Source organism: Leptidea sinapis, chromosome 47 (genome assembly GCF_905404315.1).
Source record: "Leptidea sinapis chromosome 47, ilLepSina1.1, whole genome shotgun sequence".
NCBI lineage: Eukaryota > Metazoa > Arthropoda > Insecta > Lepidoptera > Pieridae > Leptidea > Leptidea sinapis.
In genome coordinates, this window is record NC_066311.1 from 5,127,109 (window position 1) to 5,271,287 (window position 144,179).

The 144,179-nt window shown below is 38.0% G+C and overlaps 5 protein-coding genes across 8 annotated transcripts in view; 2 read left to right on the top strand and 3 right to left on the bottom strand.

The window, feature by feature from the left end:
• The first annotated feature begins 5,909 nt into the window (after positions 1–5,909).
• LOC126978192 (putative Ras-related protein Rab-33) lies at positions 5,910–19,001 on the top strand. The gene is made up of 5 exons (XM_050826966.1): positions 5,910–6,376; positions 7,705–7,824; positions 9,750–9,899; positions 16,554–16,667; positions 17,234–19,001. The coding sequence occupies exons 1-5, from the start codon at positions 6,179–6,181 to the stop codon at positions 17,309–17,311; spliced, it is 660 nt and encodes a 219-aa protein (XP_050682923.1). The 5' UTR covers positions 5,910–6,178; the 3' UTR covers positions 17,312–19,001.
• Positions 19,002–19,992: 991 nt separating this feature from the next.
• Positions 19,993–91,037, bottom strand: LOC126978077 (E3 ubiquitin-protein ligase UBR1). Of its 3 annotated transcripts, none has more exons than XM_050826786.1 (30): positions 90,584–91,037; positions 84,457–84,575; positions 66,027–66,175; positions 62,320–62,484; positions 61,789–61,943; positions 60,194–60,336; positions 59,082–59,178; positions 57,135–57,277; positions 54,717–54,830; positions 52,930–53,180; positions 52,081–52,259; positions 51,355–51,552; positions 50,159–50,345; positions 47,777–47,962; positions 46,549–46,697; positions 45,888–46,053; positions 45,123–45,237; positions 44,439–44,650; positions 43,151–43,317; positions 42,186–42,361; positions 41,650–41,735; positions 40,850–40,977; positions 38,881–38,997; positions 37,776–38,011; positions 36,221–36,413; positions 33,328–33,462; positions 31,220–31,348; positions 29,419–30,417; positions 26,455–26,646; positions 19,993–21,225 (listed from the first exon to the last, which is right to left on the bottom strand). In XM_050826786.1, exons 2-30 carry the CDS (start codon positions 84,543–84,545, stop codon positions 21,079–21,081), a joined length of 5,403 nt encoding a protein of 1,800 aa, XP_050682743.1. In that variant the 5' UTR covers positions 84,546–84,575; positions 90,584–91,037; the 3' UTR covers positions 19,993–21,078. The 3 variants fall into 3 exon arrangements, with proteins under 3 accessions (XP_050682743.1, XP_050682744.1, XP_050682745.1); XM_050826787.1 differs by having other exon boundaries at positions 54,717–54,809; positions 90,584–91,036; XM_050826788.1 differs by lacking the exons at positions 84,457–84,575; positions 90,584–91,037 and adding an exon at positions 66,360–66,664.
• Positions 91,038–101,162: 10,125 nt separating this feature from the next.
• Positions 101,163–107,105, bottom strand: LOC126978138 (protein arginine methyltransferase NDUFAF7, mitochondrial). 2 transcript variants are annotated; one of them, XM_050826883.1, is made up of 6 exons: positions 106,342–106,897; positions 105,953–106,093; positions 105,212–105,331; positions 104,572–104,829; positions 103,257–103,448; positions 101,163–101,472 (listed from the first exon to the last, which is right to left on the bottom strand). In XM_050826883.1, the coding sequence occupies exons 1-6, from the start codon at positions 106,765–106,767 to the stop codon at positions 101,293–101,295; spliced, it is 1,317 nt and encodes a 438-aa protein (XP_050682840.1). In that variant the 5' UTR covers positions 106,768–106,897; the 3' UTR covers positions 101,163–101,292. The 2 variants fall into 2 exon arrangements, with proteins under 2 accessions (XP_050682840.1, XP_050682841.1); XM_050826884.1 differs by lacking the exon at positions 101,163–101,472 and having other exon boundaries at positions 103,305–103,448; positions 104,568–104,829; positions 106,342–107,105.
• Positions 107,106–107,423: 318 nt separating this feature from the next.
• LOC126978102 (RNA-binding protein 28) lies at positions 107,424–119,441 on the top strand. Its single transcript, XM_050826822.1, has 11 exons — positions 107,424–107,937; positions 108,459–108,581; positions 108,770–109,033; positions 109,576–109,746; positions 110,363–110,531; positions 111,058–111,235; positions 111,838–112,000; positions 114,095–114,200; positions 116,127–116,291; positions 117,222–117,321; positions 118,882–119,441. Exons 1-11 carry the CDS (start codon positions 107,676–107,678, stop codon positions 119,392–119,394), a joined length of 2,214 nt encoding a protein of 737 aa, XP_050682779.1. The 5' UTR covers positions 107,424–107,675; the 3' UTR covers positions 119,395–119,441.
• A 1,383-nt stretch (positions 119,442–120,824) lies between these two features.
• Positions 120,825–144,179, bottom strand: part of LOC126978178 (uncharacterized) — a 24,671-nt gene continuing 1,316 nt past the window's right edge. Inside the window, exons 2-8 of the mRNA XM_050826946.1 lie at positions 139,604–139,679; positions 131,499–131,620; positions 126,768–126,933; positions 125,649–125,773; positions 123,951–124,088; positions 122,809–122,986; positions 120,825–121,900 (exon numbers count right to left, since the gene is read on the bottom strand). Coding sequence (XP_050682903.1) covers positions 121,775–121,900; positions 122,809–122,986; positions 123,951–124,088; positions 125,649–125,773; positions 126,768–126,933; positions 131,499–131,620; positions 139,604–139,669 — 921 coding nt within the window. The 5' untranslated portion in view covers positions 139,670–139,679 and the 3' untranslated portion in view covers positions 120,825–121,774. The remainder of the gene's footprint in view (positions 121,901–122,808; positions 122,987–123,950; positions 124,089–125,648; positions 125,774–126,767; positions 126,934–131,498; positions 131,621–139,603; positions 139,680–144,179) is intronic.

Genomic DNA, 144,179 nt, shown 5'->3' on the forward strand with positions numbered 1-144,179 from the left:
TGTTTGTGTTATAAAGAAATGAATTACTATGAATAGTATTTGAACAAAAAATCAATATATTTTAAATGTTTTGATATTAAACTTAGTACCCCAACAAATTAATTATTATGTTATTTACTGGGCAAAATACTGCCAAAGAAATCACTAACATGATTTGAGAGCATTTTTCGGCGATAACAAAATAAAGATTAGCAGTTTTGCATTTCCCAGAGTGTCATTTGTTGTTGAACCAGTGGTAGTGTAAAATAGAGTATTACATGTTAGCCTTTAAATTATTTTCTGAAAATGATTCTACCTACAAACTATGAGGAAAATAATACCGTAAGCCAACAAGGCACACCTATAATAATATCCAGAGATTTTTCCAACATCAAAATTGTATTAATGGCAATATTTTTGAATGCTAACAAATACATTTTATTTAAAAATAAGTTAATATTATATTTTTCCCTAAACATTTTAAAGAAATATTGGATTAGATAAAAACTGTTATATTCAAGCATGTAATATACATATACACTAGCTGACCTGGCAAATGTCGTTTTGCCATATAAATTAATTTTAGGGTTAGACGGTTTCTTGGACATTCCAACATTACTTTTATTTTCTAAAATAAAATAATTTTCCTAAGATAAACATAGCCTAAGTTACTTCTTATTACATCAGCTACCTCCCAATAAAAGTCCCGTTAAAATCGGTCTAGCCATTTCAGAGATTAGCCGGAACAAACAGACTGACAGACAAAATTGTAAAAAATATTATTTTGGTGTATGTTCCTTATGAATATATATTCATATAAATGTAGTAAATAACAGTTATTTCAATATTACAAACAGACACTCCAATTTTATGTATATGTTTAGATATATAGGTAAAATATAGATATTATACAAAACTAAAGCATGATTGCTTACTTTCTTTTTCGTGGTCGAAGCCCACTATCACGAAGTAGTCCACTAGTCTGGACATGGCAATCCTACCGCATCATCCGAAAGAAACCACAATACACTGACAAATCAGTTTACAAACAATTAAACACATTTTAAACTTTATATCACATATCTTTCACTAGCGACTGTATTCTTGTTCACAACACGTCACAAATACATAACAATTCACAATATTTGAGGAATGAGGATCAACTCACACAAAACCCCAAAAATTAAACGTCTTATCGCTCCCGTAGTAGGTAACCGAAATCGAACACAAAGTGAGTCGTGAAGGTAACTTTTTATCTTGTAATAATACACTAGAGAAACAAAACTATGTTTTACAAGTAAAATCACGTAGTTAAGTATAAATTTTAAATGTTAACGCACACGAATAACTTCTAATTGGGTGATAAGAGGGTGTATATTTTGCGAAAAGTAAAAAAAAATATATCCTTACAACACAATATAACAATGAATACACAAATTCAAATCATTAGTTTTGTGCAGTTCTCAAGTTTTACTAATTGCTAAACTAAAACTCTACGCTCAATTTTTAAAAGGCTGGACTTTCTTTTTTGACTGCCGACTGCCTGCCTAATCCTATGCCATTTAGGAAATCGGAATTCGGATGGCACCTGACACTTTCGTAAAAAGAAGAGAAATGTCAAAATAGTTGTCAATTTAGCAAGTTTTTGCTTATAAGTTACAGCTTAGACTATTGCCGCAAGCTAAATTTTTTACCTAGTTGTCGACGGACTTCTATTCTAATAGTAATCTAGTAAAAATACGAGACTAACCATGTTTTTTACCTTTTCCAAGCAAACTGGCTTTAAAAATTGATCAAAGTACGCATTTTCATGCGGAAAACGTGATGACGTCTTGATCGACCTAACGAATAGTTAGCCGGATTATAAATGGAAATGATTTGAGCAAATATCACTCGACTTATTTGGTATTTTTACATTTTGGTAAATTATTTACATCTCTCTCTTGCATTACCAACTGGCGCGAATTCTCTTTCACTATCTCGTGTATCAAAAAGCTGAAAATGTTAGCTGAATAAGTATAAATTATCACTTTACGATAGGTCTGTGATACCGTGTAATTAATACTAGTTTGTAATTTTTCACGTACTTGTAAGTTCCATCCGTTCATATTCACTGGCAATGACTCTCTGTGCACAAAATACAAATGTGTTGGCAATGACTTTCTGTACACAAAATAATTGCTAATCAGTGTTCATTGGGCTTTTAAAAAAGAGCTACTCTATAGTTGTGCTTGGCGCGTCCTTTCATTTGTCTCATTCTGACAAGCCGGAGAGAAAAGGATGTGAATACTTGTCAATACTTGTAGCGTATTTAATTTAAAAATATTATTTTTACTAAATTATGCCGCTATCAGAGTGCGAATGATAGGTCCATATGTACAGAACGTCATTTTTATTTTAATAGGTTGCTAATTCTATGAATATACATTTTTCAACATTGAACTTAGTGCACTCTGGTGATGCATTTGAGAACTAATTTACGTTCCGTGTGGCACTGAGTCGCATTGTGCTCTATCACAGAACAGAAAAACCTAGTGCTCTGTAATCACTGACCTGTATAGGCTGTTCAGTTGTTCACTGGACAGGCTGTTCCTGCTCCATATGTTCGACAGCAAATTTTTTGTGCCTATTTAAACGCCACTATCGAGCGTAAAGAGAACAAATTTTGACGTATAATACAAATGGCTGCGAAGGAACGTACAATACTCTGAAGTTTTTTTGCATTTTGAATTAATTTTGTTCATTTTCTGTGATATATATAGTTTAAGAATCAACGTCATAAAGTACACATTTTTTTTGTATATAGTTTCCTACCATCTATCGATGTCTGCTGAGGTTGTCATCAATAGTTTTAGTACTGCAGAGTTTTGCTACATGGCCAACAGCGTCAAAATGGCGAATATCAAACAGGCTCAATAGCATGTGCAGTGGTATATAGTAGAGGTCAGTATCTGTAATGCATAATGCCAACTTAAAGAAAAAACACTAATTATTAATAATTTTCTGCCACTGAGTTGTTATCGATTGTACGCATCACACGGAAGCAGTACTTTTGAGAGTGCTCGATAGTGCGAAGCGTTGCTGTAGTTGGAACATTCAACGTTGAGCACTAATATAAATATATATAAATAAACCGCATAATGCGCTTTAGTGCTATAGATGGAAAACTACCATATAGTGCAACCATAAAATGAACACCCCACTAGACGATGAACAATCGTAATAAAAGTAGAAAATAAAAACACTCATTCACTTTTATGAGTGAGTAAGGTTTACTAAAAATAAAGGGTTTTGAGGCGAACGCTAGGAAGAAAAATGGATGGCATGATTTTTAAATTATTAAAGTAACCAAAATATAACCAAATACGTGGAAATAATTTCGGAACCAAATACGTGGAAATGTTACGGAAGGTAACTGTACCAGGCAACTATTCTGCTAGTGGTAGTATGTAGTACTAGGAAAAAGTTAAATTATGCTGCTAAGATCTTATGTTAGACGAAGGTAAGAAATAATTATTTTATTTTATTTATTTGGAAAACTAACAGCTTTAAAAATTTAAACGATACTTAAGATAATTACAGAGAGCCAATTATAGGTTTCCACAATTAGTGCTAGAGTAGAAAAATTGAACTAACGACGTGAGCATATACAATTCGAAAATTACAATTTACATTATCATTAAAGTTAATGTAAAAACTTAAGAAGATTTAGGGTTATTAGTAAAGAATTTGTTGCCTTAGCACGTCTTACAGAGTCTACGCTTGTACAGAAGAGATCTAGATTATTATCACTACTTGACAGATTGTTGAAGCTATTACTTGCTCGCCAAGTAAAAGTATTTCTTTTATAGTTTTGGTTAGTGTGATGAAGTCTTAGTAAATCATGCTGTCGCAGTAATCTAACAGGGGTATTGAACTGAAGCTTAGCAACAAGGTCTGGACAGTCAATTAGCCCTTGGGCTATTTTTAAAAGGAGAGTAATATCGGCTATTTCGCGACGATTCTTTAAAGGCAGAAGGTGATGTTTACTGCAAAGATTGAGGTAGTCATCAGAGCGGTATGTGACTTTCAGACGATAACAAATATGTTTGAGGAATTTCCTTTGAATATATTCGATGCGGTTAACATACTTTAAGTATGATGGGTTCCAGACCTGAGAGGCGTACTCTAGATTGCTCCTGACAAATGAACAGTACAGAATTTTTAAAGTTCTGATATTTTTAAAGTCTTTTGAGTTACGTATGATGAAACCAAGAGAAACTATTGTATCAATTTGAGTGTCAAAAAGTAACTTTGAATCATGGTGAACACCCAAATCTCGAATAACACAGCTACGTTGAAGTTTAGTACCTTTAAGCATATAATCAAACAATAGGACATTACGTTTACGAGTGAATGTCATAATAATTCATAAATACCTCCTTGAGCATATCCAAGAAGCCTTACTATGAGATATATGTTGATATATTCCTTAGTCCAGCGCTGGACTAAAATGTTGGACTGGAATAATGTGAACCTGCACTGGAATGTACCATTCCAGTGATTTATCGAGCCCAGTTGATTTGATTGACGGTCTGTTTTTCATCCTCGCACATTCCAGGCTACCGGATTAGTGTGAACGGCCAATCCAGTGCTTATATATATATACACGTACATAGATTATACGCGTTTAATTTAATGAACAGAGAACACGCATTTTGTTTTTTGTGGAATTTTATAGGCAATTCCTAACAATGAATTTAACTAAAAACTTTCATTATTTTATTTTAAATGTGAAATGTTATGCATGAGTTAATTATAATAAACAAAATTTGTTGCCTTGATGTGATTACTGGTGTCCTTTTTATTTCTTGACACACTTCGGATATAATTTGCGATATCGATGATTTTTGCTACCGAAATTGATAACTCGGGCTTCTGTAATTATTTTCAGTAGAGGAAAAGGCAGAAAGACTTCTTGTTTTATTTTTGCAGGTATGCTATCTCTTAATGATGTATAGCTACGTTGAAAATTGTTCAAAATAAATAATTACAACTCCACAAAATTTCCTTCTGTTATTCTCATTATCAATCTGCATTCAAAGGCATCTTCTGATTTCAGCTGTTGCAAACACTCCCTTAAGCCTCCTGTTTCTGTACTGGACTGGAATAACGTGTGTCTGATAAAACTTCATATTTTTAACGAATAAGGTACTGGACAATGACATCGTTCGTTCCAAGAAGGTGGGTAGGCTAAAGGCTTACTTTCTTCTTAACACATATGAACGTATTAATTCAGTTGACATTAACAATCTAATAGAGATTACGGTGGCTCCGGTTGTCTCCAATAATACGACTAAGAAATTCATAAGTTATGGTAAGAAATGTGGAAGAAATATTAAGATAATAAAGGAAATGGTACGCCTGTAAGACCTTGGTACAATCAATTGAATGATAACAATAAAGATGTTATTACCACGATAAATAAATTGCGTTTTGGCCTTTAATACTGTACCGGAATTAATTAATAATAATTAAGGAATTAACTGTAGAAATCCTTATTTCCGACTGCCAAACATTTCTGATTGACAGACTTGTGCTGGCTAGTAAAATCAGTGATACAAAAATATTATGTGATTCTCCATTCCACCTGCCTTCATCAATCAGTTATTAAAAAACAAAAAGTTGTAAACAAACTAGTTAGCCGACAGACGTTGTTCTATACATAATAAATAAAATACTGTTTTTTAATGAATTTGTCTATAATATTTCTTTCTCATAGAAAATATGTCCATACAAAAGAAATATTGGAAATAAAAATAATTCTGGTCCTAAATCCAAATATGAACTATTACAATGAGGTAGGCCTCATTGGACTAAACTGCACTAAAATTTTTTATAAATAATAGACTTGACTTAATATAGGTCTTAGATAAAAGTTACCAGGTCATAAAGTTTAAGAAAAATCCCGTTTTTAATTTTTATGTTGCGCGTTTTGTTATTTGTTTACAAATTACTTCTGTTTTCTTACTTTTTATATTTCATTGAGTTTTCTTATTATGTTTCTTCTTTTTACATAAGGAGAAGTGTAGAAATATTATTTAAATTTAAGTATCAAGATTCTAGACTACTACGTGCTGCTCTTACTCCTTTGGTAGACACTTTGCAAATCACTTCATGTTCTCATTAATTAATTGAATCCGATATATTTGCTATAAATATGTCTGATCGGGTTGAAGCAATATCGGGCTTACAACAGAGAAAGGTGTTTAAGATCATTGTATTAGGAGACTCTGGAGTTGGTAAAACGTGTCTCACTTATCGCTTTTGTGAGGGACAGTTTTTAGATAAATCGGAAGCTACTATTGGTGTGGATTTCAGAGAAAGGACGGTAAAAATAAAGAATGAAGAGATAAAGGTAAATGGTTTGTATACGGTCATATCTTTAATTATTATTAAAAATTTGTTAAGACTACACTCATACTCCTGGCTCGCTAAATGTTAGCTAGCGATGGGCGTTGAATGAACGGACCAGTTCAGTTTCAATGAACCACAACCAGCCGTCGATGCGTCGGTTCACACTTCACGTATTTCATAGACTATGAAAGATATAAGCAAGGAGTCCTTTTGTTATCCGATTTAAAAAAGAATGTAAATTATGAACTAATTTTCACCACTAGATACTAATCATGTACAAAAAATGAATTGATCTTTATTTAGTATAAATTAATGTCATTATTATGAATGAACACAGTCTGATCTAAACCACGGTTGTCGCTACAAGCCCATACAGTCAATCAATTGTTGTTCCATCTCGCAACATAAACTTGTAATATATTGTATTGTCTAGCATTTAGCAACACATACAGAGTTATTATGCAGCCAAAAAATACAAAATGTTTTCTTTTTTCTAAGAACAAACACTAAAATTTTTGAGTGCAATGCTGTTAAAAAAAACTGCCTGTGACTGCAATTAACATTATGATTTAAGTAGTTGTTTCCCGCAACTGCAACTTTTCATGTAATATTATGTCATTTGAAAAAAAGATATTGGTTTTCCAATATCTTTTTTTCAAATTGGAGGACAAATTATTGTAAGGGTCACCTGGTGTTAATAGATCACTGTTGCCCACATTCTCTTGCAACACCTGTGGAATAACAGTAGCGTTGCAGGCCTTTAAGGAAGGTGTATGCTCTTTTTTTGAACATTCAAACTTCATTCATGGGCACCTGCCCATGTCATACCGGAAAAACTGAAACAGCTCTTCGGAACACTCCCGGTGATAAATGCAAGTAGAAGTCACTATCTATTGTCTGAATGTGTTAAATTATGTCAAATCAATTATGTTCCTAAAATAATATTATACTGGGTGTAGTACCAACATTCATAAATGAAGTAGATAAAAAGATATTGCAGATGATCTATAATTCATACATTTTAATTGGCAAATGCCAATTTAGTGGATCTCAGATGAAAATTACTTGGTATGACTTAATATTGTCATAAGATTTTCTTGTATAACACATTCCTAAATTTTTAATTTCAATAATATTTTGTAAAAAGTTTTTGTTTTAATTTTTAAGTCTTGTTTTTGCCTATCAAAAATATCTATTAGGAAATGCTGTGAGTGCCTTTAATTAATAGATATACTAGACTATATGGAATCTTACTAATGTGTAACCAAATATTATGTGTATCTATGGTGGTGTTCCAATAAATAAGTGATCAAGATTTCACAATTACAGCTTCAGCTTTGGGACACTGCAGGTCAAGAAAGATTTAGAAAATCCATGGTACAACATTACTACCGAAATGTGCATGCTGTTGTTATAGTATATGATGTTACCAAGCCAGAAACATTCCATGTATGTATCCGTTTTTTATGTCAAAAAATGAACACAACATCTCAAAGTCCAAGTTAAGGTTCTGAATATATGGTACAAACTTTACAGCCTTTTTAACCACCTTTAGGGAATGGTGGTTTGTGACTCAATTGGAATAATATGAAGGTACTCTTACTTTGCCAAAAGACGTCATTTATATCTAGCAGGTGCTTGCAACTTTGCCTAGGTAGGTAATAATTTATTTCAAATTACTTAATTCTTTTTTGCTTTTGTATAGCATCTTGAGAAGATTTTTTTTTGCATGTAAACAATTGGCAAGTCTCTGAGAAATTGTCCTTGGTTAGGGCCAGATCGGGCGAAAGATAGTAGCAACTGAAGTTCTAAATCTGTTTCTAGAGCTGTGTAAAATCTTGCTTTTTGAATATTGGTGAAGATTGGTTGACAAATCAGGCTTGTCCCTTTGCCAGTTTTGCCATTATTGTTCCAAGTTCAGTAGGTATGATAACATCTGCTGTTATTGCTTTACGGGTTCTAAGGAATATGTGTGTGGATTACACTGTAGTGACCATCCAACTGCAGCTACAATCGCTTTTCTATGGAAAGCTTCGCTTTAGGGCTTTCTGGCGACGTCAGCTCAAGTCAGCCATTGTGATGTTCTAATTTAGAATTCATTTTTAATCACACATCACATGTCGCCCCAAAAACCCTTCATATGTGTGCCGGTTCAACATGGTAAGGCTAGCTTCATTTATGCTTCCCTCTGTAGGTCAGTAAATTCAAGGTGCATATTAGTATTCAATTTTTTTTTATTTTACCGATTAAATAAAAATGGGTCTAAAATAATATATTGTGGGTATGCTAACATGAAAATATGCTGCTAATTCCTTGATAGTTTCATTGGATTTACTTGAGTGGCTGGAATTTCTCGCGGTTCATTCTTCAAGTAGAAGACTCCTATACGGAGGCGACTCCTCTTCAAACACAGCATTGATATTGCAAGCCATTTCTACTGAGTTAGTTCTTCATTGGAATTCATACTCATGTCCTCAGATCTCAATAACATCTTTACATTGAAAGTTGAATGAAAAAACAATTAAAAGCAAACAATTAAGTTTTATTTGAATCCAAAGAAGTACGTCAAAAACGGTAATTTCAATATGACGCGTAATGTATATGTGAAATAGAAATGTATTTATTCTGTGAGGAAGTGGTAATAACATAACATATTGCAACAACACTTGGTAAACGTTATGAAATAGTTTGTAGTAGTAGTTATATATTGATACTAGCTGACCCAGCAAACGCTGTATTGCCGATATTAAAATCGCGATACAAAAGTAACTAATGATTTAAGTTTTCTTTAGTGTTAATTCGGCCAATATTTGTTTTTAAAATAAGTCGACACGTCTTTCGCCTCTACACGAGGCATCCTCAGGACGTGTTGTCTCGCCAAAATCTGGCATGAGACTGAGTCTGGACTGAGATTTGAGTTTTTTTTTTAATCAAACAAATTTAAAAAAAAAATGTCAATAAAATAAGTCTTGTGGACCACCCTTAACATTTAGGGGGTTAAAAATACATGTTGTCCGATTCTCAGACCTACCCAATGCACTCAAAATTTCATGAGAATCGTTCAAGCCGTCTCGGAGGAGTTCAATATTTAACACCATGACACGACAATTTTATATATTAGAAGTATGTAAAGGGGCTTTGATATGATGAGAAGATTCGATAAGAAACTCCCGTGACGTCATAATACCGTGAGCCACAACGGGTACCTAGCTAAACAACGAAATATTAAGGAATCTTTGTCATATAACATATTTTTTTTAACTTTTATTTCTTTTAAAAAAAAAATGCTATTATTATTCATTTATCTACCAATGTTAATATAAATGCATCAAAAGTCCCTCATAAGTTATGTATTTCTGTATTGATTATTTCAGTCAATATCAAACTGGATGCACGAGATTGAGTCTCACAGTCTAATGGGAGCCCCGAGAGTGCTGGTGGGGAACAAGTGTGACTGCGGGACACCAGAGTCCAGGCTGGCTACCACTTACGCTGTGAGGCTGGCCGATAAATATGGGATGCCTGTGAGTTTGTTATGTAATATTATAATTTGGAGGTGAGCTTAAATTATTACTATATGTACCCTCAGTTCTATTAAAATCTTATTTTCTTTCTAATTTGTCTGCTTGTATCTTACCACTGATTCTCAGATTGTCTCAAATCTTACAGATGGACATTTGCGTCGTTTTTTTATTTTTATTGGATGACCCACTTGCCCGTTTACAAAAATAAAGCCCGTTTAAAAAATAGACCAAAAAAAATCGGCCTCTAAGCTATTCCTTTAACAAAATGACGTTTTATGCGCGGTCAGTCGGCATTCAGACATAGAAGGTGCAATACAAGACTAAAAGCTACAAAAATGTATAGTTTTGTGGTGTAAAAATCGGACAGTAGTTCAAACCAATGTTCACTGTCACATTACCTGTCACTTGTGAATACAATTGACTTAGGTAACTTAATACTATAATACAATACATGAAATCATGAGAGCTGCTTCTGAGAATTTACAGAACACAATTATCATAGAACTTAGTGCAGGTCTGCAGGTACACATCACGTCATACCACTTTTGGCGGGAAGCGATGTGATTGGTTAATTATTTTAATCGCGTCATGAATGCCACGCCCATATACCCCGCAATATTGTTTGACGCTGACTTCATAGTAGTAGTTTGTATAGCTGATCTAATCTCTTTATATGTTCTTGGGTGTGTGCGTAATTCCACACATGAGAAGTGTATATTTCATTAAAACAAGATTAATAATATGAAATTCAACTATGCTCTATGATTGAGGCTCTCATAGTTGTCCCGACGGGCTCAGTCATATTCAATACTAACAAAATAATGTACTCAGAGTGAAAATATTGAGCCACAACAGCATTACTTTTTAGAGTAATGCAAGTTTCTAACATTATTATAATGAGTTAGGAAATAGGCTGCAGGAATTACTTTAAACCGTTCTTGGAACAAGCCCCGTACTAGATGCGGTTTTATAAATTAAATAACCACCTTTATTTATCGAACGTTATTTCCTTATAATTACGTTTTATCCCAAACGGGTCATTGCCATAAATCAATTAAAAAAAATTGGTAAAAGTGAAAGCTTAGAACAATATTCCCTCGATACGTCAACTCAATATTCCCTCGGTACGTCAACTCAATATTCCCTCGGTACGTCAACTCAATATTCCCTCGGTACGTCAACTTAAATAGTCGTGTTCAATTACGGTGAAACTAATTTAATTTATATATATTGCAACAAGTGTTTATATACATACTTATTTCAGTATTTTTTTCTGTGACCTTAAATAGATAGCATAATCAGTGAAAAGTGCATATTTGGTTATCAGGCAGTGAAATACAAAGCAGTAAATCAGAAAAATAGTGAGTGTATAATTTTTGTACAAATATTAATATCAATCTACCCTCAACACTTACATGTTCTAAATTGCCTTTTTTTTTTATGGAATAGGAGGACAAACGAGCGTACGGGTCACCTGGTGTTAAGTGATCACCGCCGCCCACACTCTCCTGCAACACCAGAGGAATCACAAGAGCGTTGCCGGCCTTTAAGGAAGGTGTACGCGCTTTTCTAGCTAGCTTAATAGCTAGAAAAATATCTAATTAGCTAATTTAAAATTTATAACGCCTGCTCAAATTGTCTTAGCAATAGCATCAATCTCATATACTGATCTAAATTTGTTGTTGTCTTCACTGTGGACACAAGTTAAGTTAAAAATACTATAAAATGTCTAAATCTTGCTCTGCATGTGAGAAGCCGCTTAAATCCAGCGAGCTTATATCTTGTACGGTGTGCGATAATCATTATCACTTCCAATGCTTAAGAATTACTCCAGAAAACTTTGCAAAGGAATTAAAGGCGCATAAAGCTTTGTGGTAATGTCCTCAATGCAGAGCGGGCGAAAGACGCACCGACAATAAAAACACCCCTGTGAGACAGCCAGCAGCGCCGGCACACGCATCCTCGCCACCAACTTCTTCGAGCGCTTCGGAATTAATGAAGCTACAAGATTATATAAAAAACAGTTTCGACCGCTTTAAGAAAGAAATTTTAAAAGAAGTCAGTAGTAAGTTAGAGGACCATTATAAAACTCTTACCGAGAAAACATCGAAAATTGAAGACTCCATCAACTACTTAAGTGGACAATATGATGCGATACTTGGCACGGTGACGGCGATGAGGAAAGATATTAAAGATTTGGAGCAGCACCGTGATCAACTTTTAGAGGAGAACAGAGCCATTAGGAATAAATTAACACACGTGGATGCCAAGTTGGAAGATCTCGAGATGAGAGGGAGATCCTGTAATATTGAAATAAGAGGAATTCCAGAGACGAAAAATGAGAATTTATCATCAATTATAAAAAAAAAAATTGTAATGTAATGGGAATGAACTTTGATCTTTCTGAATATCAAACCTTCTTCAGAACTGGGAAATCAATGCCTAGGAAAGTGCGCCCGATTGATGTTATCTTCAAAAATAATCTCAGAAGAAATGAATTGTTGCGCTTAACAAAGGAATTCAATAAAAAAAATGTAAGGATCAAAGCACTAGGCTAAAAACAGACTACTTAAATCTAAACTTAAATTCACAGGCCTTTTATATTTCTGAGCATTTAACTCCCTCGGCAAAGCGTCTCCTTGCATTGAGTAAACAAGCCGCCAAAAAATATAACTACAGGTATTGTTGGTTTTCGAACAATAAAATCTATGTAAAAAAACAGGAGAAATCACCATCTATCATAATTAAATCGGAAGATCAAATTAACCAAATCATATGACTAGTAATACGAGTGTTATTAATTAGTAATTTCTGCGTTTTGGAACTTTTCAAAATACCTATCATACTATATTTTATTAGTTTAAGTGCGTTCACACTGTATCACTCGTGCAACAGTGTTTTACTGATAATATTATTATAACATGGCATGTGCATCAATCAACCATCTTGTTACTTTTATCATACTAGGGTTGTCACACTTAAAATTATGGCATACTTTTAATTTTAAAATTCAATACGATCCAACAATTTTCTACTGAACTAATTAATTACCAGAATTCGGACCTTTGCATTAGTACAGATAACTTAACTATATGTAGTGAATATATTAATGTGAAAAATTCATTTAAAATAATTTCATTGAATATAAGAAGTATTCACAAAAATTTTAACCAACTCCTGGTTTCTCTGGAACTTCTTGGAATAAGTTTTGACATATTAATTCTCACTGAATGTAGGATCAAGCATCATAATTCCAATCACACTTTACCTGGTTATATCTCATTGCATACTAAGATAAATCCCGTTCAAAATGATGGGGTTGTTATTTTCATTAAGGATAGTATTGCTTTTAGCTGTGCAGAACTGGAGGTTTTTGGGGCTAACTGCTTACAGCTCGACTTAAGTAATGAGCTCACTTTAATTGCCATATACAGATCGCCTTCTTGCGCCAATATTGAAATCTTTCTAGACTCCCTGGATCATAAATTTAAGCAGGTAGGTCGTTCGAAAAACATCATTATTATGGGTGATACGTGTGAGTGTGTACGCAAAAGATAAATTCTCTTATATCGAAGAACGAAAACCTCCTTTTCAAAAACGATGTATTGACTATGAACAGCTCCTCAAAGATATAAGTAGTCAATCATGGGATGAAATCTGTAGTGAAACAGAGGTTGACAAAGCCTTTCAATTATTTCATGACATTATAGGTACACATATTAGAAATAATACTTCAGTTAAAAGCATTCCTCACTCTAGAGTTAAATTAAAACCTTGGATTACGGACGGGCTTCTCAAGTGTATACAAAAAAGAAACAAACTTTACAGATTATTTAAGAAATATTCTAATGATCCTATCACTAAATCTAATTACTTAAAATATAGAAATATATGTAACCGAATAATAAAAGATGCTAGAGAAAAATACTATAGGATAAAAATTTCTAAATATTCAGGGGATTCTAAAAAGATATGGATAATTTTGAATGAAGCTTCTAATCGAAAGAATAAACAAAAGTGTACTATAAAAGAAATGTTAATAAATACTAAAGTTGTAAATTTTTCTTCAGAGGCAAATAAAATAACAAACGCTCTTAACGGATTTTACTGCTCAATAGGACATGACCTTGCTCAAAAGCATCTAGATAAAGTAAGAGCTACAGAGAAAGCCCTATGTAGCAAAATTAGTCTCCCCCGTATAGACAAAACTTTTTATTTAAAACCTACAAACCCATCCGAGGTTAGCAAATGCATAAAAACACTTAAAAATACAGAATCTTGTGGGCACGACGGCATTACTTCTAAAATCTTAAAATTACTGTTTAATGAAATTGCTTTTCCCCTCTCAACCATGATTAATTTAAGCTTTAAATCAGGAATATTTCCACAGACATTAAAAACTGCCATAATTATGCCATTACATAAAAAAGGGCCAGTTAACGTTATGTCAAATTACCGTCCTATTTCACTTTTGCCTATTACTTCAAAAATAGTTGAAAAAATTATGAAAATTAGAATAAACGCGTACACCTCCGATGTCTTGCATAATAATCAATACGGATTTAGAGAGGGAATAGGAACCAGTGATGCTATTGCTGATTTAACAAAACAGATAGTCTTGAATCATGAAAGCAAAAACAAAACAGTTGCCGTATTCATTGATCTAGCTAAAGCTTTTGACACCATTTCACATCAGTTATTGTTAAAAAAATTGGAGTTATACGGATTCATGGGAAATGCATTAAAATGGTTTGCTAGTTATCTTAAAAATCGAAAACAATTTGCGGATCGGAAATCAAGTTAGCGGTGAAAATGGACCAGAAATTGTATTTGGTGTCCCTCAGGGAAGCGTGCTAGGCCCAATTTTGTTTAATATTTATCTTAACGACTTCTGTTCTTTACTGACGGACAGACAGACAGACTCTAAGTCATTATGTTTTGCCGATGACACTGTTTTGTTATTCACAGCCTCGACATGGGATAATGTCATCCAAAAAGCGGAATGTGGCCTTCGTCTGGCTAAGGACTGACATATAATAATAATTTGTTAACGCTAAACGAAGAAAAAACTGTATTTATGTGCTTCTCCCCTACTACAGCCGGTCTTCCAACTGAAACTCCAAAAATTCAAGTCTATTTCTGTCTCAACAAGTCTGTCTGTATAAACTGCAAAACATTATCATGCACCCAAAGCACCACTTATCTTGGTATTATAGTTGACCAACATCTTAGATGGGATATGCACGTAGAAAGCTGACAAAGAAAGTTAGAAACTTGAGCTATATATACAACAACTTAAGAAATATTTTGAGTACTGACCTATTATTAAGAGTGTACACTTCCTTAACTCAGTCGTTAATATTGTATGGCATTATAGCGTGGGGTTCATGTGGCTCATCTATATTAGACAAACTTAATAAGGTTCAAAAACTTAACCTCAAAATTATCTTAAAAAGAATCGCAGGTTTCCAACGGAAGAGTTATTTAAACTGAGTAAAGTACTAACTCCAAGAAAATTAAAAATTAACAATATATATGGCAAAATATATTGATGACTTTCCACTTGAGCAAGTTCAGAGTCACCTTAGGCGAAGAAAACAAAGATGTTTGGTTCCACTGCGAACGTCTGGATTCGCAAAAAGACATTTTTCAGCTGCGGCGCCAAAATTATTCAACAACCTCCCTCCGGAGGCAACTAATGTAATCCTATGTGCTCAAAACCCCTCTCGAAAAAAAAATTAAAGTTGGATATGAAGAAATATTTGCTAGTCTGCTCTTTTGAAAACTTTAAATGTCTTTATGACAAGATTTGTTGATGCTAATGCTATTTGTATTTATCACGGACACTTTATCATATCATATCATATACTTCAAACTTAATACAATAACACTGTTGCACTAATATTACTTATATTTTATATATATTATTCTTTTTTTATAACTTTTCTTATTGTTTCTTATATATGTATGATAATCCAAATAAAACTAATAACAATTAAGTTTAGTTAGGTAAATAATTCATAAGATTAAAATTTTAGATTAAATTAGAAAACTTTAATAGTTTATTTTTTAACAATTAGGCCGAGGACTTTTGGACTTTTGGACTAGCACAGGCTTAGGTCTAATTGGGCTGCCAGTTGCAATCACCAGCCTTAAGTTTTAGTCTAATGCTTTGGTCTATAAAGTATAGTGTAAATGGTTTTCACTTTTTTAAGTCTCTAAATAAATAAATAAATAAAAAAATAGCATTAAAATTTGAAATTTCATTATGTTTATAAAACAATAAAATTATTAATTTTAATTTATTTTTAAAACTTGTTTAAATAATATATTAATCAAACAAAAGCACTATTTCAACAATGCACAGTATATACACATTGAACTTTTCACTAAATCCATTCAATTTCACTTGTAAGATATACACAGCACTAATGTTGCACAATATGTCAGCTGTATAGCTACAGATATACTGCAGCATTTCGGTCTCGCAAACTCACGAGATTTCACCGATCCAAAATGTGTCTAACTATTTATATTTTAACTATTGGTTTATCGCTTGAGTCATTCATGAGCATGTCGGTGACACGAACCCATTTTTCCCCTACCAAAAAGTGCCCAATAAGCACTTCAATAAAAAATAATGTCATATTTCAGTTGTTCGAGACCTCGGCGCTGTTGGAATCCGAGTGTGATAATGTCGAGTCTATATTTCTGACGCTCGCTCATAAGTTGTATTCGAAACAACCACTGCGGGTAATGAGTGTTGAGGTAAGTCATGTTACCCTCTATATCTCTTACCATTAGTTCTGTCTACTTCACTTTTTTTTTATGGAAAAGAAGGACAAACGTGCGTAAGGGTCACGGTTAAGTGATCGCCACCCACATTCTCTTGCAACACCAGAGGAATCACAGGAGCGATGCTGGCCTTAAACCGTCCCGGAAACCTCGCACAAGAAAGCTCATTCCACAGCTCAGTTGTATTTGGAATGATAATATTCTAAATTGTGGCGTGTCGTGCGAAGATAGAATTTGGCGGCAGGAATCAGGTGACAACTGCTCGGAACACCCCGCGATATAAGTCACAATGAAGTGACATATGCTAAGTAAAGTACCAATTATGACTTGCAAATTTTATTTGAACCAAAATTTCTGCATCGATGTGGTGTTCAAGCATTCCGTTGTTTCGGTTTGTGCTAGTGAAATAACTCTGAACTTTGTGTTTTACAAGAATCTTGAGAGTAATTGGTAGGGCTTATAACTGACAGTTATTTTATCCAATCTTTTACCTTCAATTTGTACTTAAGACATAAAGTGTTAAAGTTTCCATTCTGCAGGGCGAGTTGGGACCGCGTGTGGTGACCCTCCCTCGACACAAGCGGGCTTCGAGATCAGACACCTGTCTGTGTAGCTAGGAAGTGAAGCTATGCCTACTGTGGGGGCCTTAACAAGATCTCAAGCATCTCTTCAACTGTCAAATGTCAACTTGGCTTGAGTTCACACTAATAGTGATAAGCTGAATCAGTTCAGTAGCTCCTTCATTGTATGAAAGAGCTTTTCACGCACATATAAAACTAAAATTATATAAAATTAAATTTTTGTGTTGTGTTTACAGTAATATCTAGTAGTCACATAAATCGTTTGGTCGCCAAATACGAATTGTGATTGGCGACATAGCATTAAACAAAATTGTAATTTTTATTATTATTTGGATTTAATGGCATTCGGAAATCGCGTAACTCGAGATATTACTGTACTTTTAATGTTATTAATTTAAATTATATTTTTTTAAATATACTTCTTACCTGTTTAAAATAGCACATTTCATCTCAATCTTAGGTAAGTTACTAATTCACAAGAACTTTAGACTGGTCTTTAATAACATAATATTAATTATACATCCATATGTCATATGCCTGTTAAATTAAGAAAAAAATTGATTATGTCTAGTTGATTTAAAAAACTTGGTTGGATAGCACTTGCCGTGGTCATTGTTTAACAGTTAGGTACATATTGGAGCAGTTAAAACATAACTTACTTATATTTAATGTGCTGTAATAATACCTTAATATTAATTGTTATTTATCTACACCCAGAATTGGAATCCTCTAAAAGATTCTGAATCAGTTAGCTTATTGCCAACATTAAAACAGCCAGTCCTAGTAGTAACCTAATATCATCCATTACTGATTATATACAAATAAACTAAGTATAAATGAAATAATTATTTATTTTAGTACTAAATTACATTTTGTATAGTGCAATTTATTAAAATTCACTTGAATATTATGCTCTTTTGCAGCGTTTGAAATATCTGGCGGTGTGCTGTCAAAACTTGAATCGCTCATTTTTTGTAAACAAAACAATAAAAATATCGAAGAAAAATGGCGGGGATTCGAATAACCTACTTTTTTTACGGCGCGAGACGTTCTGGTAGTGTGGAACGCGTGTAAACGAAAATATTCCTTTTTTGAAATTCATACAGATACCACGCATCGAGCAATAAGGATGTGTCTGTCTGTTGAAACTCTTTGCGCATGAATGGATCGAAAAAAAAACAAAGGAGTGTTGTTATAAAAATTCAGTACAACATTACACCACTCGTTTGGATGATGTAATGGTTATTAGAACATTGGGTGTTTTAATGTTGGCAATAAGCTAACTGTTTTAGAATCTTTAATAGAGGATTTAAAGCATGGGTGTAGATAAAACTATGAATGACTGCCATGAAAGTCAACTTACATTTATTAGCCACTAGAATCTATGAATTTAATATAACTGTCGAATTTTATACGTGCCAAAAAAATATGACAATTAGTGAGTAATTATATTACATTAATGAAGATATAAATAGTATTGTGCAGAATTAATTAATTAATGCATGTGTTTATTTTATAAGAAATATTTTATTATATTTTTAGTATTTGTTTTCTTTGTCATGATCTCTTATACAAGACTTAATATTTACTGTATTGTTGTAGTGAGAACAAGATTGTGAGATTGTACTTTGTTTTTATATAGATTACTTAACTTTTTGTGTTAAGATGTTATCTGTACAACTGGATGTAATCTAGAGTGGAAAGAATTAAATCAAATTTAAATTAACTTTTATTTTTTTCACTCGTAAACCTCGGTTTTTTAGTTACAGTAGTCTGACTATAATCTGTTTTTAATTTATTACAAACGAGACTCCCGTGCAAAAGGTCATATTGAATTTGGTTCAAGAGCGTTCATTCTATATAGGTACTCAGTCAACGCCTTCCTTAATAAGAACCTAAATGAATACTGGTACCATTCACCTGGTTTGTACAATATTGATTTTGTGATATTTTTTCTTCGGAAATCGAACGTGGTCGCTTACTATGGGCTTTATGAGGAAGCTCAGGGCTATGCTCGGAGTTTCCCTGCGAGATCGAATCAAAAATGAGGAGCCGTTGGGGCAGTAAAGTCCTCGAATGGCGACCACGGAAGAAATAGTGTTGGTAGGCTCCCCACTAACATGGGCCGACGATCTGGTCAATATCGCCGGAACACGTTGGATGAGGGCAGCGCAGGATCGATCGTCATGGCGATCTTTGGGGGAGGACCTTCAGTGGACGCTGAACTGATGATGAATATATTTTTTAATACTTTTGCTAAGTAGACTTTTCTATATTGTGTGTTCAGCGTGCGGAAAGTTATTCTTTTTCGCACTAGTGTTTTTTGTTTTCTTCCTGCAGGTTATAACCTCCAAATGCCTGATGGAACTGTACAAACAGTTGCTATTTTTTTTGCAAAAAATTTAAAACGTTGGGAATAGTAATGTACCACCATATTTCCTATTAAGGACTTTCCATACTCTTATCAAATTGTTAAGAAAATAAATAAATGTTTTAATTTTTTTTCTTAGATTATATTAATGATGAGAATCCAGAAACTTACAATATGACCTAAGTTGTCGACCGTATCGTTGTATTGACAGAATAACACGTAAATGTGTTATATTAAATACATTCGAAGTGAATCTTATCTGGTAGGAATGCTACTCCTGTGGAAACTTTTTCTCCTTCACTAATTAATAGAAACTTTTATTCTGAAGGTAAATTAAACACAGTAATTTTCTGATTAATCAATATTTATTTAAAGTACATCCTATAAATCATTTTACATAGCAATATCAGGTTCCGTAGTATTTTTTTTAAATTTACTAAATCATTTAAATTTTTATTTACCGTTTTGTAGTTTCTCAAACTCTCTATATGTTATGTATATTTCAAACTTAAAAGGCCATAAGCGGGATAATTGAATCAAACGTGTTGAAAATAAAAATTATACAAAACTGATCTAATCGAATTATTTGCCATTTAATGTGCGTTTTCGATTTTAAGAACAACACAATAATTAACAATATTAATAATAATAATTTGAAGATAAATATCATTTTAATATCACATTTAAATTTATTAAGTTTACTTGCTAAACCTAAACTAACAAATAAAATACAATGATTTGAATTAAGCAATTAATTATAAAAACTAATCTAGGTTTAGATCGGAAACTTCCCGTTGAAATCACACAGTACTTAAGGTGTTAGTAAATGTGAAAATAAATACTATCTGTGTTAAGTTGAAATTAATTTAAAAGGAAGAATAAAAAATGGACCTTGTTAAAAATCGATTCACCTAGAAATGGACAATAATCAACTAATATTCACTCATAAAACATAAAAATAACAATTGGTTAGTTAGTAGGACAGCTATACTAAATTTAATTAACTAATTTTTAAAATTGGACATTGCATAGGTGCTGAAGATGTCAAATTGACATATTGACACATGTCAATTCTATGTATCAAAATTCTAGTTTGACATAATGTCAATGTCACTTAGGGTTTTCGTCACCACACGAATATTGAAAAGATAAAAAAAGGCGGATAAAAGTTTGACATAGCGCCATTTTTATATAACATTATATAATCTTGAGGTTTTTTTTCTACGGAAATCAATATGTATTTTTAATTATATGTCATCTTCGTAGATCTTAAAATTTTAAATATTTTCATCAGTTTGTGTTATGTTTCGATCTGCATATTTTGTGGCCAAGCCGAATGACCTTGAGCGGGTCCAATTCTTGAGCAGACCTGCTAAAGAGGATCATAATGTCCATATAGGTCGCGTCTCCTTCGTCTGCTCCTAGTGCGGTCTCACATGTTCTGCCACGTGTTGTTGAGTATCATATTGGTGTCGAGGCTCCTCGCTATCCGCTCGTGGATGCCGTGGCTTAGCCACATCATGCGCAGCGCCTCGTATCGCTCCGGGCACAAGCGCAGCGGGTTGCCGCGTCGGAGACCCTACAAATATTATATAACTTAAGAATATATAAAGACTTGATATGTCATTTTTTATAATAGTATATGATCATACATATGAGCTAAGTTGCTCATTATACACGAGACTAATTCAAAGTTATAATATTAGTTATAATAATTCATGGTATATACCAGTAGGAGGCTCCTTTGCACCGGATGCCGGCTAGATTATGGGTACCAAAGGGTGAAGCAGTAATGTGTAAGCATTACGGCGTTTCGGTCTGAAGGAAGCCGTATCTAGTGAAATTACTAGGCAAATGAAACTTGACAACTTATGTGTCAAGGTGCGCAATTGTAGTGCCGCTTAGAATTTTTGGGTTTTTCAATAATCCTGAGCGGCACTGCATTGTAGTGGGCAGGACGTATCAATTACCATCAGCTGAATGAACGGCATACTCGTCTCGTCCTTTATTTTCATAAAAAAATATTTATAACAAATTATTGTGAATTATAAATAATTACATAAGAATCTTTATTCAGTGGCTTAAAAGCTCTTTGTTGTTACAATAAAAAACTGTATTACCCAGTGAAATTGATAACGCTCTGTTTACTCTCATATAATACGCAGATAACCTTAACTTTCTAGCGATGTAGTATATTTCATCACGAGTGCGGAAAGACTGTTATTGCAAAGAGTTCCGACAAATGTCTACCCGAGTCGAGGCGCAGCCGAAGGTGAGGGTTGACAGTCGGAACACGACGGTTCCGCACGTGTTAATAGAATAATAATAACACAATAAACTCAACAACTAAAATGGCGCCAACCGTAAAATAATACAAGCAGAGATTTTTTTTGATATCTTCACCCACTTTGGGTAGGCAAAGGGAACTATGCCTATACAGCCAAGTCTTCAGTAGATTTTTATTATTAATATGAAATGAAAATGATATTTAGTGAGATGAAATGAAATAAAACCTTACCTAACTCATTGAATCAAATTAGTAGGTTCTATTTAGAAATATTTGCATAAATCATAAAAATTTCGTGGTTGGTTTTTTCTTTTTAATAGACATTATTTTGACAGTTGTGAAAGAGAACTCACGAGTTCGGAAAAGGTAAAGAAAAAGCACGAGTATGTAATAAGCCCACATCCCACACGCTATACGTCCCTTCAATACGCCATTTTTTGAGCAACTGTATTAAAAAATCTATTATGCACTAGAGTACAGTATTATTATGCACGTGTGTATAATTCGGTTTATCGGTCCTAAGAACGGTGCCATTAGGCTCACTTTACGAGCAAGTGTATTGAAATTTATTTATAGTACAAGACCCGAAACATGATTGAAATATTCTTTTTTCTATGGAAATGAAAAGTAGTTCTTTTAGCGACGTTTTTTAACAGTACAAAGACTGTCGATGTTCTACATCACGGTCCCAAATTTTAATGAACCGTTACAATGTCCAAATTAGTGTCATTAGTAAGATTAGTTTTATTGACAGTTGCTTCATCAACAAAGGGGTACTAAACGAAAGTCAGGTTCTCCACAGTGCGGTTTTCAAGGGGGCTTTCTTCCACGTACTACAAAGCTGTGTAATGATCTTTCTTGTGCGGTGTTTACGGGAAGATACGCCATGGGTACCTTCAAAAAAAGCGCGTACATCCTTAAAGGCCGGCAACGCTAATGTGATGTCAATGGTGTTGCAAGAGAATATGGGCGGCGGTGATCATATAACACCAGGCGAACAAACGAGCGTACTGGTTTTACGCTCGTTTGTTCGCCTTTTCCATGAAAAAAAAAAACACACCAGCAGCTAAGACAGGATTGTGGGAAGCTGTTGATTCCACTCTTTCGCCCGCATCACTCAGTGTACAGGCCGCGCGGTGACTTCATGGTTGACCACGTGAGCACAGGCTGTCAGTACGGCCGGTACCGACCAGCCGGCGCACACATGGGCAGCAGCTCGCAGTCGCGCACGCGCAGGAACAGGCCGCGTTGAGTTGGGAGGAGGGTGGAGGCCGGTACCTGGTCGGTCTCGCCGTAGCAGTCGAGGTAGGGCGCGGGCAGCAGCGCGGCGCGCGCCGGCGCACACATGGGCAGCAGCTCGCAGTCGCGCACGCGCAGGAACAGGCCGCGTTGAGTTGGGAGGAGGGTGGAGGCCGGTACCTGGTCGGTCTCGCCGTAGCAGTCGAGGTAGGGCGCGGGCAGCAGCGCGGCGCGCGCCGGCGCACACATGGGCAGCAGCTCGCAGTCGCGCACGCGCAGGAACAGGCCGCGTTGAGTTGGGAGGAGGGTGGAGGCCGGTACCTGGTCGGTCTCGCCGTAGCAGTCGAGGTAGGGCGCGGGCAGCAGCGCGGCGCGCGCCGGCGCACACATGGGCAGCAGCTCGCAGTCGCGCACGCGCAGGAACAGGCCGCGTTGAGTTGGGAGGAGGGTGGAGGCCGGTACCTGGTCGGTCTCGCCGTAGCAGTCGAGGTAGGGCGCGGGCAGCAGCGCGGCGCGCGCCGGCGCACACATGGGCAGCAGCTCGCAGTCGCGCACGCGCAGGAACAGGCCGCGTTGAGTTGGGAGGAGGGTGGAGGCCGGTACCTGGTCGGTCTCGCCGTAGCAGTCGAGGTAGGGCGCGGGCAGCAGCGCGGCGCGCGCCGGCGCACACATGGGCAGCAGCTCGCAGTCGCGCACGCGCAGGAACAGGCCGCGTTGAGTTGGGAGGAGGGTGGAGGCCGGTACCTGGTCGGTCTCGCCGTAGCAGTCGAGGTAGGGCGCGGGCAGCAGCGCGGCGCGCGCCGGCGCACACATGGGCAGCAGCTCGCAGTCGCGCACGCGCAGGAACAGGCCGCGTTGAGTTGGGAGGAGGGTGGAGGCCGGTACCTGGTCGGTCTCGCCGTAGCAGTCGAGGTAGGGCGCGGGCAGCAGCGCGGCGCGCGCCGGCGCACACATGGGCAGCAGCTCGCAGTCGCGCACGCGCAGGAACAGGCCGCGTTGAGTTGGGAGGAGGGTGGAGGCCGGTACCTGGTCGGTCTCGCCGTAGCAGTCGAGGTAGGGCGCGGGCAGCAGCGCGGCGCGCGCCGGCGCACACATGGGCAGCAGCTCGCAGTCGCGCACGCGCAGGAACAGGCCGCGTTGAGTTGGGAGGAGGGTGGAGGCCGGTACCTGGTCGGTCTCGCCGTAGCAGTCGAGGTAGGGCGCGGGCAGCAGCGCGGCGCGCGCCGGCGCACACATGGGCAGCAGCTCGCAGTCGCGCACGCGCAGGAACAGGCCGCGTTGAGTTGGGAGGAGGGTGGAGGCCGGTACCTGGTCGGTCTCGCCGTAGCAGTCGAGGTAGGGCGCGGGCAGCAGCGCGGCGCGCGCCGGCGCACACATGGGCAGCAGCTCGCAGTCGCGCACGCGCAGGAACAGGCCGCGTTGAGTTGGGAGGAGGGTGGAGGCCGGTACCTGGTCGGTCTCGCCGTAGCAGTCGAGGTAGGGCGCGGGCAGCAGCGCGGCGCGCGCCGGCGCACACATGGGCAGCAGCTCGCAGTCGCGCACGCGCAGGAACAGGCCGCGTTGAGTTGGGAGGAGGGTGGAGGCCGGTACCTGGTCGGTCTCGCCGTAGCAGTCGAGGTAGGGCGCGGGCAGCAGCGCGGCGCGCGCCGGCGCACACATGGGCAGCAGCTGGCAGTCGCGCACGCGCAGGAACAGGCCGCGTTGAGTTGGGAGGAGGGTGGAGGCCGGTACCTGGTCGGTCTCGCCGTAGCAGTCGAGGTAGGGCGCGGGCAGCAGCGCGGCGCGCGCCGGCGCACACATGGGCAGCAGCTCGCAGTCGCGCACGCGCAGGAACAGGCCGCGTTGAGTTGGGAGGAGGGTGGAGGCCGGTACCTGGTCGGTCTCGCCGTAGCAGTCGAGGTAGGGCGCGGGCAGCAGCGCGGCGCGCGCCGGCGCACACATGGGCAGCAGCTCGCAGTCGCGCACGCGCAGGAACAGGCCGCGTTGAGTTGGGAGGAGGGTGGAGGCCGGTACCTGGTCGGTCTCGCCGTAGCAGTCGAGGTAGGGCGCGGGCAGCAGCGCGGCGCGCGCCGGCGCACACATGGGCAGCAGCTCGCAGTCGCGCACGCGCAGGAACAGGCCGCGTTGAGTTGGGAGGAGGGTGGAGGCCGGTACCTGGTCGGTCTCGCCGTAGCAGTCGAGGTAGGGCGCGGGCAGCAGCGCGGCGCGCGCCGGCGCACACATGGGCAGCAGCTCGCAGTCGCGCACGCGCAGGAACAGGCCGCGTTGAGTTGGGAGGAGGGTGGAGGCCGGTACCTGGTCGGTCTCGCCGTAGCAGTCGAGGTAGGGCGCGGGCAGCAGCGCGGCGCGCGCCGGCGCACACATGGGCAGCAGCTCGCAGTCGCGCACGCGCAGGAACAGGCCGCGTTGAGTTGGGAGGAGGGTGGAGGCCGGTACCTGGTCGGTCTCGCCGTAGCAGTCGAGGTAGGGCGCGGGCAGCAGCGCGGCGCGCGCCGGCGCACACATGGGCAGCAGCTCGCAGTCGCGCACGCGCAGGAACAGGCCGCGTTGAGTTGGGAGGAGGGTGGAGGCCGGTACCTGGTCGGTCTCGCCGTAGCAGTCGAGGTAGGGCGCGGGCAGCAGCGCGGCGCGCGCCGGCGCACACATGGGCAGCAGCTCGCAGTCGCGCACGCGCAGGAACAGGCCGCGTTGAGTTGGGAGGAGGGTGGAGGCCGGTACCTGGTCGGTCTCGCCGTAGCAGTCGAGGTAGGGCGCGGGCAGCAGCGCGGCGCGCGCCGGCGCACACATGGGCAGCAGCTCGCAGTCGCGCACGCGCAGGAACAGGCCGCGTTGAGTTGGGAGGAGGGTGGAGGCCGGTACCTGGTCGGTCTCGCCGTAGCAGTCGAGGTAGGGCGCGGGCAGCAGCGCGGCGCGCGCCGGCGCACACATGGGCAGCAGCTCGCAGTCGCGCACGCGCAGGAACAGGCCGCGTTGAGTTGGGAGGAGGGTGGAGGCCGGTACCTGGTCGGTCTCGCCGTAGCAGTCGAGGTAGGGCGCGGGCAGCAGCGCGGCGCGCGCCGGCGCACACATGGGCAGCAGCTCGCAGTCGCGCACGCGCAGGAACAGGCCGCGTTGAGTTGGGAGGAGGGTGGAGGCCGGTACCTGGTCGGTCTCGCCGTAGCAGTCGAGGTAGGGCGCGGGCAGCAGCGCGGCGCGCGCCGGCGCACACATGGGCAGCAGCTCGCAGTCGCGCACGCGCAGGAACAGGCCGCGTTGAGTTGGGAGGAGGGTGGAGGCCGGTACCTGGTCGGTCTCGCCGTAGCAGTCGAGGTAGGGCGCGGGCAGCAGCGCGGCGCGCGCCGGCGCACACATGGGCAGCAGCTCGCAGTCGCGCACGCGCAGGAACAGGCCCGCGCCCCCCCCGCAGCGTAGCGCGTGCCACGACACGGCGCCCACCAGCTCCGAGCTGCTCGCCGCGCCACCGCGCCCGCTCCACTGCGGGATATAGATACGTCTTGGATTAATACACAAATTAAATTTGAAAACAACATTTTATGAACGATGCGAGACTCTGGTGTTCCGTGCCAATGCTCTGCCAACTTTAAAAAAAATAACAAATTGTTTAGATTTACAAGAGCGACAGCTCAAGTCGATTTCCTAAAATACAAATATTGGGGTTGAGCAGGTTATACTAACTGTATTATATTAACTGTAAAGTAGATCCTGTAGATGAAGCCCCAACCTGAGAGTTGAACAAAGCATCCAAGATTTTATAACGATACGTCACTCGAACGGTTGAATCAATTGGAAAGAGCGCTCGCAGGGAACGCGAGAGGTCGCTAGTTCGAGTCCCATATCGATCATAAAATTTTGTTTGTGCTTTAATGCTAGAAGTGACGGTTATCACTTTAAATTCATAATAAATTGTTTAAATACGTCTTACTAAAGTCCGGGCGCTAAGCGAGAACACTTTCATACGTTACATACCAGTCCCTGCCACTCCCGCATAAATATATTGCGTCGCGCTCAAACAGATCGCAAACGATATTTACGCGGAAGTGACAGAGACAAGAAATAAAAGCTAACGTACGAAATTATTCCTCCGTGACGGCCGGACATTACAAATTAATATCATGACCGAAGAAGATAGATATATTATAGATGAAGAGGTACATTCTCAAAGGTTACAGTAAACATTGAACAAATAGCCACTATGAGATGAAATGATACTCACTAATGTAGATTGTTAGCTGATAATTTAATGAACAAGCTGTATTCTATTGTCTTATTTTATTACCATCAGTAAAATTTGAGTGAAATTATTAATAAAATAATAAAAAGAATAAATAAAAAGTAATTGAGTGAACGGCTAGAAAAAAGCTGGAGTGATGTTAATGAGGAAAGTGTGAATGATGTATGGTCGAATGTATAGAGGATAAAAGGAATGAGAAAATGGTGAAATATAAGGAACAATTCGGTGCAAGTTTCCGAGATAATATAAAACTGTTTTGGAAACTCGTGAAAGAAGCGCAGGGAAAAAATATAAATTCATCTATAAAACTGATTCGGAATGAACGAGGTGAGGTCATACATGAAGAAAGTATGATACTGGAGTGCTGGAAGAATTATTTTGAGAGCTTATTCGAGAAAGATGTAAGTGAAAAAGAGCAAGAAAAGATAATAGATATGTTTGTGGACCCGAGTGATGAAATTGGTTTGGATGAAATTATGCAAGCGTTAAGAGGTATGAGGTCAGGAAAGTCTGCTGGGTATGATCGAGTGACGACTGAAATGTTGAAGGCTGGCGATGGACTAATAATGAGCCTGCTGCATCGCCTATTTAATTTATGTTGGAAACAGGGCCAAGTTCCAGACGATTGGACGAAGGCAGTGCTTGTCCCAATTTATAAAGACAAAGGTTCGCAGCAGGAATGTCAAAATCATCGCGGGATCAGCCTTCTTAGTGTTGTTGGTAAAGTGTATGCCAGAATATTGATTGAAAGACAAAGGAAGATGACTAATAACACGGTATGGGATGTGCAAGTGGGATTTCGGAAGGGAATGGGATGTACGGATCAAGTCTTTTCCTTACGCTGCATCACAGAAAAATGTCTGGCAAAAAACCATAAAGTATATTGCGCGTTCATAGACTTGGAAAAGGCATATGAATAGAAAGGAATTATGGAATGTCTTATCTATGTATGGGGTGGACAATTTTCTGATAAGGGCTCTGAAATCTCTGTACAGGGATTTTCAAGCCTGTGTTCGTATTAATGGTGCCTATACAGGCTGGTTAGATATCTCCAAAGGTGTCAGACAAGGTTGTGTAGCGTCGCCTTGGTTGTTCAACCTATTAATGGATAGATGTATGAATGATGTGAGAGAAATGCAATGTGGAATCAATATGGAAGGGTTGTGTAAGTGACTCTTGTACGCCGATGATCAAGTAATTTTTTCATCATCGGTAAATGAGTTGCAACTAATGATGGACTGCTTGATCGGGAGCTTTAAAGAGAGAGGTTTGAAAGTAAATGCAAGAAAGACGAAAGTGATGGTATTTGAGAAGGATGAAAGGTTGACTGAGTGTAATATCACGATTGAAGATGAAAAGGTAGAACAAGTTACAGAATTCGTATATTTGGGTAGCATGTTTACAAGAGACGGAAGATATGAAGGTGATATTGAAAGGAGAGTGACTGCGGGAAATTGTGTGAATGGAGCGCTGCATGCCTTTACAAACGGCCAGACTGTGCCAATAGAAGCGCGAATGGCTGTACATAATGGAGTGCTTGTCGCCACGTTAATGAATGGAAGTGAGACTTGGGTATGGCAGAAGAAGCATAAAAGCAGAATTAACGCAGTTGAGATCGCATCTCAATCGACCAAATTGGGGACGTTTTGAGAAAAGAGGTCCGAAGCACCCGCACCCGGCGAACATGTATGAAAAGAGTAATGAATGTAGAGGAAGCGCGTTAGGTTTGTAAGGATAGAAGCAAATGGCATTCTATTGTCTCTGCCTACCCCGACGGGAACAAGGCGTGAGTGTGTCTGTGTGTGTGTGTATGTGTGTGTGTAAAATTTGATTTCGAACAATTTTCGTTTTCCAGATGTATTTCGTAATAAGTAGACTAAAACATCTACCATAATAATATTTGTGCACACAGGTAAGTTAGAACTTATATTTATCAGGAGGACTAATCAATTTCGGAGTTGGCCATCACACTATTGGCAAGTAGCCAAGTTCAACGCATGTCAACAAGAACTTACCTTATTGATCTCAATCTGGCAACAGTAGCTCTGTGAGCACAATATCTGGCCGCACACTAGGCACATGGTCGGGTTCTTGGTGTCATCTCGCTCTGAATTCGGACAGGAGAACTCGGAAACAATATTCATCAGCTCGGAGAAATCTTCAGGCAGGTCTATGAGACGCGGAGGTTCGCTCGGCTCGGTCACCACTCGTACGTCGATCTCGCCTTTAAACCAACTGTTCGAAAGACCAGACCACTCCTCGGCCTTCATCCTAGCGCCGGGCACATCAAGCAGGTCTCTGAACCTCGACGGGAGGTCTAGATAGCCGCACATCGTCTCCCACGTGTCGCCCCCGACTACAGTCAGTTCCGTGGGGGGATTAATATCGCTAAGGAAGTGGAAGAAAAGACAACTACATCTCAGGAAGGAGTGGCACTGCCTCTTGACGGCCTCCCATATTTCCGCGGCGTTCAACTTGTCTATATCTAGCTGATCTCGTCTTAGTATTTTCATGATGGGCAATAGATTTTTCAGATCGGGCCGTCTGACTCGTTCTGCGCCGTCCATTGGTTGGCTGGTCGACGTTACGTCTATGACCATGAAGGCCCTGGTGAGTTGTGCTCGGAAAGATTGTAAGGCAATTTGGCGGGCGAGATGCGTGGGTCGGGCCGGGCCAGCCTCTTTGCTGAATAGGGACGGAGAAGTCAGCACTAGAGCTACCATGGTACTGAACACGTGGTGAGTCAACGGAGAGGTGTTTTCTAGAATTGCTAATGTGCTGATGGCGTGGTGGGAGAGGTGTTTCGGAGCGGTCCAGACGGACGGCAGGACCGCTGCAAGTCTGATGACAGCCTGCAGGGCGTCCCGATGGCGCGACGGCAGATCGCCAAGCAGGGGTCGGTTCTCTGCCTGCAGTACGGCGTCCGTGCTCATTATTGTGTACGACGTGGTTCTGTAGAGCGCGGCCAGCAAGTGAAGCCGGGACTCATGCTGGGCGCAATTGGCCGGTAGGCGCTGTAATAAATATTTAACATTTCAGTTAAAAAATAAACAGTAGGGGAAACGATACTAATTTGCTGAAATTTCCATTATCTGACTAAGAGGTTCAGATTCACTGTGCAGATTCAAAAATTCAAAATTTCTTTTTCTTTATTTGTACACAGTCATTTACAATCACATATGAAACTCACCTGGTAGATTTAGATAATCTGTGTTAGGAGAGAATCGCTCATTGCAAGTTATACAAAACATTATTAGAAACTAAAAGTAAGGAAGTTGTTGACTCAAGTGAATTGGATTATAAACAAACAAAACCAGTTATCTAGTCGGCCCGGCGGCCCGGGCGATCGCACGCGAAATAAGTCATTAATTTCAATGTGGATCAGGTTATATTAGCATCATGCTAGCCGCAGGTACGCAGCCGGACGACTACATAAACATGGGAGTTAGGATCATGTACAAACATTTTTTTTTTGATATAAATAAAGATTATAGTAATAATGTACAATATATCAAACATTGTAGTTGCATTTTTATTGAATTATTACATGTACTTACCTGGCTAGAATGAAAGCTAAGTTCGTCGTTAAATGCGAGAAATAAAAGACGAAGAACCGAGTCCTCTATTAATAATTATGCCAATGAACTCTTTTTGTAATTCCTCTGTTGCGCAAGGGAATTTGTATTGCCCTTTAATAATACAATAAACCAGCAATTCAAAATAGATTATTTTTAATCAAAATCACTTATTGAATGTCAAAATGTACTGAATGGCTGATTTATTATTTATTTATTTAAAGCATATATGAATACTCACCACAACGAATTGCTCCACTAAATGCTTGGTGGTCGCGTTATACTCGGCAGGCTGTGGCTCCTGGGTGAACTGCTTCATGAAATGCGACGGCAGCAAGGTCTCCGCGTGGGTCGATACATACTCCTCCGTCTGAGGAACACCACAATATGTTACAGATTAACCGATACCGATATAACGTGCCCCAGAAATGCAGATGTAGGCATGAATATTTTATCAGTAGGAGGCTTATTTGCACAGGATGCCGGCTATATTATGGGTGTGGTACCCATACTATAGCCGGCGATTATTTCTGCCGTGAAGCAGTAATGTGTAAGCATTATTGCGTTTCAATCTGAAGGGCGCCGTAGCTAGTGAAATTACTAGGCAAATGAGATTTAACAACTAATGTCTCCAGGTGACGAGCGCAATTGTAGTGCCGCTCAGAATTTTTGGTTCTTTCAAGAATCCTGAGCGACACTGCATTGTAATGGGCAGGGCGTGTAAATTACCATAAGCTGAAAGTGCAGCTCGTCTCGTCCCTTTAAGTACATTAAATCAAAAAATTAAAAAAAAAAACACCAGCTATTCTTACAAAGAATCTGCTTCACTTTCAAGTAACATTTCGATATTCGATACTTGAATCGGAATCGTCCTGCAATGTAACAATTATAAGATTGATAATGTGGGTTGTATTCTCGCCTCGCACGTAAACGGCACATGATGTAAAGTTAATAATTGATTTCAAAATATATTTTTAATTTCTTTCCCCTTCAGTAATTATCTGTTCAAGTGCTAGATAATTCAGTACTACTGCAGTTCTTATAAATATCGTCAAATGTATTTATAGAAGATTTTCATTGTATCTTACTGTTTTACAGCCGTTTTCAATAACGTATCTTTCGTTACGAATACATTGCGATACCGTTTAATGACAAGATCTTATCTATCCATAGTTATATCCAAAATTGTTATATTATTAGTAATAGTCCAATAATGCTTATCTGTCTATAGATTATTAAAATGTAAGCGTATAAGGATAGATTTATCTATCTCTAGTAAGTTAAACGGCAGATAATCTCTATTAATAATTAACCATGGATGTGGTCTAACAAACACCTGTCTAGACTTGATCCTTATGATAAACCTATCGATTGATGCCAATAAAATGGTAAACATATTCACAACATTTGAATGCAGTTTTATTTCTTACAAATAAATGAATGTTTAATTAGAGTAAGTTTTCCTATGTTCGGTATTACATGTACTATCAATGAAACAGTGGATATTTATTCAGCACTTGGGTATCTAGATACACCTGTCAAAATTAAAAAAATTAAATTACTTATTGTGTTATTTTTTTTATGGAATAGGAGGACAAACGAACGTACGGGTCACCTGTTGTTAAGTGATCACCGCCGCCCACAATCTCTTGCAACACCAGAGGAATCACATGAGCGTTGCCGGCCTTTAAGGAAGGTGTATGCGCTTTTTTTGAAGGTACCCATGTCGTATCGTCTCGGAAAAACCGCACAAGGAAGCTCGTTCCACAGCTTTGTAGTACGTGGAAGAAAGCTCCTTCAAAACCGCACATATTGTCACAGTATGTATTTCTTTTTGTATTTCGCTAAGCAACCACGCGCTTTTGTCAATCAGGTAATCATTTACAGTGTTGTAAGTATTTTAATTAAAAACTTTTTGATTACCGACTCAAATATATTCGCGGACAACCATTCCCACAAAAGGAGAATGTACTTTTCGCAGACAATAATATCAGTACGCAATTTATGTTTGTGTCTTCTGTTGAAGGTGTGAATGTCAATTCTCTTTTAAATAAATAATTTTAAACAAATAATCTTGGATAATTTATACGTCTAGATAGAGTCTCCTGCTGTTAAATAACCGATAAAAAAAGGCCAGGTTTAATACTTTAGTTAGTAGTTACACTTGCGATTTGTATGACACTTTGTGTTAGTGTGCGTGCATTGCTCAAAATAGAGTTTAATTCTGACCTCAATTTTTTCCGACGTTTTCACATTCATAGTCTATCTAGTCGTATAAATGATCTACGCATATGGTGGTTTTAAAGAATTCCACCCCTGAATTTTTATAATTTAAATAATAGATGGTACCACGTCGTCGAAGAGTTCCAGGCGGTCGCTGCCGTCGTCAGGCTCTGAGGAGTGGGCTCCCACGCTACGCGCGCGCGCCTGGCAGTGCATCTCCTCGCAGAACTCCGTGCACTGGTGCACCGGCGCCGAGTAAACCTGTCCACCGAATACTTATTATAACTTTCTGTTTACTAATGATACCATTCTATTAAGGACTGTATTCACCGGCACACCACGGTTACGCCGTGTGACCAGTCACCGCACAAACAATACAACCCTGTTGTCCGTTTGGTTGCGCAACCCGTTCGGCGGCGCGACCAGCACAGACGCGTGCATGGAATGGTATATGGTGTCTCTCAAAAACTCATTGCCATTCTCTTAAATCAATATTGGCATCTTCATCGTGTTATAAATCATTTCGATTACAATGTATGTAGAGTAATGCAACAAAAATACTCAAGCGTCAAAAAGTCAATGCCTTTCACAAGTAATTCAAAAAAGTAAATGTAAATTAATACAAAATAAAAGTTATTGAGTACAGTAGTTGCATCATCCATACACACGACGCAAATAAAGGTATTTTGCGTGACGTTTTCAGAAGACTGTAGTGCCATCTGTTAGTTGGCTCGAAAATGAAAGCTTTGGCAGCTGTCACTCGCCTTGAAACCTTTCAACTTTTCTTTAATTGTGTTACTGCCCACTGGTCATAAAATGGCGGCTACGCCTAGCATTTGCGCATGTGTGTAGTTCTCGTGTTCCACTTTGCATATTTACACTACTAAATCTATCCTTTATGTTCTACGTTGTGACAAAATTAGATAACTAACTCTACGCGCAATTTCAACATGGTAAAAAATTGCAATACCTACATTAAAAAGTAGAGTTCGTTATTTAATTGCGTCAGAACATTAAAAAGAAATTTTATAATTTCGAGCTTATATAAAGTTATTTTCTGGGCCAATCTTCAGATGGCGCTAGCTTTCAAATAGACAGCTCATAATGCGTAGAGAGGACTCTCTTTTCCCTATATATTATTATACTCTTTGGACTGTATGGAACTGGCGCAGGGTCTTTTCACTTCTATACTTTGACGTTTTCTATAGAGGCCGATTAGCTCTCTTTGGTAGTTTCCTATATCGCTAGATGGCGTTAGCGGCAAAATTGCGATACATTTGATGTAATTCCTTATTTCAGTATTATTTTCAAAACTTAAACATAATAGATAAACTGAATTTACAGAAAACATTGGTATCGCATATTTAATTAATTTTTAATACTTTAAATTCTTATGTTTCCTTTAATACATAGTAAATCATTTACATTTGCAGAAACGATACTTTAAGACTCTATGGTAATTGTAATAGGCTTATCTTTAAATATCAGGTATCCGAGCAAAAATTTAGAGAAAAAAATTATTGAAAATTGCTTTGCGGGCGGAATTGTCAATTGCGTGTCAAGTGTTTTGTTATTATTTTATGCACAAAGTGTTCTGTGTTTGTCCATCAGAGTTTATTATGTAAGTGTAACATTTTAATTACTTACTATATTTGTTTTATATATGAAATTAATCCTCATGATATCTAGTTTCCAAATTTATCTACAAATTACATATGCAATTCCTCTTACGACATTAAATGGACAATTTATAAGAGTATGATCGATACAGTATGGTTTTAATATCAAAATTTTATTGTAATCCAATTAATTATCAATAAATTATTGCTTGGAATAGGGACAACATATCATAAATATAATGTTTATAATATTCAACAATCTAGATGTATTGAGACAACCATGTATTTCACGTTTTACTTGTGCATTCCGCAGATAAACGGCCATTTTATCGTTTGAACAAAGTTGAAGGGTTTGTTTGTTTCAAAAAGCCTGGTACCCACTCATAATTTCTTTCTTTTGCTTTCAGAAAACACCAAAAAACCAGTCACAAGCACAACTGACAAAACATTGATGCCGAATTTATGAAGTTAAAAAACTTGTAAAAATTCCCGTCTTTTTAAAAATGTACCAGTCTTATAATTTATATTAAATGTAAATAAATATTAAAGTATTTAGATGTGTTGTTTTATTATGCCTATTTTAGTTTAAAATATTACAATAATAAAATTTTGCATGCCAGAAATGGCCGATAACATTGATACATTAAAACTATTTACACCCATTGTTACATGTTTTCTAGCAAAATAAAGAATTTATTTATTTATTTATTATTTAAAAATTAAATTATAAAAGACGTGGGGGCAGGCATCATAATAATAACGTATATACAGGCACGTACTGGTAGTGTAGTTATAGATATAGAAAAATGTAATTTCTTCCGGTTTCACGAGATGGCGCCTGATCGGCGATAAAGCTGATGACTCTATTACCCCCATTATACGTTACTCTATGAACTAGCGTTCCCGCAGTACTGTGCATTCCTTATATAGCACTCAACGTCACACGGTTATGTCACTGTCACAATAAATTCAGACTAGATGTCAATACACTACATCTCTTCTTCTATATTATTTACTAGCTGACCTGGCAAACGTTGTTTTGCCATATAAAGTATAATTCACGCGATAGTTTTATAAGTAATAAAATATTGCCTATATTATAGCCTGTACATCATTTTGTTCTATTGTCAATAGTTTTTGCAGCGCACGCAAAAATAGGTTTTCGATTTTACACCTTGTGTTACAAAATAGCAATTTTATTACGGATCCCTAATTGAAAAAACATAGCCTATAGCCTTCCTCGATAAATGGACTACCCAACACTGAAAGAATCATTCAAATCGGACTAGTAGTACCAGAGATATACAAGAAAATAGGTACATGTATTCAGTGCAGCTTTACAATGGAAAATAAAGAATATAGTTTGGTATATACAGGACGTGCTCCATCACTCCACTCACCTTGTGTTTCAGCTTGAGAATGAGATGCGCGGCGGAGGCGAAGGAGTCTTCCGTGAGCGGCGGCGGCAGCGACGAGGGCATGGCGGGCGACGGCAGCAGCGGGAGGGCCGTGTTACAGAGCCGCTCGCACAGCGGGCACAGGTACTCCTTCTTCTCCACGTCGAACGCGGCCGCTTGCCGGATGCGGTACGGCCTGCGACATACATTGTTAGTACATTATTGGAAAGGCCGTTTATGTGCGTGTCTCGTATTAACTGAAGGCATATATAGTGCTTTTCTCAAAAGAATGCAGAGAAATAAAACACTTAACTTACTTTTTTATATTATACATTAAATTTAATTTACCTTTATCGCTAAATACATATCATCTGGAGCTTTAATAAAAATTGCTTTCAGCTTTGCCGCCAATTTTTTTTATCATCTGTGCCGACAAGCAAACGCAAAGAGACTATGGTATGCCAAGAATGACAAAAGAGATCCAATCAAAGAGTATTTAATAACCCCAGCACGCCGTTACATACAACATTGCAGGAGCGCTGTAATGGTCCAAATTCAAAAAACGCTCCTGCGTAGATACTTCGCGTGTCCATTTTTCGAAAATAATGACAATATTTCCATGCATGTTTAAGAAAAATATATTTAATACACTAGCGGACCCAACGGACGTTGTTCTGTATGTCTTAAATTTTAAAAATCGGTCAAGCCGTTATGTGGAGTTCACTACCACACAGTTCACACCATATGGACTGAATTGAGAATCTAAACCAATCTCAAGTTTTCTGGAACATAAAAAACAATCATCAAAATCGGTCTAGCTGTTTTGGAGGTAGTTCAATTGTGAATCCACGTGAACACACAAAAAAAAATTAATTTATATGGGTCCAGCCGCTTAGGAGGAGTTAACTGTCAACACGCGTACAGAAGAATTATATATATAAAGATATATAATTAAGAATACTCTAAGTAAATTTTTGCAGCATTTCGTTCAAATGATGGTAATTGACACGCCCTGCCCTGAAAACTTCTGAGGGGCACTACAATTGCGCTCATCACATTGACACATAAGTTATCAAGTCTCATTTGCCCAGTAATTTCACTAGCTACTGTGCCCTTCAGATTGAAAACACAGTAATGTTTACACATTAATGTTTCACGGCAGAAATCGGTGCCGTTGTGGTACTCATAATCAAGCTGGTGCAAAGGACTCGTAGTATAACAAAGTATTCACCACCACGTGATTAGCCCAAATTGATATTGTCCACTATAAGTAATAACTAATAGTTGACATCCGGCTCGAAGGACCATATGTTAAATGCCAAGCTCCAGTTATGATGCTGGGGGTCCCCAATAAACGAAATACACTTCAATATTGAATTAACTGTAATATCTGTATTATCGTTGATGAGACAACCGTATGTGTGCACACTACGATAGGCGGCAAGCGAGCCCCGGTGGTGGGGCACGTCGCTGCTGTGGCCGACGCGAAACCAGTCCGATCCTAGTGTTCGCGCCTGGCGTGCCTCGATGTGACGTAGGTACTGCACGCATACCATACCTGAGCTTCTCCTTGTCGAGCACGCCGGCCACGTACTTGCGCCAGCAGCGCGCGTGCAGGGCGTGTCCGCAGCACGACACGTGCGGCTGCGCGCCGATGTCGGCGGGCAGGTGTGCGCGCGCGCTGCACGTGGGCGGCGCCTGCGTGTCGGGCGCGGGCGGCGAGCGGGCCAGCACGCGCGACTGTTGGACGAACGCGACCACCACCATGGGCTCCGACACCGACTCCACGCGCCCCTGGACATGGTACCATCTATTATTACTTACATCATTTATACAGATATATTTATAGATAGTCTCATGCTGTTAGACAACCGATAAAAACATGCCAGGCATATTAGTTTGGTGTGTGTAGGACACTTTGTGTAATTGTGCGTGAATTGCTCAAAATAGACGTTAGTTCTGAACTCAATTTATTCGACGTTTTGAAAATGATCTCAGTATAATTATTGCAACAAGGAGATCTTATTCGCATATAAGAACTCATTGTTATACGGTTGTCCGCCAATGAGAAAACAATCGAGAGAGGAGATAGGTGAGGAAGTGAAGAAAGAACGGTCGGCTTTCGGAAATATTATATAAAGCATATGAATAAAATAATATAAATACAGAAGACTTAAAATTTTATTCTATACATATCCCACGTGTTAACGAAGGGCTCACACCTAACATAATATACTGAAAGCAGAACTAACTGTATGCGCAATGTTCATCCCAGGCAGTGATGCCACCACATCAATTTCATAAAAGTTGCGTTTCGGACTGAGAGGGTTTTTGGAGCAGTGTGGGTCATATATCATTTGACGTACTGACAATGTACCCTGTTGGTCGTTTTGTCATGGTGCGCATTCATAGTGTCATTGCAACACACATAATAATAAGCATTAAAGAATCCTAGATTTCTTTCATAATGCATTATTATTGATAATGTTAGGTTAGATTCAAAATCACAGCCACATTTGCTTTTAAAGCATATAGCTTCTGTTAACCTTATATAATGATTGAAAATACATTAACTAAGACAATTTGATTTTATTGCCACTTGCTAAGGTGTCAATTTATCTGTAGCACACACAATCGAAGCGACAGTTGAGACAAGGGTATACCTGCTCCTGACACATGATGCACACTCGGGGCGGGTCCGAGATGCCTCCGCCCCACACTCCGAGCGCCGCACCGCGGTACAAGCTCACCAGGTCTTGAGACTGCTCCTCTTCGGTCACCTAAACGATTCAATAATAAAAGTTTAAATAGATTTTAATGGAAGTGAAACTTCTTTAGAATCGTTGTGATTTTAAACTCAATGAAACGAAAAAGCGAGACGATAGAGACACAAACAAGTAAATGTATAAGATTCAGCCGGTATGTTATAATATATTTTATTTATATACCAGGCGATTATAGTTGAAGAAGAGATTACTACATATACACCAGGAGAACAGCCTCCCACTGGTATAGGTACTGGTAATGGTTGTTAACACAATAATGATATGTACTTGACACATAATACAATTCCGTATGTAGTGGCACCTACTTTTAGTGCCGATTTAAAGATTAATCGTGGGTTAGCAGTTCCTTCGTTGTTAAGTGTATTCGATATAATCATCTTGATGAAAGTTAAAGTATTTATCTGAGACAAACAATCTCAAGATGTAAGCTCTCATATCCCCGTTACCTGTCACAAGCCCTTGATGTCTAGTTGACGAAGTAAGCATTCTGATTCCATACCATTGGCTACTCAGTACATCTGTACTTTCATAGAGTAATAAATCCATATAGTATTAAATCGCACACATCTTAATTCCCAAACCTGAACAATATTATATGATTATCAAAACCTGCATATCCTTGGCAATATTAAATAAAATTGTTTCTCACACTTCTGTTGTAATGTAGTTGAGTCTGAGTTTGTTGCGCCTGTTTTTCTCAGGTATGAGGCACTCATTTTGGAATGGGTGATAGTTTTTGACTTTCAATAAGCGATGTGAAATATTTTGTTAAAGAAGAACGAGACTATAATGTCAATCTGGCATACATTTCATGATCACAAACAGAATGTACTGCTTTTCAATAAGTTAATCAATTCAAGAATACCAAAACTAGGATAGCTGGTATGTAAGACTTAATGCGAGTGGAAAAACCAGTGATACTTCACTGATCATGAAATGAAAGGCGAGAACTGTGGCAAATAATCTGTGCCTATTATATAAGGTAAGGTACTAGATATCGCGCGAGTTGAGTTTAGGAATGCAATAGTGCTGTGACCTCAATATAATTGAAGGCTATAATCATGAGTGTGTCGATAAATTTAAACAATGCTTTAAGTTTAACATTTTACACTAGGTTAAAATAATGAAAGAATTAATAAAATATTTTTTTCATCACTAATAATTAAATTTGAAATTTTTAGGCTGCCTTTGTTCAACACACATGTCTAAAACATATTTCGCCATTTCTCGTGCTTGGCATACTAAATCTACTACTCTAGTTAACTAACTAACTAGTTGCATTTTTTAGTTTTTTTTTTTTTTGATAAATTATAATTGATAGTTGACGTAACAAGCAACGAACAGAAATTATTTATTTATTTAAATGCGGCCACTGAGTATACAAGTAGAACGTTCTAACACATTCATTGCCCATCGTTAATTATAATCAGATCGAAACACTAAAGAAATTAATTTTAAATTAGGTAACGTTATGTAAGTTTATAAGATTTAGTTTTTATACCAGTAAAAAGTTTTGCTTTTATTTTATATCAAAATATTTTTGTGACGTCACAAAATGGCCCAACGGAAGACCAGCGTTGGTTTTCAAACCAGCAACATGCTGAGTTGGGACCATTTTTTTTAATCGTATATAATAGAAATGTTTCAGTCTTTTTGTTTTTTGCTTGTTTATCAATCTTAAGTTTATATTTATTTTTTATGTCATGTCTTTGTACAAAACTACTTACGGCGGATAGCGACGTTGCCGCTCTTTGCCAAAGGCCTCGACTGCATTCAACGCGCGCGATATCTGTACTAAAATTATACTTGAGTCATAGAGGTATTTGAACTTCCACTTGAATGTTACCTCGGTGGTGGTCTCCTCGAACAGTGTGGAGTTGTTTGATATAAAGTTGTTCATCTGCGCTTTCATCTGCGCCATCAGCTTCGCGCGCCGCTCCGCTGCCAGTTGAGCGCGTCTCGCCTTCTCTTTCTCTAACAATAAATAAGGAATAACACAGGGAACTAATTAACCAAAAAAAGAAATTCTGAATTGTCAAACTTCCAAATGAGATAGGCTTATAACTTTATCGTTAACTATTTTATCCGATTTTAAGAGTTAAAAGATTCTGTCACTGGATCAACAACGTACCTTTTTGTGCCTGTGTGTGTGTAAGGTCCATTATTATGTGTAAGCATTATACTGTTTCGGTCTGAAGGTCACCATAGCTAGTGAAATTACTGGGTAAATGAGACTTAACATCTTATGTTTCAAGGTGACGAGCGCAATTGTAGTGCCGCTCTGAATTTTAGGGTTTTTCAAGAATTCTGAGCGGCTGTGCATTGTAATGGGCAGGGCGTTTCAATTACCATCAGCTGAACGTCCTGCTCGTCTCATCCCTTATAGTGATTTTAAAAAATCATGATCATCAAAAATCTCTCTGTCGCCTGCGGCTTCAATATCAAAAGAAGCCGGTCTGCATAAAACGAGGCCCGTCAGATGTTTGACAAGTCATAATTATTTGAACAATAAAGAGATATCCCACCATCTCATTTCAACGTAACCTTAGAACATTCAATGTATGTTTTATATTTTTCCATTTTAATAGATAACTTTAATTTTAACCAAATAAAAATATTTTTTTCATTACAATTATTTTTAAGTACCTGCATTTTCGTCAGTTGGTTTCTCTTCGGACTCGACTTCCATTTTGTCACCGTCACCGATTTGGTCTTTGTTTCCCAATAATTGCCTGGAAATTATCATGTTTTTAAATCAATAAGCGTGAAAAATTTGGAATTCAAAATAAAATATTTTTTAAGTAGGATTTTAAATCGCTTATTGAATGTTAAATCGAGAATCGGTGGTAATTCGAAAATATATGAAAGAAGGAGCGCCACAAATTCAGCGAACTTTTTTTTTCAATAGAATTTTGTTACAATAATATTTATTACATAACAACCTGAGGGCGGTCGCTCCGTTGGTATCATTAAGAATGTCATTTATGTTATATCTTTACCACATAAAAGTTCTTTAACAATTCTTTTGAATTTCGCAACACGTTTGTTTTGTACATTTTCTGGGACCATGTTGTTGTCAACGGGATGTTGCCGATCGAAGTTAGCTAAAGACCTAGTCATTCGGTCATTATAATAATAATAATAACAATCCGTTCCACTAGAAACCCTCTCATAGTACCAACCTCATCTTAGCCAGCAGCCACTTAGCGAGGTCCCTGTGTGCGTCCACCCTGGGACTGGCCACCAGTCGATGCACCATGTCCAGTAGACCGCACCTCGCGGCTCGCTCTGCGAATGCCACGAACTCGTAGTGACCGCTCTCCTCGTCGCGCAGTCCATATCCGATCAGGTGTAGTGCCTTGATAATAATATAATGTAGTTAACTCTTTGAGTACCGAGTAAGACGATTGTCTTAATTTTTTAACACGCACAAAATGCCATGGTCGTGGCAAAGGAAATGTAGGTTGGAATGTGCTGTCATCGAGCTGTTTTCTGAATCTCTAGATCACATGTTGATAAAATGTTTGATGCATATTCTAGGCAAAGCAACCCTTTTAAAACTTTAGTGGTGCGATATATAGGGAGAGGCCCTCTACTTCCACAATGTATTATCGTATTATTTATTACATTACAATAATTACTTTGGTTGTGGACCAAAACAAAGAATCCCAATGTTGGATGTTATTAATATTTATTGTAATGCAGCCATGTAGATTCTTTATGAATAAAATCTCCTCCTTCTTGTGTCATTTGCCTCATTGCTGAGGGTCGTGACCTCAAATTATTTTCCGGATGATCGCTTTCCATTTGTTACGTTCTTCGGCAATGTGTTTAGCTTAATGAACGTTTTTATTGGTGGCGTCGTGGATCTGGTCGCTTCAACGCATCGGACTCGTGCCTCTCGCTTGCCATGTATTTTCCCTGTTACCAAAGGCTTTTCTTGATTTTCGCTTTTATTTCTGACGATGTGACGGAAAAAGTCAAAGATTCAAAACGGAGGCAATGTTCAAGAGTCTCGAGGTGACCCCCACTTCATGCAGGACATTTGTGTGGTGCGCAGTCCAGGGTTGCGGTGAATAAATAAAGGGGCCTCTAACCGGTACTTAAGGAGTAAGTGCACGAAAAAAGGGGAGGAGTTTAAGAGTACCTTGTGCACTTGCGGCTCGGAGAAGCAGCGCGCGCGCAGGTCGAGAGCACGCTCCAGGACACGGCGTAGTACGTGCAGCGCCGCGTCGCTCTGCAGCAGGCTGGCGAGCAGGCGGAACGGAGCGCACAGCTTGGGCAGCGGAGGAGGGGGGCAGCACTCAGCCAGACCTGCGTGTGTTGTGGCCATGTTTTATATACGAACGTTCATTATCATCACACCATTGTGTACATTCTTTGCCCCTCTGTTATCGAACCGACTCAATAGTCTTAGATTATTTTATATTAGATAGGAGAAACAGATTAGTGGCGCACTTGATGAGGTGAGAGGATCAGTGGGAGGCTCTGCCGTGAAGCACTAACGTGTAAGCATTACTGTGTTTCGGTATGAAGGTAGCTAGTGAAATAACTGGGAAAATGAGAAATAACGTGTGTGACGAGCGCAGTTGTTGCTCAGAATGTTAGTGTTTTCCAAGAATCGTGAGTGGCACTGTATTGGAATGAGCAGGGCGCATCAATTACCATCAGCTGAACGTCCTGCTCGTCTCGTCCCTATTTATCATAAAAGGTAAAATCTAGCTGGTAATGGACAACTGCAATAAAATATATCTAAGCGTTTGGACAGCGAAGAAACTAGATTATAAATATTTTATAGAAATATCAATGATATGGTACAATATAGTGCTTTAATTGACAAAAAGGAATCAATTTTACGAAAATTAACACATAACTTTTATGCCTATCAAGAGATGGTTTGCCGACCTTTAAGGAGAGAGCTTGTTCTTACCTTGAAAGGCGTATCGGTTCGGGTATACTACAACTGGCAGGTAATTTCACACAGTGGATGTGCAACTTCATAATTAAATTTTCGACGTAATCTTCGGTGGTAAATTTCAATGCGTATTAACTTTAATAACTTCTATGAATATTTTTCGTTATATATGCGATAGAAGATGCAGTGAAACATCACATCTCCATCAAAGAAACAAGCCTATGTATGCATCACATTAAGAAAATATTTGTATTTTTTTATAATTATATAAGAAACTTACGGCTGACTTACAATGATAACTTATAAAATAATTGAAAATTATTGATGGCTACTTAAAAGTTACCACATATAAAACTAATTTAACTACAATTATTTAATCTTGAAGAACTTACTTAGTTTGGTGGTGGATGTAGTAAATATATCTAGATCTACTTCATTTAACAAGTCGTTGTAACCTCTGCAAGATCTGGTAATGAAGCTAATGTAGTTATCATCAGGTCGAGGGTCATCTGTTACTCACCAGCCGCCTTCCTCCTGTTCCGCTGCTCCTCCTCGCTACGGGAGAGCTCCTCGCGCGTGTAGTGGTAGAAGAACGCGTCGTACTCGTCATAGAGGTGCGGCTTGAGGCGGTACACGCCGCGGTTGTTGCCGCCGCTGGGCTTGCTAAACTCCGCCACCTCGTGGATCACGGCCTCCAATCCGGTCTCGTGGAGCTCGTCTTCCGGGAGCGACCTGGAGGATACATCTCAAACTGAAATGCTGAAAACAGAATCTGATGCCTGAGAAAAACAGACGCAACATGCTCGGCGCGGCTGTATACAATACAGGTTAATCTTGAGACTAGTAGAATGTCTCATATGTCTATAAATACCCCAGCACTCGCACGCTTCAACCCCAACAGTACACATGTACGGTTATTTTGAACCGGTCGGCATAGGTCGCTGGTTCAAATCCGGCTCAAAGGACCATTTGTTCTCACTAATAAAAACTCACTAAAAACTAGTATGAAATACTAAGGTTTTTTACTTAAATAGAATAACATAGTGGTGTGGGTCAAGAGATGCATCGGAAAAATGCTAACAAATACCTACTTATAGAAATTTAGATCAAACAAGTAGAAATATCTAGCTTTACGACTACGTTTCGTTGCTCGTATTTACTGTACGAGCAGTATAAAATAAGAAGAAAATCTAGCTTTAATAACCTGTTGAGCTCCGAGTGCGGCATCGGCTTGACGCAGAGCATCTGAATGATCTCCTTCTTGGTCCGCTCCTCGTTGGTCACCTCGCCCACCCCGGGCACGTAGCGAGACCCCACGACTGTGGACAAATAATTTTCATCGTAACCTCATGGTGATAATGTAAAGATTGTATAGATTCACCCGTAGACCAGCCATCGCACTTATTTATTATAATTGGATAAGTACTTATCCAACCAACCGAACTGATATCAAACTTTCTCTCTCTAAAAATTTTGGGCAAAAATTATCGCTCATCATTTTGTGCAATGTTGCACGAGGATCTGTTTAGTAGTTAAGGCGAGAAGCGTAACAAACAATCAAACTCACATTCGTATGTATGATATGAATTCCATATTAAATGACCACCATAGCTCAATCACTCTAGCAATGCAATCACAGAAGCCTTTGTTCCCTTATGTTTTTTTAAGGAACCTTATAACGACATGGCAACACCGTGCAAAGAAGTTCATCAAGTATGGTGGTCCGAATCCTTCTCGAAATATGCACTATATGGGCAAGTCAAGGCAACATAATACATGTTGTTATTTTGCGCGATAGTCACATATAGTGGCGGTTAGGACGTCAAATAGCTCTTCGGACCACATCTCGTAATACATACGAATAAAAATATGCTAATACGAGTATGGTAAGATGCGCCCAAGAACAACACCACAAGCAATGATATCTTCATTAGAATGAAGAGTCTTGAAGCAAAAAGTGATCACTCACTGGTGATGAGCAGACCGAGGAACTCCTCGACCATGCTGATGGTGTGCCGTAGCGTATCATCCTCTATCTGCGTCTGCTCGAAGTCATCAGCGGCCCACTCCAGCAAGTTATACTTGTTCAGCACGTGGATTATGAACTCGTTGCTCTCAATCAGCGACGCGCCGATCTGTTTCCGAAATTATTATTTTTATGAACAGTGAACATTGGTGCATCTAGGTACTGTAAGAACTCTAAAACTCATCAGATTGTTTTTTATGAATTTCATATGGCAGATTGAGGTATAAGACACAAATTGGAACATGTTAGTTTTACCCTAAAACCTGAAGGCGAAACAAGTGTAGTTGTTGTACGTCGATGGAACATATGTTCAACTTAACCTAACCTCAAAAATGACATAACACTTGCGTCCAACGTAATAACTAAATTGGAACCAACTTAGATAGCCTAACTCTTTAAAAACAAGATGTCGCGTTGCTGTTGTGTCTCTGGTTTGCATAATAATGCCAACCATAGTTTCATAGTTAAAGATGGTTACATAATACTGTTAATCATTGTGATACGAACTATGTAAAAAAAAATGGTTTCAAATTGTATCAAAAATCCCTACTACAGAAGATTTTATTACACTCAGGCCGCACACTTAGATTGTTTTCTATCTAACCTGCATCATAACGACATCCCTGTCGTACATCTCGGTGCGACACTTGACATTGTGGTAGAAGTAGAGCTGGTTGAGCAGCGCGAACCCGTTGCGACGCCACATTCCCGCGTGCACCTGCGCGATCATGGCCGACGTGCGGAGAAGCGGCTCTGGAATATAGCCATGCTAATGATTAAAGGGACAGGCAAAAGAAAGCGACACCCACAAGCAAGAATTGAGAAGTCACAAAGGACGAATAAATAATAATATAAAATATTGTTACGTAGCAACCCTTCGAAGTATATGACGAGAGTTGTCAAACTTCAAGACATTGTTAATTTCAACAGCTCCGTCAGCATTACTCGTAGCTCAGCGGAAAAGTGTTTACTTTAGACGCTGTAGACCCGGGATTTTTTTGGGTTTTGTGAAGTTAAAGGAAATTTCTAGTTAGTTCAGGATCAAATCGAACAGAAAAAAAAGGGATGGAAAATGTGTAAGCAGGATAAAAATAGTTAAAAGAATTTTCTAGTACAATTTAAATTTAAAGATGGAATGGGAGAATCATTTTGAAAATAGAACGGATCCGGGGGTATATAAGCCGTACTTAGCGTGGCCTACGGCAGTTCTAGTTCTGACTCGAAAGTGTAAAGAAGAAGAAGAAGAAAAGAAGAAGTAGTGAAAAGTGGAAGTGTTCCAAGAGAAAGAAGATAGAAGAGACTTAGTGTTCGGTGCGGTGTGACGCGTTGAAGGTACCGCCGCCCACAAGAGGTGAGAGTGCAAGTTCAGAAAAAGTGAACGCAAATAAAGACTCGTTCCTATAAGCGGAGTATTATTTCCAATCCCTGACCCACTCCTGTGTCAATATTTACACACTGTTAAACACAAATTATCTTGCCCCTAACTAGGCATAGCCTGTATTACCTGTACTAGGCATTGCCTGGGTACGAGAGAACGATATATTTAATACAATATACTTACTTAAATAAACATAAATGCATTTTAACATCCATGACTCGGAAACAAACATCCATATTCATCATATTAATGATTGCCTTCACAAACTTAACTATATCGTAATATTATAAATCAATAATTACTGCACTAGTAGTGGTAAATTAAAAAGGTCATGCGTTTAATATAATAAATTCTATGAATGTAATCAACATCAATCAACGTGTACGTTATGAGCAAGCGGGATAAATGTGAAACTGAACTGTGAATTTTTTGAAAATTTTACAGAACATCTTACCAATAAGTTCCTCTGGAGAAGGTTTGGGCCTGTCTTGCCTGTCGAACTCCTTGCTGTGGAACGAGAGGCCGTGCTTGTGTAGATGTAAATGTAGGCCTGCTATAAACCGAGATAGCGGCCGGTGGACGGACACTGGTTCTTTGGACACGTCGTAGGGAATCACCGACGCGCTCTGATTGCCAAGCTCTGTGAACAACGTTGTAATTTGTACTACAAATGATATTTTTTTTATACTTCCATGGATTATAGTCCGGCTCGAAGGACCATATTTTAGTGATAAAAAGTAAACTTTTAACATCTTTCATAATTTGATGAAACATTTAATAACAATGATCACCGAAGGTCTTCGTAATTTGACCATAATACATAATAAGTTCTAGACAGAATTAACGCGATTGAGGTTTTAGACCAGAGATCTCAAAAATCGTTGCATATTGAATTATGTCATACAATATTTTTAAACTCTTTCCCAACATTCCGAACAACTTCTAGTCCGGATCTGAACAACTTGGGCTACAAATTATTGTCAGTTTTAGAAGACTTGGCCTGCTCTAAGCGGCACGCCGATATCTAGTAGTTTAAGAAGTCTCTAGAACAAACAGTAACTAAATATTCCATGGAAACAGTGCATAGATTACTAGCCAAATAGATTAAAGGCCTGCATCGAAGACAAAAGTAGCCATCTCGAATGGAATTCATTTTTATTTAATTTTACACGAGTGATACCCAAGCCTTATTATTATTTTAAAAAGCCTTTAAATTATTATATTATGCTTTTACTATAAGATTTTTTAAGGCTTTGAACTTGTTGAGATATTACTTAGATTTAGATTTACGACACAGATCTTAATCTTAACAATGATTTAAATAAAAAATAGTGAACATAGACATATTTTCCAATAGTCTACAGGAATTTAAACGTAATATTCGGAAACATTAAAATAAATAAAAACCACTCGGTATTTATAGAAATAAATAAATAAATATCTTTTATCCTTTTTACATCTAATAATTGAACTTATGTAACTTAAAGTGTATAATCAACTTTAAATTGTTATTAAATTTTATTTTATATTAGTAATTAGTTAATAGTTAGTAATAATAAGTAGGTAATAGTTAATAATCTTGTACAAAATAATTAACAACTTTGTTGACTCTCCACTCCTACTTAGTCGTATTTGCTTCAAATGTCCAATAATAGGTCATCACTCCACCAATCAAATATTTTTAGTGCCATTCTTTAGGACTAATTATTGTAAGAATAGATTTCTTATCAGACCTTGCAGAACACACAATGACTGTTATAACCACATAGACATATTTCGATGTAATAAGTACGATTTTGTATCTTTTGTTAACAAATTGGTAACTAAAAGTTATATTTGTATCAGTGAATTTATTGGCTCTTTAAACTTTTGTATTTTTTTGTAATTATTTTTAATAAGTCTTAAAACTTCATTATGTAAGAAGTATCGTTAAGAACTATTTTGGATAGTGTAATATTTATCGTTCATCATACCTTTATGTAATACTAGCTGACTCGGCAAACGTTGTTTTGCTATATAAAGTATAATTCACGCGATAGTTTTATAAGTAATAAAATATTGCCTATATTATAGCCTGTACATCATTTTGTTCTATTGTCAATAGTTTTTGCAGCGCACGCAAAAATAGGTTTTCGATTTTACACCTTGTGTTACAAAATAGCAATTTTATTATGGATCCCTAATTTTGAAAAAAAAAACATAAAGAAGCCTATAGCCTTCCTCGATAAATGGACTACCCAACACTGAAAGAATCATTCAAATCGGACCAGTAGTACCAGAGATTAGCGCGTTCAAACAAACAAACACTGCATCTTTATAATATTAGTATAGATAAACAGCTGTAAGTTTCTTTATACAAATAAATAAATAAATAATTGTCACAGCAGCAACTGTGAATGTTGTGTACATCCGTTATTGGTAATCGCATCAGTAATGTAATTTCCTAGATTAACATGTGTGTACTGTACTATTGATGTATCATCCTACTAATATTATAAATGTGAAAGTTTGTATGTCTGGATGTATGTTTGAACTTCTTTAAGGCAAAATCTACTGAATAGATTTTGATGAAACTTTACAATAATATAGCTTACACACCAGAATAACAAATAGGCTATAATTTATAAAACTATAGTGTGAATTATACAAAATATAAAAGAAGTGTGAGTGTTACTAATGAATACAACTAGCGCCATCTCTTATCAACTAGCAAGAAAAAGATCAATACAATTTATATGGCAAAACAACGTCAGCTAGTTAAGAATAAATGAAATAAAATAAATCTAAAAATATCTTAATGATGGTTCTGTATGCGTGGGTCAAGGTCATGGCTCACCTCGCAGCTGCGTGGGCTGATAGTGCGCGATGTCTGCGTGTCGCCGCAGCGCCATGCGGTAGGCCGACGCACACACGGCTCGCTCCACGCCGCACCACTCCAGTGTGAGAGTGATACTGTGCGCCAGCTTCACGTGCAGATTGAACGCCGTCTCCCACTCTGGTTCATACTCCATGTGCTGTCCCACCTGATAACAGAAAATTATTAATGGCCTGCAAGACCGGGACGGCACGCCAATTTATTTTTAAACGTATCGGTACAGAAATGCGACATAAATTGCTTTGCTTTAAAATGATGCTGTGGCATCGAAAGGGATTTTATTTCACGGCATTCAAAGATGCGCCACGGACTTCCGCGGCGGGATACCGTGGCGTATCGTCGCCGGGGCTCGCTGTGACATACCGCAGGGTGGCATATCAACAATCGATCAAATGCAACTGAAGACAGAATTTGTATTAGACAGAAGGAGTTGCCGAGGCATGTTTTGAAGTACCGCGGCACGCAGTGTCCTCTGACTAACGGCAAAATCCTTTGCCATCTCGTTCCGGTCTGCGTAAGACTTTACCTAACATTAACCACTAAATAACTCATTTAATATACCTTTTTATATGCCTCAACACGTTCGAACAGGGTGGAATATAACGCTCAAAGCAATATCACAAATCACACTACAGTTTCTAATTCATATGTTAACAGACTGTTGAATTATTATTTTTTTTTATATTAACTGGCTCCGTCGACTGAATATTATCGACGATTCGGCCAACGTCAAGGTGGAGAGATTTTTTTATTTTAATTTAGCTGATTGAAGTATATAAAGAGCTGATTTAAAGGAAAATGATCGGTTGAAATAGCTGTGGTTTTTTTTGTGAACTGAAGAATAGGCAACAAGAGTTAGTACGGTTAGAAATAAACACCCATAATATTAACTATATTACTATTGGCTCTCGAATGTATATACATAATAATGTCAACGCTTTTTATCAAGCCGTGTTAGACGCTATATGTTAAGTCGAAAACTTCCTATTTTATTTATTTCTAATTATTCTTATTTATTATTTCTATCTTACCTAAAGATAACAAATCTTGAGTAACATCCTGTAAGATAGGAATACTTAGGCCCAGCTTAAGGAGGCCTAGAGCATTCAGGTAGAAAAAGACTAAAAAAAAAGAAATAAGAGGAAATGAAAACAGACCTGCCTAACCACGGAGTCCATGTCCTGCATCATGACGAGCAGGTTCAGCATGAGCGACAAGCCGTGCAGGAATCCCTTGCGCAGGTCGTCGTCGAAGGCCGTCGGCACTGAACCCAGCAGATACTTCACATCGTACAAGATGAACTGCGCCCGTTTGAACGCCATCGATAAGTGATTCCGCTCGAACTCCAAACGACCCTGAATAAATAGAGAAATAGAACTATATTTATTTACCATAGGGAGTGACAATAACATATTGCAACAACACTTGGTTAACATCATAAAGCTACATCAGTTCGTAAAGGGGATTTTGACATGGGGAGAAAAACTGATAAGAAACTCCCAGCCCATCTTTCAAATCATATAACAACTTAGCCATATATAATATAATATTAAACAGGCTTTGCCTTGGCATGGATCGATATTCTTCCACTACGGCCCCCGCTCTCGCCTCGTCACCTCTCGCGTACGACACAAGCACATCTCACCTATAACTATGTATGTAGTTACGAACTTACATTGGCTGACACCGATGGGCAAATTTAAGACATATCCGGTTTTCTCGTGGATCCTATTGTAAAAATTGGACCAATCATTGAAATAGGACAAGGGAAGCACCAGGTTTCAAATAAAAAAAGTCGAAAGTTCTGTGGTAACAAACATAAAAAAAATATAGTCGAACTGAGAAGCACCTTCTTTTTTGAAGTCGGTTAAAAATTTGCTCACCTCAACGTTGCACCGCCTGTTACATTCGCTGACGAACGTGTTCATGACGACAAAGAGCGCGTCGTGTTTGGCTATCAGATGGTGCGCTATCGTGGGCGTTGTGTAGAGCTGCACGGACAGCGACGATATCGAGAACGAGTGGTCGTGGTCGTCGCGGATGAAGTCCTTTAGTATTGAACCTGGAATGTAACGGTGTATTTGTAATCGGTTTGATGGTTTTTATAGAAGAAAGTAATCGTTCAAATGGCTCACCAGATGGCGTACGAAAAACATCCGCCGATGGACTTTTATTCTTAGTATGAGGCAAACGGGCAAATCACAAGAGCAATGCCCATGGCTTCAGCAATACTAAGGCTCAAAACATGCGTTGCCAGACTTAAAGTTAGTAGTAGGAGTAAGTATGCTTTTAAAGTCTCAAGGAGACGGGTCCTAGGCGGAATCCTCTGTAAAGCAGCCTCTTATATTATAACTAATATACCAATAGCTAAATTTGTTAAACTCTTTACCATAACTATTGGTAAACAATAGAATTTGTGAAACTCTTTACCAGTGGGAGGCTCCTTAGCCGGCTAGTTTATGGGTACCACAACGGCGCCTATTTCTGCCGTGAAGAAGTTATGTGTAAGCGTTACTGTGTTGCAGTCTGAAGGGCGCCGTAGCTAGTGAAATAACTGGGCAAATGAGACTTATCATCTTATGTCTCAAGGTGACGAGCGCAATTATAGTGCCGCTCAGAATTTTTGGGCTTGTCCGGAGCGGCACTGCATTGTAACGGGCATCAATTATCATCAGCTGAACGTCCTGCTCGTGTCGTCCCGTATTTTCATAAATATAAAAAAGAAGACTTACCATAATTCTTGGTAAACAATATCGCCATCGCCTTCTTGGTCGAGTAATCCATCAACGTTGTGGTGATGAGCAGCCTGTGCCAGGCCGTCCTCGCCGCCTTCCACATCCGGCAGTCATTCTGCATGACGCCGGCGGCCACGCCCCCCGTGATCCCGGGCAGCGAGCCCCCGCCCAGCCCCGCCTCCTCGCCCAGGATCACCTGGCTCACGGCCAGGCGCAAGCTCTGCTCTTGGCTCACAAAGTTTTGCAGCCTGGACAATTTGTTTGTTGAGGATATTTAAATTTAAAATACTTTCGTTGGCATAACGATAAATTTACTACGATCAAAGAGAGAGTCATTATTATTAAAGTAAATTTTATCACTTTTGTAAAGCTCAACAAACAAAATCGACCAGGCGGATATAGCCTCAGATCTAAGAAGAACGGGCACACGAAACTCAGTGATTATGTCCATGATAACTTCTGTAATAAAGTCACTATTCATTGCATGAAATGAGTCATCATGCAATCATCATCACGCAATCGGCCATGAGAACCGAAACACCAATCAGTGTGAATGGTGTCGCTGTTACCAAAGTAACGTGTCGCTTAAAGTTTTGGCTGTTATATTACGTCATAAAAAGCCACCACGACGTTTGCGAGCGTCCTCGAGTATAAATCAATTTTAAATCACGGACGAGTAAAAAAAGAAGGCATCCGCGCCGTGATATTAGCAAGTGAAGCACCGTTATGCTAGTGTGTGTGCGGTTACGGGGGATACTAGTTACACATTTTTTTTGTCCCTTAAATAATCATATATGGCCACAAATACTTATATATATAGTATCGTTTTTACACTTTTTCACAACGCACGACGGCATTTTTAAAATAATTTATTGGGACAATTCTCATAATTGCACCCTATCGGCCTGTAGTAGTGTAAGTGTGTGCGTGGGGCTTATGTATTTACACGTTAATCGGCTTGTATTGGTGCTACACTGTTATGTAAGGTGACACGGAGTCCTTATTTTTTTACTAGTCGGCGTTTTAATTGAGAGAAATGCAAAGGATTTCGTTACAGCTTTTATCTACACCCATGCTTTAAATCCTCTATTAAAGATTCTGAAACAGTAAGCTTATTGCCAACATTAAAACACACAATGTTCTAATAACCATTACATCATCCAAACGAGTGTTGTAATGTTGTACTGAATTTCGTAACAACACTCCTATGTTTTTTTTTCGATCCATTCATGCGCAAAGAGTTTCAACAGACAGCCACATTCTTATTACTCGATGCGGGGTATCTGTATGAATTTCAAAAAAAGAATTCGTTTACGCACGTTTCACACTACCAGAATGTCGCGTGCCGTAAAAAAGAGTAGGTTATTCGAATCCCCGCCATTTTTCTTTAATATTTTTATTGTTTTGTTTACAAAAAATTAGCGATTCATTTTAAACGCTGAATATTCGAGTGAAATTCAATTATTGCAGTATACAAAATGTAAATTACTACTAAAATAAATAATTGTTTCATTAATACTTAGTTTATTTGTATATAATCAGTAATGAATGATATTAGTAAGTAACTGTCCCAGAATCATTTGGAGGATTCTTATTCTGGGTGAAGATAAAGTCTTGTATGCAACTCTTGATAATTAGGTATTAATACACTCATGTGATACTTTTATTCGTGTTTTAATACCCCTTATTAGACAACAGTTGCATAAATAACTATTATAATAGGCAGCAGGAATATAATAATCCGTCATTATGGCCATTGTGTGTGAGGAGTAAAGTATACTGACCAGTGCAGCAGCTTCATGGCGAAGGTCTGGTGCGCGATGACCTGCACGTGCATCACCAGCACCCGGAGCTCGGGGCCGTGCCGCGACGTGAACCTTTCGAACATGGCGCACCGGCTGACCGACATACTTCACATTTCACACTAACCGACAACCGCCGATTAGAGGGAGTTAGTGTGGACTGTACTAAGCTATTATAAACCTTCAACCCTAAATTAATTTCAAAAGACGCTTATATAAGTTATATAAGCCAAACTTTAATAAAAATGCATAAAAGGCATTTATTTTACCAAAATTGATTCCATTAGAAACTCTTTCCGGTATACATTTCTTTCGTTTCTGATATTATGCCAATTGCCAATAGATCAAAATATAACATATATACCTAGAAATATATGAGAATAATTAATTTTAATTTTTACATTCTACATTTTGTTAAATAGCATTATAATTCATTCATTCATATAAACCTGTATTGTAGCGTCCATATAATTCAATACCAAAGTTTTAAAGTAAACTGCAAATATCTCAATATAACGATAACTATCAATTCGTTATCTGATTTCAGTGAAAAAAAAAAGCCTATGTGTCGTCCTGTTAAAACAGTCAGTAGTTTCGCAGATGTGCTCTAGTATACAAAGGTTAATGTAAAGAACCCATTGTCCTTGATTTGAGGCTTAGATAATTTATACGTCTAGAAAAAGTCTCTTGCTGTTAAACAACCGATAAGAACAGGCCAGGAATGATACTTTAGTGTGCGTGACAAGCAACGTCTTACACTCGGGGTTTGTGAATTGCTATAAATAGAGGTTAGTTCTAAACGCAGTTTTATTCAATGTTTTCACACGTGTCATAGTCTATCTAAACATATAAGTGATCTAAGATTTTGGGGCTAGTTAGTTAATAGCTACCTATCCAGCATCCCCACAAAGGAATCAGTTGCGACAGTTCGGTTTGTGGTACAGTTCAAAACTCAAGAGTCACTCTGAACATAGGCGCATAACAAAACAATGACAGGAGCGAGCGGGTTGTTCGAATAATAGTATGTTTATACCCGATGACGTTCTATACATATAGACAATGCACCTCGTACAAAATCAAAGCCGGCAAAAAAAAATATGGCACATGCCACAAATGACACCATAATTAACCTACGACTGCTATTTCTATACATTTCTGATTGTGTCCTTTCATCTGTCCCATTCTGACAAGCGGGTCTTGTCTGGGGACTTGTCAATAATATTGTACCATATTTAATGGAAAAATATTCGTTTTATTTATTTTATTTTATTTATTTGACCAATAAAGCCCATATCCTTACAGAGTGACCTTTTGCGATTGAGGCTTTACTTAAATTTAAGTATTTAAATATAAACAGAAAATATCATAGAGCTACTACTAACAATCTATGCCTACTATACTAGATTATAACTATACTAATTACTATTATATCTAATAATAATATTTTATTAAATTACTTCCGCTTTTTGCATATTAATCTTATATGATAAAATAACTTAACCGATGATAAGTCACACAATCTTTTTTTGAGTCGTTAATGTATTATTTAAGCACTTATAAGGCACAGTCAGGCTTGTTGATTGACACACATGACTAAGGAGAAAAGTGTGCTTACATTGGCTTTAAGCACACTTTTGCCGTTTCTTTATCAGACTGCGAATGATATGTCCATATGTATAAACCGTCATTGTTTATACCGATTAATATTAAATTTTATTTTATTTAATTAACCCGAGTGTGTTACACATTTACATTAAACACTTTTTAAAGGATTAAAATGCGTGTAATCGTAACCGCGTTCTATATAAAATTTTCCGTAAGTTACATTTTTATTATAATTTTATTTAACCCAACGTTTTCAGAGCACGATTTCAGGGGGACTGACAGTCCCTTTAAAAACACAAAATCTAATGTTAAAAAAAACACAGTTACTATTACACGCTTTTTAACTCTTTAAAAAGTTTTTTATTTAAATTAATATTATTTTACATAAAATTACATACATGCATTGCATAAAGTTTTAAGTTAGTCAGTCACCGTTACCAGTGGGAAGCTCTTTTGTAAAAGATGCCGGCTAGATTATGGGTACAACAACGGCATGTATTTCTGCCGTGAAGCAGTAATTTGTAAACATTATTGTGTTTCGGTCTGAAGGTCTCCGTAGCTAGTGAAATTACTGGGCAAATGAGACTTAACATCTTATGTCTCAAGGTGACGAGCGCATTTGTAGTGCCGCTCAGAATTTTTGGGGTATTTCAAGAATCCTGAGCAGGGAGCATCAATTAGCATTAGCTGAACGTCCTGCTCGTCTCGTCCCTTATTTTCATTAAAAAGAAAGTCAGTTCAGCGGCTATGTTCGGCGAGAACTGTGTATGTGAAACAAGCCTTATGTGGACTCACGTCTCGATGTCCGTCTTGAGCTTGTCGCAGAGCTGGAACGAGTTGCACTTGACGATCGTGCGACCCTCGCGGTCGATGAGGCTCACCAGCTCCACAGAGTCGCGGTGGCTGTACTTCATCACGCGCATCAGCGCGGTGATCACCTGCGGAATCAAGTCCAAACCATTCTTAGAAGTTATACTTTTATTTTAATTTCACTTTTGTATTTAGACAGTATATTAATTTTGTTTAATCTAATTTTGATAATTTGATTTGACTTTGTAGGTTATGTCTGGTACCGAGAAGTCACTGACAGCTGAAACACAGTTCATACTAGTTTAGCTATCTTTAAATAGTTAATAATATAATTTAGAAAAAATATTTTAAACTTGTAATACTATTAGTATTAATATTATTTTTATGGAATAGGAGGACAAACGAGCGTACGGGTCACCTGTTGTTAAGTGTGTTAAGTGATCACCGCCGCTCACACTCTCTTGCAACACCAGAGGAATCACTGGAGCGTTGCCGGCCTTTACTGTGCCCTCCCCAGAATATTAATATTAATATTTACTATTTATTATTTTTAGTAATATTCGGGAAATAATGTTATTATTAATTAAATTTAGGCTATTTCTCTCCCTTGAATAGAATTACCAGGGAAATACAACAGTCATCACGATGAAGTCGACATATTTGATCATAACTTACATAAATTTAAAAAATATATTAAAACGGTTCCTTCAAGGGAGGGATGACCTAATAAGTTAACAATCGTTTTTTTTCTATAATATTTTGTGTAAATTTATATTAACATTGTATTCGTAGATATATAACATATTATAGTTCTTTTTTTATTTTGTGGCTTAATTTAATTGAATAGCATGTCATTTTCGCCTATAATTGAGGCATCACTTACCATGTGAATGTTATTATTTTTGTATTATACTGTGCTTATATTAGTGTATACCTTGTTGGCGGAATTAAATAAAAAAAAAACAATATGCATTCATTCTATAATCAAGTCGTTTTGTAGTATTTTCGAAAGAGAACTCGAAATATGATATTCCAGTAGTGGAAAAGAAGAGAAAGGCGTCATATAATGAGATGTGAGAGTTTTGACATTCTTCACAAATAGAAACATTAGGGCTGAGATCCTTAGAGCGTACTTAGACTTTGCTCAGACTTTACTCAGGTAAAACTTAGCTGAGTGTAATGATAATAATAATAAATTCTTATTTCGACCAACAAAGGATCATAATGTGTTAGTAACAAACTAAATTAAAACCTAGGACAGGACCAACTTGTCAGCACATGTATCAAACAGCAGTGGTTCAGGTACTGACAATCAAACCTGTGAGAAAATGCCCTCAGAATACCACTGGGGCTAAGCCCGCACCCTAAGCATCAAGGACGTAGACCGCTTACGTCCTCCTCCCTGCGTCGTAATCCTCAATACTGAGGGTCGTGACCACCCCTCTGTATCACTTTCTCACGTATGATCGCTCTCCATCTATTCCTGTCTCTGGCGGTGTGAAAGGCATTGTGAACCGTAGAGTCGAGGGCGGAGCGGATCTGATCGGACCATCGTGTTGGACTGCGTCCACGAGGCCTCTTCCCATCTATTTTGCCGACCACAATGAGCCTCTCAAGGTTTCCATCCTTGCGATGTGACCGAAGTATTCTAAAACTCTGCGCAGACATTCGGAAGACAATCGCGATGAGATCCTCAGTTCACGCAGTATGGAGAGATTAGATCAAAATGCTGTCCAGGGGATACGGAGCATCTTACGTGTATTTTTTTTTTTTGCTTTTACATGACTCTACCTACGTTACACCGCTTACGTAGAGTCGTGTAAAAGCAAAAAAAAGTACACGTAAGACGTTGGTATAAATCGAACGTATTAAATTAAATTTTGGTGTGGAGTAATCCAATGTTGTTCTGTGTGGTATGAAATTTTGGTGTACCTGTTCAAAGGTGTGCGTCTCGTCGTTATACAGGACGGTGCAGTAACAGTCTGGCTGGTCCAGTATCTGGAGCAGATCACACTCCGCGTCCTTCAACCTGCCGACGAAGTAAACTCTCTCAAAACATCAAACGCTACTGTATATATATATATAATATGTATTTATATCTATGCTACCCTTTAAACCAAAACTGCAGTTAGTAAATAAAAAAATACTAAGCACTGAATTAAAATATAACTTTTTTAAGGGTTGATAAAGGAGGAAGACAATACGAGATTAAGCACTTCCTTAGTCAGGGAGACTAAATAACTTGTATTGTAACTAGTAAATGACGTGTGTCCAATGTAGGTGACCCATACAATTAATTACATGCTAAAAATAACGCAAAATATAATGCAGTATATATCTATAATAGTATAAGATTTTGTTTCAATAAAATCACGGTAGTTGTGATAACTGTCGTTTCCGCATTATTTAAATAATTCATACGGCACGTGGCCGCCTGACGTCACAACACAACACCAACCAAAATGAATGAGTGGAGTAAACTTACATCGTTATTAAAAAACGCAAAGTAATAGTTATTTATGCAACTGTTGTGTAATAAGGGGTATTAAAACAGGAATGTGGGTTTATTACAAAGAGGCGAAGCCGAGTGTGATAATAGTATCACATGAGTCTTAATCTACACCCATAATATGAATCCTCTATAAAAGATTGTGAAAAACTTAGCTTACTGCTAACATTAAAAAAGCCAGCCATAGTAACCATTAATCCATCCAAACGAGTGTTGTAATGTTGTACTGAATTTCATTACAACACTTGTTTGGAAGATGTAATGGTTATTAGGACATTGGGCGTTTTAATGTTGGCAATAAGCTAACTGTTGTAGAATCTTTAATAGATGATATAAAGCATGGTAAAATTATTTTCTCTTCATGTTACCTTCGTCAATACAGAATTACATAACAGGGAGAAGTAATTTAAAACTTGGAGTAACTTTACACTGCGTTTAGTAAAAAGGCAGAATATTTCCGAAATCATTGTCACGTTTAAGGTATTATTAAGGTAAAAATTAAAATCTGAGGATATTATTGTTCAGTAGTGATAACCTGAGATCGTTGGGCAGGCCGGGTGCGTGGTCCAGCGTGAGCAGTCGGAAGCAGTAGGACAGACACACGGACGCAACGATCCTTAGCCGCTCCAGCACCTGCGGGCTGATGTGTGGATGTGCCTCCCCCTTCTCGTCCGGTGCCTGCAAAAAACATTGTTTATTTCTTCACTAAATCTCATTATACGGTCATATAATCTGCTGACAAGTTTAGTTTTGTCGACATTATTTAAAATATTAGAAGTCTCGATAGAAAAAAACCTTCAAAGTAGATATTTACTCTAAGAACCTCTAAACTACTAGCCCCCCCATGTACATCTGAGACTACCAGTGATCAATGAGCTCCATTGCAGGCCTTTGAAGTGAGAGATACCTTGAAGTCTTCTAAGTCTATCGACACGTGCCACGCTGGGCTTTTCAATTTAGTACGTGTAAAGGGATAAATAGATCTTTGCAGGGTTGGCAGAAAACTGAAAAAAGGTTGGAAGCTGTATTTTAAGCTATTGCATAGCTTCTATCGCGGGCCTTGAGCGTGGAGACCGAATCCAGAAATTCCGTAACGAAAATAACCTAACACTTACTTACTAAATGTATATAGATATTTCGCCACGGTCATTTCAGTTGATGTGGAACAGCGGTTATCACGTTTGCTTTTTGTGCAGAAGGTCCCAGGTTCGAGCCTGGGGTACGTCTTGATTTTTATTTAATTTCTTGATTTTTTTTATCATGTTTTTTTATTTTTTATTATTATGACAAGCATTTTTATTTAGTTTCAACTGTCTCGTTGTCTGTCTGTAATCAAATATTGCAAGTGAAATTTTACTCAATTCCCGTTTGCTTTTTTTTAAATTAATTTTATTAAAAAAAATTCTGCATAAATAACATAAATAATTATAATTGCATAAGTTTATCGCGGCAGTCCCCGAGTGCCACACGTCTTTTTTTTATGTAAGAGGAGGACAAACGAGCATACGAAATCAAAGGAGCGTTGCCTCTGGTAATGGAAGAGAATGTGGGTGGCGGTGATCATTTAACATCAGTTGACTCGTGCGCACGTTGGTCTTCCTATTCCATAAAAAAAACACCAGAAAACTTACAGGAGCGCTGCCGGCCTTTTAGGCAAGGCATTAAGGGAGTGTTTCCGAAGAGATGATATGACAAATGGGGTTGTAACCACCTATATCATCAGGTAGGACCTATTTATCTAATAGCACAAATAGCTTATGTATGTTTTCTTAATATATAATATAGTTATGGTATCTTATAAAGCATGCTGAACTCACTTTGAGTGAGTCACACTAATTATTATGAAAAGTCGCACTCTATGCAACTATAATAAGCAATTCAACAGTACTGAACTTTTCAATAACAGTAATGGCTGCTTTAAAAGGAGTGTTAGTAAAAATCTAAAGGAAGGTTAAATTTAGAGTAATTCACAAACACACACACGCACAAATATCATGTCTTATTATAAATATTGTAAATCCGTTATTAGATATAAGTCCCACAAAATAGTATTATTATAACCTAATTTAAGTTCTGTGGATTTTGTGATGTTTTAAATAAATAAAATAAATAAATAATAAGTTAACTCACAGAGTGCAGTTCACAGAAAGGATCCCTCTTCCATGCCTCCGTGTCCCCGCAGTCACAGCAGCCGCCGCCCCCGGACTGACCCATCTTGTACTTGTGGTGTCTGTGCGCTGATACCTTGAAGCATTCCACACACAGCACGCATGTGTTGTCCATACCTGCGGATAAACAAACACGGTAATAAGAGGCTGCAGAAGAGTGCTATTCGCGCTATTTATAACCGAGGTCCTAAAAAATCATTATTGTATGACCGCAAGAGTCCCTATTTCTTTAATTGATTTTTATGAAAAGCTCGCTTTTAGTCCCCGGTACTAGCGACAAAAGTGGCCGATTCTCTCCCGGCAATACGACTGTTGTCCCTCGTAAGTCCCTGGTACGCGACCTTTACATCCAGGTGGAAAAAGAAATGGTACACGCACCACGTGAGATAAGTAGGACATTTCCACGCGCGATTGTCAATATTCCGCGGGTGAGCATGACCTACTCTTCTTCCTAGGTGCGTAATACACAATAATGTTGTCGCAGCTGACTCACCGCACTCCCGGCAGCTGTAGGCCGGCTCGCCTTGCTTGAACACCTTCCCGCACAGAGTGGCGCGACGCGGTGGCGCCGGCGTGGACAAGTCTGTGTCGCCCCACACGAACCTCTCCAGCGGCTGGAACAGCAGCGTGTTGGCGCGCTCCTCGTCGTACGTCAGGTCTGGACCATCGGGAACATAAATAAATAAAATCAAATCAAAATTCGCTTTTATTGCTGTTATTTTTGACTTAATTAACAAAACATATTAAAGGTAACAAAATATCATTAATTTTTTTTATGAAAATAAGGGACGAGACGAGCAGGACGTTCAGCTGATGGTAATTAATACGCCCTACCCATTACAATGCAGTGCTGCTCAGGATTCTTGAAAATACCCAAAAAATATTCTGAGCTGCACTGAAATTGCGCTCGTCACCTTGAGACATAAGATGTTAAGTCTCATTTGCCGGGTAATTTCACTAGCTACGGCGCCCTTCAGACCGAAACACAGTAATGCTTACTTAAGGCGACACTAAATGCCAGCGACCTTGAGCGATATGAGTTCACGGCTGCCGGCCCGCCATCTATGTAACAAAGCCAATATTTTCAAAATTCTTAGGTGGAAAACAGTTTATTATTCCTTACAATCCTCGTTATTCACTACTAATCTGAATAAATTAACCTACACAAAAAAGTACAAGCTATAAGAATAACTTTTCTGAGAGAAGTACCAAAATAATGCGTCACGCCATGCCAAAAAACTTGTTAACTTTAAAGAAATGTGGTAGTTCAAAAAGGCTCGGCAGTGTTAACTATAACCAACAGCAAGCATTAGCAACCTACAAATAAGACTTAAGGATATGTGTAACAGGATAAAGTACTGTTTATAGCTCCAAATGCGATACTTTCACCACAAAACTTGTCTAAAAACACCATGTTTGCGTGTTTTGTGCTTACTCTTCGCCTTAAACTAACTAGGTGCTATCGTTGGCATTCGGTTGTTCTTTCTTGCAACAGCTTGTCTTTCGACAAAGGACTTTCCACTTCTCTCTCTTCTCTTTTGCTATACGTAACCATTCTGGGCCCGCTGCTTTCTTAAAATCGCTTTCCCACCTCGGGAACATAAATATATCAATACTCGGAAAAAGAGCCACCGGATTTATTCCTGCCAAAAGCTGAGTTAAGTCAAGTAAGAATTTAAAAAAAATCGACAAGGCGAGAAAATAAATCCCATCAAATAAGAGTACCTAAAACAAAACACCCTGTTATTTTGAAAATTTGTTATTTTTAAAGAGATACCACTAACTTGTGGGACAAATTATAAATTAAGAAAACCAAAATTTATAAACGATGCGGGTCTCGAAGCCACAACATGAGAGTTGAATAAGATATACCAAAATTTACGATCCATGCGTACCTCGAGCGGTTGCGGGTTAGAGTCCCGCAATGTTCATAAATATTGGTTACAAATTTAATTTGTAAAAATACTTATCCCTATGTTGGTATTAATAAGATATTTTTTACATGGCGGCCATTTTCTAATTCACAATACCGATATTTATTATTTGATATTACAGCGCCAACAACACACTTTCGAAATGTCAGCTAATGTGGTTTTTGACATAGTATGCCGCTCACGATCGGACGGACAACGGATCTAAGTATTCGGGGTTCCCGAAAGTTGCTCTGCGCGTACCGACCCCTAAAAATGGTGTAGTCTAGTAATTTCTGTGATTAACGCGAGTGTTACACATTTAAATAAACCTCTCCCTTGAAAACGAGATCTGGAAAGGTCTTGAAACGTCGTGTGAACTAAAATAAAAATAAACATGTAATTTTTACGCACAGTTACAATTACACGCGTTTTAATCATTTAAAAGTGTTTTATTTAAACTGTGTAGTCTAATGCCATTGTGTAGTCAATGAAGCCAAATATGATATCTCTAGAATTTCAGCAAAACTAATGCATTCAGCATAAAACTCTGATCTAGCACCATCAGATTTTATTTGAGTAACGTAAGGCTAGCATCCAAAGTAAAAGGCCAAAACTACGTGTCTTCTTTATAAGAAGTTCCAAAATTTATAAACCAACGGTATTATAACAGCTGGTTTATCAAGTATGCATATAAACCTAGTTTTAATTCTCCTAAACATTGATGTTAGAACAAAGGCTTTAACCATAATCTAATATATAAAATTCTCATGTGTTTGTAGTTAAACTCCTTCGAAACGGCTTGACCGATTCTCATGAAATTTTGAGTGCATATTGGGTAGGTCTGAGAATCAGACAACATCTATTTTTCATCCCAGTAAATGTTAAGGGTGATCCGCGCCAATTTCTTTTTTAAATTTGTTTGATTATGAGTCAGCATTAAAAAATACATACAACTTCAAATTTTCAACTATCTACGATCAACAGTTACTTTTGTATCGCAATTTTAATATCGGCAATACAACGTTTGCTGGGTCAGCAAGTATTATGTAAAAATTAATTACAAAAGGAAAAGATTAATTATCAAAGTTTTATTATTTCTCAACCTTCTAAACTTTGTAGGCTATATTTCCCTCCTGTTGCATGGATATATCTTAGAAAGCTTGTGAAACATGCAATTGCTTCTCGGAATTCCATTGCGTGCATGTCTCAAGTTAACGCGCACATATAATGTATTTTAATTATCAAAATACAATATATATATATAACACTAGCTGACCCAGCAAACGTTGTATTTCCGATATTAAAATCGCGATACAAAAGTAACTGTTGATCGTAGATGGGTGAAAATTTGAAGTTGTATGTTTATTTAATGCTGACTCATAATAAAACAAATTAAAAAAAAAAATTCAAAAAAATTATAAAAAAAAAACCTTAACATTTAGGGGGATGAAAAATAGATTTTGTCCGATTCTCAGACCTACCCAATATGCACTGAAAATTTCATGAGAATCGGTCAAGCCGTTTCTGAGGAGTTCAAAGTTTAACAATTTTGTTCTATTGTCAATAGTTTTTGCAGCGCACGCAAAATTAGGTTTTTGATTTTACACCTTGTGTTACAAAATAGCAATTTTATTACGGATCCCTAATTTTGAAAAAAAAAACATAGCCTTAACCATGAACCATAAAAAAAACATAGCCTTCCTCGATAAATGGACTACCCAACACTGAAAGAATCATTCAAATCGGACCAGTAGTACAAGAGATTAGCGCGTTCAAACAAACAAACAAACAAACAAACAAACAAACAAACAAACAAACACTGCAGCTTTATAATATTAGTATAGATATAATGATACCCCGACACTTAGTCCGCGTATACACACGACTCAGAACGTAGAAGCGATTCATTTCAATTAAATTTTTAAAACAAAAGAACACATATAACATATGCGATACTTATTGTAAATAATGATGTGTTCAACAAAGTCGTAGTACGTTATTTTAATCTATTATCAATACTTTTCGCAGCGTACGCGAAGTAAACAATATTTTAGGTAACTTTTTTTTACACCTTTGGTTACACTATTGGAGTTATAGAAAAGTTCCCTATTTTTTTGATAATATAATATAGCCTATGTTATCCGGGGATAGTGTTGCTTCCAAACAGTGAAAAAATTTTTCAAATCAGTTCAGTAGATTCGGAGTATATTCAATGCAAACAAACAATCAAATATTTAGATATATTATACTTCATCTTTATAATATTAGTATAGGTATGGCCACCTACCTAGACATGACCTGTTGGATTGCGGAGAGTATATCCTGGGCACCGTGACCCGCCAGTGATCCTGGAAGTGCGCCTGGGACAGAACACCCTCATCCATCTTTGTGCGCCACTGCTCCACCACAGCATCCGCACAGGCCGGCAACGTGAAACTGGAATCCATCGTGATTATCAACCTTTCGCTGTCTGCTGTCCGACATTTTCATCTAATTAATACATGTTGAGATGTCAATGTCAGAATCTGTTCGAAACTATTGTTCGGCAGAAAGTTGACTAGAGCTTTTGTATATTTAAATAAAACACTTTTATTTATTTTTTTAATTAACTGACACTAACACTGTCAGTAAATTTTTCCAAAAACCATCTGTCTGCAGCAAATACCACCTCCGAGGCAATAAATGGCGCCAAACTTCATAATGAAAGCTATGACCAATACTATCTTTGACTTATTTCATCTGCAGTCCCACTGAAAACTGGAGATCTGGAAAGGTCTTGAAACGTCGGCTTGAAAAATCGAATTTAAAAACACGCGTTTTAATCCTTTTAAAGTGTTTTATTTAAACGTGTAACACTCGCGTTAATAAAAGAAAATACTAGCTTTTGTATGCGTAAAATTGTTTATCGTCAAGAAACAACATGACGACTGCACGGAACTTGTGGCTGTGCCGAATTATTACAATAAAATGCTTTCCCCGTTTTTAAATGAGGCAATAATCTCCGAGCTGCGAACTATTTCAGTGCAAAATCGAGTCGCTCCGTTTCTACGTAAAATTAGGGCGAACAAACATACTTTTGCACACAAGAGATTTTGTAAAGCTTTTGACACGGCAAATGCATGAAAATATCAGGTATTGAAAGCGTAAATATTGTTGACATGTTGAGTTAAATTGCCATTGTATAGAATAGACTGCAATAGCAATGGCGTTCTCTGCGTCCTATATACATATAACGACATATCATTTACAGTCAAACAAACAGAAATATTTCGTAGGTAAATGTTTCATACAACTCCTTCGAAAGGCAGATTTCCTCAGAGAAGAACGAGCAAGAAACTCATTCAAAACAAAATGGTATTACAGGTTCTTATTTTCAAGTTAATTTTACAAATCATGCCAATTACAATATATGCAATATAGTCTGATAGCGGAATTGCAAAAGTGCGCTTAAAGACAATGTAAGCACACTTTTCTCCATAGTCGTGTGTCAACTGTCACTGTCTATCAAATTTCAACTGAATTAATATTATACATTGCTGCTTTATTTTTATATCACGGGAATTGTCTTTATGTTCGTATTGTTCAGTGGTAAAAAATATGTGAAAGTGACTCACACAACCCCTGATATTTCTACTACCTGCCTGGTAGTGGACATGCTTTAACTAAATAATTCTGACGAGGTAACGAACGAAATTTCAGTGCTAGTTCGGTCAGTACTTGAAATAAAAACTTGAAAAGTAAGAGTTTTTGATACCTGCATTCACCCCTTCCTTTTACACTCCTACCTTACTAACTATTGCAGGGACAGTCTAGCACTGCCAAAGAGTGGAGAGGAGCATTATTGGCGTTAAAAACAAGACAGAAAAAGAAGCATTTTACCAAGATCAAAAACTCGAGTAACAGATCGAGATCAACGGGTCATAAACTACCAAGAATCAAAGAAAAAGGTGGAGCAAGAGCAAATCCTAGAGACGGTAAAGAAGATAGAGGAATGGAAGGAGGGCGAAAGAGAAAAGATGAGAAGATAAGATAATTTAACAGCTAGTCCCAACTGGTATATGTAAACAAATACTATAATTAAGAAACACTCAGGATGAAAGGACCATTGATTGAATGAGTAGTCATGACCACGTATGAAAAGTGTGCTCCAATAACTACTGTCAACTTAAAACTAATCTCAACCTACCCAACTCATAACCGCTGTTATCTATTGATGAGTGAAATACCAGAGAAATACTACATAAGCCCAGGTTTTACGAGGTTTTTACCGCATTCAGTAAGAGCGGCTAGAATTTTCGACGATCAAGTCGTTGCCGATAAACTTGACTCTTTAGCGTTACGTAGAAATGCCCGATCTCATCACCGGATATCACGACAGAATGCAAAACTTGGCCCGCGCACGTTGACGTCTGGCACATACCACGTCCGTGCGTATCAATAGAAATCTTGCATCGCAAAGCCACTTAGTGGAATCATCTGCCGGTTCAAAAAGTTCAAAAGTCCGCAACGAATCTCTTGACCTCTGGTAGTGCTGATTATGTGCATATGGCCAATGGGTTTTTAGCCAACTTCAAAAAGGATGAGGTAATCAATTCCATCGGTATTTAGTTCGATGCAGAATAGGTGCTATTTGCTCCTATAGAAATTTTACATAGTTTGGCCCAGTAGTTTTCATTTTATGAAAATTTTTGTTTACCTCGACGATTTTTTTTTTGTGTACGGCTTTTTAGGAGTTTTCATTCAGGTTGGCACCGACTTAAAATTTATCAATAGGTAGCATATATAAATAATAGCATTTTATTAATATTAAATGTAAAGATGTATTAAATTAAATTTTTAGTTATCTGACACTCTTCAGTTTTTGAAGTGGGTTTTTTTAAACGTAGTTTTCTTTCTTTCCAACAGTTTATATGCTGATTGTTAATACATTTGCCCGTTTTCTCCATGCAATATACAAAAAAAGATAGATATATAACCGGTAAAAATGTACGTACCACGGTTTAGTTGTGGGCGAAGAGTTTTTTATGAACGTATTCAGATTGTTAATTTTTTTATTAGTATGTGACACCAGTTATATTAGGTCTGCGTCCCAGTTGAGGGGTTATAGGTACATTATTTAACAATTCTTATTGTTATTTACGTATTTGTCAAAATCAAGAGGATTTAAAAAAAAAATTTTAGGTCCCTGGATTTGTTTTGAATTACAATTTGATCCCGTCGGTGGCATTTTAGGATGAATGCAAGGAATGATTTTTATTATTTTATGGTGAAAATAATTTATACACCCAAAATTTCATCTCAAATTATGATCAGTTGTATCTTATTTGCTATTTATATTTAAGCAACATTTCCGAAAATCTGCTTAATTATCATTATCATTGTTTTTTCTCTGTTAACTGGTGCTTTTATAAAAGAATGCCAGACTAGCTTGCAAATACTTTTTTTTTATAAAATTTTTCCAATTCCACTCGCAATTCTACTATTTATCTGTATTTATATAAAACCTTGGTCATGTGAAACAATACTGGATGCTTCGCAATTTTTTTTTTTTTATGGAATAGGAGGACAAACGAGCGTACGGGTCACCTGGTGTTAAGTGATCACCGCCGCCCACACTCTCCTGCAACACCAGAGGAATCACAAGAGCGTTGCCGGCCTTTAAGGAAGGTGTACGCGCTTTTCTTGAAGGTACCCATGTCGTATCGTCCCGGAAACACCGCACAAGGAAGCTCATTCCACAGCTTCGTGGTACGAGGAAGAAAGCTCCTTGAAAACCGCACTGTGGAGGACCGCCACACATCCAGATGGTGAGGATGATATCGTAACTTGTGGCGTGTCGTGCGAAGGTGAAATTCGGCGGCAGGAATCAGGTTGAACAGCTCTTCGGAACACTCCCCATGATAAATGCGGTAGAAGACACACAATGAAGCGACGTCTCTACGCAACGCCAAATGATCCAGCCGTTCACAGAGTACTGGGTCTCCGACAATTCGAGCTGCTCTGCGTTGCACGCGGTCAAATGGATCGAGTTGATACTGGGGTGCGCCAGACCAGAGATGACAGCAATAATTCTTTTCTTGTTATATTGTTATTGGAAATTTATAGCGCCGACGGTTTTCTTGTAGACAGGGAAATAGCATAGACAACAGACGCATTGTCCATCTAACCTAAATCTAAGGTTAACATAATTACAGTTGTCTCTTGCGCCGCATAATAATATAACCAAATTGTCATCGACCAATATAGTTCTCACGCAGATCGTCGCATACGCATAAATATAAGCTTAAGGCGACACTATATGCCGGCGACCTTGAGCGAGTTCACGGCTTCTATGTAACAAAGCCAATATTTTAAAAATTCTTCGAAAATGTAACATTTTAACAGCAAACTGCTTAATTGCTTACAATCCTCATTATTGATTACTAATCTGAATTAATGTACCTACATAAAAAAGTAAAATCTATAAGAACAACTGTTATGATAGTAGTATACTAAACAAATGCATGATGCCGAGAAAAAAATTGTTTAACTGCAAAGAAAACTGATAGTACATAATAGCTCTGGAGTGTTAACTTTAACCAACAGCAAGCATTAGCAACCTACAAGTAAGACTTAAGGGTATGCGTAACAGGATAAAGTAGTGTTCATAGCTCCAAATGCTATATTTTCACCACAAAACTTGTCTAAAAACACCTTGTTTGCATGTTTTCTGTTTACCCTTCGCCTTAATATAATTGACAGTTCTTCAGAAGACTTCATCAGTGATCAACAACCTAACCGTTAAGTTCTCGGTGTAACGGAACGCAAAAACTCTTTTCACCAGCAGTACAGTGCAGTAGTTTCACGTAACACGCACCTTAGCACCAGGAGTTCCTAGAGGACTAGCGCGGAGCCCCCAGCTGCAGACTATCGCGCCTAGGAATCTCAGGTACGTCGTCCTATTACTTAACCATAACTGATTGCAATTTTAATAATGATATTATCAACTCTACGCACGCGACCATACAAATACTTTATAGTAGGGGTGACAGCAGTCGGCCATAGACACAGACACGATGCAAACATCCACCACGTGTAACTCGATGCGTGACCTTTACATCGAGACAGAGTTTCGGCTCACAAGTGTGTTTTATGCTAATCACACGTACAAAATTTAATTTTAGACTGGTCTACATCCGATATAGTATAGATAATAAATATAAACGGTCTTATTAATAAACGCAGTGTACAGTAATAATAATAGGAATAGAATATTATTTTAGTACATACATACTTATAATCACGCCTCTTTCCCGTAGGGGTAGGCAGAGACCACTTCTTTCCACTTGCTACGATCCTTACATACTTTCGCTTCGTCCACTTTCATTATTCCTTTCATACATGCTCTTCGGTTTAGGGCATAGTTTCTCAACCTTATTTTGCTCACCGCCCACTTTGAGAATATGTTTTTTTCTTTCTTCTTTTCGTGTATTATTTTGCCTTTTTAGACTATATTTTTTAATCTACCCACGCCCCATCCACGCCATCTCAATGCCCCCTAATTTTTTCTGGGTCTTCTACTGCCCTCCCGAAAGTCTCAAACGCCCACAAGGGGGCGTTATCGCCCACGTTGAGAACCTATGGTTAAGGGTATCTACTCTTGACCTGGTCTTTTTTCAAGACTGTTATAGCAATAGCAATGACAGTGCAATATTGTATATTTCATTAAAAAAGAGCGCAAACAAAATAATGCTGGGAGAGCTTCTTGCGCCGCTTTTTTCTCTCAGAGCGCCATTTGTTTCCGAAGCGGTAGCAGTAGGCATCTAGTATATTAGAAATGACATCAAAAATAATTCTAAAGGTATCAATTATGAGAAAATAAATTCCTTTTACGCCTTCTTTTGTATACTTCGGCCAATACGGTGTTTGTGTAAAGAAAGCTCCTAATAGTACATACAGATCCTTCGAACCGGTAAAGAACAGTACGTAAGACGTGTGCTTCTAATTCGCGATAGAAATAGATATTCGGTGACACCGCGTTTTAATAAGCCACGAGGTTTTTGTTGCTATTATAAGAATTCAGGCCATGGTCATGTAGAAATGACATTAGTTTTAGTGCCGAGGTAATCACCAAATAGCAGTGAAAAGCGGTAGTATGTAGTACCTGCAAAAAAAATCTTTTCTAATGATTACTTTGACTGCGGAGATACATTATAATATGCTACATTTTCTAGATGCTGACAATAAATCAGTATCAGACCGGGCTCCGTACCTTAAAAGGGGAAAAACGGAACCCTTATGGGCTCACTCTGTTGTCTGTCCATCCGTCCTTCTGTCTGTCAAGACCCTTTATCTCGGGAACGCGTTGAGGTATCGAGTAGAAATTAATTTTTAAGTGATGAAACTATTATGATATCGAATGCGTCATTTGTTGATATATATTTCATCGAGTGTTTAATTAAAATCTAATTATGGTACATATTTATTTCGAATAATAATTTATAAATACGTAAAATTCATTCAAATGGAGTATATATTTAAACAGCACAGCAGCCGATAGCACATCCATTTATTCGCACATCCTCATATTGGTTGTAACTGAGGAAAACTGAATGTCTTTCCAACATGTAACATACATTCGCCAACGTGTAGAACAGCCCTAAATCGACGTAAGTCACAGCAAATTTGACGTAAACGTACAACAACAAATGTCAATTGTCAACACTACCCCTCCACTTGTTTTTTGTTGTCATGGACTATGACGTCATCAAGGTATGCAAGCGCGCCAAAATGGCAGGCGTTTTAAGTGTAGACGTCGGCGTCGGTTGGCTATTTTTAGTTTATTTTTCGGTAAACTAAGATGCTGACTGTGTCTTTTATTTTTAGTATATAAACCATAACTCTCGGAAGGATTTCCAGCGGTTAACGGTTTTGATAGATATGAACGATAGATTGCTATCGCCGTTTAATCACAAGATCTTATCTATCCATGGTTATGTCCAATATAGTTTGTTATTAGTTATAGTCCAATGCTATCTGTCGATAGGCTATTGAAGACGGCCATAAATAATCATCGCGTTGGCCCAGTAGCTCCAGAGCGAAAACAACTATTTATTTTTATATCATTTTTATATGGTGCAGTTTAAAAACCTCATTAGACCATCCAAATATAATAAATAGGTCGTCGAAATCATGCCGCAGCCTCGCTTCGGGATAGAGCCTCGAGCACACGCAAATATAGCCTCTACGTATCTGGGAATAAGGCACACGAAACGCATGAGAGTTATTTTCGTTGGGTCAATGACATGATGGGACGCGGTGTACACTTGTTTTTGTTTTGTTTAAATGAAAAATGCTAAGCTACCTGTGGTCGATGTTAGCTCATATTAATAAGCTTGCGTTGAATGAAAGAATGGAGAACCCTCCGCGCAGTAATAATACTATCGATAATAGATATAATACCAGCGGGCGCCCGTGACTTTGCCCGCGAATATTCCGTTTACCGGGCAATCTGTCACTTGGCCATAAATACTGTTACAATAAAAAATAAACAAAATATTACATTTGAATTTGGAATCTGTCTTTTGTATAATATATGATTGTTCATTGATTTTCTCATTTTGGCGCCAATACATTGTACAATATTTAGCGATATTAAAATGGAGTGGGGTGATAAAGAGAACCGAATCGCTGTGATTGCATTATACAAAGTAGCTATGGATCCAAATGCAATTTTTAAGTCTCCATATGCTTGGTATTAGTAAAATGTTTGTGTACCGAGCTATTAATAGGTACAATGAGACCTCCTGTATTTGTGACAGGAAAAGATCCGGCCGTCTACGTGATCAAAAACCATTCAAGAGCACTATTTGTTGGTATAAGACCTACTTTACTTAAATCAATAGTATTTTCCTAGATTAACTTACAAATCTATATTGTTATTCTGCAACAGTTGCACTTTCGCGACGCCATATTTCTTGTATCAGATAATTCTGTCCATTACGAATGATCCGTCTACGACACATAAGGTAAGACAGGAAGTAGGCAAGGTAGTCTTGTCTTGTCTTCTTATCCACAAGAACATACACTCGTGCAACACTGAACTGGTGACATTGCATGAAGCGCGAACAATTCCAAGGCTCACGATTTTAAGGTTTTGCATTTACTAGCCTTATAGCACTAGAAATAATAAATCGATTGTTACTCGTCCTACGCTACATTAGATATCTTTAACAGTAAGTAATTGTATACACTTGTATAGTGAAGTCCCATCGGCTGTTCAGAAAATTTCATGTCACGGTGTTTGTCCGCGGTGAATTCCTAAGCTACTGAACCGACTTTAATCATATTTTGCACGCTGCATACATATTGATTCGTTTCAGGATAGTTTTATTTCGATTCGTGAATTACAAGAAGAGGGTTGAAAATTGGGGTTGCTGTAAATTTTACTTCTTTTCAATAGCACAATGTCGAAACGCCCATATCAGACTGCATGGGTCTACATTATAGATATTGTTAAACCTAAGTTTGTTCAAAACTAAGTTAGATTCAATTATGTTGTTCTTTCCACTACCGCTAGATGCCGCTAATCTACCGCTAGCAGGTGCTAACATTGTTTTGCGTGATTTTGTACAGGAAACTGTTTGAGCGTTGATTATATAGTGCAGTTTCTTTTCAAAGAGTGTGTGTGAGTGAATATACGGTTATCAAATAACAAACTCACCACAATATATAAGTTTTTACGAGCAGAAAGAAAACATGCAGTTTCTTGCACCGGTTTTTCCCCTTACGAATTCTAAGTAAGTCAGTTATGAGAATGAGAAATGATATGAGAATAACATATGCAATTTTAGGTCTATTTTAGGTGTTTATCACACCAATCACGCAGTTGTACAAATTGGATATAGCGATTTGTGTTGACTTTGGTATTATTGAAGAGATTCCAATGTTCTATTAAAACAATACACAGGTACCTCAAACAAAATTGAGATTCATATCTAGGTGCACCTAATAAGCTCATCTAATTTTGTCATTCAGCCGGTGAAAGGGATAGTAATAATTGTAAACACTCCTATAAATACATCTATTTCACGAAGTACGAACAATGCTTTGGACTTTCTTGAGGTAACGCCAAAAGCTTTCTCTCAAACGTGTTCCGAACGAGTTCAACGCCGAACTTCTGACATTGCACGAAATATGAACAATGCCAAGAGCACGTGCACACTTCATATAAACTGAATTCGATAACAACGAAGAACAATGAATGGTGATTGCTCTCTCATTGTCAGTCCTCATTTTTATTGTACTTACAAATAATTTTATCAAATAAAAATATTTGATTTTTATTCAGATTAGGATTTAAAATCACTTATGAACGTAAGGGACGAGACGAGCAGCACGTTCAGCTGGTGGTAATTGATACGCCCTACCCATAACAATGCAGTGCGTTAACCCCTAGCAAATTTATTTATTTAGATGGAAAACAAACAATAATATTTCTAGTTATATTATCAACTATCCGGTAGGTCAAAAACGACAGTATAAAAGGTTATATATACCCCCACCACTTCAGAAAATTCAATAATTAGACGAAGTGGTAAGAAATTCATTGTCACCCTTAAATCTACAGACATTAATACAATTAAAAAAATTATTGAAGTAGGCGTTACTTTGCGGAAATCCATAATTATGCAAATGATTAGTGTTTTCTTTAGTGTTAATTCCGCCAATATTTGTCTTTAAACAATTCGACAAGTCTTTTAAGTGTCGTGCCAGATTTTGGCGAGACAACACGTCCTGAGGATGCCTCGTGTAGAGGCGAAACACGTGTCAAATCGTTTAAAGACAAATATTGGCGGAATTAACACTAAAGAAAACTCAATCATTTGGATTAATTCAATTATTATATCCAAATGAATTTATCTTGAGTGTTAATTCCTCTAAGATTTATCGACCACTAATTCGACACTTGTTCGTCTCACGTGAGACATGTCTCAGTCTCGTTTCAGAGTTCGGCGAGACAACATCTCCTGAAGATGCCTCGTGTACAGACTCAATACGTGTCGAATTGTTGGTAGTCTTAGCGAAATTAACCCTCAAGAAAAACTCATAACATTTGGTTAATGTGTGTACCTATATATAATATTATTCTTCACTGATTCTCCTCATCTTATATCAAAACTAAACCTCGCTGTTGCAAAAACTCAACCGAGAGCGTGTAAGAAATATGATCCATTTCTCTGTAACTATGCAGGAATTAATGTAGGCTATTTCTCTCCCTTGAATAGAATTACCAGGGAATATAACAGACATAACGATGAAGTCGACGTATTTGATCACAATTTACACAATTTTAAACATTAATGGCGCCGTAGTTAAATGCAGACTGTATAGCAACAGCGAAATATCGGAATGTTAATCTCAGCAATAATTGTCATAATGAAACACGTTAAAAACGGTATTATATTCAATATATTCGCGTTATACAAACAAGATTGTGCGATGTTCAAGACGGACCAGTATATAAATGCAAATCGTATACGGAGTCGCGGCTGGCGGCACGTGTATGTAACATTATCTTTGGCCACGGTTAGCTGAGACCGCTGCCAATGTCGCGGCTTATCACGCGGCACGTCTACCGGCGATATACAATTACAACTAACGCCTTCTTTATGGAAAAGAGGAGAAAAAAATGGAGAACTAACTAGAGTAGGGTTACCTGATGGCAGGTGATCACGACTGTTCAAACTCTGTTGCCACATCAGAGGAAGCACAGGAGCGTAGGTTAGTTTTCCTGCCTACTATAAGCTAGAGGTGCCGGATTGGAATCCCGGTAGGTGCAATCATTTATATGATGAATATGAATGTTTTATTTCGAGTCATGGATGTTTATAAGTATATATGTATGTTTAAGTAAGTATATTGTATGAAATATATCGTATATATCTAGATAATTTGTGTAAGTGTGTCAATTTTATTATTACTATATTATTTCCGGCAGCTACCCATGTCGTATCGTCGTGGAAACACCACACAAGGAAGCCATAATGACGTAAAGGTTTCTTGAAAAAACGTGAAACTCACGGGCGAGAAAGTCAACTTTACCCTAGTCAGCCCTGTGATTTGAATCTGTATAATACAGTCGCGAGCAAAAGTTTGGAATCACTTACGTCGTTAGTCCTTCACTTAATCCGGTATAGCTTCTTAAATACTGGCTTGAGTTTAATGAATTCGGTATCACTTAAGGTTGAACCTTTAAAATGATGTTATTTTTTTTTTATGGAATAGGACGACAAACGAGCGTACGGGTCACCTGGTGTTAAGTGATCACCACCACAAGAGCGTTGCCGGCCTTTAAGGAAGGTGTACGCGCTTTTTTGAAGGTACCCATGTCGTATCGACCCGGAAACACCGCACAAGGAAGCTCATTCCACAGCTTTGTAGTACGTGTACAGTATTTTTATGATAATTAAAATTATTTAAGTAGTAGGTAAGCAAGATCGCGCGGAACCAATTTCAAGTAAGTGATTCCAAACTTTTGCTCGCGACTGTATATAGGAAGCAATAGCCGTTATAGGATTACTTTGATGTCTGTCTATAATGTTCTTATTCCTCAGAAACGTGCAGATGTATCACGTTTAAATTCAAATATCAAATATCAAGAAGTTAAATTAAAACCCGTAGGATATTTCCGATTGGGCGATGTTTTTGCTTTTACAATATGATCCCAGGAAATGTACAAAACAAATGTGTTACGAAATTTAGAAGAATTGTTAAGAAAAAGTTTGTGTGGGAAAGGTTATTATAGCATTTAAACGATTTTCTTAATGATACCACAGACTGGGAATGAAGCTGACACCCTCAGGCTCTTTAATTATTAATGTTTATTGAACGGTATTACATTGCAATCCATACTTTTATTAAAGAACCAAAAGCCCGCTTCTGTGGGGCGATGAATATGCTTTTACAACAAGATCCCAGAAAATTTTCAAAACAAATGTATTCCGAAATTCAAAAGAATTGTTAAAAAACGTTTGTGTACATAACTGTGTGTTACTATAACATAAATGACTTTCTTAATGATACCACAGATTGGGAATGGAGCGACCGCCTTCAGGCTATTAAATAATAAATTTAATTGTACCATTTTACATTGTAACCATATTTTTATTTTTAAAAAAACCCGCCGAGCTTGTCGCGCCCGTTCTTCTCAGGTCTGAGGCAGTCTATTTTGAATGGGTGTTAGTTTTTGACATTCAATAAGTGATTTTGAATCCTATTTTAAATAAAAAAAATATTTGAATTTCATTCGACCTTAAATCAAGAATCCAAATGATTTGAGTTTTCTTTAGTGTTAATTCCGCCAATATTTGTCTTTAAACAATTCGACGCGTGTTTCGCCTCTACACGAGGCAACCTCAGGACGTGTTGACTCGCCAAAATCTGGCACGAGACAATGTCTCGTCGAATGAAAAATGTCGAATTGTTTAAAGACAAATGATGGATTTCCGCAAAGTAACGCCTATTTCAATAAATTTTCTTAAATCAACAAGTTTGGCACTTGACAGTGTAGCATTGTCATATTATAAAAAAACATGTACTAGATTAACGGTAACGGCGTCACGGCAAAAGAAATATAGCCACAAATAAACATTTGACCGAATTAAAGCCAACGTGCGGACGTGCTAAAATTCATCAGTGTGCTTTTAATAAGAGAGTGTCTTTATTTCTATGACTGAATATCAGTTGCTACTTTATGGTACGTAAAAAATAATTATAAACAATTAAAAACAAATATTTCATCGTTTGGCTAATATTAAAAGAAAGAATAAGTGTGGCGAGACACGTTGTTGACCACACAGTGCCGTACGGTAATAAAATTTTACTACATCTCAGTCAATATTGCGAAGATAGATGTTATGTCATTACTTACCTATTCTAATCTAAATAATCAGTTTTTTTTTAAAGTGATAACCCTCACTTCTGAGATTAAATACACTAATTAAATTTGAAAACAAAAATAACATATTGTTTAGATTTGAAATAGCGACATCTAAGTCAATTTCTTCCTGTAGATGAAGCCACAACCTGAGAGATGAACAAGACATTCAATAATTATCAACGACTAGCTGACCCGGCAAACGTTGTTTTGCCATATAAAGTATAATTCACGCGATAGTTTTATAAGTAATAAAATATTGCCTATATTATAGCCTGTACATCATTTTGTTCTATTGTCAATAGTTTTTGCAGCGCACGCAAAAATATGTTTTCGATTTTACACCTTGTGTTACAAAATAGCAATTTTATTACGGATCCCTAATATTGAAAAAAAAAAACATAGCCTATAGCCTTCCTCGATAAATGGACTACCCAACACTGAAAGAATCATTCAAATCGGACCAGAGATTAGCGCGTTCAAACAAACAAACAAACAAACAAACACTGCAGCTTTATAATATTAGTATAGATTCGTCACTCGAATGGTTGGCTCAGTAGAAGAGCGCTCGCACGGAACGCGAGATATCGCGGGTTCGTTTGTTTTCAAATTTAATTTGTGCTGGGTACACATCCGGTACGGTTCCGGTAGAAATCTTACAGAATCAATAAAGTGAAAACACTTTTATGACATACCTAGTGATATTTTTGTAAAACCGAACAATGTAGAGGAAGATTTAGTACTTAAATTAACTTATGCCATATTGTTTCGCTCTTTTGATATGAAACTCTGAATGTAGTACATATTATTACCATTCCCGCGTCACAGTATGTCAGTGGTTGATTACTTTTTCTATAATATATCGCTTAATTTAATGTTTCTTCTCGTCATCATATCATTACCTACAATCACAATCACATCATATCACCTACTACGCTAATCATAATACAACTCGTCCGTTTCATAAGTTATATTTTCCTCGCAAGTTTATTTCTATACTAGTTAATGCCCGCGATATCGTCCGCGTAGCTAAGGGTTTTTAAAAATAATAAGCAAGTTTGGAATTGAACACATTATCTTATGGTCTATTTCAGTTACGGTTCCCGTTTTCGCTCCCGTTCCCAACATATTATATGAAACTTATTTCGACGAAGATTGCTGTGGCAAACAAGACCTACTTTTTGTATTTATTACAAATCCCGCGGGAACCATGCATTTTTTCGGGATAAAATGTCTAGCCTATTTCCTTTCCCATGCTCTAGCATAGGTTATCAACGTGGGCGATAACGCCCCCTTGTGGGCGTTTGAGACTTTTGGGGGGGCAGTAAAAGACCCAGAGAAAATTAGGGGGCATTGAGATGGCGCAAATGGGGCGTGGATAGATTAAAAAATATAGTCTAAAAAGGCAAATAAATACACGAAAATACTCTAGAAAAAAACATTCTCAAAGTGGGCGGTGAGCAAAATAAGGTTGAGAAACTATGCTCTAGCCTATCGCTGTACCAAATTTCATCAAAATCGGTTCAGTAGCTTCGGCGTAAAAGCGTAACAAACAACCTTACATTCACAATTATAATATTAGTAGGGATACGTGGTTCATCGAACAGATAACCATGCCAGATTATGCTGTTTGTTTAAAATCGAAAAAAAACTCACCTCTGACACAACGAATTGTTTATCGAAGCCGCTGGAAATTTTATTAACGTTGCAATGCTGTACATAAAAACTTATCAAACGTTCGTGTACTATAAAATAATGGGTAGCCATAAAAAACTAGCAAGTAAATATTTATGATTAAATTAATACACAAGGTCTTTGCCATATTTCTTTTCCAATAATTCAGAGCTCGATATATTCGGTAGTGGGCTAGTCAGGTTTAAAGAAAGCGTTGTTAAACACTTACCCCCTTATTCATAATGGTCCGCTAACTTTAAACAGCCGCTAAGGAGTGTTTTTTCTCATTCTGACTTAGGTCAATAGAAGAAGACAGAGTGCGAATTAGCAATGCTTTAAGTTAGCAGACTATTATGAATAAGGGGGTTAGCTGGTACTCAATCTGCATAGTCAAATAAGTCGGGCCATGGCAGAACAATATTTGGGAAATATACTCTTGTAGCCGGCAGCTGATTCTAATCAATTATGAGTGGCAAGAAGCCTCCAATTCACGCGGTTGTAGAACGCCAGAAATAATATAATGATAGTGAGAATATTAAGCCCCACAAGATGGACCAACGATCTGGTCAAGATCGCCGGAATACATTGGATGAGAGCAGCGCAGGACCGATCGTCGTGGAGATCTTTGGGGGAGGCCTTTGTCCAGCAGTGGACGTCTTCCGGCTGATGATGGTGATGATGAAAAATATTGACACACACAAATTATCTTGCCCCGAACTAAGCATAGCCTGTAACACCCTGTACTTTGGATGTAAGACAACGATATATTTAATTCAATTTACAATTAAGGAATTGTGTGAATAATTTAGTTTATAAAACAAAAGACAATTCTTAATTCAATTTCTCTAACGGCACTGAACATTTTTCATCGCACACGGAAAGTGTTCTCGGCACACACTCGTGAATAAATCGTGGGTTCGTTTTCGCTTTGCATTGCATTGGGAACTAAATCGGTTTCCAAATTTAAGCGATTTCTTTCCTGACTTTTAATTTGGGCCATTGATGAAGGTGGCAAATGGAATCAAGCACTTCAAAGCCTCTATTGTTAATTCTGGGTATTCATATTTCCCTTTTCACCAAAAGCTATCTAAATTGACAGACTTAAATTCCAATTGCAGCATCCTATCGGCAGGTAAATCCAGCAGATTTTCTTTGAGCTTCGCCAAATTTGTCTCAGTTATAGCTGTATTTAAAAACGGATTTAAGATTCACCATTCATCAAAGTGCAAGGGCACAAAAGTACTATCTTTTATTCTTTCTATGACTTGATCACAAACATCAGTCGCCACGTCGCTTATTTTGCGTTGAATGGTGTTGTCAGAGAAAGGTATACTTTTGAATTTTTCAACCTATTGTTTGCCAAACATAATCTTCGTCATATCTAAAGCCACTGGTAAAAAAGGCTTTGCACTTCCCGCGCAACATTCAAAACCTACTTAAACCTTAAACATACATAAATAGTTACAAACACCCATTACTCGGAAACAAACACGTATGACTCGGAAACGAACATCCACATTAATCATATAAATGTTTGCACTTACCGGGATTCGTACCCGGGACGTCTGACTCAGAAGGCAGGTGCATTACCAATGGGCTATATATGTCGTCTTTCGTTTTCTTAACATCAACGTGCGGGTGTAATTTTATATTTAAAAGAGAAATTTGTTGATGAAATACGACCCGATGATAACCTGAATCATAAATCCGAACTTCCCTCAATAAATTATGCCGTAAAAAAATTTAGAGACACTACAAATCTCTACGCAGTGCTACAGGGTCAAGTGGATCAGAAAAAAAATTGATGCTCCTCTTTAGAGAGGAGCTAGTATAAAAGTCTGACGCAGAGGTGAAAACAGTATAATAATAATAAATATATATTTATTTTCTCCTCGAAAAGATCTTAAAGCTAAAACAGTACAGTAGTGATAAATTTTTTAACAGCTAGAATCTTGTGAGTAGCTGGTGTCTGAAGTAGGTTGACCCTGTATTACAGATCACCAGGACCTCACCCCGAGATAGTATACATCTGTACTAGTAGCTAGAAGAGCATTAATAACAGTAGATGACTTTAAATTTGTAAATTACTAGTAATATAATGTGTGTGTACTCCATAGAGTTGCAGGCACTTCCTGGAGTAACTGCGCTTAGCCGTTTTTCTATGATTAGAAAACAATTGACGTATGTGCCGCGTATGTGACTCATAAATCATAAATTTTTGTCCTTAACAATTAAAATTATTATATTTTTGTAGAATATTGTATTCGGGAAGGCTTCTTCTTCCGACTTCTACTAGATAGAGCCTATATTACTCGCTTATCTATCATCTATACTAATAAATGGACAGCCGAGCCGTTTTTTCATTCGGTTATACTGCGAAAACAACTAAACCGATCGCAATTATACTTATACCAGTAGATGCAGCGTGTTTCGGAGAAGGTATGGTATGGTATAGGGGCTCCTGTTTCCGCAATTAAACCACTAGCATGGGTACATTTTGCGTGCAGTAATGGCCAGTAACTCCAACCAGCCCAGCTCCTTTCAGAAGTTCAGAACATTCCTGGGGTGTTCACAGACTTCTTGGAGCGACCTCGTATTGGTTAAGGTGTTTGCCCGTTGGTTGGCCACCCCCGCACATTACAGGATTACGTGAGCGACCGTTTCGTCCTCGGCCAGACAGCCTCTGCACTTAGGGCTGTCCGTTACGCCGATTGTGAAAAGGTGTTTGTTTAGTGATGTGTGACCCGTTAGGGTGCCCACCTTTATACGGATGTCATGTCTGTTGAGGCTGATAAGTCTACGTGTCAGTTTGGGCGATAGTGCAGGTATCGCCTACTTCGACTGTCTACAGCTTGAGACATCGGGTGTTATGTAGGTCGTTGGTGAGAGAGCGTATCCATGAGCGCAATTGGCTGAAGGGCAAGGGCAGAAGGGGCAATGGACCAGTCACTATATTTGCCGATGCCCGCCTTGCAACTTCATCCGCTGCATCATTTCCCAACGAACCGCTATGTCCCTTGATCCATTGTAGAGTTACCCGGTTATAAGACGCAACTTGCTCCAGGGTTTGGTGACATTCGTATTAGTGCTGAGTTGTATGTGGTACCCTTCAGCGCTGTTAGTACCGCCATACTGTCAGAAAGAAATCTGATGCTGTGGCCATGTACCTTCCTTTTTAATATAGCGCTGGCGGCTTCCTTGATGGATTCAGAGAAGGTATTAAGTATATGATATGTTAAAGGCATAAAAGGCATTTACTTTCTCAAAATGAATTCCTTTAGAATTCTTTTTGATGTCATTTCTAATAACTACTAGATACTACTACCGCTTCGGAAAGAAATGGCGCTCTGAGAGAGAAGAAGCGGCACAAGAAACTCTCCCAGCATTCTTTTTTTGCGCTCTTTTCAATAAAAATACACAATATTGTACAGTCATTTCTATCGCTATAAAATAATCACAATCTAGTCCCAGGCTGTCTGATCATTTAGATATTCAGCAGTGGAGTAATAGGATTTACGTTGGTGATTACTTGTCCAGAACCTACATTTTATTGACAGCAATACCTATACATATTCGCAATACAAATAATACATTTCATTACATAGACAATTCTGAATACAATAAGCACGCGCGGGGTACTTAATTTATATGGCAATACAATGTTTTTTTTAAATAAAAATAAGAGATGACGGCACGTTCAGCTGATTGTAATTGATATGCCATGCCCATTACAATGCAGTGCCGCTCAGGAATCTTGAAAAACCCTTAGAGCCAAAAAAATCTGAGCGGCACTACAACTGCGCTCGTCACCGTGAGACGTAAGATGTTAAGTCTGATTTGCCCAGTAATATCACTAGCTACGGCGCCCTTCAGACCGAAACACAGTAATGCTTAAACATTACTGCTTCATGGCTGAAACAGGCGCCGTTGTGGTACCCATAATCTAGCCGGCATCCGGTGCTAAGCCTCCCACTATTTAAAGTGGTTTGCCGGGTCAGTTGTGTACAATAACGATTATTGAATTCTGTACCCGACATCCATTTTTAAGATTAGTACCTATAGGCTTGCATATATCAAGCACTATATTCTCCTTCCAAGCCGGGGTGTATTGTTAGAGAGTACTCACCGATCAGCCGGTATCATCTCGGGTGAGTCCTCTTCCATAGACTCGTCACCCACCTCAACCTCCTCCTGCGCCGGAGGCGGGGAGCTCATTGCAAATCACCTCACACCCTTCTCCGAGTTCTATGACAATGAGATAAAAAACAATCTATAAATTAAACTGTTAATTAATTAATAATATTCACACACTTTTATACAAATTATCTTGCCCTGAACTAGGCAAAGCCCGCAAGACAACGATATATTTAATACAATATACATATTTAAACGTACATAAATACATTTAAACTCATATAAGTGACTCTGAAACAAAGATTTATAATATCATATAAATGTTTGCACCTACCGGGATTCAAAGCCGGGAACTCTAGCTCAGTACGCAGATAAAAGGCATTTATTTCCTCAAAATTTATTCTTTTAGAATCCTTTTTGATATCATTTCTAATATACTAGTAACTACTACCGCGTCGGAAACAAATGGCGCTCCGAGAGAGAAGAAGCGGCGCAAGAAAGGATAATAGTAATAATATAAGTCGACAAGTGGAATCTCAATTACGCGCGCGTTGATACTCAGTTCTGTATTGAACGACCTGCATTATTTGAACACGCACTACAAGATATTAAAAAAAAAACAGCAGACAGCCAGGGTTAAGCCGTGTTTACACCCACAGCCCATTCCCACGTCAATGTAATATAAAATCTATAAGTAGAACATCTTCGCAATAAATAGGCGACACAAGTGGGAGGATATGGTGAGGTGGGGGGAATTAGGACGCTTTAATCTATTGTGTACTTGTACAAAAAGTAGTGTGAGAAATTTTACGGTCAAAGTTTATATATGAAGATGAACACTAGAATTATAAAATGTATGCCCGTTAGACGGTGATAGGGTTTAATATATAATAATAATAATATTGACACACTTTTCACACAAATTATCTTGCCCCAAGTTAAGCATATATAGCCTGTGTTATGGGTTACAAGACAATGATATATTTAATACAATACACTTACTTAAACATACATAAATTCATATAAACATACATAAATACATTTAAAAATCCATGACTCGGAAACAAACATCCATATTTATCATATAAATGCTTGCACCTACCGGGATTCGAACCCGGGATCTCTAGCTAGTAGGTAGGATCGCTAACCACTCGGCTATACAGGTCGTCAATATATGATAATTAGTTACCACTGCTAGTTTTCCAATTACAGAGAATAATACGACACAGAGGCGCACAATGCCGAATTGTGCTGATTCTTACGGTACGTGAATTAGTTTTCAAATGCACCAACAGAGTGCGCTAAGACAGTGTTGAAAAATTCATAGAGTTAGCAACCTTTATGCTATGTTATTGTATTCTCATTTTAAATGTGGAATATAAAAAAATGGTAAATATTTGTACCTTCATCCATACTTATATTTATTTTTATATCTCCAAAAAAATTACGACGAAACGAAGGCTTTAAATACTTTTTCAACAATAAACAATATTACTAACGATGATATATAAATAAAATTTAGATCAATGCCAACTTAAAGAAAAACACTTGTTAATTTTCTGCCATTGAGATGGCAAAGTGTTGCAGTACTTGAAACATTCAACATTCATTCATTGTCTTGTACCCATAGAACAGGCTATGCCTAGTTTGGGGCAAGATAATTTGTGTAAGAGTGTGTCAATTTTATTATTATTCAACGTAGAGACTTAGGGCGGTTATCTTGGAGCAAAACTGGTCCGCATGCACGTTTACTCCGAACCCAGGAGCCACACGCAAGACAATGTCCCAGCTGCAACCAATCCGCATTCCGCGACCATGCAGCACGCGTGATAGCTCATTTATAAAAGAATAGAATATAAATACTTTATTATCTATAAAAAAACTCACACAAAAACACAACAATTTACAATATTAATTAAAATCTTAAAATACTAAATTAAATAACATAACAAATATTATAAAAAAATAATAATAAATAAATAAAAATAACAGTGTGAGCGTGATTCCCTGCTAAAAGGAGCTGACTCAGTATATTGTTGGTCAGTACAGAAGACACCAACACAACACTGGTTTTCAGCAGCCCCTCGTGACATTTGGAGTAGACGGTTGCATTAGTCTCCCCATTGTTATTAATTTGTGTAGGTAGGTATCAAAGGGAATGACTAAATATTATATTTTCTTTTTCGTTTTTCTTAATTTGTAGTGTAATCAAATAAAAATAAATAAATAATTGTTATATAAATAAATATTAAATAATAGTATAATCTGTACGTAACTGAATTTAATATAATAACGGTGGCATTAGGTACTATAAATGAGATATAAATATATTGGTGAACATTAAACATAGATAATAAAAATACAAGAATATGATTCTGATGGTCTGCACGCGGATGAAATTCTGCGTGACAGTAAAACCGCCCTTATATATAATGTGCTTTAGTGCTGTTATAGCAAAACCACCACTATCACCTACTAACGGCTATACGTCGAATAACCAATAACCCTGTATTAAATCCCTGTAACATGCTTCGGTGGCGCTACAGGTATAACCTTGCCACCCTGTAAGATCCTCTCCTCATCGCCGATAAGGTTGGCAACACTCTTGTGATTCCTCTCTTGTTACAAGTGAGTATCTGGCGATCACATACCATCAGGTAATATTGTATTAGAATTGATAAAGTATTGTAAGATACTAGGTCACACAGTCAATGACCCTCTTGTTATCATAAAAGTAAAATTTACCGATGTGATATGAAATGTATGTGGGACATGCTATTCATGTAGGTTAAAATTTATAAAAAAATTATGCCGAAGATTTTTATCTCTCTACAAAGTCTCATGCGTTTAAACCACGTTTTCGAAACACTTTTTCTAGTCTGCCGCAGAGACCTCTTCTACGGCCTTTTCGAGCGCAGCTTCCGGCGACGGAAACTGGATCCCTATCAGTTGATTTTTTATTTTAGGGAATAAAAAGAATAGATCAGGACTGTAAGGAGGGTGCCATAGTATTATATCCTATGGTATATTGCTATGGGGCAGCGCTGCCGATATTAATACAATATTTGTGCTGCAGAAGAGGGCTATTCGCGCTATTTATAACCAAGGCCCTAAGGAATCATTGAGAGCAAAATTCAAAGAAATTAACATCTTGACTGTTGCTTCTCAATATATTCTTGATAATGTTCATAGGTACATAAGTGAATTTGCCAAAAACTGTCATAACCATAATGTTAACACCAGGAACAGCTTATAATGCCTACTACTCGACTTAGTCGAGTTAGCAAATCTTTTGTGGGGCGATGTATATGCTTTTACAACAGGATCCCAGAAAATGTTCAAAGCAAAAGTATTACGCTATTCAAAAGAATTGTTAAAAAACGTTTGTGTGGTAAAGGTTACTATAACATAAATAATTTGAATTTGACACGTGACTTTGACCGATGTCGTGTCCAGGAAGTCCATTGTGTTGAACGCAGAGAGCGCGGGCGCGTTGTCGTGTCGCGGAGCCCGGTATTCAGTCGCCTGTCGCTCATCCATGTCAGTGATAACTTCTGGCAGACATTTTGTAGTATATATACCATTCGGCGTTAATACAGCGAAGCAACTCGCGACGAAAATTTTACCTACGCATCTCGATCGCTTCCCTTTGGTAATCGTTGGTTCGTTTCGCAACAGCCAAACTGTCGACTATCGCTTTGTTTCGGGGTCGTATTGACAAATCCAAGATTTGTCACCTGTCACTATGTCGTCAACGCCCCGAGACAAGCCTGCTTCAAATCTCTTCTGATCTACAATGAGATTGTTCGCCACTCAGCGCGCAATTATTCTTCTCACGCATAGGTGCTCGTGTAGAATCTTGCGAACTATCTAATTCGTTTGTTTTCTTGAATTCAATTTACCTTTTACTCTGTAACTACGGCAGTTACGGCAAAGGACGACCATTTATTTCTTCATCCCCCAACGACAATGGCGTTTAAATTCGTTAGAACGAATTTGTCATAAATGTTAACAGTAGATGGTTGTTTTAGAAGGGCCTTCATCCATAAGCACTATTTAAAGTCGATCAAATGTATGTTTAAACTCATCTGGTTTAAGGCCACATACAAAAATCATTGCACTAAAAAGTTCCCGATGCACATCCTTTTTACAATAACACACCCTTTAGCCCTCAAGATATATGGAGGGATAATTGAAATTCTTACTGTGGTATTTTTACTCGTAATTAATCACATATTTTTAATTAATTACAATTAGCCATGTCTGCATACATAAAAACTTTTTCTCATAAAACTTTCTGAGTGGCAAGTACAGTGAAACATCAACAACATAGAAAAATATCTAAAACATAGATTTATTATACTGAAGTAAAAGATTGACAATGCAAAAGAGTAACCCCCTTATTCATAATAGTCTGCTAACTTAAAGCATTGCTAATTCTCACTCTGTCCTCTTCTATTGACCTCAGTCAGAATGAGAAAAAACTCTCCTAAGCGGCTGTTTAAAGTTAGCGGACCATTATGAATAAGGGGGATGCTTGCTTCTGGAATGGAAGCACTCAAAAACACTGCACACAAGATCTATACCTAATAATTAAGAATATTGCCCGCGAATTAATACTGAATAAGTGCGCTGTAGATGCCGGTGCAGGTAGGCTACTAACAGAGATTTATCAACTGATAGATGGTGGCCATACAGTGAGGCACTCTATGGGAATAGTTATCAACAACACACAGAACATCCCTTGCTAATATATGGAAACAATCAACCAAAGATACTGGAAGCATAAGTACAATATGCCTTACGAAAACTGAAAACCTATAAATTGGATGGTAGAGACAATGTGTATGCCAAAACCAAAGCAAATTGAGGTTGGAGGTATTAATATACCTCTTGATATCTGCAACCAGGTATGGAGAACAGGTCAAAGGTGAAATGAATGTAAAGAATTAAACAAGAAGCTTATTGCTCTCCACACAAAAGGATCTACTTTTTGTGTGGACTACTACGGCAGGACACAGCAGGACACAGGAGCACAGAGACACATCTCATACTAACAAAATAAAGCTTTATGGGATAAAAGAGAAACTGATGTCATTCTTACAGTACCAAATACCTGAAGAACAGGCTGGTTTTGTAAGGGGTCATGGTAAAAGGGAGCAACTCGTCAAGGTAAGACAATTAGTAGAGAAAAACCAAGAATTTTGCAAGCCAACACTGATGTGCTTCCTAGACTATAAAGGTTTTGCGTGCTAATATGCTGGGACTGTGTCTGGAAAACCTTGGGGTGGTCGGACCAAGTTACCAATTTTACTATCATTATAATTAATTAAATGATAAAATTAATTAATATTACATTAGTAATTAAAACCATTAGCAAAAAGGTTTACTTCTACATTTAAAGCCTTGTTGATTTCCCACACTAACCTAATTGTATTAAGCCTGTTCTAAACATTGAAGATATCATTTTTAAAGCAATTATTCTTCATATTTTGCAGTGTTCAAGAGATTGTGACTAATAAAGCCTAACTTTCCATAAGACTTAGCAACATTACAAAAGATGATCAGGAGAGCATCGAGAGCACCAATCACTTCCTCTATCGCAATGAGTTTGACATAAGAAGTATGTGTACAGCCTTGTTAAGGCTGAAAACACATGATATGTATGTATAGCAAATATAGATACTTTAAATTTCATATTGGAAATACCATAGGGATATTGTTTTATGACAGTACTATGCAAGAAGTTAATGCACAAATTGTTGTAAACATACAAAGCCATACACTCACTACAAGCCTTGCCTCTATTTTAAGATAATGGTGTTTTAAAAATACATAAAAGTAAATTAATGGGGGTGGATTATAATAAGATACTTAAGTTTGCAATGGAAAATTAATTATGTGACTAAGGGCCACATAATTAAGGACCAGTGTTTTATTAACGTATTAAGTAAAGATTTTTGAACATTGAAAATATTACAATTAATATGATTCAGTAATGATTATTTTTAAAATACAATATATAATTTATTAATTAACCTACACATAAAATGTTACGTAAATTTATTTGAACGATTGTATAGAAATTGCGTCGAATATATTCACAAAAGAAAACTCACCTGAATTAGAAGTGTAAAATCATCCAAACGTTTTCTTTGTCCAACAGAGTTTTTTCAACATTTATCGTTTCGTAACACTGTGAGTTATAATAACACAATTTAGCTATGTTGTGAGTTTTGAACAAAATCACACGAGCCCAGCGCAATTACACGATTTCTATTTTAATTGGCAATTGGCAAAGTAACCATCTACTGAAAATTTTGACATTTCACGATCGAAGAATGCATCTACATCTACGACAATGTTTACGTCACTTTTGGTTTCATATAATACTAATTATACTATTAATATCGCTGTAAATTTTTACAATGACTGAACATTAAAATATATATAACTTCTCTCAATCCTCATTCAATATTCACTGTAACACAAAACAAAAAATATTTTATTAATTTATTAAAGTTTATTGCACTTTACTTTCAGACTTTTCACATTTCATGTCATTTATGCATGTCATTTATTTTTTTCACTGCACAGCAATGTGTCACCCAGAACCGTGGACTTATCCTACTAACGGGCTTGAGTGAGTTATGAATATTTTTAAAACTGTGTTTTTATAAAATATACACCAGACTTACAATATACTACAGCATGGGACAAAGCGTGCGAGAGAAATTAACATCTCTGAATGAAAATGTAAGCGAATCTATTGGTGCTGTAACCGATTTTGATCGACAAGTCGTAGACAGTGACTACTACCTTATCAAAGAAGATAATACGTACAGGACTATGAATTACTAGTGGCGGGAAAAGCATTCCATTTTGAGGTAGATATTTTCTCTGCATCACACATATTTCACTAAGCTTATCTTTTGACTTGAAGAACCAATGACACTCGTTTAAATTTCAATGAAGTATATTAACTCTTTTTTTTTATATTTAGCTTTTGGTATTGGCAATAGAAAATAAAAAAATCTGTGTAAAAATTATAGAGATATGGTATTCTTAGAAACACAAGAAAATTTACAAGACGTGGCGTCACCTCTCGCCACTTGCAGCCGACAGACCGCTATATAAGCGGTACCAGAACAGTTAGCGACAATTGGAGAGCTCGACTGCCTTCGTGTGCTGAGTCTGCTGACATTTACGCGACTCGCACCGGCGCTCGGGCCCTTTTTAGCGTTTCAGTGTACAGCGATACCGCCTACTGAAACCCTTTTTTTGACCACGGTTGGTGTTCTGGGTCAACACGACACCCCCTCCGGTCTGGGTCCGGTCTGCCACCAGTCGCAAGCCCCGGGAACCAGGCTGGTGGGGTGCTGGCCAGCACCTCCGCTTGGGCCGCGCCTAGAGGCAAGGTGAAAAATAAATAATTAAAAAAACAAAAATATATCACCAGAATTAGAATGCCACCGCCATTGTCGCAGTGACGCGCGACCTGACCGCGCCCGATCCGCCGGAAGGTTTTTGTGTCGGCGATCTCTGGCCTTCAAGCAGGGCTAGACGCGATGATAGCGTCCGGTGACCTTCGCCACGAGCCTGCTGACAAGGTCACCGGCCCCGTCCGTCGCCCGACCGGGTACGCCCAGGCGACGACCGATGGCCACAACAACCCCTGCTATACGCACGGCGACGCCTGCAACGGCGAAGCATACAGCGCAGGCGCCTCACCCACGCATGCCGCGTTATGCCACCACGCAACCGAGTATCCCAGTGGGGCGTTTTCCCTTACCTCCGCTCCGCACCAGCCCGACATACGCGACTACTGCCGCGATTAAGAAGAGCCCAACCCCCGCTGCTTCCACTACGACTACCACCGCCGCCGCCCCCACTCCGGCCACTCAGACCCACAATCCCCGCTCGCCCGGGCAGATCGGGATGCCTGATGTTCGCGCAACTCCAGCGAACCCCGGATCTCATCCCGGGTATATGAGGTGCGAGAGCTCCTCTGTATGCCCGGGATCACTATTGAGGCGTGGCGCGGCAGAAGGGGACCTGCGCAGTGCCACCGATGCCAGCAGTTTCGCCACTACTCCCACAACTGCCACTGGACCATTGCCTGTGTGCGGTGTGGGGACAATCGTCCTGCACGAGAGTGCCAGCGCCCCAGGCAGGATCCGCCGACGTGCGCCAATTGTGGAGGTGCGCACCCGGTGTTCCGCAAGGAGACGCGCAACCACCGGGCTGGCACCATCGCACGCACTGCCTCAGCTGCGCGCGCGCATCCTACCACTGCCCACAAATGTGTGGCCTCCAATGGGAGGCTGACGCACCCGGTTCGCTCATGGCTGCCGCCAACCAGCCACAGCGACCGGGTAAACGCCGACACAAGCGTGGTAAACGCGCACAAGCGCGCCAAGGCGCGCCATTTACCGTGCCACTTGCCGCACCTCGCACTGCGCTACCTACTGCGCCACGCGCCGCAACCTATCCAGCGCAGCAAAACGTCCCAGACAACCGTGGTCGCTGCCCCCCCAGAGGGGACGAAGGCGATGCGAGTGACGCCGCTGGACCCGCGACTTACCTAGGTTATCAGCACACTGAACCAGGTGCTGATAGCTAACAAGGAGCAGCGTGACCCTATTCCACTGATCCTGGGTTGCATCACGGAGCTCTGCACCTTTTATGGCTGAGCTCAGCATCGCGTTCTGGAACGCCGACGGGCTTTCATCACCAAAAGCCCGTCTCTTCAAGACTTTGCTCTCTCAGCGTCGATTGGACATCGCCCTGATCAGCGAGACTCACCTCAGACCAGTAGACAAGTTGAAGGTTTCCGGATACTACGTCTACCGGGAGGACCACACCTCGCCGATCACCTGCTTAAAGGGGATTAGCAGTCTTGGTCCGTCGGAACGTCATCCACGAACTGCTGCCAGTACCTCAACTGCAGACGTCGTACGCCCTAGGCGTGGAGATCTGCATCAAGCGTCAGCCCACCCACGTGTTCGCTTTCTACAAGCCGCCGCAGAATCGACTCGCAGTGGCTGATGTCCACACCTTGTTGGACTCGCCGCTGCCGACGATCGTCGCGGGCGACTTCAACGCGAACCACACGGCGTGGAACTCCACTATTGTGAGTCCAGATGGTAGACGCCTACTGGACGACGCAGATCGCTACGGCTACGAGGTGCTAGGACCAGAGGTCCCGACGCACTACCCGTACTGTGCAGCCCACATGCCAGACGTCCTCGACATAGCCGTAACGCGCGGCCTAGCTACCGCACCGTCATTAGACGTCCTGGATGACCACCTCATCTCCGATCTCCACATCACCAAGTAGTCCTCTTGACGCTGAAGATGACCCCGATGACGACATCGCTGCCTTCTCCGAAGCATCACCAGGACTAGCGAATCTTCGCCGAACACATGGCCGAACATTCGCCGTCCTTTAAAGTAGAGAGCCCTGCAGACATCGACCAACTCGCCACGGACCTCAGCGCAACAGTGTCCAATGCGCTTCGAGAGTCCAGACTCGACGCTGCATCTACTCATAGACAACCCCAGCTCCCTGCCTACATACAAGCGATGATCGAGGAGAAGAGGAAGCTGCGAAGGCAATGGCAAAACCTGCGGTGCCCGACCATGAAGACGCGGCTGAACGCTCTGGCTGCCAAGATCTCAGACGCACTGGAGACAGTCGCAGATGAATCCTGGCACTCCGCCATTGAGCGAGCCGGTGACGACTGGTCCGGCATGCACCGCCTCTGCCGCCAACTCTCCGGGAAGCCTTCCCCGATTAGACCCCTCATGGCCAGTGACGGAACCCCACGTTACCGAGCTGAGGATTGAGCGGAGATATTTGCGGACTACCTGGAGACGCAGTTTACACCCAACCCGTCCTCGGATGTGCAGCACGTAGAGACCATCGAGCGACATCTGAAGAACTACTTCGAGTCGCCGATAGTACCGACAGAAGACCCATTCGTGTTCTCCCTGATCGAGTCACCAACCAAGCCCTGCGTCACCTACCTCCACGAGCAATCGCGACGCTGACGCGGCTCTTCAACGGAATCCTCCGTACCGGGCACTTTCCATCATCGTGGAAGCTCGGCCGAGTCATCCTGATTCCCAAGCAAGGCAAAAACATCATGCTGCCTGGGAGTTACCGTCCCACCACTCTTCTGTCCACCACCTCGAAAGTCTTCGAGAAGCTACTGTTGCTGCACATCACGCCCCATCTTCAGCTACGCGACGAACAGTTCGGTTTCCGTGCCGAACACTACACTACTTTACAAGTGACGAGGATACTGCACCATGTTGCTACCGCCTACAACAAGCGAGAGCAGTCTGTTGCAGTATTCCTCGATATGGAGAAGGCGTTCGATCGCGTCTGGCACGGCCTCGTGTACAAGCTGTCCACGTCTACTACTCCTCGCCGAGTAGTTAAGACTGTGGCCATCTTTTTGGAAGACAGACGTTTTCAAGTGGCGGTTGAAGAAACTCTGTCCACGGAGCACCCCATCCGAGCTGGTGTGCCCCAGGGAAGCTGCCTGTCGCCCGTCTGCTACAACAGATACACGGACGACATTCCAGTCGCCAACGGCGCCATTTAAGCTCTGTATGCCGACGACGCGGCGTTCATTACCACCTCGCTGAATGCCCCGCATGCAGCGCTGAAGATGCAGCGAGCACTGGACGCGCTTCCCATCTGGCTGAAGGACTGGAGACTCAAGGTCAACGTGGCGAAGACTCAGGCGATTTCCATCGGGTGGGCGCGCCTATTGCCGCCCCCGGTGCCACTCATGGGCGAGATCGTCGAATGGTCCCCGATTTGATTGATTTGATTTGATTTATACAAGACGTACGTTCGCACGCGACTTACCTACGCGGCCCCCGCCTGGTTTGCGCTGACAAGCGAGACGGGTCGCAAGTCGCTGCGAGCGCAGCAGTCGCTGACGATCCGCACCATCTCCGGAGCACCACGCTTCGTACGGAATCAGGTTATCTCCAGAGACCTGCGCATGGAGAGCCTGGACGACTTCGTTCGTCGCCTGAGCACCTCTATGTTCGCGCGCGCCGATGGAGCGCGATCCCAGCATTTGCGTGACAAGACTGCTTCCTCGCCGCTGGCTCATGGGCGCTCACCGGTACACTACCGGTGGACTCGAACTTGCTGAGCGGCGGGCGCAAGCCAACCACGGATTTACCACCCTGCCGCAGTCCGCAGATCACTCGCGACACCACGCGGGCTCGATCACACTGCAGCAGGATACCACCGAAAATGACACCATGGACCAACCGGTCCCACCCAGAGCCCCACCTGTAGTTGCAGGCGGCGTTTATACCACTGAAAGGGGCCATCGCCCCGATCAGTTACCCTGAGGCCCGTGAGGGCCTACGCGGAAGACCCAGGTCGTAGCGACAATTACTTCGTTCGACGTCGGATACTGAACATCTCACCGAAACTCTGCCCGTTTTCGTATTGATTGTTTGTACTTTGTAGTGACTAATTATTTAAATTGTGTTGACAGTGACAGGTGGACAGGGTCAAGACGTCTATAAAAGGCGACGTCTCCCTAGCGGCGACACATTTTCGCTGCAACCGTTGACTAGTTAGGACGTTACTCTGCCCGATTTCTATTCGAATATTAGTCTTTGTGTTGTTTGAAATGTATTCTTAGAAGCTTAAAAACTCTTTTTGATCTTATTTCCTAATTTCAGAAGTGGGATACTTCTTTCGCCCACTTTTATTGTTTCAGTTTTGTGTGTTTTACAGTTGTTCGGAAGTTAACAATTGTGGTTCCTTCGTGGTTAAGTGGTGTTCTTTTTTTTTACGTAGGTAGACAAATTTTTGCTTAGTTTGCGTTTTGTTGGATCCTTGTTGCTTTTGTTATGCGTGTACTTAAATATTAGTAATATAATTACTGGTTTTTATGATTAAAAATATACCATCCTATCATGTAGGTAGGATTTTTGAATGAGATAAAATGAGAAGAATGAGAACCGGTCAGTGCTCGCATAAGGGACGTCATAAGTCGTAAATCGCGCAGTACTTTGCGCGCTCCGGTACGGTTCACTAGATGATCACGGAAAATATTGTTTGAAATATTTAATTTAAATAGAAAAAACCACTAAGTATGCCCCGGGTAAGTTATTTTTAATGGTTCCAATGGATGTTCAATTGAGAAAGAAATTGATAAAAAATATTATATTTATGTACGTCTTAATTTTTCGAAGTTTTAAAGTCCACAAGTGCAGTAAAAAATAAGCTCTTACTTTTTCCTGAGTACATTTGGATTTGAATCAGGGCAAAATATTTCTTGTCCAATTTTCCATTATTATAGTACTGAGTATTTTCTATAACAAAACGCAAACTTTATCTCACACACATTAACTCCAAGCAAAGGTCACTTATTGTTTTTAAGCAATGCCAGCTCCCTTTATTTTCAGATTTTTACCTTGTAAGACTTCAGTGTCAACATTTTTTTGTACTTATATCTTTTTCTCTTATAGCAGCAGTTTCTTAAAATGTTACCGCACATATTTCTTCAAATGGGGACCCATCCTATGCTTTGCCCTTAGCTACTTCGTGTTTTTTGGAGGCTGTTATTGGTCCGTAGCATATCTCAAACCACAAATTAGAATCTAACTGGGCCTTCGTAGCCCCTTTTACTTGAAGACATAATGATTCCGTCATTTCGATATAATAAATTGGTTATAAAAAATATTTCGATGTGAAAATCCACACAGGTTTTATTAAAATTATTTGTTAGGTAATGAAGAGACATCTTTTCCACGTCTTTTTTTCACAAGATATTGCGAGAGCAAGCACTATATTTGAAGCTCTCGAAGTTTTGGTACTAGTTTGTCAAAAAAATCAATTTTAGTCTGCTCTACTTTATGACATGTAGCATCAAAATCTTTAGCTTTAATCATATTCAATTCAAGTGCCGAAACCTGTTTTTTTTTCTAGTAACACTTTACAGAAGTTGTTGATGGCGTGATCTAACCACATCAAAAATGCTACGGCATGTTTTATTGCAAAACTGCTTTCTCATTTTATCTCATTCAAAAATCCATACCTACATGATAGGATGGTATAAGTAGAGGCGATTTTTAATCAAAAAAACAAGTTCCTAATTTAATTACTTTAAACTTTCTGAAGGAACGTGTACCGTGATTGCGGGGTGTGTTAAAAAGCACTTTAAAAGATGATTTAGGTATTAATACTTACCATACTTGAGAAACAATTTCAGAAAACTTATTGAAAAAAAAATTGAAGTACTAAAGTTGTTATAAGATATTTTTGGTTGTTAATAGTTACTATCCATCGTTGACATGAAATAGTACTCTTCAAATAATTCGAATAACAATGACGTTCATTCCAACCGTTCACGAGAATTTTCCATGGTTCCAAACTTAGTCGGTATGTCCGAAAACAAAATATAGAAGGATCAGTACCGGAACTTTGTTTAATTTCGTTAGTTTACATTGTTTCGTTTGGGAGAATGAGAGTAGATCTCCAGGAAACTTTGTGCTCAGCGGACACCTCTTAGTTAAACAGTCCCAAAAACTCCATCATGTTGAATAGTGCCGTCAAAATAGGGGAAAGATTTAACGGAGCTGACTCAAATGAAGTGTTCGACATACTTACGGCTGACGAAAGCTGGATTTACTGTTATGATCCCGAAACCAAAAGACAGTCTACTCAGTAGGTAGGTGTTTTCTTCCGCGAAGTTGCCAACTAAAGTGAAAAGGGAGGAAGAAGCATGTGCAAAAAGATGGTGGCCTCGTTTTTCGGAAAGACTTGTCATTATACGACAGTTGTGATTCCTGGTGTTGCAAGAGAATATGGGCAGCGTAGATCACTTAACATCAGATGACCCTAACGCTCATTTATCCTTCTATTTTATAAAAGAATTGATCACCCACCGAATAGCCCCGACCTCGCGATTTTCAATTATTCCCGAAAATAAAAAGTTAGAGGAAAACGTTTTAAGGACGCCGAGGCAGCTGTGGCGGCGTTTCAAAAAGCCTTTGATGAAGGAGGTCTCTTTTTTCTTTATTATGGACGAGTAGGCAAAGTACTTTTCTAAGTGGTTCCATCTGATGCATTGATATATTGACGTGAATGGACACTATTTTGGAAAGATATTATAAAACTTAATAATCTGCTAGTTTGATCAGTTTTGATTTTTTAAGAAATTTCAGTTTGACTCTCGTAAATAAGAAAAGTTCTTATTTCAGATATCTTCCGTTGTTGATGTACGACATAGTCCGCTTTGTTATATTAGTGAATAGACAGGAAGGATTTCGCCAGGCAAGCAAAAAGTTCCGCTACATAACATTTCTGCTGTTATAGACTTAATATCATCTTTAAAAACTGATCGGATTTGCAGAATGAGAGGTAGGATGCCAGTCCTCGTGGCACATGATAGGGCTTTAAATTATCGGTTGAACGTAGTGTTTAAATTCTCTTTGTTATCGGTGGACACGCTTGATCATGCTGTTGGTGTAACGAATCCTGCTACTGATTGATAGTCCTGGGCCTTGAATGCCACAATTGACAGGTTTTTACTAAGGAGCCACACATATGGTCGTGCGTAAGGCCCAAAGAGTATAATAATATATAGGGAAAAGAGAGCTTTCTCTACGAGCTCAAGAAAGTTAGCCCCCCAGATTGTTTATTTTTTTTTTTTAATTTTTATTATTACATCGATAGTTCGTCATTTGTTCTTGGTTGTTCTCTATAAAGATTTGTTTGTTCTCGATTTATTTATTTAAAAAAAATTGAACTTCTTTAAAATTGGTTAGGTTAGGTTATGTTAGAACAGTTAAAACAACGCCAGAACCAAATAGTAGGCGTTTCCCCCCATTAACAGGGGGCGGGGGCTAACTAAAGGGTATGTTTTTAATTAATTATTTTTAAATAAACAACAAAAGAACAAACAATTATTTATAGCGAACAATTAAGAACAAACTACGAACTAAGGATATGCGATATTGAAAATTCAAAAATAGAATAAATTTTTTTTTGGGGGGCTAAGTTTGATGAGCCCTCTCTACGCATTATGAGCTGTCTATTTGAAAACTAGCGCCATCTGAAGATTAGCCCCGAAAATAACTATATATTAGCTCGAAATTATGAAATTCCTTTTTAATGTTGTGACGCAATTAAATAACTAACTCCATATACTCCAATAACTAACTACTTTTTAATGTAGGTATTGCAATTTTTTACCATGTTGAAATTGCGCGTAGAGTTAGTTATTTAATTTTGCCACAACATAGAACAAGGCCTTGCGTTAAGGTTGACGTAAACTGTTGTGTAGTTCAAAATATGAAAAATTATTGGCGAGCTGTTTCGGGTATAAAAGTAAGAATCGTCCCAGGAAGCGGTTTTCTTCGCCGTTTATATACGCGATAGCTGGCGATTAGGCAGCTTTTTACTGAAAAACCCAAAGGTTGCCTTTACTCATCTTCAACGCGTTGTTGAAGACATAAACGTGACCATTACATCAGTAAAGAGAGACAGTGACTAGATATAAACTAAATGGGCCAATAGTCCACCCAACAGGAAAACCTAATACAATACCGTTGATCTTGACTGTTCCTTTGGTTAGTGGATTTTGTAATATACCTATTTCCTCTCTACTACCTATAACCTCTATGACGCCGTAAATGGATTTGGTCGCCTGGATTGTGGACGCATGTGGTCGCCATGTTGAGAAGCATTTTAATATTTTTTTTTTATTATTTCAATACATTTTGTATGAAGTATATTATATCTCTGCACTGAATTTATTGTAGAAGACTATGAGTGATCTATTTTGAGAGCTGTTTTGGTGTGTAGAGTAAGAACAATTATTCCCGATAGCTCAACTAGCAACGTAACCGCCGTGGTGGGATTGCTAATGCTTGTAATGTGACTATTCATGGTAATTTTAATCATTGGAAACATTTTTGTGGTATATGCTAACCGGAGGGGGTACCTATTCTTCGTTTTTTTTTTCGAAACTTGGACACTCACAGCGTACCTCGTACACTAAGTACCTCAATGAGAGCATTGCAAAGGCATGTTGTTTATTGGTACATGATCAAAATTCAAATTCAAATATTTTTATTCAAAATAGGATGTGACATCACTTATTGAAAGTCAAAAACTACCACCCATTCCAAAATGAATGCCTCAGACCTGAGAAGAATGGGCGCAAAAAACTCAGCGGGCTTTTTTTTTCATCGAATAAATATGTTTACAAAGTAATATTGTACAATTAAACTTATTATTTAATAGCCTGAGGGCGGTCATTCCATTCCCAATCTGTGGTATCATTAAGAAAGTCATTTATGTTATAGTAACCTTTACCACACAAACGTTTTTTAACAATTCTTTTGAATAACGTTATACTTTTGTTTTGAATATTTTCTGGGATCTTGTTGTAAAAGCATATACATCGCCCCACAAAAGACTTACTAACTCGACTTAGCCAAGTAGTAGGCATCATAAGTTTATGTCTGTTCCTGGTGTTAACATTATGGTTTTGACAATTTCTGGCAAATTCACTTATTCACTTAAGTTATGCTTATGAACTTTAAAATATTATGGTTAGGTCTTTTTGCATATTAGCCGCTTCAATGTATATACAACTCAAACTCATTATAAAACAAGAGTAAAATAAATTAGGTATTTAAGAAAAATTATGTCTCTGGTATGGCTTTAATAACGTAAGATAAATCTATTTACAAATAAGTATTAACATAAAATGTGCTGCTGAAAATTCTATACTGTATTTGGTACAAAATATGTTTCCTTATAAAATTAATCTGTTTATTTACTTAGATCTGCAAACCCAACCGGAGGATGTTTATCTAATATTTCTGTCATAGCTGATGGGTAGAACGCCATAAACTTGAACCTTTCTCCCATTTTCTGTGGATCAACCAACATACTGAATGCTGCTTTTAATTTTTCCTTTTGTTCGTCACTCTGCATATTTTTTAAAAGCATCTGCAAATTTTAATAAGTATGTAAATATATGACCAATGTGTGCGATTATTTAAAAGGTTTTTGGTTGTCTAATCAGGTATTTGACTATATCACATATGTGCTTATATAAGCATATCAAGCTGTTGATATCCCAAATGATTATATTATTATATTTTAAATATTATTTCCATGTATGATTTGATGACTGACAAACGGAAAACTTATAGTAACCCTCTTTTTCGTCAGGGTTTAAAAAATATCTAACTGCTTCTCCACTGATGTCACTGTCCAAATCTGGTTCTAAACATCAACATATGCAGCTAAAAATGTTTACATTGCTGTCTATTGACCAATGATATTTTTAACAACTGGAGTAGACGCAGAAATGTATAGATATGCCATATGAAGCTTATATGGTGTAATTTGTAGCCTGTGCCATATTTCGGCTTTGTTTTTGTATGACGTGAACTGTCTATAGAACTTCATTGCGTCTACAAGTTACATTATACCTAGTCTTGCCTTATATGCTGAAAAAAAGAAAAAAAAATACGTTGAGACCAGTTATCAATAGAAGCACACAATCTTTCCATGGGAAAATTTTGTCACTGTCAAACATACGGATTGTTTTAGGGACTCCAAATTATCATGCCGTATATGTATATGTTTTTATGGCCCGACTAAGAACTTAGTCCGGCCATAAATACTGTTACAATTATAAATAAACAAAATATTACATTTGAATTTGGAATCTGTCATTTTTATATGATTGTTCATTGTGTTTTTTTTTTTTAATTTTGGCGACAATACAATGCACAAAATTTTGAGATATTAGAATGGAGTCGGGTGATAAAGAGAATCGAATTGCTGTGATTGCATTACACAAAGTAGGTATGGAGCCAAGTGCAATTTTTAAAACTCTCCATACACTTGCTATTAGTAAAATGTTTGTGTACCGGGCTATTAATAGGTACAATGAGACATACTTTAATTGTGACAGAAAAAAATCTGGCCATCCACGTAGTGTTCGTAATAAAAAGCAGTAAGGGAAACAATTCGAAGAAATTCTGTCCGAAAGCAAAAGAGATCTCGGGAGATGAAGATAGAAAGTGTGTGCTTCTATTAATAACTGACCTCAAAGTTTAAAGGACTGTATTGCAGCCAATGGAGACCACTTCGAATAAGCCTTTTATATTTATGTATTAACCTAATATATTGTAAAAGTAATAAATGTTATTTGCATTACATTTTTTTTTCAGTATATGGCAAGACTCGGTATATTAGTACCTACATAGAGGACATATACAATTACCTACTACCATAAGGCAACATTGCATGCATATAGAATCCAGTGTATAATCTACATTCCTTGCTTGTTATCATACAGTACCACCTTCGCATGCCATAAGTTAGGATTTCATCCCCACCATCTGGATGTGTGGCGGTCCTCCACAGTGCGGTTTTCAAGCTTTCTCCCTCATACTACAAAGCTGTGGAATGAGCTTCCTTGTGCGGTGTTTCCGGGACGATACGACATTGGTACCTTCAAAAAAAGCGCGTACACCTTCCTTAAAGGCCGGCAACGCTCTTGTGATTCCTCTGGTGTTGCAAGAGAATGTGGGCGGCGGTGATCACTTAACACCAGGTGACCCGTACGCTCGTTTGTCCTCCTATTCCATAAAAAAAAAGTACAAACTCTCAAGATACGTTCTGGATCCTATTATCTGATCCTATGGTACAATGTTCCTAATCTAATTCATACTTCTGATCTTATTGGTTGCCTTCATTTAGGATGTTAGTTATTATACCTCTAATCTGACTTTAGCTTGCATTCGTTCTAGAAACTCCTTCTGCTTCACAGGCCCCATGACAATTGCGTAGTTATCTACTCCAGGAGTTTTAGATGCAGCAATTCGAAGCTGACTGAAGTCTACATCTGCTGTCAAATCTGACTGGCCTGGGTTCTCCAATGGATGTACCACTTTGTGTTTATGAAACGCCTGAAATCAATCAAGAAAAGGTGATGAGACAAGCAAGTGCTTCAGCTTAAGGCTATCCTAAGGCTGAAACACATAGTGCTAACATATACAAATCTAGCCAGCATCCTGTGCTTTCCACAGGTACAATGCTACAATCCCCAGTCGCTTGATTTCACATAATATTGTTAATTCAAAGTTATTGCCAAAAGCATGAAAAATTTACAATTATTGCAAGACAAACATGTTTTACCCACAAAATAAAATTAAATACTAAATATTTGTTCTTATATTTTGTGAAATGACTATAAATTCCACCTTCATGCCACAAATTAGGATATCAACATCTGGATGTGTGGTGGTCTTACAGAGTGCGGTTTTCAAAGAACATTCCTCCATTCCTGCACTCCAAAACTGTGAAATGAGCTTTCTTGTGTTTCCATGCGATACGACATGGGTACCTTTAAAAAAACTCGTACACCTTCCTTCCTCTGGTGTTGCGCGAGAGTGTTGGCGGCGGTGATCACTTAACACCAGGTGACCCCGTACTATCGTTTGTCCTCCATTTCCATAAAAAAAAAACTATTTTCTGCATAGTATATTGCACCTTCTAACGTCGCAACTTGTGTGAACTTAATTTAACAAACAAAGGAGTTTCTTGTGCTTATTTACATAATTACACAAATAAAATTTGAAAACAAAATTTATTAATGTTCTTCTCGTGTTCCCTGTGAGAACTCTTCCAACTGAGCCAACCGTTCAAGTGGCTTCATCTACAGGATCTACTTTACAGTTGATAACCTGCTCAACCCCAATATTTGCATATTAGTAAATTGACTTGAGATGTAGCTCTTTCAAATCTAAACAATTTGTATTTTTTTTTTTAAAGTTATAACCCTCACTTCTGGGATTCATTACTCTCAGGTAGTGGCTTCACTGGTCTTGTGAATAAGGCATACAAGATTTATCAACGATATATCACTCGAACGGTTGGCTCAGTTGGAGGAGCGCTCGCACAGAACTCAAGAGGTTGCGGGTTCATAAATTTTGTTTTTAAATTTTATATGTGTAATTAATCCCAGAAGTGAGGGTTACAACACTTTGTGAATACATCTAACATTATACAGACACTTATTTCCTTACCTACCCTAAAAGTGTCCCCCTTTTCACCTTCATGTCCATAATCTGCTATCAGAACTAAGCCCCCATGTACATCAACCCGCTCAGCCAATTGTCTGGCAATTCCCAGTGCTCTGGGACTGATTTCAAGCTCTGTCCTATCAGCTTGTAGAGGTGGTCGTATCAGTAACTTAGCACTGGGTGTCTCTTCACCTGATATTCTGTAGTATAATTTCTGATTCTCATCCATGTCTATCAATAATTCACGCCAACCATTTTCAGTGTGCTGAAAATTTGATATGTTTTTTATTTTACTAAACATTAATAGCTGATTGATGACTTTTGAGCATAAGGGACTTAAATTGCTACAATTTTAATTTTATGTTTTCTTCAGATTACAAAAGTGATATTTTCAATTTAAAAAAATACAGCCATTACATTTTTGAATATTGGGTTTCTATGGGAAGTATGTAAACAATGAGACGAAACTGGTGGTCGTCAATAGAGTGAGACAATACATGAAGTCAGACATCATTTTAAGATTCTATATATATATAACATATAATGGAGTAATTCAATAATTGTTTGTCAAAAAAAAACATGTGAGCAAATATTGCTTATTGTATCCAGAAAATATAATATAGATAAAATTTTATAAATCAACTTACTTCAAACTTGTGAATTGGCAGCACATCAAAGAACTCATGAGCTATATACCATGAAAAATTTAATGGTACCTTCTTCAAGTCATTATACCAATATATTTTTATTCCACTTACTGTTTGACCCTGTCGATAGATAATAATAAAATATAAAATGTATTAATATGACAAAAATATTTGAGTTTTATTGAATGTATGTAATTATACAAAAACTCATAGGAGGTTTATTTTCTAACAAACACTTTTAACACCCAGAGGACACAGTCCCACGAGATTGTCGGACCAAATATGATCTGCTCTAAACATCAACCTCCATGATGCCATTCATAAGGCTAAGGATCGCAGCAGATGGAGGGGAATCATACGGGAGAAACTGATGCAGCGGGGGAGTCACTATCCTCAGTAATGAGGAAAACAACCCGAGGAGGACGAAACACTTTTAAAGGTTTATATTATGGTGTTTGTAAGATGATGCAGTTATTGTACTTTACCTTTGAGGTTCTTAATGAGTAACTTTTTTTTTAACTTACTCAAGTCAAAATTGAACAGTAAAAAAAGTTTGTAAATATTTATTTGAAAGAGTGGCAATGACTATCCTGACACTTCTATTACTCAACTTTTAACAAAGTATAGTTAAATGGTAAAATGTATATCCTTGACGTTTAAAAGTTTTGATTTTATGACCAAAATAATTTTAAATAGTGGAAGGACAAAACCTTCATCCATTAAACAAACATAAAATCTTACCTCCCGATTATATGGCGATTCAATATCACATTCATTATGTTTAGCACACAATCTGTTTGCCTGAACTAACTGCATTGTTGATGAAATCTCCACAAGATGTAGTGATAAATCATTTGGCTTATAATTCAATCTATTGAGGACCTAAATAAATACTACACATTATATTTTACTTGAAGTTAAACGATATTATTATTTAAAAATTGAATTATTTTAACAGATAGATGTATTTATACATGATCAACATATAGTTTGTTAAGTGCTAGACTATTAAATGTATAAATACACAACTTTATATCCACTTAGTGTAACTAAATAAATTATAATACTATTATTTTACTAGTTGCATGAAAAGAGCTAATAATAGCCAGTTATTATAAAAAATATATTACCCTTAAAAAATCTATCATCAAAGTGCCATTTCCTGGGCCCAGTTCAACAATTTGAAGGGGTTTTCCAGTACCCATTTTACTGGTTTCAGAATAAAACCATAATGCTAATATTTCACCAAACATTTGGCTTATTTCTGGTGAGGTTATAAAGTCTCCGGCTTCACTGATTACGTCCTTTTTCATATAATAACCTTCTGTAGGATTAGTGATTACAATATGCATGTATTCAGCGACAGTAAGAGGCCCGTTTAGGCGAATTTTCTCTTTAATAATATCCATCAAACTCGGTGCGTCTGCTAATGAAGGCATTTTTAAGGTTTTAGGATCTGGACGCTTAACAACTTTGTACCCCTTAGCTCTTTTCCAAATTGATGGTAAAAGGAGTGGCCTACTGTACAAACGTATTAAGTGTCGACAATTATTCATTATTTTGTAGTTAGTGGTTACCTAATTTTAATCAAAACACAAACACGCAATTGATAAGATTACTAGAGTCTAGACTATTAAACAAAGACTACAGCGGTAACAAATCAGCTGTGCATGGCTGACGCACAAACCGTGCAGGCCAAGAAATGGGGAAAAAAAATATCTGCTGTGCAATGAATTATTTGTCAGATCTGTCAGGAGGAAGTCATGACTCATGAGTTATGAAGGGTCAAAACATCTTGGGCTTAGTAATAATTATAAAACCAATAAAATTAAAAAAAAAACGGATACGAGACTTGTCATGAATTTTTTTTCTTCTTCCATAATCATTCACTTTATATTGGATTTCAAACGATAATAGAGACTTCAAATTGTATGAATAGTAAATGAAATATTAATTATAAAAGTCTTTCCAATAGTGAGATCAACGTCTAACGCTAACCAAAAAATACGTACATTTCTCAATGATATTATAGTATTATCACATTAACATAAACATACAACATAAAGGACATTACTGATATGTTTCGCGCGGTAAATGGGTGATTTTCAAGTTTCAACAATCAGAGAGCGCGTAACTTATATGTTTTCTGACTTTCTGTGCATAATGTATATGTCAGTGTCACTTCACAGTTCACACTTGGCAGTTGGCAGTTGACTTTGAACCTTTTCTTTTGACTCTTGAGTAAATAAATAAATATAATAATAAAATTAATTTTATTGTACGTTTCTATTCCTTTTCAAAAAGGAACAGTTATTTAAATTAAATTATTATAGAAATTTCCCAAAGTATACATTTACCTCAATATATTTGAGAAAAGAGTAGGCAATGTGCCCGGCATAACAAGTTTTTCAATTTAACCTCTTGCAAGTTCACGTGTAATAAAATATTAAATAAATAAAGAAAAATGCATGAAAGTGAAAATACTGTAACAAACTCTAAGTTCAAGGAAGGCGTTAATCGTAATGCTCGTCTTATTGTCCGAAACATATCTTTCAAAGCAACAGAAGATTCTCTGAGAGAGCATTTTTCACAGTATGGTGATGTTGAAGAAGTGAAATTATTAAAAAAACCCGATGGAAGGCTAGTAGGATGTGGTTTTGTGCATTTCACTCATGTCCCAGTAGCAAATAAAGCTATAGCTGCTACTAATAAAAAACCTTTTTTAGGTAAGTTTGACACATGTATGACATTATCACAATATTACTAACAAAATGCTCATTCAATTAAAATAAAATTGACTTATTTAGCTCATTTTAGATAGTACTTGTCTATGATTTAATCAGAATATATTTCTATGATTCTGTCTGAGAGTGGTTTGTGTTTTATGAGAAGGTCTTTATATAACAGGGGATTAAATTATTTCTTATGATATTGTGTCAGCTGTACAATTCCCATGTAAGATGGATGTACTCAGCCTTCATTACTTCAACATTAATATATGAGACTGGTGAAAAATTAAATTTTTCTAGCACATGGGGCTCTTTCCTTTTAAAACTCACAACTCAGTATTATAAACATAATCACTGATTCTGTTTTTAAAGATATCTATCAAAAGATAAATATAACACATATCTTAACAACAGTAAGAATGTGATATCCTATAAATTTGTAAAAACATATTATTTTTTATATGACTTTAGTTTAGTCAGATTCAGTTCATCACTAACATAAGTGAATTGTCTTTCAGGAAGACCTATTTATGTAGCATGGGCAGTAGCAAAAGATAAGTATGTTGCCAACAGCAATAACATTGGTCAAAAACAAAGAAACATCAGTATTTCTTCGAATGAGGATAAATCTGAAAAAAAAGGTAATTAAGGTTTACAAAGTTCAATGTGTTTATAGCCATAAAAAAAAATCACAGTAATGACAAGTAATTCTGTAGAAGAATCACTCAAGTCAGGCTCTAACACTGGTTCAAGAGAGAAATCTCAGTTGTGAGTAGAATGGACACATTTAGCTCTCATTATGAAGTATTTTAAGTCAATTTCTTTACAGATGAAGATAACAAGGATACTAATAAAAAGGAGGATAAAAATAAAGTTAGAATTAATCGTAATGCAAGATTAATTGTGCGAAATATATCATTTAAGGCCACTGAAGAGTCATTGAAAGAGCATTTTGATCCCTATGGCATTGTGCAAGAGGTTAAAGTGCTGAAGAAGCCTGATGGAAAACTGATTGGATGTGCATTTGTACATTTTAAAAATGTACCAATGGCTAAGAAAGCCCTTTTAAACACTAATATGAAGCCATTTTTGGGTAAGTAATAATTTTTTAATACAAGTACACAATATTATTTCTAATGTACTAAGAATAGGTATTTGCAGTTGACAAGGCTTGAATCCCAGTCTCAAGCCCTGTTTAAGCTTAAAACAGTAAAAATCCAAAAACATGCATGTCTTCTATAACTAGCTGGTAAAAGCATTTTTCAATGCAGAGAGCCACTCTCTAGTCAAAAATACAATAAATAAAAACATTCTGCTTGACATCAATGAGCACTCAACATTTCCCTTCCCCATGAGGGCAGAGAAGCTGTATGCCTGTATGTTTAAGCCTTGGACATTTGAACATTAAGTAAGCTTTTTTTTCTATTCTTTGTATTTCATCCTCATCTTTGTGAGGGCCATCCGCTGAGAGAGTAACCTATTTACATGGGTTATGTGTCTAAAAATCTTACTGTAGTATTGGCTATATACCATGCAGTTGTTACAGACATCACATCTCTATGAACTTAAAATAATAGATAAAGAATAGAGTTTTATACCTATATATATAATGACTATTTTAATCTTTAATTTCAGGTAGGCCAATATCTGTTGATTGGGCAGTTCCAAAAGACAAGTACATGCAACATGTTGTTAACAGTCAAATGGAAATGGAGGAGAAAGTCAAAAAAGAGGACTCTGACAGTGAAGATGATGACAAAACACCAATTAATATATCCACCGAAGAAGTTAAGGATGAAGTTAAAAGTTAGTAGTATATATTATATGAAATTCATTATATGTACCATGTGATTGCAGATCTTTCTTACTATGTTACTTTGACTTTGTTGTTAGTTCTTTTTGCAAATACTCTAGTGATTCCTCTTTTTTTATTATGAGAATAAGGGATAGACTAACAGGATGTTCAGCTGACGGTAATTTATATGCTCTGCCCATTCAAATGCAGTGCCACTCAGGTTTCATGAAAAACCCAAAAACTCTGAGTGGCACTACAATTGCGCTCATCACCTTGAGACATAAGATCTTAAGTCTCATTTGCCCAGTTATTTCACTAGCAATGGCACTCTTCAGACTGAAACACAGTAATGCTTACACATTACTGTTTCATGGCAGAAATAGGCACAGTTGTGGTACACATAATCTAGCCGGCATCCTGTCCAACTGGTAATAGTATGGTAGTCCAATATATATTACTATGCAATATGCTTTTTCTAAGGGACCTGTAACACTTCAGTTATTCATCTGATATGCAAGCATACTTGAAGGGGATCACTTACCATCAGAAGACCTGGTTGCTAGTTAGAATACACATAGTTATATAAACATTCAGCTCTCTGATATAAAATATGTGGGTGATTGACAGGTGAATCAGAATGCAGTGATGAAGCCTCGGATGAGAATGAAGAAAAGAGCTCTGATGATGAACCCAGTGAAGAAGATGAAAGTGATGATGAAGATGAAGAAGAAGGCAGTGATAATGAAGTGGAAGATGATGACAAAAGTGTTACTAGTACACAGACTGATAGGCAACGGTTAGTTGATGCCAACTTTAATATTTTTTTCTTATTTTAGATAATTACTTTTATGTCAAACTTACTGGCAAAATTTAAACAAAACTTTCCATCTCGCATCCCAAAACATATACCAGGATGGCTGGCTTAGTGGTATATTAAATTATTTTGAGTTTTTTGGTATTAAGAGTATGTATTCGATTTTGTGTCGATACAAAGTTGAATGGAATGAGTTGCTCACGCTGTTGATGTTTACAATCAAACGGCGGGTTATATGTCCTGTTACTGATCGGCAAATGGTGACGCGCGGGAATTATGTTTTTAAAATAATTGTGTAAAAAAATTAAATTGAGTTCATAAATCAAAATAGTTTACTGAAAAACTATAAAAATAAATATTTTTTAGGTTTTTATTCAAATACTTGGTACGTGGCGCTCTATTTCCGACCTATTCTATGTGCCGTTACTCATAGATTATTAGCTGGAGTAACAGGTTATGAACAAGGTTGCAACTATATTTATCTCACACAAAGTTTTAAAATTCGCAGTATTAAACTGAACGACGCTGAAGATGGTTGTACGGTGTTTATGACGAATGTGCCCTTCAGCGTGGATGACGACCAGCTCCGGACCTTCGCGGAACAAACTGGTCCCGTGAAATACGCGCTTGTGTGTGTTGATAAGATGACTGAACACTCGAAGGGATCGGCTTTTGTTAAGTTTGTGGTATGTGAAACACAATATATAGTCTACTCATTTTGTATTTCAACAAAGTATTTATAAAAACTACCTACAGCTACTAGTAAGCTAGCTTCAGCTAAGAACCATACGGCGTAGAGACTCGCAATTTGCTAGGAATATTCCTTTCGTCGAGTAGAGGTCGGGACATCTAAACTCAGTATCAAATAGGCGTGGACGAACAAATCTGTAACTATAAAGAATAATGGAAAATAGGTACTCGAAAGAGTCTCGCGCCTGATTTTAATGAAAACTTAAACTGCATAATATGTTCAAATTCAAATATTTTTAATCAAAATAGGATAGGATAAGATCACTTATTGAAAGTCAAAAACTACCACACATGCCAAAAAGTATGCCTCAGAGAACGGGCGAAACAAACTCAGCGGGCTTTCATTTTTTTATATAAAAACATCGTTCCAATGCAATAAAATTTATTATTAAATAGCCGGGCTCAATTTCCAATCAGTGGTATCATTAAGGAATCATTTATGTTATACTTAGATGATTTTTGAAAGATTCCTGCGAAGGAATCGAACACATTGATTTAAAGATATAATTTCTGATTAGAAAACGATTTATATTTCCAGAATAAAGACGATACGGACAGATTCTTGTCGCTACCACCGGAACAGCTCCGTTTGGAAGGTCAAGTGCTGGTGGTGAAACCGGCGCTCAAGAGAGAGAATGTTGTTAAGGGCAGCAAAAAACAGCCAAAGGATAATCGGAATTTGTACCTCGTTAAGGAAGGAGGTTGGTATTATTATAAGATAAGATACATAATAGCTTTAAGGGTAAATGTATACACTTTAATAATAAAGTCCCAGCCACTGCTCAGGCATTATCTATAAATAAATTTAAATATTTTATAAAAAATATGGCTCTGTCGTAAATCCTATTACTCCACAGCTGAATATCTAAGTGATCGGACAGCCTGGGACTAAATTATGATTATTTTACAGCGATAGATATGACTGAACAGTGTTGTATATTTTTATTGAAAAGAGCGCAAAAAAAGAATGCTATGAGAGTTTCTTGTGCCGCTCCTTCTCTCTCAGAGCGCCATTATTTGTTTCCGAGGCGGTAGTAGTATCTAGTATATTAGAAATGACATCAAAAAGGTAATCTTCTAAAGGGATCAATTTTGTGAAAATAAATGCCTTTTATGCCTTTTAATCAAATCAAATCAAATCAAAATCAGTTTATTCAAGTAGGTCACGAAAATGACACTTATGAATGTCAAAAAAAAAATATTTTTCTTATTGAATCTACCGCTACTTCGTAAAGGGTTGAGCTAATGAGAAGAAGTAGCAAGAAACTCGTCAATGTCTTACACGAGTAAGTCAAAAAAAAAATGTAAATTAATACAAATGTTATTGAGTACAGTAGCTGCATCATCCACATGCACCATAAATCAATAAAGGTATTCTGTGAGCATTTTATAAGCGATTATAAATAAATAATATACATACATATATATATACACAATAACTTTAAAGAATCTGAAACCGAGTCCCCGGCAACAGGATCATCCCGCCACCACAAGCAGCGCCTCCCTCAACCATATTTTAGGGAAGGGGACGACCCGTCCCATGTCGCCGCCACAAGCAGTGACATTTAAGCGAACATGATGAAACCTGTTACGAGAACTCAGCAAACAACAATAAAATAATCCTAATACATCCATATAATCCTACATATCATGCAATACTCACCACAAATGATTCTAAATAGTGTAATGTATGTAGGTACAGAACACATTAATGAACTTTCCAAAATCTGTAAGATCCATAACTTCATTACAAAGGATAATCTTATTATGCCTACTATTGGGCAAAACCCACAAGCTATAGGTTGTCGAAAAAAGTGATACCTGTACTATCACTCAACTAACCTGTCGAATCATCAACTTAAACAGACACAATATGTGTATCATGGTGGACACCTTGACACGACACCTCACAAACCACTAAACAAGGTCCTATTCACAAGCCTATTAAGTTTACAGATGATAAGTCGATGATGAAACGGTGAAACTAACACGCAAAAATCCTCCACGAGGTCGGTCAGAGAAGTCTGCTAATATCCCATGAATGTTCTGAACTTCTGGAAGGAGCTCTTTGGAAAAACTGGCCAACGTTAGACATAAAAAGGGCCCAATTTAATAGAAATTGTGAAAACAGTACCATATCATTAACTGCTATCTGGCTAAGCCGAGTAATTAAGTCTTTTGTTGGTAGTTGTTACGTTTTCACAGCGATATCGTTGACTTTTGTGGCGATATCGTGGATACATTTGAGAGGCGTTACGAGTAGAGGCGTACCTACTCATTACGTTTGGTTAAAATGTTGTTAATTTTTGATTTGAGTACTAGTGGACCCGACAGACGTCCTGTACACACGTGTTAAATTTGAAAAATCAGTCCAGACGTTAGGAGGAGATCACTAACATACGTAGGAGAATTTTAATGCATTGAGAATCTAAACCAATCTCAAGTTCACTGGAACACTCTAAAAAATCATCAAAATCGGTCCAGCCATTTAGGAGGTAGTTCAATTGTGAATCTAAACCATCCTTGAAACCACTTGAACATACACAGAAAATGTCATTGAAATCGGTCCTGCCGTTTAGGAGGAGTTCACTGTCAACACACGTACAGAAGAATTATATATATAAAGATTGGAAGGCTAACAAATGTACAGACCACCTCCGCCTATTAAACTGGAAGAGTCATAGGAGCATTGCTAGTCTTTTAGATAGTGTATGTCTGTTACTCTGGTGTCTTGTCAGTGAATATAGCGTCTAAGGTATTTCGTAGGTCTAAGTTCCAATTCTCTTATTTGTCAGTGATAGTGGCGGGGACTCAAGCCGCGGTGGGCGTGTCCGCCTCCGACATGAGCAAGCGGCTCGCACTGGAGCGTAGCAAGACGCAGATGTTGAAGAATCTAAACAGGTAACGTGTTATACTAGCTTAACTGATTTCTGTTCCTGGTTTTCTCGTATTGGCCCCCAATAATTTCAAATATACAGGTTGGACCAAAAGTCCGTTTATAATTGGAATGATGATTAAAAAAAACTAATTACAGTAGATCAAAATTGTTTATTGTTTTCGATACTAAACAAAATGGGAATTTCTTTCTTAAAAATCACATCATCCATATGCAATCCTTCATTATTCTGGCATTGCTGCAATCTAGAGCGGAAATTTTCGATAACAGCTTTACATGTTTCTGTTGAGACGTTTTGGATTTCAGTGCAAATACGATCCTTTAATTCGTCAAGAGTTACTGGGTTGGTGTCGTAAACTTTAGCCTTAAGATATCCCCAAGGAAAAAAAATCCATTGGTGATAGATCCGGGCTACGAGGCGGCCAGTCAAATTCCCCTCTTTTCGATATCACTTTTGGGCCAAAAATGTCTCGAACTGCCCTTAACGAGTCATTACGTGTGTGACAAGTGGCTCCATCTTGCTGAAACCATGAGCGTTGATTAAAACCAACAAAATCCTGCAGTGCGGGAGCGAAAAAGTTTTGTAACATGGTGATATACCGCACGTTCTCTTGAGTCTTCAAAAAAGTATGGACCAATAATGCCTCTTGCTGATAAAGCAGCCCATACTGTGACTTTGGGTGAATGCAGGGGTTTGTGATGCTTAAATTTCGGATAAGTGTCACTCCAATAACGATAATTTTGTCTATTAACATGCCCATTCAGGTGAAAGTGTGCCTCGTCTGAGAAAAAAATGTTTGTAAAACTGGTGAATCGCTCTACCATTTCGTTCGCAAACTCCAACCTAGTGGCATGGTCCTGAGGCCTTAATTCCTTCACCATTTGGATTTTATAGGGATGTAGACTTAAATCTTTCTTGAGAATGCGGTTTAATGATGTTCTTGGCACGTTAAGGACAGCAGACCGCTTTCGAGTTGAAAGTCCAGGTAGGTCACGAACAGACGATTTTACTCGCTCTACGTTTTCGATCGGCCAGATCGAGGTAAATCCATTGTTGAACCCGTCTTCCCGTCTGATGTAGCTTGATTTTTGTGTCGTATCTTGTAATAATTGCAAAACTTTTGTTGAGCTAAATTCCCATTGGCCGGTCTTGCAATGCGTAACCCCTCCACCCCCCGCCGCCGCTGCTAGACGCGGCAACCGATTCAACTGTTAACGGACTTTTGGTCCACCCTGTATTATGTTCGAATTAAAATCATCAAACTTTTTTTTTATTGCACTCCTTGATTCTGGTAAGCGATTGTTTACCTCACCATACCTTTGCCTATACCTCCTCACACCAGACCAGTCCAGACTCGGCGCTCCGACACTGCAGCTAGACAGGAGCGGACGAACCAGTCAGAATCCAGAGTCAGTACTGTGTGAACTCTTGACGAGAAAGGTATTGTCTGGAGTCTGGACTAGACGAAAAACAAACCTGTTTGGTTGTTGTCAGACCATTTCAGACTTGTTCCCCCTTCCTGGAGCGAGCACTGACTCCAGTGTAGGAGGGGACACGGCGCGTCAATGTTTGTTTTGTTCAGTTCAAGGAGAAATTCCGCTTCCAATATATGTACTATCTACAGATAGAGTTAAATATCTACCTTCTACTGTCAGTAATTAGCTGTCAATAATCTGAAGCTGTCCCAATATACACGATAAGTCATACGTATCGCCAGTTCACTGTTGCAATTTCCATACAAACTTCTATCGCTGGTAAGCTATACGTCGTCCCATTGACAGACAGCGTTTACGATGGGTTACCGTCGATACGTATATTGGGACAGAAAAGTCAACGATAGTTAGGATTTTTTCTTTCTAGTAGGCCATTACCGGAGATAGACTGAATATTGGGAATGGCCGTTAATGATCTTTGTTGTGGTTTGTCGTAGGTTCGTGTCGCGGTACCGGCTCGTGGTGTCCAACTTGCCGCACAACTACGATGATGCGGCGCTGCGACGCGTGTGCGTGCGAGGTGCGGGCTCGCGCTGCGTCATCACTGAGGCACGAGTCATGCGGGACTTGCGAGCACCCATCTCCCGCGATGGAAAACATCCGTGCGTATATATTTCACATTCAAATAGTTATACCATCCATTCGAAAAAGTATGCCTCTGAACTGAGAAGAACGGCTGCAACAAACTCAGCGAGCAAAATCGTACAATAAAAACTAGGATGCCGCAGTCGCTCGTCGTACCGCTTCGCTGCGGCGTTTATTTGAGCGAAGCGAGGTAAACTAAGTCTGTGTACAAAAACAAAACAAAATTAATCCAAACAAAAACAGTAGAAATAATCGTTTAGAATTTGGCGCCATATTTAAACATGCTGAATTTAGCGCCTTATTTGGTCAACACGAGAATTTCTTTTTTTTTTTAATAAATATAAATAGCGCGTGCTAATTTAGAATAACTTGTAAATCATATTTGTTTTTAATTATAATAATTGAATCAAATCGAATTGCAGAAATCAATTGGAGTCACCCGGTGGGAGCTCCGCTCTGCATCGCTTCGCTCAATTATTATTTAATAGCCTGAGGTGGTTCCATTCTCAATTTGTGGCATTAAGAAAGTCATTTATGTTATAGTAACCTTTACCACATAAACGTTTTGTAACAATTCTTTTGAATTTCGTAATACCTTTTCTGGGATCTTTTTAGCCAAGTAGTAGGTATTATAAGTTTATGTCTGTTCTTGGTGTTAACATTATGGTTATGATGGTTTCTAGCGAATTCAGTTATATCCATGACTTTCGTAATGATACCACAGATTGGGAATGGAGCGACCGCCCCGAGGCTATCAAATAATATTTTTTATTGTACGACATTCTAACCATATTTTTTTTATAAAAAAAAGAAGCCCGGTGAGTTTGTTGCGCCCATTCTTCTCAAGTCTGAGGCATAGTATTTGGAATGGGTGGTAGTTTTTGACTTTCAATAAGTGATATTATATACTATTTTGAATAAATATATTTGAATTTGGACGTTCCCAGGTCTAAGGGGTACGGATTCGTGATGTTCACGCGACACGAAGACGCGCTCGCCTGTTTGAGGAAACTGAACAACAACCCGGAAATCTTTGATAAGAACAACGTAAGTGACCCTCGCCTATTCTGACAGCATGGCGGTACTAACAGCGCTGAAGGTACCTACAACTCAGCACTAATACACGAGTGTCACCAAACCCTTGAACAGGTTGCCTCTTATAACCGGGTAACTCTGCAATGGATCAAGGGACATAGCGGTTCGTTGGGAAATGATGCAGCGGATGAGCTTGCAAGGCAAATCTAGTGACTGCCACTACTGCCACTGCCCTTCAGCCAAATGCGCTCATGGATACGCTCTCTCATCAACGACTTACATAACACCCGATGGGTGAATGTCTCAAGCTGTAGACACCGGCACTATCGCCCAAACTGACACGTAGACTTATCAGCCTCAACAGACATGACATCCGTATAATGGTGGGCACCCTAACAGGTCTCACATCACTAAACAAACACCTCTTCTCAATCGGCGTCGGCGACGGACAGTCCTAAGTGCAGAGGCTGTCTGGCCGAAGACGAAACGGTCGCTCACGTAATCCTGGAATGTGCGGGGGTGGCCAACCAACGGGCAAAAACACCCCAGGAATGTTCTGAACTTCTGGAAGGAGCTGGGCTGGTTGGAGTAACTGGCCATTACTGCACGCAAAATGGACCCATGCTAGTGGTCTAATTACGGAAACAGGAGCCCTTATACCATACCATACTAACCCTTGCCTATTGAACTTTGGTCTCGCGATGTTTAGCGCCCTGCGCATCGATGAAGTATCAAAATATCTTCAAACAATACCATGTCGAGCCATGACGCACAGTGCACCCAAGGGCTCACTTGCCCCTTCAATCTAGACGTTTTTACATACACAAAATGGAGTCTTTAGCGTCAGTTTAGCGCCGCGGGCTGCATACCACAAATACATGAAAATACGGTGGCGCAATACCTAGAACCGTTGAGTCCTACTGGTTCGATTCTCGCCCGCCACTTACCAATGTGTTAACGGTTTTGGATTTCATATGGACGTTTATTTGACACTTTTGTTCGGCAACGTTCTTGCCATTCTTCTGGTGTTACAAGAGAGTTGTGGCCGCGGTATAAGCACATAATATTATGTTTTCCAGTAGTATCGGACTGTGTATCTCCTTTTTAAATTATTCATTCATGTAAATTTATATGGACACAATGACAAAGCGTCACACAATTTTAGGTATCTTTCAGTGCCACACGTTTAAATTTTTTTTTTGAGAAAATGTAATTTGTGTGTTACAATATAGCGCCGTTCAGGATACTAACAAACGATAAATTTGTAGTTAATAAAATGTTATACAAACTGGTATTAAAACATTAAGTATTTTTTTTATGTTAATAAATTGATTCACAAAACGGCCCACCTAATTTATTTTGCTCACAACAGTAACAATGTGCGATTCATTACGCATCAGAAAACTATCTAAGACGAAGGGTATTGTATTACGACCTCGATCAAATCTGTATCAAAGCTAGTTTCCCTGGCCTGTAATTAATATGTTGTTTTTACGGATTAATTCTGCAAAATATTGGTATTAAAAAAGAAAAGACTGATTGATCGTTATAATACTGTTTATTTTATTTTAGAGACCGATCGTGTCATTTTCGATAGAAGACAGAGCAGCACTCAACGCTAGGAAGAAGAGATTAGAGAAATCAATAGCGAAAAATCCGTTGACACAACAGAACAATGACAACGCAGAGGAAAACAAGAGAAATAAGAATCGAAAGCGGAAATGGCCTTTCGTGCCGGATGAGAGTTACCTCAAAAAGGGAAGATTCGAGAAGAAAAACAACGCTAAAACTAATAATTATGAAGTTGGGAAATTTGTGAAGAAACCAAAAGTGGATGAAGTCGATCAATACACAGGACTCACAGCAAAGGTCGGAACGCAACATAAAATGAGAAATAGTCACAAACTGAAAACGCAAGCGGACGTCCATAGACAAAATGTTAAGCTAGAAAAGAAGAAGAGTAAGCACGCCATGCGGCTCAAAATGGCGGCACGAGAGCGTATAAAGTTGCCAAAACAGAAAATTAACAAAAATAAAAGTGGCAAAAGAAATAAGAAGAAGAATTTTAATGATGATGTAATGTAAATAATTAAAAAATGTGTTGGATTAAAATATATTGTTAATTTTATAAATCTTTTCATTTATTATATTTTCAAATATCGGTGATATTAAGAGTAATATTTCTAAGAGAGATAATAAGAAAATAATTTTTATGCGCATTAGAAATGAATTCGTGATTTATTTAAATATATTTTATATATTTATTTAAATGATCTAAAGGTTGATGCATCCTATATACGATAATTTATATTAATACAGTTTATTCTTTATTGCCTTTTGGATTGGATGCAGCACCTTACAAATAAATTTGTAATGTATATTACAGCCATTGTTAAATACTCTTTTGATTGAAAAGACTGGCCGTTGAGTTTCTTGTATGTTCTTCTCACGATCTCAACTTTATCCGAACTTATGGTAAATTCAGTAATTTAAAAAAAAATAGTGACGATTTAATAGCGCTTAGTTTGAGCCTAATTGAATAAAGTTTATTGGTCTTTGACCTGCGTCACTGTAAACTGTTACAATGTGTGCGGACTTATTGTGAACGTGTTGAGGTTATCTTTGAGAAATTTTGAATGTGTGGCTATGTTTTCTATTTCTATTTTAGATTTTTTTTCAACTAGTTACCTACTACTAATTTTTGGAAATAATTATATAAATACATACCTGCATACAATTTCGCTTGCCTCCCAAAAGAAATTTAAATTCTTGCCGCCGAATTTCAGAATCGAATCACGAGCACCAAAGCTTGGCTCTATCCGCACGATCCTGATGTTCCCCCACAAAGCATTTAAGGATCTCTCTGCCACGTACAACCTAACTGTAGAAGATAGCTCCTAGAACAAGGTAGCTCACCTTGATTGTTTCAGGGTTGATAAGACAACCTTTATAAGACAATCCTTAAAGGCCGGCAACGCTGTCCTGTTTCATGCCTACGACTTTCAACGATTCCGGTTATTTTCAAGATAGAATGGGCGGTAGCAGTCACTCACGAGCCGATGACTACGGGGGATTATTTCTCATAGTTTTTCATAAAAAAGGTCATCTTTGCCCGGTTCTGACACAGCCCCTTGCATCTGTAACGCTTCATACGCTATTTATTGTCTTCAATTTTCTCTAAATTAACAAACCACTTTGATAACTTTAACCACGCACGTCGAAACCAAACCTTTCATTAGTGACATCAGTATAAAAGTAGTATTTTGATCAATTTGTTATTTTCATGTGATCTGGGATAAGGGGCCACGACTGGAGGTTTGAAAAAACATACCAAGGCTTATAATAGATACGATGTATCATGTCAGATATTTAACTTAGCGGCAACAGCCTTTGGCTTAAGAGAGAATTAAAAAGAATAAAATTTTGAATAACACCTTTATTAACTTCATCGTCTATAGATGACATTACTTGGGGAATCAGCCGTAGAAATAAGTTATATGAAATTGAAAAACAAATTAAAATGTAAATATTTAATTATTCATAAAACCAAGATCACATTTTTGTCATATTAATTAAATATAGTTGCTAATAGTATAGTACATAAACGAGCTTTATAGACAGCCTACTCTTTCTTAATAATAATTAATTCATCAACACCAAGTCCATATATAACTATATCTACCTACTTATATGTATGATAAACTACAACCATAGGTCAAGACCGTTTGATAAAGCGGCCATAATTTCATTTTCTCTATTTGAAATTCTCTCACCTATCTCTAAAATATACCCTAGGGCCTAGATACTGGAAGGGTTTGTAATTTCGATAATAATTTTTGAAACCAAAAAAATTAATAGTAGGGTGAAACCCATTGGAAAAGAATTAACAAATAAAAATGAAAAAATAGGATAATAAAACACTGAATCATTATCCTTTTTACATTTATAAATAGATAAGATTAAATTTAATCCATATTTTTTTTCTTCTATTTGGGAAACATACAGTCTTAAACAAATATGACAATAAATACATGAAAACAAATAGACTTAGAGTTCCACATTAACAGAAATCATAAATTATATAGTGCTCGAAAAAGCTAGCAACTAAAATACCTAGTTATATTAGACCGATTTATATAAACCGAAAAATGAACATAACAAGTTTACAAGTTCATTTAAGTAAGTAAGTAACTGAGAGTTGAACAAAGCATACAAGATTTTATAACGATACGTCACTCTAACGGTAAGCTCAGGTGGTTAGAGCACCGGCACGGAACGCCGGAGGTCGTGGGTTCGAGTCCCGCATCGTTCATTAAATTTTATTTGTTTATTTAAGTAAGTTTATATTTATGTTATATTCTCTTCCTTTTCCAATAAGTTTCATACTACTTTTTCACTTTGTAAAATTTTCAAAGGCTTCAGCACTGGTCTAAGAGTCAAATACCTACGGCAGAAAAGTAAAAGATCAGCTTAGCTGTTTGGGTTCTTTTACATTGTCATGCAAGTGCTTACGAACTAGCGCGACATACTCGTCTTGATGCTTCAAATAGTGTAACACGTGGGGTGAGTCGGGCCAGCACTGAAGCGTGCACTGAAATTTAAAAAAAATCCATGTACTCTATTATAATTAAGGACGAATAAAATTTGAAGTTGTAACTTTGCGGTTGTTTTTAATTTGTCATTTAAAATGTTATAAATCTTAAGTTAATTCTGTTAAGTTTCACAAAATCACTTCGACATCCATTTTTTTATGGAAAAGGAGGACAAACGATCGTACGGGTCACCTGGTGTTAAGTGATCGCCGCCGCTTACATTCCCTTGCAACACCTGAGGAATCACAGGACCGTTGCCGGCCTTTAAGGAAGGTGTACGCGCTTTTTTTGTAGGTACCCATGTCGTATCGTCACGGAAACACCGCACAAGGAAGTTCATTCCACAGCTTTGTAGAACGTGGAAGAAAGCTCCTTGAAAACCGCACTGTGGAGGACCGACGAACATCCAGATAGTGGGGATGATATCCTAACTTAACGTGTCGTGAGCGATGCTACGACAAATGGGGTTTTTTTAGTACAAACTTGAGTCTTCTGGCAAGCTTCATTCCGCGACCTTCTCAAGAGAGGACTCGATACAAGACACTTACCTATGCGAAACATAGCGGCACTAGGCCACTACTTCACGCCGGTATTTTGTGCGAGTGTGGCCCGATTGTGCTGACGTCATAAGACGGCAGCGTCACTCTCCCACTTCTAAAACGCCCTTAGTCGCCTCTTACGACACCCATGGGCCTGGGACCCCCCTATTCTTTTTACGCCTCGGGGAAAGTACAGGGCAAAACATCCATTCGAATGAGTGTTAAATTCTGACTGAATAAGCGATTGTAGAACCTTTTTTCGAATATAAAATATTTTATCAAACTATTTACTAGCTTATTTTAGTTTATTGTTTGATTATGTCGCTGCATGATAAAAAAAAAGCATTTGAATTTATCATTTGAGTCACCTTAATCCCCATACTAATCCAAATATCACAGGCTCTCCGAATCCGTTCTTCTTTCCCCACTGGGTCTTTGCTGGAGAGGAGGAATAGCCCTGGAGCGGTGCACGGCGTCCGATAGAACAAGTTGCAAGCCCTCTCATAGTGCACGGTCGCTATATTGTAGAACGCCTTCAAATACAATCTGTCAATGAATATAACATGAATATTTTACTAGCGTTAACGCTGAACAAGGTTATAAACTTCGCAAACACGTCCGTACGTAAATCTAATGATTCATTTTTGAAATGTCTACACCTACGTCATTATGATGAAACAAAAATCGCGGCTTTGTCTCCATTGCAAAGCGCGGGAAAAATATTATACTCGAATTTATAGTGCGAGCCTGATTAGATAGACCGTATGAAGAATAACTCAATAATAAGTTGGACTGAACAAATTTTAATGTTTAAATACAGATATTAGTCAGGTGCAGATTTTGTAACAGTTCTGAAAGTCTTGTTTCTCTTGGATATTCTATTTGGCATGTCTAATCAGTTCATGATACCAGAGCTGATACTGCGTAGAACATAGAGAGTTCATTCTAAGTAGGTAAGGTATGGAGAAGGTTATGCTCAGAGTTTCCCTGCGAGATCGAATCAGAAATGAGATCCGTAGGAGAATCAATGTCACTGACATAGCACACAGCTGGCTACAGGTGGACAGATGGCTATTGATGCAGAAGAGTCTTCGAATGGCGACGACATACCGGAAGAGGTAGTGTTGGAGCCCCCACAAGAAGTATGATATGGTCAAGATTGCCGGAATTTGTTGGATGAAGGCAGCGAGAAACCGATCGTCATGGAGATCTTTGGGGGAGGCCTTTGTCCAGCAGTGAACGTATTCCGGCTGAATTGATGATGATGATAAATGAACATTTATAATGCTGAAAGGGTTACACTAACAAAGGCTCTTTGTTTAATTATAACTTGATTAATATTTATGAACTATAAGACAATATAACATAAGACAAAACCTCGGAACTATGATTAGCTGCCACTAGGTATGCAACTGCACAATCGTCGAATTTTGGACAACGATATGGCCCCTTTATTCTTTGTTTGATAGAACCACCTTCATCTTTTGAAGTTTAGAAACTCAAAACTCACTTGATAAAAGCTCTCGTGGCAAGTTGCGCAGGCCTGTTATTCGGGAACATAGCCCAGGGTATGCCAACGGGGACTTCTGTTATGTCTGCGGGGGAGTCCCAGACTTGAGCCTTAACTCTGTCCAGCACCGGTTGGTACCTGTAACAATATTATATTGTTAGTCATCAGAGATACAATGGCGAAATGCACTAGGTACACCAGGGGCCAGGCTCTTCAACCGTATAAAATTATGTGGCTTTTACAGTGACACGAAATCAACCCAATTTAAAGGGGTATAAAATAAGGGTACCTACATGGGTGATGTAGCACTAGAATTAACTACATGTCCAGTATTCGTCCAGGTACTGCAACCACAGCCACAACTACTTCCGCTGCAAATTAGCAATGAACTTATAGGTTACTTTTTGAATGAAACGAGTTGAGACTGCTGTTGAGTTTTTTCAGCGTGTTATTCTTCGTCATTTATTCCTCGTCGTGCTTTGTGAGGAGTAAATAAATACTTAGTTATTTATTATTATTACTCTTTAGCCATTTGTGGCCGCTACACTCCTCCCTAAGCGAAGCGTATGTTGTTGTTGTTCAATGTATGGCATGACCTTTTGATACACCTGTGAGTTAATGTCGAGATCGCATCATATTAGGAGGTAAGAATAAGTTTGTAGATTTCTTTTTATTAATTATTAGATAACTCTTTGATTTCTTAAAACAGCTATAGCATAAATTACGCATAGAAACGTCCTTGATTATTGGTACAAAAACCAATTAAATGTGGTAAAATGGGCTGACATATTTTCTGACGAGTGCAGGTTGAGGTGAGACGATCGGTTAACGTCTCCTCGGCTCTTCAACCCATCTTCTATATGTCAATTGCTGGAGACATGGTCAACAATATTAGTTACGCGGACGACATGATGCTGTTAGGGTCTTCTGGTTTCGCAAACAGGAAACTGCTCGTAGAGTCTGAGGAGTACGCTGCGGCCCATGGACTCAGGTATAACACGACGAAAACTGAGTTTTTGTATTCCAGACGCGTGAACATAAAGTCGATAGCTTTTACCTGAAACTTTACGGTGTACCCCTGAAGAGAAACAATAAGTTCAACTACTTCGGTCACTGGGTGGAGGAGTGCCTTTGAGATGACCTTGATATTGTGAGGTAGCGTAGGGCATTGGCTGTCTGAGGGAATATGTTGGCCCGTAGGTTCGCACGATATACAAAAGATGTAAAGATAACTTTGTTTAGGGTATTTTTACAGTACTTTTACTCGTGCTGCTTGTGGTTTAGCTGTACTCAAAGGGCAGTCAACGCCTTACGAGTTCAGTATGACAACTAGCTGAGGATGCTGTTGGGTTTTTCGAAATACTGCAGTGCTTCCGGTATGTTCGCGGAAACGCGTATTGACGGTTTCCATGCAATTATAAGGAAAATAACCGCACCAACAGCATCCTTGGTGTGATTGCGAGTAGGGTAGATATCTCCAAAATGAGGCACATGAATTATTATATGAAATGTGAAGAGCCCATTATTTTGAGACAGTCCTCAGACGTCCTGGGAAATGCATAAGACCATTCTGGGGTGGGCACGGATGACAGTGGTTCACAGTGGTTCCTTTTATTTCATTAACGCCTTTTTTCTTTGTGTTCATTATCATTAATCAGGTGATAGTTTACTCACCTGAAAGTTAAATTCAATATTTACCTTTGTGAATCCTTCATAGCCTGTACCATCGCCTCAGACCACACATAACCTCCAACAGAGAATCCATGGACCACGTATGTTACGTCACTGGATGCCATCACCTTCAGCAGATCCATACCTATAACCTGATGAATTAATAATAGTTTTATGCGGTTTATGTAAAATTTATATAAGAGGGGGGAAAACGGGCCTATTGTTTACCTGATAGAATGTGAAAAACTGCCTATGGATATCAAGTGATGCTCTACCGGCCTTATGGTGGAATTATACTCAATGCTTGATTTCCCTAAGTCGCATTGATACTGCTTGCTAATGTGAGTCGAAACGTTCAAGTATTTTTGTTACTGCATTTTGCACAGTGTTGATTTAAAAGAGTGGCAAGTAGTGCTTGCCTCTTCTCATTTAAGCTTAACTTATTCGAAACATTTGTATGTAACTGGTAGGTAAGGGAGTAGATATATTTTTAGCCCTATTTTAGCCTGGATCGCCTAGCGTTGCTGTTCTCGTTATTTCAAAATCATTCACGTTAAGTTCCGATCCTTTCCACATTTGACTCTAGATTCGTAATCTTTTATAACTATAAAGAAAAGGTTTTTTTGTTTTTCTAATACTATATAAGAGATATCTATGCTCTATCATATGATGTTTTGGGCTAAGTTCATATGACCGCGCGTCGTCGCGCGGTAGGAGCATTCATATGACGGCATATGTACGGTATCCGCGGTTCAAGAACTAGCGCGCGGGTCGAAGCGCGGCGCGCAGTATCGCGCGGCAATGTAGACTAGATAGATAGCTTTTTACTTCAATCTTGTACCGCGCGGTCGAAAGTTCCGCGCGGCTCCACGCGTTCATATGAACTTAGCCTATCAACCACTCAACCAAACGTCAAAATTTTGCAATACGCATCTCCCAACAATTGACGTTCGATCTTGTTACGAGAATACGCATCATACGATTTCCCTAAATCGGAACGTAACTTCATTTCAATCGGAACCGAACCATGAATTTGTATTAGGAGAATACCAAATTTAACATTTCGACATAAAGTCGCTTTTATCGTATTCTCGTAGATAATAGCTTTTTCTGGAATGTTCGTGAATCTTCCGTGACAAGACGTACCTGGGCCCCTCTTTTCGGCCAAACGAGTTGCCAAGGTCTACAGTTCACAGTTATCACGTCAAATCCCTCCGCCAGGTATAGGTCCGCGTACTTCATCACTGCTTTTCTTGAGGCGAGGAGCCAATTCAGTATTATACACGTCGGTCTGTTTATCAACTTATCCAATCTGAAAATTAACAGTTTCAAACTGACAAACAGACTATTTTACATTGTATGACAAACAAGTATGAGGCCCACCCTTTGGTTTCTTGGCATCACTTATCTTTAAAAGTGATGACAAGACGTTAAAAAATAAAAGAACATAGTAAGTTATACATTTCCGATATGATCTCAAGAAAGGCGCTTACACCTACGTAAATGGCATACAACACTCCTGTGATTCCTCTGGTGCTGCAGAAGAGTTTGGACGGCGGTGATCACTTCCCAAAAGGTAACCCGTACGCTGGTCCTCTATTTATTTAATCAAACAAAACAAATCTTATAACTACATTTACAATACTATGATAACATTACAAAATATTTTTCGTTGGATAGCTAGGCATCAGCCTAGCCAACGGATCACCGTTGACCGAAATAGCTGTCAGCGCTTGGGTTGCCAGTAGGTTGGTCTTTAATAAAAATACAAGCATCTTTGATAAAAAATTATTAAATGTAAACAATTTATACTCTTTTTACTAAGCTGACCTTTTTAACCCATAACACTCGGGCTCTAAGCAACCACAATCAGTTTCGTCATAATATAGTAATGTTACAAGAGAAGCAACTATAAAAAAAAAATTGAAGGATTGACGAACAGACTTAGGTCTGCAGCATACGCGGTTATAAAGATTAGACAATTAACTTACATAGATACGGCGTGACTAGTTTACTTCAGTTATTTCCATAGTATGTCCTATGGTATATTGGCATGAAGCAACGCTGCCGATATTAATACAATATTTGTGCTATTCGCGCTATTTATAACCTAGGTCCTGAAGAATCATTGAGAGCAAAATTTAAAGAAATTAACATCTTGACTGTTGCTTCTCAATATATTCTTGATAATGTAATGTATGTACATCGGCACATAAGCTAGAAACTGTCATGTCACCATAATGTTAGCACCAGGAACTGACCTAAGCTTTACCTACTACTTGGCTAAGTCGTTAGTAAGTCTTTTGTGGGGCGATGCATATGCTTTTACAACAAGATCCTAGAAAATATTGAAAACAAATTGTTGAAAAAGAATTGTTGAAAAACATTTGGGTGGTAAAGGTTACTATAACATAAATAACTTTCTTAAACAACAATTAGCGAATGGAGCAACCGCCCTCAGGCTAAACATATTTTTTGTTAAAAAAAAAAAGCCCGCTGAGTTTGTTGCGCCCGTTCTTCTCAGGTCTGAGGCATTATTTTTGAAATATGTGGTAGTTTTAGACTTTCAATAAGTAATGTCACATCCTATTTTGAAAAAAATATTTTCATTTGAAAAAAAAAATACTATTTTTATTGATCTGTATTCTTTATTTATCTTCCCTGTAATCAGACATACTCTACATCTTCCAGATAAAAGTTCTCAATCCTACACATGTCTCGCATAGGATTAAGCAAATAATGCAGTCCTTAATTTTTTACCATCTTCACTTGCTTCCCTGGCTGGTTGTACTCGCAACTAACCTAGTACAAGCTCTCTATGTTAGTACTCTCTAAAATAATAAAACTAAATAAGTCAAAGTACTCTCTGGTTCTTATAATTCAATTATTTGATAGAACTTTCAATTAATATAAATTTGAGCAGTCAAGACTCTCATTCATTGAAATTTCATTCTATATTCTATTCTTCTTTTTCTGCGATCTGTAATACTACAAAGTATTACATTAAAGGTTAGTTATTAGACATTTATATTTAATTGATGTTAATTACTTCAGGTGCTGCAACATAATAACAGTTCGTTTATACATTCTATTATTAGACGATTAAGACTCGGGTTCATCAACTACAATGTAATCGTTGATTACGTAACCGATCTGTTTACAGCTCAACAGTTGCTTAAACAAACCACGTTTTTTTCGTGTTCATCATGTATTTTTATCCGACGGTTTACTAACCCAGCGTTTTTGAATAAATAAGTTACAAATCACCGAATGGTGTAACATTACTGTGTAAAGATTAAACTATATTCAGTTAAAAAACCAAATGACACATAAAAATGGAAGGGTAACATAATAATGCTGCAAAATGTACCTAATGCTCGTTTCGTCAAAGTTATACATCCATAGCGTGAACGGCTTTTTAATTTGGCAACTTTCCTTCAATCAATTTAGTTGACGATGTTATTGTTGCAAAAAAAACATGTAAAGAGCCATTGCATGATAATTTTGTCATTGCCTTTTTTTTGGTAAGTGAAAATGAAAGAAAAACGGAATCGAACACTAAAATCATCTAATACATCGTCTTCTTCAAAAATATAATTCAAAGCGTCTTGCATTTTTATTTTGAAACAGACATGTCACACAACTTACAGCGTCATGGAGCAAAACTATGGTGAACCTACGTGTGCTACTTCGTTTAAGTTAATCAATCGGTTAAAGCACCTAATCAATGGTCTCAATGTAATCAACTCTAAAAAATTAATAAACGGCTGTTTAATCCAATTTAAATGTCTTTTTGTGAAGTCGGGTGTAAGTAAGTATAATAGGTATATGACAGGATGAATATTAAAGGTGGTGCTTTTAACTAACAGGAAAAATATTAAATAAAACATACCTTTTGCGGAAAAGATGAATAATCCTGATATATTGCCATCTAATTAATATTATTTTAATGAAGGCACCTAAAAGACGGATTAAGCTAAGTTTATTAATTATTCAAGATTTAACATGTTGGTTTGACAACCACTTAGTTAGGATTAACCTAATAGGTGAAGGTGAGACACGTGCAGGGAGTTATTTTGGACATTTTATTTATTAACTGACACACCAACAGCATTACATACAAAACATTAAAATAATTATGGTCTTAAAGGGACATTATCTGGTATGAATGCCAGTTACTGGTGCATACTCTTATTGAAAGACATTAATTTAAATACAAAATAAAGTTCGATCTACCAATTTAACAAGGATTTGAAGCAAATTATTAAAAATAATAGATATAATAAAAAGAAGAAATTGCTTGTATGAATATCAATTATTTACGAACAGAAATGTGCGGTTTTTCAGACTTGTCACTGGTTCATGAAAAATATCAAAATCTTTTATGGACGCGGAAAATCGATTGTACTCACAACAAATCCTTGATAATGATATTGGTTCAACAAGCATGTTAGTAATCGGATTTCGTGGATATTCTTGTAACTTATCGGACTGTAAATTTATACGATGATGGAAATAGTACATTTTTCTTTGTGTACTTGATGTGATAAGATTTCTTTGTGTTAATAACCATACCATTTGATTTACACCACATATTTATTGCATCAAGATCAGCTTGGATGAGCTCCACATCACTATTTGACCCAACAGTTTTGAATATTTTTTAGTCATCGGCAAAAAGTGAGTGTTTACAGTGATGTATAGAAAAGGTAATGTCATTTATAAACACCGAGAAGAGAAAAGGGCCCAGATGGGATCCTTGTTTAATTTTTAGTTAAATGTCTATAATGTGAAAAAAAGTTTCACTTTTACCGTGGTTTCACAAAACCACACAATCCTTTTTTGTACACTGGAACGATCTTAGCTTTTTTCCACAATTCAGGAAATACCCCGTCATGTAAAGACTTGTTGAAAAGGAGTGACAAAGAGTAGGGCCATAATAGGGAAATAATGCTCTGCAGAGAAAATATTATGTGATTTAACACTTCATCTGGTTTGTTCTGTATTTATTTATTTACTTTATTGGAGACAAAAACAGAAACCAAAGCTTCAATACATATTCAAATTATAACTAAAATATTTAAAATTGTTCCCTTGGCACGTCTCACTGAGAACATAGATGTTAAAGATAAAAGTTAATCGCAACAAAGGTAAGTAAAACTTGGTAAAAGTAAGCCATATCATTGTAAAACTTGAATATAGAAAGAAAAATAATAAGATTTAAGTTTGATTAGAACTGAATATGTTTTTAGCTTACTACTGCGTAATTTGTATGTCACTTTGCTCGTTCGTTCTTCTTCGTCACACCAACGTTTGCGTGCATTGCACAAAATAGAAGTTAACTATCAACCTTGACGTTTTCACAGCTGTCACAGTCTATCTAGACGTATAAACGATCTTAGACGTAGTTTCTTCCTAGTGTTAGGCCAGGTATCCACCAAAGCGGAAAGGAGAGGAGATGTATTTTGATAACCAATCAGTTTTGTTATTTTCACATCTCCTTTCCGCTTAGCTTCGGTGGAAATGGATCAAGTGGAGAGGAGAGGCGAGGCTCATTTGTCTATAGAATGTTGTGCCGCATCGAGCGATCAAGCAGCGCGGCGGAGCGGAGATGCGTACGTAAGCACAGCTCACATCATCTCTCCGCTTTCGAGGAAAAAACGTGACAGCTTTCCGGCGTATTTCCTCTCGTGTCCTCTCCTCTCCGCTTTGGTGTATACCGGACCATAACATTATGAATATCAGTTTCTAGCAAATTCGTTAATGTATCTATTAACATACATAAGATAATCAAGAATGTATCGAGATGCAACATTTAAAATGTTTGTATTGTAGTGATTTTGTATTGATTAGAACATCATAATTTTTTGTACTTACTTGCCAGAATCTAATTCCTTATCGGTGTTACTGATGTGATGGATTTCCTTTGTAATTGATTTTGTGTAAACACTGCGACTATGAAGGTCCGTCGACAAACATGACACCAAGGGAATTGAGTTCTGTAAACAAAATATTTATATTTTCCAGTCACTGTGGTAAAGGTGAAATGAATTGTGAAAGTTCTTCGTACGCTTATAGGAGAATATTTAGAACTGCCACTATCTGCCGCGCTCTCGCAGTCTCGCAGTCCATCTAGTGGGGGGCGTACCAAGATTGCGTCTTCAACACACTAAGACCAGCGCTGGTTTTCAAACTAGCAAATATGCTGAGTTTGGGACCGTTTCGTATAGAAAATAATATTCCTCAATTTTGTTTTATGTTTTATTGTACTTATATCGTCACAAATAAACTTTTTTCTTTCTTCTTTTTCTTTCTTTCTTCCAGTATATGGTATTCAGTATTTGAGGACTTTATTACCTACAATGCGTCTTACAGTACGTGGTGTTGAGTTTTGAGGACTTTATTGCAACAGTTTCGCAATCGTCCGGGCTATGTCAGTGACTTTGGTTCTCCTACGGATCTCCTTATTTCTGATTAGGAGACCTACCCCCTTGGGAAGCTGTATTGAGGGTATCGAGACTATGGCTTAAGACTTACATCGTCAGCAATGTAAGGTTCCTATCAGCCATTATTACGATATTATCTATCAATCGAATCCCTTGTCTTGTCTGATTACGTAATGACCTAGTGGAATCACATGCAAAAACACTTCAACGCTTCGATGTAACGATAATCAATGTGGTACCGCTGGGAAGACTGAAGCACCGCCCATGTCTCGATCGAATCAAAGACCTTCTCATAGTCCACGAACCCCAAGCATAGTGGTTGGTTATACTCCTCCGTCATCTGTATGACCTGCCGCGGCGTGGGTATGTGGTCTATGGTGCTAAAGCCTTTTCGGAATCCGGCTTGTTCGGGAGGCTGGAAGTCGTCGGCCCTACGCACGAGATGATTCGTGATAACCCTAGCAAACATCTGATATACAGCACTATTTTTCTGTTGAAATAAATTCAATAATTATTCTAAAATACCTAGAAGGTAACTTAACTAGGGATATATATACGAAGGTACTATCCCTATATATATATAGGGATATATATATATATATATAGGGATAGTACCTTCTTATTTTCTAGAGATAGTCCATTGACGATTATTATTCATGGAACGGCAATAAGTTATAAAATATAATATTTGAATAAAATACTCCCTAGGTACGTTAATTTTGATAATACCTTTTAAGTTATTTTTATATACTTACCTATTATTTACTAATGTACAAGGGATATATTTTACCGCCTCATTACTAACTTATGACGAATATTTCAATTGTCAATTGCCCACACGTAACTGCATGGTTTTCACGCAACTGCTTAGTGTATTTTTAATAATAAATAAAAATAAACATTTGTTATGAGTTATGACTCATTTAGGTGCTTGATTTTTATTGCCGAACTAGTTAATCAACATATTGTGTTTTGTTATTTTTAACATTTTAAACATGATATGAATCATAGGTTATAATAAAGCAACCTAAAAAAAGGTAGGTACCTACTTGAGCGACAAAGATATTGAATTGATTGTCTAGACTCTAGACGCAATGTCGGATTAAGACTACTTGATACCTTAAGCAATCCATGCCTGTGGGCTATCCTATATAAGCTATCCGTATGTCAACTAGAATCGTTCTATCATTACCGTCTAAACTCTAAAACATTAGTTTTTTGTTAAATAAGATAATGAGATGTAACGTACTTTAGAAGTGGAGTAGGTGTGACATCAATAAAAACCAAAGCATAATTTATTTATTTATTGAAATGCGCCTTGCGTCTTTTCCGAGCATTTAATTCCCGCAAGATAGTATTAACGTCGAACGTTTTTAACATATCGGACTCTATGTACAATATCGAGAAATTATAAATGATATTAAAACATTTGATTGCAACAGATTTGCGGAGGCGCCAGGATTGGGGCCCGCGGGGAAGGAGTGGTTTGTGATTGGCTGATCGCAATTCCGGGGCAATCGAAATGTCGAATGCACAAGCGGGCAGCGAGTGGGCAAGCGGGAGTGTGGTTATGACTCTAGGTCGGACTCTATGTCAACTTAAAACGCGCGAATTTTCAAAATAGTCCTAGAAACATTTTTGGTGTGGTTTTTGGTGACGTGAGAGTGAGACGTGATGCCCTAAGGACGGATTTTTATTGTGCTTCTTCTATTGCCCCCTCAGACGTGACGCCCTAGGCAATTTGCTTAATTTCATTAAGGGTTAATACGTCACTGTCTAGACGTAATATAATATTGACGCTCTTTTAAACAAATTATCTTGCCCCAAACTAGGCATAGCCTGTAATACCTATAGTGGCCTTCATTCAATTTCACCTTCGCACGACACGCCACAAGTTACGATATCATCCCCACCATCTGGATGTGTGGCGGTCCTCCACAGTGCGGTTTTCAAGGAGCTTTCTTCCTCGTAGTACGAAGCTGTGGAATGAGCTTCCTTGTGCGGTGTTTCCGGGACGATACGACATGGGTACCTTCAAGAAAAGCGCGTACACCTTCCTTAAAGGCCGGCAACGCTCTTGTGATTCCTCTGGTGTTGCAAGAGAGTGTGGGTGATCACTTAACACCAGGTGACCCGTACACTCGTTTGTCCTCCTATTCCATAAAAAAAAACAGTGGGTACAAGACAACGATATATATGATACAATAAAATTACTTAAACTTATAAATATCCACGACTCGGAAACAAACATCCATATTCATCATATAAATGTTTGCACCTACCGGGATTCGAACCCGGGACCTCTAGAATTCTAGATCTACTGTTTAAAAGAGCGTCATTATTATATTACGTCTAGACAGTGACGTATTAACCCTTAATCAAATTAAGCAAATTGCCTAGGGCATCACGTCTGAGGGGGCAATAGAAGAAGCACAAAAAAAATCCGTCCTTAGGGCATCACGTCTCACTCTCACGTCACCAAAAACCACACCAAAAATGTTTCTAGGACTATTTTGAAAATTCGCGCGTTTTAAGTTGACATAGAGTCCGACCTAGAGTCATAACCACACTCCCGCTTGCCCACTCGCTGCCCGCTTGTGCATTCGACATTTCGATTGCCCCGGAATTGCGATCAGCCAATCACAAACCACTCCTTCCCCGCGGGCCCCAATCCTGGCACCTACGCAAATCTGTTGCAATCAAATGTTTTAATATCATTTATAATTTCTCGATATTGTACATAGAGTCCGATATGTTAAAATGGTTCGACGTTAATACTATCTTGCGGGAATTAAATGCTCGGAAAAGCCGCCATTTATAAGTGATTATAAAAAAATATATGTATATATAAATGTCTTTTATGGCTGTCAACACGGTGCGGATTTCAACGGAATTTCTTCCACGTACAACCAAACTATGGAATGAGTTTCCTTAGCCGTGTTTCCAGGACGATACGACATGGTTTCCTTTAAGCTTAAGGCGCTATGGTCCTAAAAAGTTTTTGAAAATCTACTTAAAATACTTCTACAAATACTACGGTTCCAATTTTTGACATGTTTATCTTCATTTCTTTATCTAAATTATTGCAGTTTCGAAGACACGATTACGAAAAATAATCTCGATAGATTTATTTTTTGAAAAATAGGCTTTTTTCTATGAATTGTTTAATATTATCATAAAACTATGATGGCTATAAACGCAAAACTTATTTTATTCGATAGTTTATTAGTATTTATAAATATTCCTCGTGGGTTTTGTCAATTCGCTTTGTGAATTATTTTATATTAATTTTTTTCGTAATAAACTAAACGTGACGCCTTGGTTGCATGCTCGCTGATGCCAACACTCAGCAGTACGCCCGTGACCCCTGTCAAGGACGAGTGGGAGGCTCCATTGCACAGGATGCCGGCTAGATTATGGGTACCACAACGGCGCCTTTTTCTGTCGTGAAGCAGAAATTTGTAAGCAATTATTGTGTTTCAGTCTGAAGGGCGCCGTACCTAGTGGAATTACTGTGCTGAAATGGATACTACCAGGCGACCAGTGGGAGGCTCCTTTGCACAGGATGCCAGGTTGATTATGGTACCCATATGGTCAACGGCGCCTATTTCTGCCGTGAAGCATTACGTAATCATCTTTTGTCTCATGGTGATGAGCACAATGGTGGTGCCTTTAGAGTTTTGGATTTCAAGAACCCTAAGCAGCTCTGCATTGTAATGGGCAGGCCGTATTTTTCATAAAAATCATAATTTACAGTTAAGCGTATTTATTTCAAGCGATAATTTTAGACCACAATCTTACCAGAACAAGCGCGAGCGTGCTTACAATTACTAACTATTACCTACTTAATTTACAAATACTATCGTAAAGACAAACAGAGTGTGCGAGAGACATGACCATCTCCAAGGTCTGAAACACATAACCGCGTTGCGGCGCCACTGCCGATTATGTCACCGTTATGACGTCATACTTGTTGACAATGATTCAGTTTGTTTCTATCACTCGGAAACAACACGCTTACCACCTCATTAAAGGGATGTATCCAGTATCTTCTGTGTCGTATATTTAAAACAGAGTAATGTCTTCTTAATAACTAATAAAAATAATAACAAATAATCAATAAGTTTCTTACGACAAATCCATGCCAGAGACAAATCGATTCACAATAAAAAATCACGACTACCATACGACACCCTACCATACGATAGTAAAACGCTATTTTTCGCGACGCCGCAACGCAAACTGCCGATTTCAGCGGCGCGGTGCCGCAACGCAGTTATATGTTTCGGCTCTAACGGAGAAACGTCCAACTAAACTAACTAGATAAAAGTAAAGCGAATTTATTGTTACTGTGACCTCGGTGTTTTGAATATTAATACTAGCTAACGCACTCATTGACAAATGGTCACAAAAGTGACTAAAAGATGTTTTACCATATTGGTTTTTCATTTTGAATTTCGATTTAGTCAATGTTATCCCCTCTACGGTACGTATCAAACTATACCTACTTAAATACGACGACCTATTTCGTCCAGTGGTTAGTGACCCTGCTTACTAGAAGATACTGGATACATCCCTTTAATGAGGTGGTAAGCGTGTTGTTTCCGAGTGATAGAAACAAACTGAATCATTGTCAACAAGTATGACGTCATAACGGTGACATAATCGGCAGTGGCGCCGCAACGCGGTTATGTGTTTCAGACCTTTAGAGATGGTCATGTCTCTCGCACACTCTGTTTGTCTTTACGCTAGTATTTGTAAATTAAGTAGGTAATAGTTAGTAATTGTAAGCACGCTCGCGCTTGTTCTGGTAAGATTGTGGTCTAAAATTATTGCTTGAAATAAATACGCTTAACTGCAAATTATGATTTTTATGAAAAATACGGCCTGCCCATTACAATGCAGAGCTGCTTAGGGTTCTTGAAATCCAAAACTCTAAAGGCACCACCATTGTGCTCATCACCATGAGACAAAAGATGATTACGTAATGCTTCACGGCAGAAATAGGCGCCGTTGACCATATGGGTACCATAATCAACCTGGCATCCTGTGCAAAGGAGCCTCCCACTGGTCGCCTGGTAGTAGCCATTTCAGCACAGTAATTCCACTAGGTACGGCGCCCTTCAGACTGAAACACAATAATTGCTTACAAATTTCTGCTTCACGAAAGAAAAAGGCGCCGTTGTGGTACCCATAATCTAGCCGGCATCCTGTGCAATGGAGCCTCCCACTCGTCCTTGACAGGGGTCACGGGCGTACTGCTGAGTGTTGGCATCAGCGAGCATGCAACCAAGGCGTCACGTTTAGTTTATTACGAAAAAAATTAATATAAAACAATTCATATAAAAAAGCCTATTTTTCAAAAAATAAATCTATCGAGATTATTTTTCGTAATCGTGTCTTCGAAACTGCAATAATTTAGATAAAGAAATGAAGATAAACATGTCAAAAATTGGAACCGTAGTATTTGTAGAAGTATTTTAAGTAGATTTTCAAAAACTTTTTAGGACCATAGCGCCTTAAGCTTAAAGGAAACCATGTCGTATCGTCCTGGAAACACGGCTAAGGAAACTCATTCCATAGTTTGGTTGTACGTGGAAGAAATTCCGTTGAAATCCGCACCGTATTGACAGCCATAAAAGACATTTATATGTACATATTTTTTTTTATAATCTATACCAATATATAAAGCTGCAGTGTTTGTTTGTTTGTTTGTTTGAACGCGCTAATCTCTGGTACTACTGGTCTGATTTGAATGATTCTTTCAGTGTTGGGTAGTCCATTTATCGAGGAAGGCTATAGGCTATGTTTTTTTTTTTTTTAATTAGGGATCCGTAATAAAATTGCTATTTTGTAACACAAGGTGTAAAATCGAAAACCTATTATTGCGTGCGCTGCAAAAACTATTGACAATAGAACAAAATGATGTACAGGCTATAATATAGGCAATATTTTATTACTTATAAAATTATCGCGTGAATTATACTTTATATGGCAAAACAACGTTTGCCGGGTCAGCTAGTCACTTATAAAATGCTCACTGAATACCTTTATTTTTAGTCTCAATAACTTATGTATTAATTTGCATTTACTTTTTTGACTTACTCGTGTAAGGCATTGCCTATTTGACGTTTGAATATGTTCGTTGCATCATTTTACATAATATATTGTAATTAAAATATTTGTGAATCGATGGAAATGTGAATCTTGATATAAAAGAGTAGCAATGAGTTTCTTGCTACTTCTTCTCAATAGCTCAACCCTTTACGAAGTAGCGGTAAATTCAAAAATATTTTTTTTTGACATAAGACGTGTCATTTCCGTGACCTACATGAATAAAGTGATATTGATTTGATTTGATGGAATCTGTACATAGTGATAAGACATCAATAAATCAACAGCAATATTTTTTCACCGTCTTCAAGGGATTTACTAAGTTTATTTATTTTAAAAATAAAATTAGTATACTAAGCTTATCATTAGTGATAATATACAGTGTATATCACTAATAAACTAAATTTAAAAATTTTACGTAGGCTTCTTTTTACGTACTATTTACATCCTCTGTGCTCGCGACAGGCTTGCGATCATTGCTGTCATATTCAACCACAGACAAGAATCATGCTCAAGGAACGTACCAAAAAGTTATTAAAAGAGGATGTAAGTACTACGTAATAAGAGGCGGAACTGCCTAATTTAGTTTAGTGAAACGTGCAGTGATTTGAGATATGTTTGAAATAGTAATTACAATAATATGGCGGGGATATAATCCGGCTATGTTTGAAAGCGAACAATTGCTTAACACGTAGTAGATTTCGGCTATCTCCTTTTATTACAATATAAAAGCCGTCATCTGTCAATCTATCAATGACTGCATGTTTCATACAATTGCTTTTTTCTTAGAGAGTTTCGCTAGGCTGAAAGTTATTGAGTTAAAAAGTATAGTTCCAACTAATTATTTTGTTTTCATTTATTGCTGTCCTATCGCGAGTGGCGCTAATACCTATGGGAAAAATGCATTCTACGACAGGCGAGCAATAGACGTGCGATCGATTGCGAAGTTGTTGCTGCCGCACTGCTACTCCTGTCGCTACTGCTAAGGTTTACATAATTAGTCGGTCGTTCTCCTTTCAACCCCTCGCGCTCGTCCTGTTGCGTCAGTACGGTTTGCAGTTTCATTACGTTTAGGTACCTACATGTGATATTTTCGTGCTATCACTGCTATTTCTTTTGAAGTTTTCATTGTTACGTTTTGACTTTTGTTAGTTAATAATAATATAACAACTAGTGATGTTTTTTTGTACAAACAAAGCGACGATGTGACGTCATCGATGTCAGACCCAGGGGGCAGAGATAATGTAACCGGGTAGTAGTCTACTTCAGCTGATTATAATCGAGTGAGTGTTACATACCTAGCAGACGGTTTAGTTCAGTCCCTTTAACCATAAAATATAGAAGGTAATTGCAATGTAACCTGTAACTGTATAATGTAGGGAGATTTCGCTTCAAAGAGAAAATAAAATCTCACAATGATACCTTTTTAGCTCTTGTTAATTCAGCACATTTTATTCCAATCCAAATAGATCTTCTCACTGACGCCATTTTGATAATTCTGTAAATATGAATAAGACTTGTTAGTTAAGTTTATTTTTAAAATATCTAAAATAAAATGCTCGTTACATAATTTATTTTTATGACACAGCGAACTTATTGAATGTGTCAATAAAAGTATGTATATCCATACCTTTAATACATACTTTGGTGGCTGTACATTTATAATTGTTATTAATATCTTAGTTAATTAGTACATCTAGATAGACTGTAACAGCTGTAAACACGTTGAAAATAATTGCGGCGAACTATTAACCTTTATCTTATATAAAGTGACTAACAAGTCGCTAGTGTAAGACGAAGCTGTCATGCACACTAAATTGCAGTAAATTTGGTCCAATTTCATGTGTTGGATAACAGCAAGAGGCTCTATCCAGACGTATAAATTATCTAAGTTTTATAATCTATACTAATATTATAAAGCTGCAGTGTTTGTTTGTTTGTTTGAACGCGCTAATCTCTGGTACTACTGGTCCGATTTGAATGATTCTTTCAGTGTTGGGTAGTCCATTTATCGAGGAAGGCTATAGGCTATGTATATATGCTTTTTTTTGTTCAAAATTAGGGATCCGTAATAAAATTGCTATTTTGTAACACAAGGTGTAAAATCGAAAACCTATTTTTGCGTGCGCTGCAAAAACTATTGACAATAGAACAAAATGATGTACCGGCTATAATATAGGCAATATTTTATTACTTATAAAACTATCGCGTGAATTATACTTTATATGGCAAAACAACGTTTGCCGGGTAAGCTAGTCTTATATAAAGTGACTAACAAGTCGCTAGTGTAAGACGAAGCTGTCATGCACACTAAATTGCAGTAAATCTGGCCCGATTTCATGTGTTGGATAACAGCAAGAGGCTCTATCCAGGTGTATAAATTATCTAAGATTTATAAACTCATTTGCAAAAAACGGGTGGTTTTTTTTCCGTCCCTTTAGAAAATATAGTACCAAAAGGTTTTAATCATTTGAGAATGTAACTGGCACATTTATGAAGTGTTGTGGTATATAAAAAGTTTATTCCAAACTAGCTGACCCGGCAAACGTTGTTTTGCCATATAAATTGTATTGATCTTGTGCTTGCTAGATGATAAGAGATGGCGCTAGTTGTATTCATTAGTAACAATCACACTTCTTTTATATTTTGTATAATTCACACTATAGTTTTATAATTATAGCCTATTTGTTATTCTGGTGTGTAAGCTATATTATTGTAAAGTTTCATCAAAATCTATTCAGTAGATTTTGCGTTAAAGAAGTTCAAACATACATCCAGACATACAAACTTTCACATTTATAATATTAGTAGGATTCAAATTTAAGACATAGTCGGACTTAAAAATTACAGTTAATTGCGTATCGTGGCGGGAATCGTTAATAGGTCGGAATTAACGACGTGAAGTCTGGAAGTGGGTCTGGAAGAAAACCATGCACGAGATAACCGCTTCATTCACCAGACATTGAGAAATCACTCTCACACGTAAAAATCACAAAAAAAAATGCCGATTGGTTACCGTTGAAATTAGTGTCGAGTGTAGACACAAGACACGCACATTATTGATTCAAGCGGAATTTCCAATTTTAAGTACTCTAGAGAGGCGTACGTAAGTTGTAAATATTTTAACAATAGGTACAATACTTCTTTTTGTATGCAAAGTGTGTAACGTTTAATTTTAATGTTGTTGTTTTACAAACATTATAATTTTTACTAATGAGCATAAGCTGTGCTAATATTTATAATATTGAAGGAACTAATCTCCGATTCTATACAATCCATATAAATGCCCTGTTTTTACAAACTTTTTTTTTAAACCAGGCCCCAACCGACGTACGTTCAGCCTACATACATCAACATCTAGTCTAGGAATATTTAAGAACTTACTACTAAATAAATACTAAATACCTTCATAAATAGTAGTTAAAAAAAACTAAAACAATATGCTTATTAAAGAATTTTTTTTTAACTTGCACTTAATTTGCATAGTTGAATTAAAAATTCTCTTTGGTATTCGAAATTTCCTAATATTAGATAAATTATTGGTTAAAGATAATGCTTGAAATTTACTGCCTTATAGACGCTAGAATAGAAAATATAAATTAACAAAAATCTTGGGAAAATGGAATAATTTTATTAAATTAATGTATTGTCATCAGTCCTCGATAAATCTAGGAAGTTTGAACGAAATCTATCCGTTTAATGTAGGTCAAAATCGCGCCCAAATGAGTCGGTTATATACAAATAGACATACAGGTGAAGCTAAAATAAAGCATGTAATAAAAAGAATAAAATACAATATCACGGCACGGTGTACAATAAAAAAAACAAAACTCACGGACGAGTAAAAAAAGATGGACTCCGCGCCGTGATGCTAGTGTGTGTGCGGTTACGGGGGATACTAGTTACACATTTTTTTTCTCCCTTAAATAATCATATATGACCACAAATACTTATATAATATCGTTTTTACACTTTTTCACAACGCACGACGGCATTTTTAAAATATTTTATTGAGACGCAAACTGATCTGTCACAGACGATGACAATTCTCATAATGGCCGCCTATCGGCCTGTATTAGTGTAAGTGGATGCGTGGGGCTACATATTTACACGTTAATCGGCTTGTTTTGGTGCTACACTGTTATGTAATGTAACACGGAGTCCTTATTTTTTACTAGTCCGTGGGACTACCAAATTACTTGTCCCGTTTTTTATTCACAGATGTCGCAAGATTTCTTGTAAGGGGATCATGTCACTACCACTACTACTACAATATGTCTAAAAGTCATTCATCAAAATAGCACATAACATGTTGGTAGGTACTTTTAAAAATTGTCTTGTCGAGTTAACATATACAATGCTAATAAACTTTTTCCCCTAATTAATAAAACGTCACGGTGACTGTATTACTACACGAGTAAATAAAACAGGTAGTATTAATATACAGTAAAAACCCAAACAGTACAAAGTAAAATCATAGACTTTAGAATTCTCAGACAGGGTTTTTAACAATAAAAAATTGCATGCGTACAAAAGTACACATCTCAGAAATGAAACCTGCATCGTGCATGAACCTGTAAACTGCATATGAAGCCCTGGTACATGTTGCTAGAATGACACATGATTTCAACCGCTATGAAAGACATTACTATAACCGCTACCATATTTATGTTCTCCTGGTGTCTATGTAGTACCTAATACATCATGCACATGACGTCAGAATATATTAAGGTGTAGTCGTGTCATACTTTCGACAATATTCTCTTCAACTATGATCGCCTGGTACCAAAACACATATAAAACACGTATTATGCTTCCTATCTCATTTTCAACCACGTTAAATCGTATGAATTTATGTGTCTGTCCCTATTTTCTGTCGCGCTTTTTTGTTTTATCGACTTTCAAATCACAACGATGCTGGGGTACAGAAATGGCTATAATGTGACACTTTTTATCAAAAAACAACAAAAAATTGGCCTATGACGGTCTGACTTCGTTCCAATAAATATTTATTCGAACGTCCGACATAAAATAGGCAATATGAAAATTTCGTAATTACGAATTTTAATGTCATCAAATGTTCACAGTTAGTAATAACTATTGTTTTCAATAAATTTCTTATGTTTACAATACTGTGATTAGGTAGGAATGTTAAATTAATATTTTGGGGTACGTATGTAGATAAGTAGTAACTTACTTAGGTCGGTTATTATTTTTTTTTCATCAAAATCACATTTTAATAAAGCAGTTTTATTTTTAAAAACTAAATTGAATCTATAATGATAATGAAGCTTGTAAACACTCATGACATTTTTATTTTATACTAGCTGACCCGGCAGACTTCGTACTGCCTGAATGGATAAATAAAAGACCTAAACTGTTGTATAAAATAAACTGAAAACAAACAAAAGGAATACTTTTATTAATAAAACAAATGAAAATGATCAGTATGAATTAAATTTTTCGATTAATTACACATTGTGTCCCCATGCGACACCAAAGGAAAATCAAAATAATTGTTTTTTTTTTTCATTCCGAGCATTTTCAAATTTATTCACCTTTTAAACCTTCTCTGAACTTCCACAATTAATTTTAGACCAAAATTAGCGGTTATCGGACCAGCCGTTCTCGAGTTTTAGCGAGACTAACGAACAGCAATTCAATTTTATATATATACATAGATAGATTTTAATGATCTTCTGTCAGGTAAAAGCTAGTATTAAGAAAAATGTATGTCATTGATTCTTAAATCAAATATTTATCACATAATATCATCATTTGAGCCGTAAGACGTCACTGGACAAAGGCTTCTCCCAAAGATGCTGCTGAACTGCGATGCCCTCATCCAACCTATTCCGGCGATCTTGACCAGATCGTCGGTCCACCTTCTGGACTTTTTTCTCACATAATGTATTATGACAAAATGAAATAATAAACAATTTACAGATTTATTCTATTCTATTGACATAGAAAATTAATTTGTGAGGTTAGTTTTAGT

Excerpts from the sequence above, each read along its gene's own strand:
- LOC126978138 (XM_050826883.1), bottom strand. The coding sequence starts at position 106,767 with ATGAATAATTGTCGACACTTAATACGTTTGTACAGTAGGCCACTCCTT. Across the intron at positions 106,094-106,341 it reads TGATGATAGATTTTTTAAGG|GTCCTCAATAGATTGAATTA; the intron begins GTAATATATTTT and ends GTATTTATTTAG. Across the intron at positions 103,449-104,571 it reads AAAAGGGGGACACTTTTAGG|GCGTTTCATAAACACAAAGT; the intron begins GTAGGTAAGGAA and ends GATTGATTTCAG.
- LOC126978077 (XM_050826786.1), bottom strand. The coding sequence starts at position 84,545 with ATGAGCTCCCCGCCTCCGGCGCAGGAGGAGGTTGAGGTGGGTGACGAG. Across the intron at positions 47,963-50,158 it reads TCAGCCCACGCAGCTGCGAG|AGCTTGGCAATCAGAGCGCG; the intron begins GTGAGCCATGAC and ends CGTTGTTCACAG. Across the intron at positions 26,647-29,418 it reads GCCAGATTGAGATCAATAAG|TGGAGCGGGCGCGGTGGCGC; the intron begins GTAAGTTCTTGT and ends TATATCCCGCAG.
- LOC126978192 (XM_050826966.1), top strand. The coding sequence starts at position 6,179 with ATGTCTGATCGGGTTGAAGCAATATCGGGCTTACAACAGAGAAAGGTG. Across the intron at positions 7,825-9,749 it reads CCAAGCCAGAAACATTCCAT|TCAATATCAAACTGGATGCA; the intron begins GTATGTATCCGT and ends TGATTATTTCAG. Across the intron at positions 9,900-16,553 it reads CCGATAAATATGGGATGCCT|TTGTTCGAGACCTCGGCGCT; the intron begins GTGAGTTTGTTA and ends GTCATATTTCAG.
- LOC126978102 (XM_050826822.1), top strand. The coding sequence starts at position 107,676 with ATGCATGAAAGTGAAAATACTGTAACAAACTCTAAGTTCAAGGAAGGC. Across the intron at positions 108,582-108,769 it reads GGATAAATCTGAAAAAAAAG|ATGAAGATAACAAGGATACT; the intron begins GTAATTAAGGTT and ends ATTTCTTTACAG. Across the intron at positions 112,001-114,094 it reads GTACCTCGTTAAGGAAGGAG|TGATAGTGGCGGGGACTCAA; the intron begins GTTGGTATTATT and ends CTTATTTGTCAG.